General features: G+C 41.4%; 1 pseudogene; it reads right to left on the reverse strand.

Moving 5' to 3' along the window:
* Positions 1-28,424: 28,424 nt before the first annotated feature.
* Positions 28,425-118,656, reverse strand: LOC145394767 (uncharacterized; annotated as a pseudogene).
* Positions 118,657-125,736: the final 7,080 nt, after the last annotated feature.

Genomic DNA, 125,736 nt, shown 5'->3' on the forward strand with positions numbered 1-125,736 from the left:
ATTTTATATGGATCCGCGCCAAACTGTACACATTCGTAGATACCAACATCCTAAATATGCCTGATTTTTTTTTTCATGAAGATCCATGCAATATATACTGAAACTTTTACGAAAATGTCGAAAAACGCCCTATCTCGCATTGTTAAAGAAAGTGAAAAAAAAAAAAAATCATGGATCCGCACCTGTAATCGGACCCGCACCAAAATTTAATGGAGTCTATTCTGGGCTAAGGCCCATTCTTCTACCAAGTTTCGCGGAAGTCCGTCCAGTGGTTTTTGTGTAATCTTGCTCACTAACCAACCAACTAACTAACAAACAAACGGACAGGGGTGAAAACGTAACGTCCCTGGCGGAGGTAATAATAATAATAATAATAATAATAATAATAACAATAATAATAAAAAATAGAAGCCTCAGAGTGCAACACCCGCTCCTTGACTTTGCCTTGTGACCTTGACTGACTACTTGCTCTCTCATGGAATCACTTCAGTCTTGCCACACACATACCATTTCCACCACGTTCAGTACAGATCGGACCAAAACTATTCGAACTAGTCTTTCCCGGTGACCTGGACTTATCCACGTAACCTTCACCTTTGACTGATTGTTCTCGAAACCGAACCCCTTTTATGCTTGATTAGCTACCCTTCACATTTCCACAAGTGTATTCTTAATAAAAAAAAATAAGTTGAACTTACTAAATCAAAATTTGACACGGGCCTGTGACCTTACCCTTTGGCCTATTGCTGTAAAAAACAATCGGTCACGCATTTTCCTGGCCCTCAACCGTCCCACCAGGTCTGGTCAAAATCATATTTTAAAAATGAGTTCTTATTTTGATCACACATGCGCGCGCACGTTGACCAAATCACCACAACTACTCTTACTTTGCGAGAGCGATAGTAAAAGTTATAAAGACAGGCAAGAAGCTATCACCAGTCATCTACATAAGCCCCATCTTCTTACACGAGTTTGCAGAAGAACTGACTGCAATGTAAGGTTTCTGTGTACAGTACATAATTCCATGGTCCTCCCCTCAGAAGAGTTCTGTCTTTCTCAGACATACACAAGACACTCTCACCAGCCACCAATATAAATTGTGTGATCTCACATGAAAAGGATTATAGCTTCTACAGTTACGAGTCTGCTGATGTAATACCTGCGTCCTGCCATGCGCAATGACAGCACCACCACCACCACCACCACCGCCAATAACAACAACAGCAAGAAGAAGAAGAAGAATATCTTCAACTTGTCTAGTCCTTTTCTTCCTCCAAAGAGAGAGAGAGAGAGAGAGAGAGAGAGAGAGAGAGAGAGAGAGAGACTGCTCTTATTAAAAGACAGATACGGTACTACTGTTCTGCCAGCCATCTACGTATGCTCTTCCCTTATCTTTCATCAACTGTTAGCCTTGTGAACCCTCCCTCCCTCTCCCCCTCCGGCGTGAGTTATACCGTATTCCCTACCGTAACTTTGCTGGCGTGTAATGGAGGCTTATAAATGAGTTAATATGCGTGTGTGATGGCCCCAGCGCTCCCAGGAATATCTACCTTATCATTTATTCCCTTATCGCTTTTAAGGCCAGTGATAAGGCTCTCGTTTATCTACACCGCCGCTCTGTTGGTGGGTTTGTTACTTGTGATGGTTTCTTTCCTGTTTTCCCTTTTTTGTGTCCTGTTATTGGATGATGATGATGATGACAGTGATGGTGATGATGATGAATGTTGTGATGATGATGGTGATGATGGTGTGGTAATGATGATGTTGGTGATGGTAATGATGGTGATGATGATGGTTATGACGATAGTTATGATGATGATGATGATGATGGTGATGATGATAGTGATGATGAATGTGATGATGATGATGATGATAATGATGATGGTGATAATGATGATGGTGATGACGATGGTGGTGATGATGATAGTGAGGTCAGATCAGAGCATTTTTTATGGCCTATATGCGTTTAACGAGACGTGATTTTTTTTTTTTTTTTTCACTGGATACCGTTGACATTTCCCCTTCATTTCTAATTCTCTTTTCCCATTTTTTGCTTCTATTTCTGAATGTGTTGATGATAATGAGGTTTGAGCGGAGAGTTTTGAAGGCTTAAATATTAAGTGAATGGTGGCAGTTTGCATTGTTGCTTATCTAGGCTCTCTGTTGATCTTGCAGCACAGTTTGAGCTTTTATTTTTCGAAGTTTTGGACGCTACCTTCCTCATTTGTTAGAGGAATATGATGGTGATGATGATGATGATACTGATGATGACATTGATGATGATGATGACGATAATGATGACGATTGTGATGATAATGATACTGATGACACTGATGATGATATTGGTGATGATATTGATGATTATGATGACAACTATGATGATGATGATGATGACGACGATAATGATGACGATTATGATGATGACGATGCTGTTGATGATGATAGAAGGGAGATTTTTCAGACATAAATGACAGTGAATGAATGCATTGTCCGTACTGAGTCACATAACTCTATTTAGATACAACCGGGTCCAGTTACCGGTAAGTGTATTTTGGTCAGTTCGGTCTAGCCAGGTCATATCTGTTTAAGTTACCATATTTCAGGTTCAGTTAGGTCTATTTGGTCCTTAACATCACTTCACGATATCAGGTGACTTCAGGATATCAGGTGACCTTAGGATATCAGGTGACTTCAGGGTATCAGGTGACTTCAGGGTATCAGGTGACTTCAGGATATCAGGTGACTTCAGGAGAGTTCCGTTCAGGGTGTTCAAGTTTAGCCAGCGTTCATTTAGGTTCAGATAAATCCATTCAAAGTTTCTAAATCTAATCGGAGTCCTTCACATCAGTTCTTTTCCACTCCCACCCACTTAGGTCGTCTTAAATCCAATCTATAGTTTATTCACTTTAAATTGGCTCAAAACAGTCATCTCTCCATCTTGAATGCTGAGCTGTAGCAAGAGGTTAACACTAGAATAGGATACTAGTCACGAAGGAGTGCTATGGGCGGGATGTATAGCTATAGCATTGTCTTTTTCCGCCACTGAGGTACGCAAAATATGCTGCAAAGGGACGAAAATTTGAATCAAGTAAAAGTGAATGAGCTATAGTCATTGTATTTCAGCCATGTTCAGACCTATGCACATTAGTTCAGGACTATTTCACTCAGGTGAAGGTCCTTTTAGGCTACACCAGTTTCGTGAGATGGCTTTAGGTCGCTGAAGATCAATTCAAGTGTTACCCAAGAAAGATGAGTCATAAATCAAGCGTACTCAATCCTTCAGGTCTGTTTAACTTACTTTTAGGCTATCATATCAATTCACATCAAACCAAGGAGCACCAAGAGAGTGCAACACCCTCAACCCAAAACTGGTCTTGTAACTTTCTCCTTGTTACCTTGAGCTTCGACCGAGTGCTCTCAAAATTGAATGGCTCCATTTTTGCTTAACCCTTAACCCCCACAGCAAGTTTGGTGCAACTCTTATTAAAACTGTTTGAGTTGACCTTGTCTTGTGACCTTTAGTGATTGCTTTCAAAATCGAATCACATCTTTCTTTCATTAACCTTGACCCATCCACCAAGGTTGGTCTAAATCAGATAACGACTATATCAAACTTCCTAGGTCAAAGTTTGGCCTAACCCTGTGACTTTGACCATTGATCTTTTGTTCTCAAAAACAATAGGTCAGAGGTCAATTTCTTGGCAGCCCTTCTACCACTACACTGATTTTGGTTAAAATTTGATTAACACTGAGTTATTTTGTTCGCGCGCACACACACACACACACACACACACACACACACACACACACACACACACACACACACACACACACACACACACACACAAATACTTGCTCTCACTTTGCGAAGGTGGGTATATTAAACATTCCAGGTCACGCATCGAGAGAGAGAGAGAGAGAGAGAGAGAGAGAGAGAGAGAGAGAGCAGAATAGCCAAAGTGGTGACATGGTTTTGTATATATCGATTCAAGAATTTCAGTGTTGAGTGGGGTGAGCAGAAACGGGTGGGTGGCTTAGGCCGGAATGAGGGTGGGTGGAGGTGGTGAGGTAAAAATAGAGAAAGGTATTGTGCAAATTCTTAAGGTAGTTGCTGCAGGTAGGCCGATAAGACACAGGTCAAAGGCGAGGGAGCGTGAAGTGGACAGGGTGAGCAAACAGAAGTTGGTAGGGTGGGTAGGATAAGTTATGTTGGTGTTTTGTTGTGGGGCAGGGCAGACCAAGAAAACCCTGTGGTAATAGGTGCAAGCTACGGTGTGAGCAACCTTCATTTAGCAGGCCAGTGTGGGAGGAATGGGAAGAAAATGGGGAGGGTGGGTGTAGAGGGGAGGACAGAATGAGTGGAATGTTGGTTCATAGAAGGCCAGGGTTGGGGGATAACGCCCTGTTAAATGTGCATTGTATGAGGGCGACGTTGGTGATTAGAACATTATTCACTAATTATTTTTATGTAAAGAAGGGAAAGGTGGAAGAAAATTAGTGCTGGTAGGCAGGAGTCAGTGGGATGGGCAAGGATGGTGTTGGGTGCCTAAGAGAGGCAAGGGTAATACATCTTGTGAATTAGCATGTTGTACATGGGCCAGTATAGGCGTAATGATCGTAGTAAAGGTATGGTTGAAAACTTTATCCAAGAAGTAGGAAAGATGATGATGACGATGAAGAAGAAAGAAAAAGAAGAAAATGGAGAAATAAATATAAAAAGAAAATGAAGATGAAGAAGAGAAGGAGGAAGAGGGCGATAGTGTTGATGATGATGATGGTGATGATGAAAGCAAGCATCACACTCATGTACCTAGCGTCTGACAATATAGGTATAAAAAACATATGCAGTACCTACATAGAGGCCAAAGCAGTCACCACGGCCGGGACTGGGAAAAAAGGTACAATTCTATGGTCTTGCCCTGCCGTGTTTCAGGCTTCATATGAGTGAATGAGGTACTTAGGAGTAGTATACTAAAGGTTATGGGTGGTAAGAGAGAGAGAGAGAGAGAGAGAGAGAGAGAGAGAGAGAGAGAGAGAGAGAGAGATTGTTTCTAATAATTGTAGGGAAAAATAATTAACATCAGTCATAAAGAACGGCTTGCTACACGGTGGTCCCCTTGTTGATGATTAAAGTTTGTGTGTGTGTGTGTGTGTGTGTGTGTGTGTGTGTGTGTGTTGTTACGGAACAGTGAAAGATAATGTACACTTTAAGTGAGAATACTAAAAATCACTACTGTCCCGTAAAGTTCCAAGTTCAAAACAAAAGAGTTAGGTAAAATTAAAAGTTAAAGTTTAATGCTCAAACTAACAACAAAACATTCAGGACTCTTAAGGATAATGTAATTAAATATATAGTTAACTGCAATAGCCTCTATTAACACGAAATTAGCAAGAGTAAATTTATCTAAGTCAGCCCTGATAAAATGAAAATACCAGATAATACTCAGTGAATGCAAGATATATTATTACAGATACAGAACATTATTTATAATGGTTTGACATCCAAACTTTACATTAATCACAAAAACCTTACTAGGCTTCAGAATTAACACCTTATGTTACACGGTACAAGAAAAATGCAATAACAGTTATATTCAAATTACACAGCTGCTAGATGGTTGGAGACTTCCTGAGCACTCACAATAATAACAACTGTACAGGGGAGGACAGAGATGTGAACAAAATGAGGAGTAGATCTAAGTGGCAATTAATGCAGAGACTGAGCTCATTATATAGGGGCCGGCAGAGCATGATACAACTTGTAAGAAGGACGCGCAAATGAAGCCATAGGGGACAAAGAGTTGACAATCCTGCTCTGAACAACAAAAAGAACGACTTACTCTACTATAAGGGAGGACGGGGGGAGTGAGGTAGAACACGCTCGTGATCAAACATGCAGCATACTGTACATTAGAATTACACAAAGGATGATGAAATCATAGGCTATGTAACACCTCCCCACAAAGAAAAAAGAAATTTACAAAGGAAATTTCTTATTACTCTAAAACAATCTGTCTAAAGTCTATATAAGCAATCTGCAACAACATTTTCTTTCCCCTTGACATGCTGTATGTCTAATGAATACTCCTGAAGAAGTAGACTCCATCTTGTCAATCTCTGATTTTTATTTTTAAACTTACTAAGGAATTTCAGTGGGTTATGATCGGTATAAATGACTATGGGGTCAAAACCAGAACACAAATAAAATGAAAAATGTTGTAAACCCAAAATCAAGGCCAAAAGCTCTTTCTCAATAGTGGAGTAGTTCTTTTGAGGTGGAGTGAACTTCTTACTGTAATAAGATACAGGGTGTTCAATACCCTGATCATCCTCTTGCAGCAAAACAGCCCCAGCTCCTGTATCACTTGCATCAACAGCCATCTTAAAAGGCTTAGCAATATTTGGAGTAGCGAACAGCACTGGCTGACTTAATAGGATAGCTTTAAGTTTGGTGAAAGAGGATTCACAGTTATTGTTCCAGACAAATTTAACTCCCTTTTTCAGTAGGTCTGTAAGTGGTGATACAAGAATTGAAAAGTTAAGAACAAATCTCCTGTAATAACCTACCATTCCCAAAAATCTTTGTAGCTCTTTCCTACTTTTAGATCTGGGAAGATCACTTATAACCTGAACCTTAGCTCCTGGTGGTGCAACATGTCCATCACCAATTACGTACCCAAGGTACTGAACTTTAGCTTGACCAAACTCACATTTTTGATAAATTAGCTACGAGATTAGCCTGAACCAAACGCTCAAGAAATTTACTGATATGGCATAGGTGATCTTTCCAGTTGTCACTGAAGATTAATACATCATCAATATAAACAACACACCCTGCCAAACCCTCTGTTACAACATTCATGAGCTTCTGAAATGTGGCTGGTGCATTCTTCATACCATATGGCATTATAGAACATGCAAAAATCTTTCCTAGTGTTACAAAACATGAGATCTCCCTAGCACGTTCAGTCATAGGTACTTGCCAGTATCCCTTTAACAAATCAAACTTACTTATGTACCTAGCCTTTCCGATTTTGTCTATGCAATCTTCCACGCGAGGGAGTGGATAAGTGTCTGTTTTGGTTATCTGATTAACACGTCTGTAGTCGATGCAAAGCTGCTGCGACCCACCTGGCTTAGGGACTAGAGTGACAGGAGAACTCCACTCGCTCTGACAGGGCTCAATCATCTTGTGGTCAAACAGGTAGCCAAGCTCCTTCTGGATGAGAGAAACTTTCACTGGGTTCACACAGTAAGGAGGCAGTTTAATTGGCTTTGCGTCTCCAACATCGACTTCATGCATCAACACAGTGGTTCTTCCTGGAGTGGCACGGAACACTTGCGGGTACTCCTGCAGTAATGCCGAAAACTCCTGCCTTTCCTCGGGAGCTATATGAGAAAGCTTAGTCTGGAGATCATTCATGATATCAGGATTCTTCCCCAAACTATCACTCAGGCTCATGCTGCATGGGAGAACTTCACTTGCAGACTCGGGTGGAACAGCTACAGTGCAGACTGGGTTATTTTCGTCCCGCCTGTGATATAACTTTAGCATGTTGATGTGACAAAGTTGCTTGTTCTTTCTACGATCTGGTGTGGCGATGACATAGTTGACATCACTGAGTTTCTTCTCCATGAAATAAGGACCACTAAACTTGGCTTGAAGAGGTTGCCCATGCACTGGTAGCAGAATCAAAACCTGATCTCCTGGCTGAAAGTGGCGTAACCTGGACTTATTATCATACCAAGTTTTCATCTTCTCCTGAGCAGCTCCTGAATTCTCTCTCGCCAGCTGTAAAGCAGTGGACAGCCGTTCTTTGAACTTCATCACATACTCCAGCAGGTTGACGTCATCTTCCTCCGACAGCCAGCATTCCTTGAGTAGCTTAAGGGGTCCTCTTACTTCATGGCCAAACAGTAGTTCAAAAGGTGAGAAGCCCAGTGATTCATTTGGAGATTCTCTTGCGGCAAATACAACAAATGGAAGACCTTTATCCCAGTCTTTCTGATGTTCCAAACAGTATTTCTTGAGCATCGATTTGAGTGTTTGATGATATCTCTCCAACGCTCCTTGGGTCTGGGGATGGTAAGCTGAAGAGACTGCTTGAAAACATTTGACATGAAATTACTTCCCCGGTCTCACTGTTCGTCCTTGGGCAGACCAAACTTTGTGAAGAACCCTAGCATTTCCTTAATCACGTTCTTTACTGAGATATTTCTAAGTGGAATGGCTTCAGGATAACGAGTAGCCATATCAATCAGGGTCAACACATAAGAAAATCCTGAAGAAGTCTTAGGAAGAGGGCCCACAATATCCACCAACACACGGGTGAATGGCGCCTCAAAAGGAGGAATGGGAAATAGAGGTGCAACCTTTTCGGTCTGATTACACTTCCCCACAACTTGACAGGTGTGACAAGACTTACAATACCAGGAAATATCCCTGAAGATACCTGGCCAGTAGAAGTGTTTCAAAATGAGTGCCACAGTCTTCCTCACTCCAAGGTGTCCTGCCAAACTGGAATCATGAGCCACTCTAATGATATCTTGCCTACAAACACGAGGGATGACAATTTGATGTACAACCTCCCATTCACAGTCGGCTGATGCTGTTGGGGGTCTCCACTTCCTCATAAGTACTCCTGACTTTATATAATAACAAGAAGCACCAGCTGACTCTTCCTCACTGGAAGCAGAGTTAGCTAGACCTTTCAACTCAGGGTCAGCAACCTACAACTCAACCAACTCTTGACGAGACAAATTATCAACACTACGGGGTCCTGCCTCATCTGGTGAGTGGTCCAAATTAGCAAGAAAAGTGTCAGCTAGGATAACATCATCATCATCATTATCCTCTAAATCACCAGTAACTTTAGACTTAGCCCTAGTGACAGCACATGCAGGGAACACATCAGGGACATCACAATCCTGGGTCGCAGCCACTGGCTCACTAGACAACTGAGGAGCTGGACACACTTGACTTCCACCAATATCATTTCCAAGTAAGAAAGTTACACCTGACATTGGGAGTGTCTCAACCAACCCAACCATAACAGAACCATTAACAAAACCAGACTCTAAATTCACTCTGCACAGAGGGACAGAGAAGTAATTATTCCCTACACCTTGTAAGATTACAGTTTCATCAGAGGAATTAACATTAGAGCCTAGAACACTGGTCAGCATAAGGGATTGGCAAGCACCCGTATCACGATATATTTTAACTGATTTCCTGTCATTACTGTCCAGAGGACTGACAAAACCATCAGACAGGAAATTAGCACATGAACTCTTGAGAGTGTCACCCACGTTACTGCTCAAAAGAGGAGCTCCATCATGAGAATTTATTTTACCCCTCAAAGCAGGTTCAGTTAACTCGGTTAAAGAATTCTGGGAACTCTCAAGGGTGGACACTAGACCAATTGACTGAATATTTAAAGACTCCTTTTTGTTCACATCACGCTGTCTCCTGAAACATTTCTCCGTAGTATGACGAAGCTTACTACAATAAGTACATTTACTTTTCTTAAATCTAGAGGTGAAGCTGGTATTTACTTCCTGAGAAACATCATCTTTATTCTCTTTCCTGTTACCTGTACTCTGAGTAGAGGCAACGTACTTACTCTCAACTTTCCCTTTTTCTTTAGAATATCTCTTGTGAGTGAGAACATATTCATCAGCTAAAACTGCAGCATCAGACAAATTATCTATTCTTTTCTCATCAAGATATAGGCTTACATCTTTATAAATACACCTTTTGAAGTCCTCCAGCAAAATCATCTGCTTAAATTTGTCAAAATCAGAATCCACATTCTTAGAATTTAACCACTGCTCTAACAGATCTTCTTTGATTTTTGCATACTCAACATGAGATTGCTTATCTTGCTTATAAGTTGTCCTAAATTTTACTCTATAGGCTTCAGGAACAAGCTCATAGGCCTTAAGAATCAAGCTCTTAACTACATCATAATTATCACATTGATCCTGAGGCAAAGATGCATAATTTATTTGAGCTTTACCGGTGAGAACAGTTTGAAGGAGTACTGGCCAATACTCCTTGGGCCAATTAAAACCTGTAGCTACCCTCTCAAACAACTGAAAATACTTTGTTAAATCAGATTCATTAAAAGGAGGGACAAGTTTAACATTTTTAGCCACATCAAAATCATCAGAGCTAGATGATCCAGTTCCACCTTGTTTCATGCGATACTCATGGTCTGCCTGAATCCTAGCAAGTTCAACTTGTGCCTGAAACTCAGCCTCCTTAGCTTTTGCCTGAAATTCAGCCTCCTTAGCACGGGCCTCCTGCAGGGCTAGCTGTAACTTAGCAAATTCAATCTGCGTTTGCTCATTTGGAGGAGTTACATTAAACAAGCTTTCATTAATCATGTCAACAATTTGATCTTTAGAATGATGAGAGCGAACAGCAATTCCCAATTGTTGAGCAACAAGCTTAAGTTCATTCTTTGTTCTGTTTTCTACATCACACACTGTTTGCACATTTGACAAAAAAATCCTTGGCTTCATCAAGAGTAGTAATAGTAGACATCATGAATAAATCACAGTCACAAAATATCAAGCAATATCCTTATGATAATACCCTGAATATCCTGATAAGAGGTCGCCAAATTTATGTTACAGAACAGAGAAAGATAATGTACACTTTAAGTGAGAATACTAAAAATCACTACTGTCCCGTAAAGTTCCAGGTTCAAAACAAAAGAGTTAGGTAAAATTACAAGTTAAAGTTTAATGCTCAAACTAACAACAAAACATTCAGGACTCATAAGGATAATGTAATGGCAAAAAACAGGTTAAATATATGGTTAACTGCAATAGCCTCTATTAACACGAAATTAGCAAGAGTAAATTTATCTAAGTCAGCCCTGATAAAATTAAAATACCAGATAATACTCAGTGAATGCAAGATATATTATTACAGATACAAAGCATTATTTATAATGGCTTGACATCCAAACTTTACATTAATCACAAAAACCTTACTAGGCCTAAGAATTAACACCTTATGCTACACAGTACAAGAAAAATGCAATAACAGTTATACTCAAATTACACAGCTGCTAGATGGTTGGAGACTTCCTTAACACTCACAATAATAACAACTGTACAGGGGAGGACAGAGATGTGAACAAAATGAGTAGATCTAAGTGGCAATTAATGCAGAGACTGAGCTCATTATATAGGGGCCGGCAGAGCATGATACAACTTGTAAGAAGGACGCGCAAATGAAGCCATAGGGGACAAAAAGTTGACAATCCTGCTCTGAACAACAAAAAGAACGACTTACTCTACTATAAGGGAGGACGAGGGGAGTGAGGTAGAACACGCTCGTGATCAAACATGCAGCATACTGTACGTTAGAATTACACAAAGGATGATGAAATCATAGGCTATGTAACAGCGTGTGTGTGTGTTTCAAACGATGCGTGTATATAATCCATATATCATTTCAATTTCCATCTACAAAAATACATGGAGTTAAATTGCCTTTTGATAACCTCCAGCCCTCTGTGTATATGCGTGGGCGATGTGTGGTTTGATTACGCATGTGACCTTTTCCCAGTCAGCAGCCACAGGAGTAATAATGGACTGTTGTGTGAATATTAATGCTCTGATCTGACTGTTTAATTAAACACTTAGTAGTCTAGGGGTCCAAAGCTCCTGTCACAATGAAGCTCAGACGCTGTGCACATTGATTTGATTGTCTAACAGGAAGCTAGAGGTTTTCTGCCCATGTAATTCCACTAGAAGCGTAGGCCTGTTATCTATCCGTAGCCGTTTCCTTGGTGCTGGAGAGGGACGCCTTCACGTGGTGTCACCGATATGACCTGGTGGCGAAGCTGCCTTATTATAATCATATAAACGTCCCTCAGTTCCTTCTCTATCCCCATAATGAAGGATGATGGACTGCAGGTAAGAGGAAACATCAGCCTGCAATCCACCGGCTTCACATCCGTATGAATCTGGAATTGCAATTACTACTACTACTACTACTACTACTACTACTACTACTACTATTACTACCAGCCCTTTCAGTACGATGATGCATGTTGCAGTTTCTTTTTGCATTCATCAAACAATCTTACTCAGCTTTTAACAGGCATCACGTAGTAAAGAGCACCAATAAAAAGTATAAATAACCCCTGCCATACGAAGCCTTAACTAACATGAATAAAATCGTCTGGACAACAAGAAAAGCAAAAGGCGTCGTGTTACTGAAAGGATTATTGAATATTACTGAAGCCTGTTCATTACTAGTGGCAAAATCACACTAAATAATACCATTCGGGGATAAAAACAAGCCCTTTCATAGTCAGGGTTATTTGGATGAGTTATCCATTTAAACCCTTTATTGTATTATTTTCTTTCACTCTCTTAATTGCTCCTCGTTTTCTTCGTCTATAGTTTATTCACTTAACTTGGGCCAGATTTTCGTCCTTTTGCAGCACATTTCACGTAGCTCAGTGGCAGAAAGATAATCCTTCCCACGGCTCTCCTTCGTGACTAGCACCTTTTACTTGCGTTAACTTCTCGCTACAGCTCAGCATTCAAGATGGAGAGGTGACAATTTTAGGCCAGGTTAGAGTAAACTGAGTATAGTTTTTCTTAGGATGGGAAGATGGGAGCGGCTAGGTATGATTCTCTTCCCGTATTTTGCATAGTTTGATATGATGCGTCAGGGAGGAGAATACGAACATGCTTAAGTGTGAAATAGGTAGAAAGGAGACAATATGCAAATTACTGTACTAGGGAGGAAAGTGACGAACATGCCCCAAGGCGTGTATTCTCGTCGGTTAAGAAACTCCCTAACACTTTTTCCATAGCAACTTATTTTACCATTTAACTGTACTCCCCATCTCCGTATCACATAAGTCAAATATCGTTGTACTCTGCACTGATTACGTGCAAAAGGATATTAACCAGCAGCGTCTAAAAATGAATCGTTAAGGAAGAGGTGTTAGGGAGCGTCCTTAACCGACAACAATACTGGCCTATGAAGTAGCTATGTTGGGCAGTATGTCAATAAATTGCCAAAGAAGAGGTGCTAGGGAGCCTCATTAAACCACGAGAATACAGACCGAGGTGTGAAGTACTGTTTATGATGTTAGAGTATCAATTTTTGTCTCGTATAATATTACCACAGACTGGGAACTCCTGGCGTATGAGTTATATTGAAGGCAGGGCTGGTGGTAGGGCAGCCTGATGGCGTGATAGCCCCCGTATTAACGCCGTGGAGTGTGTATTGTCTCAGGCAGGAGGGACAACATGGGGCTGCTCCTGCCACCTGCCTCCATGATTACAGGCATCACCACTCACCGCCTAGTGCTTGGCCTCCACTTACTCTCTCTCTCTCTCTCTCTCTCTCTCTCTCTCTCCCCCTAGTTCATCACCCACCCACCCCCGCCCACCTGAGTTTCGTTCTGGCTCCCATCTCTCACAGTCTCCTTTCCCTCCACTCCCTGTGCCTTCGTCCCTCCTCCCTTCGTACTCCTCGTTTTCATTTCCTTTTTCATTTCTCTTTCGATCACATAACTCTTTTAATCTACCTCCCTTTCTCTTCTTAAGCAAGTCTCTTCCTTTCCGCACATCTCGCTCATCCCTTCCTTGTCTTCCCTTTATCCATACCCTCCTTCCCCATTCACATTTGTCTTTTTTACTCCTCCTGCTCAAACACTAGGTACTGGAGAGGGACGCCTTCGTGTGGTGGCACTGATATAGCCAAGGGACTTAACTGCCAGGTTATATAAACGTCCTTCATCTACTTCCCTATTACACGGCTGGTGGATGATGGACTGAAGGAGATGGGCACCTTTAAGACTGCAGGTGACTGGATTTATATATCAATGGAGTCGGGGGTCACAATCACAACAACAACAACCATGATGACGAACACGTAGATGCTAGATCACCTTTCCAATTCGATGCTCGGTTTTCCCTTCTCAACATCTTGAACCGATGGCTCTACACTAGTTACAGCCCTTCCATCTCTTTCTTTCTATTGATTCCCTTACACCGTCATCCCTGTCCCCCATTTAGTCCTACCCCAGTATTCCTATCCCTATTAAATTCTCCCTTGTCCATTTAACTCTTTCTATGCACACTTTTTTTTTCTAATGTCAGTTCCTCTCGCTTTCGACTATTCTCAGCCCTTCCATATATGCCCTTTCTTTGCTGTTTCTCTTTCTCATATAAATTCTTCACATTACCTCTTCCAACTTGGTTCCAGGTTTCTTTTCCCTAGTTACCTCTCCTAAGAATTTGCTTCTTTTTTTTCCCCTTTTGTAATCAATGTCTCTTTACTTCGTGTTTCTCTGTCCCTAACTTTCTACCCTTTCCGTCATCTTTTCCTCCTCTTCGTATACCTTTTCTCTCTGTTCCCTCCTTGGTCAGCTTTCTTCTTTTTCTCCCCTCGTTTGCACCCAGTCCTTTCGTCCCACTTTTTCTCCTCGTGCAATCAACGCCTCTCACTCTCCATCCTTTCCAGTCATTGCATCACTATCCTCACTTCCTTGCCATGCCCTACCCAAGTCAGTCCTCTTTATTCCTTCCAGTCAGGTCTCATACCATCTAGTTCTTTGACTCCCAACTTTTCACCTTTCTACAATGACTGTTTCTTGCTTTCCATCCATTTTCAATCATTCGATTCTTGTTTTTATCATTCCTTCCATCCCCGTCCTCACCAATCCTTCCATCACTATCTTTTATCAGTCCTTTCATCCAAGTCCTTATCAATCCTTCCATCCATTACTTATCAGTCCTCCCATCCCTGTCCTTATCTGTCCTTTCATCCCTGCCCTTCTATCCCTGTCCTTAATCCCTCTACCCTTACAGGTACCCTTCCTAAATTCCTTCTATCTCTGTCCTTGTCAGTCAGTCCGATCCCTATCTTTCTTGATCCCTTCATCCTTGTTTTTACCTCTCCATCTTTGTTCTAACCTCTCCATCCTTGCTCTAACCTTTCCATCCTTGTCCTTATCCTTCCTTCAGCTCTTCTCCTGTATCCATCTATCCATGTCCTCAATCCTTCAACCCTTCTCCTGCATGCATCCTACCTCCCCAGTCAAAGTCATTCATGTTTGCTCCATTCACTCAGGTCTCATTATCCCTGTTTACACCCCATCTCATTAGCCCACCAAAGCCCCTGTTCACCTACCTCAGTCTGTCTCACCTACTTCGGCCACTCCTTACCACCCATTACCTACCTCAACCTCTCCTTACCTACTTCAGCCCCTCCTTACCTACCTCAGCTGCTCCATACCTACCCCATCCCCTCCTTACCTACCTCAGCCCCTCATTATCAACCTCAGCACCTCCTTGCCGACGTCAGTCCCTCCTTTCCTACCTCAGTCCCTCCTTACCTACCTCAGCCACCCCTTACCTACCTCAGCCCCTCCTTACCTACTTCAGCCCCTCCTTACCTACCTCAGCTGCTCCATACCTACCCCATCCCCTCCTTACCAACCTCAGCCCCTCCTTGCCAATCTCAGCCCTTACTTGCCTACCTCAATCCCTCCTTACCTACCTCAGCCACCCCTTACCTACCTCAGCCCCTCCTTCCCTACCCCAACCCCTTCTTACCCACCTCAGCCCCTCCATACCTACCTCAGCCCCTCCTAACCTCTTTCACCCCTCCTTACCTACCTCTATCCCGCCTTACCTTCCTCCTACACCTTCCACTTGTTCCACTGCTTGTAGAAACTTCGTAGGTTCTTGTAGTGTGTTTTGTAGATCAGTTATACATAAATTAGACTCGTGGACGAGACGTTCTTATATGTGAGTAGTTTTGTAAGTAGATAATCTTCGTTCCCCTTGTCATGCAATGACAGGAGAGGTAAAGATTAGTATGGGACTATTTTTATTTGTCTTGGAAATATTAACAAAGTCTCTCACACACGAGTGATGTACAGAGTCCTGCTGTTACCTCCCCACTGTCTCACTCTATCTCTCTCTGCCACCCTCTCGCCCCTGTTGCTAGCCTCCTTCTCCCCACTACCTGTCGCTTCTATGGCTAGCTCCTTTCTGATCTCTGATTCTTACATTCTCGTTTAGCAGGGGTCGTGTCACATGGGCTATACTGTCGTGGAAGCTTCTAGAACTCTGTATGTCAGTGTGTATGTACTGCTTCCGATGCACTTCTAGCATTCCTTCACTTAAGAGTTGGAAGCTAGTTTCCTTTTGCTTGATTCTCGCTGATACACTTCCTATCTCACCTCCTGGCTTGGTGCATCTATCTATCTATCTATGGTATCTGTCTATCTGTCTATCTATCAATGAGTTGTATTATTATAATATGGAGTCCTGTCATCGCTCGGTCACGCCAGCTGGCTGTCCTCTGACAGCAATCATCATTGACATATGCTAATCTATTAATACATAATATTGATTATAATATTGTATAGACATAATATTTATGATAATATTGTACTGGCCCAATAATATTCTAGAAACATAATACATTTTAAACATACTGTATACATAATTGAACAAATGCACTGTAGTTAAGTTGATTGTAGAATATTGTATAACATAATGTAAAATGTGTATGTATAACAGACATACGCATATAACTGAGCAGTGGTAATATTGCTAGGTCATTACATTACATATGGAGTTATACCTTTAGTAATGTCTAATATTTCACCTAACTTGTATGAAGATTCTTGTAATACAGAATTGTAGTAACATTGTATGAATTGCTACATAATTGTATTCTTATTGTACATAATTGTATTATAATTGTTACTTATCGTTTGTAGTTACACAACTGTCGCAACTTTAAAGTAATTGTATTAACATTGTAGTAATACTGTAGTAACATTGTGGTAATACAGAACTGTACTAACATTGTATGAATTGTTACACAATAATTGCAGTGTACATAGTTGTATTGTAATTGTTACATATCGTTTGTAGTTTCACAATTGTAACAGCTGTAACATAATTCACGTAACACAATACTATTATTATAGTAACATTGTTGTAATACATAATTGTAACATTATATGAATTGTTACATAATTGTACTGTTACATAATAATTGTATTGTACATACTTGTATTGTAATTGTTACATATCGTTTGTAGTTACATAACTGTAACAAGTGAAACATAATTCTAGTAATACTATAGTAATATTGTAGTAACATTGTAGTAATACATGACTGTAACATTGTATGAATTGTTACATAATTGTATTGTTACATAATTGTATTGTACATTATTGTATTGTAATTATTACATATCGTTTGTGGATACATAATTGTAACAACTGTAACATAATGCAAACTTTTGTCGTTACATAATTCTAGTAACTGCAGTAATATTGTAGTAACTGCAGTCCTGACATCACTAGTCCGGTCACGCTGCCGTCGATGATAGTGATGATATGCCTTGCCATTGGCACTTGGAGAACAATAATTTGTTTTTTGTGTCACTTATAAAAGGAGTTTATGTGGTATTTGGCATTTGTATTAACACACACCTATTTTCATTTGTTTGTTATGTGATCTAACTATATTTATTTATTTATTTATTTTTTTTTGTACGTATTGATTTTCTTCGTTTGTCTACGCTTTTTCGGTGTTGTCCGAGGTTGCATAATTGCTGGCTAATTCCCTTGGGACCCTTATTTAAGGCTTTTATATTGCACAGATATTATTGAAAATATTATATAGCCCCAAATTTTGTTATTTTATATAAAAAATATATATACACTATACACAGTATTAACTATATACACTGACTTGTTCACTTGTATCTATCGTGGGCAATGTATGTGTCAACACTGTGTGGAAATCTTTGTCCTCACGATTGTGTGGAAGATGTTTATTCTTGCTGACGTCATTTGTGTTGGCCATTTTCTTTCTCTTTTCCTGGTTCTCCTTGTAATTTAATTTGTCTGTTTCCACTAGGTAGCTTTATTTAATAAATGTTTAATACAGTTCTTTTAATCGCTTACTTAGTAACTGTGATAGTATATTTTCTTTATTACTTTGTGGATGTAATAATGTATAGCTGTATGTATGAAGCACGTATTTTATTTAGGTATAAATGGTAACACTCGTTGGTAGTAAATAAATGCTATAACGAATGAATATATACAGTGTAGAATATTTACTGTTGGTGCAAGTGTTTAGTGACTGAATTATACAGATAACTGAAGTAGGTATATGTATGTAAGTTGTAACTGTACAGCACGTTTTATATGCTTGTGCAGGTGTTGTCTACCACTGTGTATTGTATAAATGAAGTAACTATGTAACTCACTAATTTTTACCGTGGTGGGAATAGTGTGAGTGGTGGTGTCACACACGAGTTGACTGACGTGGCGTCGTCTCAGCTAACACGCACAGTGACATCGACTTCTCACCCTCTGGTAGCTGTGTTGAGTAAATGAGTGAAGAAAGGTGAGTAAGATGAGTTGTGAATATGGGCTTGGTATTTGCTTCATCGTCTTGACCTCTTCACTCCTTGCGTCAGCGTGGTGATGTTGGTGGTGGTAGAGGGCGGTTGGAAAGAAGGGTGGTGGTCTGGTGGTTGCTGCTGTGTTCTTGCTTTTCGTTTGCTTGTTTTGTTTTTCTTTCTCAGTTTTTTCTCGGTCCTTTTTTCTTGTGATATACTCATTGTGGGATGTAGAATGTCGCTACTTGTAGGTGCGTGTAGAAGATTATAGAGACGGCTCGTAGACGTGTTACTTGTAGTTGATCGTAGATGGTTGTAGTTCGTTGGTTCGTCGTAGAAATTGGAAGATTGTTTGTATCAATATTTTGTTAAACTACTGGCAAGGCGTTGTGTGACCTCTTCACCTCTACATCAGCGTAATGACTGGGGAGACAGGGGAGGGGTTTGGAGAGAATACTGTCAGGAGCTGGTTGTGAGTTGTTGGTTGTAAGAGGTATTGTTTGTTTTCTATCTTGATAATGTAGACTCAACTGTACACTCATAGACTCGTAGGCTCGTAGACTCGTAGACTCATAGGCTTGTAGACTTGTAGAGTCGTAGGCTTGTAGACTAGTAGACTCGTAGGCTTGTAAACTCGTTCTTCTTCCTGTATACTCGCTTGTCGTTACTTGATCGTGGAATTGTAGTTTTCTGATAGTGTAGAATCAACTGTAGAACTGAAGCTAATATTGATTATAGTCTCGCCTACTTTTGTAGAAATTCACTGTAGAACTGAAGCTAATATTGGTTAGAGTCTCGCCTGCTTTTGTAGAAATTCACTGTAGATTCGTAGATGAGTTAGTACGTTAGCTGCCACCATTATCTTGTAGAAACTTCGTAGGTTCTTGTAGTGTGTTTTGTAGATCAGTTATACATATATTAGACTCGTGGACGAGACGTTGTTATACGTGAGTAGTTTTGTAAGTAGATAATCTTCGTTCCCTTTGTCATGCAATGACATGAGAGGTAAAGATTAGTATGGGACTATTTTTATTTGTAATGGAAATATTAACAATGTCTCTCACACACGAGTGAAGTATAGAGTCCTGCTGTTACCTCCCCACTGTCTCACTCTATCTCTGCCACCCTCTTGCCCTTGTTGTTAGCCTTCTTCTCCCCACAACCTGTCGGTTCTATGGCTAGCCCCTTTCTGATCTCTGATTCCTACATTCTCGTTTAGCAGAGGTCGTGTCACGTGGGCTATACTGTCGTGGAAGCTTCTAGAACTCTGTATGTCTGTGTGTAGGTACTGCTTCCGATGCACTTCTAGCATTCCTTCACTTAAGAGTTGAAAACTAGTTTCCTTTTGCTTGATTCTTGTTGATACACTTCCTATCTCACCCCCTGGCTTGGTGCTTCTATCTGTCTATCTATCTATCTATCTGTCTATCTATCTATCTATCAATGAGTTGTATTTATATAACATGGAGTCCTGACAATGTCACTCTAATCCAGCCAGGATTCTCCTTTGCAATCCTGCACTCCAGCTTCCTAAAATATACCCTTCCTTCCTTCCTTCCTTGTTTCCTTCCTTGCTTTCTTCCTTTCTTGCTTCCTTCCTTCCTTTGCTTCCTTTCTTCCTTGCTTCCTTCTTTCCTTGCTTCCTTTCTTCCCTGCTTCCTTCTTTCCTTGCTTCCTTCTTCATCATTATTATTATTAAAGTTTTAGGCGTGTCCCCTTTTTTCGATAAGGGATAAGGCATTTCCCCTTGGTGGAGGACTTTGCTTTTGGAGTGTGTAGCACTTTATGACTGAATGCCCTTCCTGATGTCTACCAATGACCTCTGGGTGGGCTCGAACCTCCGATCCATCGGTCAGAGCGCTATAACCCACTGAACCACGGCTGCTACAACCAGCTAAGTGACAGGAGAGCCCTACCTCTTCCGGCAAGGCAGCTTACCTGGGCGTGGCGAACTCACGACTCTTCGGTCTTGACTCAGACGCTCTGCCACTGAGCCGCCATTATTATTATTATTATTATTATTATTATTATTATTGTTGTTGTTGATGTTGTTGTTGTTCTTGTTGATATTATTATTATTATTATTATTATTATTATTATTGTTGTTGTTATTGTTATTACTGTTATCATTGTTACTATTATTATTATTATTATTATTATTATTATCATCATCATCATTATTGCTATTACATCAGCAGGGAATGCATGTGAGTGGAAAGGGGGAGTGAGAACAGTCTGAGGTTACGGTAGGGGTGCATAAGGGAAAGTGTTGATTCCTTGGCCGTTCAGTTTATTCAGAGAGGAATTGGTGAGGGAGAATGACGTATGGTTATTGGAGAGACAGGAAAGTAGATCAGAGTTAGTAGTCTCGTCGGTTGAGGAAGCTCCCTAACACATCTTCCTTAATGCTTCATTTTTGGATACGGCTGCTATCATTTTGTATGTTATATATGCAGAGTATAGTGACATTGGAATGATTTACGTAGCACTGAAGAGGACGGCAAGATGTAAGAAGGAAAATAAATCGCCTAGGAAAAGGTGTTAGGGAGCTTCTTTAACCGAAGAGAATAGGGATCTAAGACATAATATGATTTAGGAGATTATGAAGGGAGAAAACTGAGGGTGATTTAAGGAAGTGGAGGGTAATGAAAAAAGGGGCATAATGAGAGGAGAAGAAAATTAAATGGAGAAGATTAAGAAGTGATTAGGCTCAGGTATTTAGAGGTGGACACAACTTAAGATGGACTCCAAGGACCTGAAGAATGATATAGGGTAGGAGAATGTGTAGAAGGATCGGGGGAGTTGAAGAGAATGGACGGATGAATCAGTGTGTGCATAGGTGAAGATGGGTACGGATGTGTGATGTCCTAAATGCACTGGACCGGAAAAAATTGTTGCAGTTTTGGAAATGAAGTGTCTAGGGTTGAAGTGTTGGAAATGAAGTGTGGGAAATTAAGTATCCAGGGTTGAAGTTTTGGAAATGAAGTGTCTAGGGTGGAACTGTTGGCAATGAAGTGTGGGAAATTAAGTATCCAGGGTTGAAATGTTGGAAATGAAGTGTCTAGGGAGGAACTGTTGGAAATGAAGTGTGGGAAATTAAGTATCCAGGGTTGAAGTGCTGGAAATGAAGTGTCCAGGGTTGAAGTGTTGGAAATGAAGTGTCCAGGGCTGAAGTGTTGGAAATGAAGTGTCCAAGGTTGAAGTATTGGAAATGAAGTGTCAAGGACTGAAGTGTTGGAAATGAAGTGTCCAGGGTTGAAGTGTTGGAAGTGAAGTGTCCAGGGTTGAAGTGTTGGAAATGAAATACTAAAGGTCTGGAGAGTTAGGCTGTTTAATAATCTGACAGAGAGAGAGAGAGAGAGAGAGAGAGAGAGAGAGAGAGAGAGAGAGAGAGAGAGAGAGAGAGAGAGAGAGAGAGAGAGAGAGAGAGACAGACAGACAGACAGACAGACAGAGACAGACAGACAGATACAGACAAACAGCGACAGAGACACAGACACAGAGAGACCAAGAAGAGGGTGAAAGATAATGCGAAAAAGATTCTGAATTACAGCTGCTCTATAAATCTTCTTTCCCTTTCTATTAGGATTCTTTTTATCCAGTCTTCTGCGCTCTTTGCTCGTGTATTCTGTCACTGATAAATTATTCAAGATTCTATTCACCTACTTCCCACATCCCTTATTCACTTCCTTCTTCATCCAACTTCCTAATTCCATTCTCAAAACCTTTCGCGTTCTTCTTTCACTCTTCCCTCGACAATAATTCTTCCATTTCATCTCGAGTTCCCCACTGCAGTTTCTCTCATTCGCACCTTTATTCTTATTAGCTGTCGTCACCCTCACCTCCTTATCATCTCTTATCTAACAAATGTCCTGTAAGCTCTTGTCATTTCGAGTTTTTTCCCTCTCTTCTGTACGTTTCCTTACTCTCCATTTTCTCTGGTTTCCTGTACCCACTCACCCAGTACCTTCTCTCTACACCTCTTCCCATTTTCTCTCACACCTCTCCTCCTCCTCACACTTCCTATCTTTGCAGTGATCTCTCTCATATTCACATTTCTCCTTCATTCTCAGCATCTTATTTCATTTGTCACCTAAACCTCTTCTTCTCTACTTCTCCCCTAACCTCCATTCTCTCCTCTCTTTTCTACTCTTTCCCCTCTCTCCCTTCAGATATTTCTCTCTCTTCCTCTGAGATATTTATCCTCCTCATTCCCCAATCCCTCTCCCTTAAGTTAAAATTCACCTTTTCTCTCCACGGAAATGTCTTCCTCCCTCCTCTCCACAAGTATGCCTCCCACTTTCTTACAAATATTCCTCCATTTCTCGCTTCAGATATTCTTCCTCTATCTTTCCTCACATATTCCTGCTTCTTTGTCTCCACAGAAATGCCACCTTCCTTCTCTCTTGAGTGGTTAACATTGCTGACTGCGAAGCTGCCGGCCCTTTAGCGTCAGGGTTATCCTGGTGCGGGTAGTTTTCGTCACTAGTTTTGTGTTTCCTTCAACCTTTTGTATATTGGTAAGTAAAATCAATACTTAAGGTAAAGCCTTTTAAGCGGTAGCTGTGAGAATCTTGTTGATGCAGTGCCCTTCACTATAGGAAAGTGGAAGAATAATCCACCACAGACTAATTACGGATGTGAGCACAGTGGCTAAGCATCTCATGTCTGTCACCACCTTTACCTTCATTATACGTTTTCTCACATACCCCTTCAGATTCTCAGACATTCTTATCACTTTGTCTCTGCAGATATTACCTCTTCTTTCTTTCTTCAAATATTCCCCTTATTTTCACATATATTCCACTCTCCATTGTACCCATTCTCTTCTTAGATATACCTTCCCTCACGTCTCCGCCCAGACATCCTTTCTTCTTTTCTCTTAAGATATTCCTTCATTCTTCTTTCCTCGGTCGCTCCCCTCGTCTTTCGATAGCATCAACCTCACGATATTCACCAGTAAAACGCCATTGTCGGTGAGGTACGAGCGAGGCCATTCAGATCCGAAAGCATTAAAATGTCACCCTACACCTCGAGGATGCGTAGAATATATTGATGGCTATCTACCTACTAAGTTTCATACCTTTACGACAAACTGTGTGGCCTGTGGCCCTCTTCCGAAGATTTTCGACATGCAGCACTTGGCGCGTCTCACGAGCCACGTGCACCGCCTGGGGGTGATGAAACTTGTCAAAAACAAATCTTGAAGAATTGGGCTATCATATGGTGCAAACCACGCAGTGATCTGCCCTGTTGTTGCTAAGATAAAAGCTCAAAAGCGTTAAGGTCGGGCCGGATCGGGCCGCTCATATGTGAGAAAATGCCACTATTTGAAGAGAGAATCGCAAGGGCTTCGCCCTCGCTCGCAACAACCTCATCCTTCCCTTCCTTTCTCCCTGATTCTATGTTCTTCCTCTTTCTTGTCGTTGTCGCCGTCGTCCCTTTTGAACAACCCTATCTCCACTCTCTCCTCCCATTTCACAACCCCTATCCTTTCACAGGCCCCAGTTCCCCATCCAGAAACACCTTCCGTACTGCACAATCTCTCAGCCAAAGCCACAACATCCACACTTATTTTCCCTAATCCTTCAATCTTCCTTAGTCCAAAATCTATTTCTTTAAACTCCCTCCTCCCTTCCTCCTCTGTCTCCATCCTTGATCCTCCTCCTCCTCTGCCTACTTTACTTATCCTCCTCCAACTGCCGTCATGATGCTGGAGAGGTGCCTTCACGTAGTGACACTAATATACCTGGACGGCTCAGCTTCCTGGCTGTACAAACGTTCTTCAGCTACATCCCTATCTATCCCCACCAGAAGAGGATAGTGATCAGTAGAAGTGCAAGTTAAGCCTGCACTCCACAGGGTTCGTGTTTCAGATCAACCAAGGCCACAACAACAGCAAAGATCGCCGTCTTCCATGTCATCCTTCCTGAAACGCCTACTCTCCTTTCCTCCCATTTCCCTCCCTCCCTCCATCCTCCCCCCCTTCCCTCTCTTGTCTCCTCCCCCAGCATACCTCCAACCCTCTCAGTCGCCGAGTTCCCCTTTCTCAACGCCCAGTTCTCCTCCTTCCTGTCATCTATTCCCTTTCTTCTATCTCCATATAGTAGCCTTCTCACGGTGGTACATATATAACGGGTTGGTTCTCTTGCCCGGTTCAACAAACGTCCCTAACTCCCTCCCTATCCCCCGAAAGCAGGATGGTCCAGGAGGAGGACACCTTCAGCCTGCAGTTTACAGAGCCCACATTCAGATGAGCCTGAGCCTGCAAATACTACTACTACTACTACTGCTATTGCTACTGTTGCTGCTGCTGCTGGTGCTGCTGCTGCTGTTACACTACTACTACTGCTACTACTCCAACTACTACTACTCCTACTCCTACTCCTACTACTACTACTACTATTACTACTACTTTCTCCATACCCCTCCAAATTCTTTCCTTTTGATTCTTCAGTCCCTTATACAGTGAATAAACAGGAGATCGATTCCAAACAGTGGCTTGGAACATTTCGTGCGTATGTCTTTCGTTGAATCAGTGTATAATGATGTTCCACAAAATTCATCGACAGGTCAAAGAAACTACGTCGCTAATACTTTCACACCACTCCTGACTGAAACAGTTTTATGAGTAATATGTATTCAGCATGGACGGTGAGTATTTGTGTTGCAGTGGCAGCATGTGAAGGTGTATGGAACGTCAGAGAATTGCTAGGCTTTCGGGAACGAACTGTAGAGTATAAACGGATAGCGGGAACACACACACACACACACACACACACACACACACACACACACACACACACACACACAGACTCGCACGCGCGCGCGCCACGACCCTCCTTTCTCCAACAGCCTCCCTCTCCCAGATCAAAACTCCTTTTCATGTCTTCTCCAGACGCCTTCTCAACACACAAGACCCCTCAGCAATCATCCTGCCCTTTCCCTCCAACCCACAACAACCCCGTGTCAGTACCCTTTCCACGACTATGCCTATTCTAAAAATTTTTCTCTGCACATTCATCTATCTCTACCAGCCTCTATCCCCTCTTGTAATTCATTCCTTCTTCTTGTAATTCATTCCTTCTTCCAAACCCTTTGCATCCTCTTGTTCCTCCTCCTTTTTTCCAGTCTTACCCCCTCCTCCAGATCCACCTTATCTCTCAACCTCACCCCACTTTTAAGCACCCCTCTCCTTTTTCCTGCCTAACCCCATCTTTCTATGCCTCCTCTTTCCTACCCCAATCCATCTTTTAACCCCTCCTCCATTTTTTAAATCCCACCCTCTCGTCTAACCCAGACCTCGTACAGCAAACCCATAGCCTCTTCCAACACCTTCCTCTTGTTCCAACCCCATACAACTCTTCGAAATCCTACAACGTTCCGTACCCGACTCCACTTCTAACCCCTTCCGTCCAGTCCAACCCCACCCAACCTCCCAACCCGTCCTCCCTTCACCAGCTTCCCCCCTCTCGTTTAACCCCGACTCCCTTTCCCCAGTCTCTCTTCCAGTCCCTTCTCTCAATTCCAATCTCACCTCCGTCCAGCTTCACCCTCTCTCCTGAATAAATCTTGCTGTTTGCCTCTACTGTATAACTCTCTTCCTCGTCACAGTCTATCCTCATCAAACCCCACCAACCTCTTTTTCCTATTATCTAGCTGTCCTTTCTCCAGTCTCCCTATCTTGCTCCTCCATCCTACCTATCCCCCGAAAACCTTTCCTTTGCCTTCCAACCCCTGCGACCGGATACACTCCATGTTAGTACGTTTCCACAACTCTCTCTCTCTCTCTCTCTCTCTCTCTCTCTCTCGATCTCATCCTCAGTTCCCTACCCTTCAGAATATGCTCCCTTAGGCAGCGTCCTCACCAACTACTTGCTGTCGTGGGCGGGAGTTCTGCATCACTGTAACTTGTAGATTTCGCCCGCACCCGCCTGCGTCCAGTGGGGCCACTTGTATGGGTTACAGTTATGCAGAAATCGCGCCTGCATCCTTCCGCGCCAGCACGCACCTGGTATGGGTGGGCTTTATCTGCTTCAACCCGACCAACAGCTGCTTACCCCTTAAAACTCCCCATATTCATCCCTTTTTCACCCCCAAGATCCCATTTGCCATCCCACAAGCCTATTCCAAATTACTTCGCGTTTCAACCTAATCCAACCCAATCCTCTACCACAAGCCAACATTACCCCCACCCCACCCTCCTCGCTCACCCCAAAACCCCCACTTACCAACCCTTTACCCTGTTCTGAAACCCCATTAGTCTGTTCCAAAACCTCACTAGCTTATTCCAAACCCATCCTACTTCAACCCACCCTACGTAAGCGAATCCATATCCACTCTCGATCACTGCCAGTCACCGGTTTGGTCCACTGACTCTCCTTTATGAATCCACCGCCCGTTCGATTAACCCAAATGTTCAATACTCCAGCCCGCTCTGCTCTATCCCTGCGTGCTTTGCTGTAAGGGGGAGAGGAGCAATTTGTGCATGTGTGCGGGAGAGGAGTTTGTGTGTAGGTGGGGAGTGGGTGGTGTGTGTGTGTGTGTGTATGTGTGTGTGTGTGTGTGTGTGTGTGTGTGTGTGTGTGTGTGTGTGTGTCTGTCTGTCTGTCTCTCTGTCTGTCTATCTGTCTGTCTGTCTGCCTGTCTGTGTTTGTGTCAATCTGTGCATATTAGAGACAGACTGTGCGTGTGCGTGCGTGTGAACGATCTGGAATTTCGAGAGCGCCCAGTTTTCACATTCACATAAAACATACCCGACCCACGCAAGGGGAAATGATGGTCGAACTTGAATGTAAATTTTGCCTGACTTCCACCTCTCCCTCCCCATCATAAAAAAAAAAAAAAAAAAAAAAAAAAGTTGGAATCAATAGCCAGAGCCCCGCGAATATGAACGTGCATCGAGAGAGCTTCATTGGCTATGCATACTTCATGGCTATTTTGTTTAAAATTCAAAGTTTTAATTGGGCCGACCTGAATTTAAATAAGAGGCGAAGTATTTTTTGGAACCCCGTACGTGTTATCCCTTTTTTATGGTAAGTTTTTTATTTTGGCTATCGACAGGTAATTGCTTTACAAAATATCTCTCTGGGTTTATTAACTTGGATCGGTAAATTTATGCTTTACAAAGAAAATTGTTAGATACAGTGAGACAGACATATGCAGACATAGAAGCACTGAATTACACAGTTACATGATTTGCTTAAAAGACTATAGAAGTAGTTAAAAGGATACCGAGCCTGATTTTTTTTTTTTTTTTGTGAGGAAGAAGGAACCAAAGGCAATGAGCCCGCAAAACTGTTCCTTCCAACAAGCACAAAACCTTTAGGCAAATTAAGCAAGCTCAACCAAGAGCTGGGGTTAATGTGAAAACATGTGCGAGTGTTATATTTTGTTCACCTGTAATGAGAAGCATCGAGGAGTAACTAAAGAAAAATAATCGTTTGCCACAGGTACTGACAATGGTAAAAATAGTAATCATAAGAATATCGTAATGAAGAAGATAATCATGGATGTTTCTAACCTTTTCATATCGAGAGATCGTTCTTAAGTTGTATTTAATTTTCCAACGGTTGCGAGATTAAAGAAAAAGAAACACACCGTATTTATTAGGTTAGAAGAGGCAATGATAATGTAGAAAATTAATAAATAAATAAAAGTGAGCTAACGAGTAAAGCGTGAAGTGACATATGAGAAAAATTTTATTGAGAAACTACAGGAGAAAAGTTAGGAAAAGGCATGATAAGCAGAAAATAAAAAATAAGCACTGGACTGTGACATGAAGTATGAAGATACTCGTATCAGTAAAAGAAAAAAAATCATCTAAAAAGCCAATAGACAACCAAACTTCACACTCCAAATACCTACGTCAGTAGAGGATGGGGAACTCAGGTTTCGAAGTGGGTGTGAGCGAGACCTGGGGACTGCATCGACCGATCCACCACCTTCAGAAGTGGGGGTTCACCATCCTTATGTTGCGATTCCACCGGCTGGTACGAAGGCTCAGGTGCGGCGGGGTACAGGGTAAGAGGCGTCTGAGGATGAAGGACCTTGAGTAGAGGCAGGTCGGGTGCCACAACATGAAGCGCTTCGAGGCCACTGGTTCCTGCACCGTCTGCCCCCAGCTCCAGCGCCAGTCCCATCTGTGCTCTTCTTCAAGATGGATTTGAGAGGCTCCTTGCTACTCTTCGACAAGGTTTTGGTCTTAGGGCTATTGCATGCTGACGATGAAGTAGCTGGAGAGCCTACCCGAATGTTGCCAGGCTTCGAAGCTTCAGGGAATCCAGGGACATGAGGACTTGAACTCTCTACATATTGATACGATCTATAGCATTCCATATATGCTTGTGGCGTGGGAACTTCAAGGTGCTGTGCCTCCCCATGAACGACATCAGAAGCCTGCGTAGTTTCCGGTGTCGTATGCATGGAGTGACATGCTGGAAGTAACCGTTTCGCTCAGTGCGCATGCGCCGAGTGGCCGTTTAGCTTCTATTTTGAAAGTATCCGTATGTTATCTTATATTTTGTGCCATTTATCAACAACATTGTATGAAATGCATGTGTCAGGAAGATAGTTGGATGTCTTATCGACCTATAGGTAACTATAAGTCGATATATGGATATATATAAATAAAGATATATATGTATGTTTAAGGCAGATTGTGAAATTAGTCATTTCGTGAATTAAGATTAGCTTATTTTAGGTTTATTTAGGTTAGGTTGATCTAGGATAAGGTTAGGTTAGGTTTGGTTAGGTTAGGCTAATTTAGGCTTAATAGAGAAGGGAACGGTAACTTCCAGCATAAAGTCACTCCGTGCATATGACACCGGGTATCCCACTTGTGCTGGAACAGAGGACATGCTGACTTTAGGGTACCCAGGAGTTGCTGGGGTGGGCTCTGTGAGGGAAGTTTCTGTGAAGTTGGGAGGGAAACCCCAAGTGGCAGAGTGACTGCAGGAACAACACGATATGGTACCATCAGAAAGCACAGCATGGGCAGGCTTGTGTCCGGCACCACCTTGAGGGCAGCAGTCCAATCTATAAAAAAAAAAAAAAAAAAAAAAAAAAAAAAAAAAAAAAATTGAAGTCAAATCAAAACCAACATCTGTATTGTTAATCATCCCATTCCAGCGATGCATTTTTTATTTATTTGAATGATCTCCATGCAGTTTTATTGAGCTTACGAGATATTTTTCGAAATGGAGAGTTTACATGGTCCCTTAAAGTTCCCTATTAAACCCGAACATGGCCGTTGAAAATAATCGTCTGGCTGTATTAAAAAGGAAATAAAAGGAATAAATTATTAGACTGACGAGATGAAACCCCTTATTGTGAAGAAGGAAAACCCTATTTTTTACACAAATTTGGTAACACTTGGTAGAAAAAAACACCCTCTCCATCTTAGTGCTCATTGCGTCACGTAAAGTAGAATGCAGACCAACCATTTTTTGTCTTCATGGGCGTTTTGAAATTGTAGTTAATGTGATCTTCCTGATGATTCACTTTTCACTTTATTCAGACCTTTCGTAGCAAAGGGTTTATACTCATTTTACTCTAACTTGCACTAAATGTGCCATATCTTAGCTCCAGTTTAATAATAATATGATGTTTCACAAAGAAGTGCTATGGAAAGGACGCATAGCTGTTACGTTCATTTTCTGGTATTGAACTCCGTGGTATGTTATAAAAGGAGAAAAATCTGGGCCAAGTAGCGGGTGTAGCGGGGTCTTTATGTAATGCCTTCACTACTGTACACTCCAAAGCTGACTCAACGCATCTAGTACAGTTAGCGTGATGGTAACGGACAGATTTAACCTCCCCTTTATCTTTTAGCCGTCTATTTCTTATTCATTGGCAGAAACAGATATTATAACCATTCATCATTTCCTTTTCGTTTCTTCATATTGTCAGCATATTTTACGCCACACACACACACACACACACACACACACACACACACACACACACACACACACACACACACACACACACACACAGACCGGCTCATTACAGCTCAGCATTCGATATGAGGGGGTAGTAGTTTTATGTCACGTGAAAGCAAATCTGATGTTAACTCTGATCTTCAGCTCTGGTTACAGCGAGTGGGAGTTTGTTTGAACGAGTCAGTGGGCTAAATAAAGGTAATTCGTGCCTGAATAACAGTGAACGGAGGATGTGTGCCTGGATAATGCCGTGGCGAATCCAGAGTTCCTACGGCATTTAGCAGCACACTGTGGACTTGACCTAGGGCTTTTAGCATCGCATTGTGGACTGGACACAAGACATACGGCCAAGGTTTTAGGAAAAAGAAGACGAAGGTGTTAGCAAGCGTCTGTTTTCAACAGCAATGTATGCAAACGCTTGAGAGTCACACACACACACACACACACACACACACACACAGGGAATTTATACTGCTAGAAACTGAGGATTTACCCTTCGTCAGTGACTTTTTTTTTTTTTTTTTTTTTTTTGCCTATCGACCATTGCGGCCGAAGCCCCTGGTCATTAAGGCAGTTACATATATATATATATATATATATATATATATATATATATATATATATATATAATAATTTTTACTTTATAATTTTTTATTTTTATTATATATATATATATATATATATATATATATATATAATAATTTTTATTTTATAATTTTTTTATTTTTAATATATATATATATATATATATATATATATATATATATATATATATATATATATATAATATATATATATATATATATATATATATATATATATATGTATATATATATATAATAATTTTTATTTTAAAATTTATTTTTATTTTTATTATTATTTTTGTATTTTTTACATCATAACCAAAAATGCCTAGTCCAAAGAACCTAAAACTAATTACCTAACTGACAAATCGCTAACTTATACTAAATCCTAAAGAGACAATTAACTAAACCTACACTAATGGTAAAAAGACCTCGACCAAGAGAACACCATCGACTGCAGATATGTAATGCCTTTCAACAGTAGCCTACATACCTGCACTCATCACCTGGTGACTGTCAGTCGAGGCACAACCTAATATTGGGGACATCAGTATATGAAAGAGAACCAGACGAATCAGGAACATTTCCATATACGTCAGCTGTCGGCCCTAATTAGAATAAGTTAAGCAAGATGTTAGAATATATATATATATATATATATATATATATATATATATATATATATATATATATATATATATATATATATATATATATATTTAATAACAGAATGGAGGAAGGAAAAACAAATGGGAAAAAAAAAAAAAGATCCATACACCAGATATTATGTACAAAAGTTAAGAACCTCGCCCAACAGACCACCATCGACTGCAAATGCCCAATACCTTTCTATATTGCACACTTGCACTCATCAGCTGGTGACTGTCAGTCGAGGAACGGGGTTTAATGTAGGGGACATCAATATTAGAAATAGATCAGTGGATGGAGGAACTATTTCAAATACGTCAACTGTCAACCCTAATTAACAGTACAATATATACATATTTACGGTTGATAAAAACCATAACCATACAGTAAAAAAAGTCTCATCACTCTGATCAGTCTGGTCTCTCTCAGGAAAGCCATCAATTTATCAGTCATAACAATGTCCCCATCACCCAGGATGGTGGAAAGGGTGAAGGGGACGTCTGCTGGCTACAGTAATTTATAAGTGAAGCACGTTCACGAATAAATCGCCGACAGCGCAGAGCGATATGAATAATAGATAACACCGCATCACAAATGTCACAGTGCTGTGGAAATTGTCTTTCCATATAAATCATTGACTTTTTTTTTTTTTTTTTTTTTTCCCTATCGACCATTGAGGCCGGAGCCTCTGGTCATTAAGGCAGATATATATATGTATATATATTGACACATATATACATATATATACAAACATATATATACATACATATATACATACACACATCCATGCATATGAACATACACACTTTCATGCACACGTACATATATATATAATAATTTTTATTTTATTATTTTTTTGTACTTTTATTTTTATTATTTTTATTTTTTATATTTTTAACCTTATATTACTTATAAACAAAATACCTAATTTAAAGACCCTAAAACTAACCACCTAACAGACAAACCGCTAACCTATACTAAATCCTAAGAGACAAATAACTAGACCTACACTAATATTCAAAAAGCCTCGACCAAGAGAACACCATCGACTGCAGATATGTAATGCTTTTCTACATGACATACCTCCACTCATCACCTGGCGACTGTCAGTCGAGGCACAACCTAATATAGGGGACATCAATATATGAAAGGGAACCAGACGAGTCAGGAACATTTCCATATACGTCAGCTGTCGTCCCTAATTAGAATAACTTAAGCAAGATAATATAATGTATTTACATAATTTGTACAAAAATTGAAGAACCTCACCCAGCAGACCACCATCGACTGCAAGTGCCCAATACCTTCCTAAATCATTGACAGTTCATGAATATATATTTAAGAAGTTAATCTGCAAATTAGGCAGTGACTCTAATCGATCTGATTCACTTCGTGTTAACCCACGGATTGCGAGCCACAACTCAGGCTGGGTAGCACTGCGTTACGAGCCACAGCTCAGGCTATGCTGGCCGCAGTGTTTCCACAGCAAAAATTTTCTTTACCCCAGACAGTTCTGTGAATTACCCTAGATTACCCTAAATTATAACTTTTTTCGCGGTAATCCGAGATATATATATATATATATATATATATATATACAATTCTACGTTGCCCCATGAGAAGCGTAGGAGCCCGGGGCTACGTAGTTGGTCCTGACATTTAAGATGAGAGTGAAATAATAATAATAATAATAGAAATTATATATATATATATATATATATATATATATATATATATATATATATATATATAATTTCTATTATTATTATTAATTTATTTTTTGCTGACAAATAATGGAACTGCATAAGAACAGTAGTATGTAAGTCAAAGTTAAATTCATGTTAATATTTAGGTATTTCTATAAAAGTAACAAAAAAAAAATACTGAACGTGTTTGTAAAAAAAAAGATGCCGAAACGTTATAGTAACAACAGAAACTCCATATGAAAAATGAAATAACAATGAAACGTATTCTAACCTGATTTTGTTCTAATGGAATGTGAATGAGTCTGATTACCCTAGTTTCTATATTTATGCCCCCAGATTTGCCCAATTACCCTAAAAAAAAAAAAAATTACCCCAAACTCAACCCCAACATAGGCTTGAATACCCGAAAATAGGGTAATTATCCTAATAGTGGAAACATTGACTGGCCGTGCATCAATGTAAACAACTCGTAGCGCTGCGCAAAGACGGAGAGAGATTTTTTTTTTTTCTTTTCACCAAATGATGCGCTGGATGTTTATCTTCAAGTTTATAATAAACAAAAACTAAAAAAAAAAAAACTTTTCTTTCGTTTTTTGCGCACCACGGGGTGAGATAAAAAGGGTAATTGCGCAATCCAAGGGTTACAGGCCTATATGACTACAGAGTAACAAGCGGCCAAAACCATAAACTGAGTACCATATTTTCATTGGCTCAGGAGGCTCTCTATCACATCTCCCACTGCGCTTCAGTTGTCACATTGTACGCTATATCCTACAGAGGGACGCCTTGTCATGGTGGCATCGATATAGCCGATTGACTCCTTTGCCTGCTTATACAACCGTCGCTTCACTCCCTCCCTGTTCCCCGAAAAGATGATGGTGCACTCCAGGAGGAGGGTGACTATAGCCTGCAGTCCACCAGGTTCTGCAGCTCCTAATACCATTCTATGCTTTTACAATAGTTTTCATACATAACATGCAGGAGAATTTTATTATGCCATGTGAAAAAATAAACTCATAAGGAAAAGATGTTAAGGAGCTTCTTAAAACCAGGAGAATATTATAGGACGGTAAGAGCCAAAGATAATATAGGCCAGTATGAGTTAAGATGAAATAGGACCGTAAGAACCTAGGAGAAGTACTTATTTTTTTTTAGGAAACTTCCATTCATACCTCACCCTGAGCCATGATAACAAAACGGAGCCAGAGAGCCACATTCGAGGGCATTTCCATATATGTCTTCTCTGCAGTCACACATCCTCACCTATACTTTGTTCACTTTAACAACGCGGGAAATTGCCATCTTTCCATGTTGAATGTTAAACTGTGGCATGAGATTAACAATAGGAGACATTGGTAGTCACGATGAAGTACTGTGGAAAGGATGCAGAGACGTGTTATTATCTTGCTGTGCCATTGAGCAACGAGCAATGAGCTGCAAAAGAACGAAAATCCAAACCAAGCTAACGTGAACAAAGCACAGTGCAGTTGACCATCTTTAAAAAGGTCTGTCTATATCTATATACCTAGGCGTATTTTCCCAAAAGGGGGGGGTAGCTGAAACAGGATGACACAAGCTCCAAATTACTGATACACACACACACACACACACACACACACACACACACACATTTACTTGTATCTTAGCCTCTATGGGGAGAAGGGACTTCTCACCACAGCACACCACACGAGGTCAACTGCGCAGTGCAGTCCAGTGACATCCTCAGCAGGACTCAACAGCAGAGCTAGTTTTTCCCTGCCACATCATAATGGACCAATCTCCCTCCCCGCACCTGATCCGATCACCTGATCAGACAAAATGCGGGAAAACATTCCGTCGGGGCCGTGTTATCATTTATGCATCCACAGTTTCTCTTCATTCATCCCTATAATGCACAGCCACTCTTCCTTGCTCTACAGACATACCTCTCGCATCTAACGCTCTCTTCATACTGTCCATCCAACCTATTCATGGTCTTCCCCTCAGCTATACACCTCTCACATCAGATCCAGTTATCTTTTTCACCAATGGTTCTTCATCCATTTTCTCAGTATGCCCAAACCACCACAACACACTCAGTTCAACTCAATCAGCCATCTCTCGCATAACTCCAGTTCTCCTTTGCACTTCATCATATGTCACTTGTTCCATACGTGTCACTCTACACATACTCCTCAGACACCTCATCTCTTTGATACTCCCATATTCCATGCTTCAGCCCCATATAATGCAGTTCGTACCACTACCTCATACAGCCTTCACTTTACATCCATTTTATGCAAAGGACATCTAAACACTTTTTTCATTCCTCCTAGCACCTTTCCTACTTTATTCATTCTAAACTTCACCTCTACATCTGTTCTTCCATCCACAGCAACATGTGACCCTAAATACTTAAAACACTCTACCTCCTCAAGCAACTCGCCTTTCAAAACTATATTCATCCTTCTACCATCTACTAACTTCACACATTTCATCACTTTACTCTTTTTCTCATTCACCCTCGATTTCCTCGTTTCACACACCCCTCCAAACTCTTGCAGCAACTGTCTCAGTCTCCGCTGGATCAGCTGCTGGTGTAGTAGCATCTGCAAACAGCAGCTGACTCAGATTCCACACTCTACGAACAGCATTCACCAGACTCACTCGTCTACCTAACACTCTCACATTCACCTCCCTTACAACACCATCCATTTAAATATTAACCAAGGTGACGACACACATCCCTGTTGCAGTCCCACTTTCTCAGAAAACCAGTCACTCACAGTATTTCACACACGCTCTGCTATTGACATAAAAACTTTTCTCTCAATTTAACAACCTACCACCTCCCATACAATCTCAAAACAGTCCACATAGCCTCCCTATCAGTTCTATCATACACTTTATTTAAATCCATGGACGTCCAAAACACATCCTTACCTTTCGCCAAATACTTTTCACACCCGTCTCACAGCATACATCTGATCCATGCATCCCCTGCCTCTCCTTAAAGTCACACTGCTCGTCACCAATCACTCCCTCTGTATGCCCTCTAACTCATTTAATCAACATCTTACCATACACCTTACCTACAACACTTAACAGACTCATATCCCTAAAACTAGTACATTCATACTTATCACCCTTACCTTTATAGAATGGAACCACACACTCACCTTCCCTGTCAGTCGGCACCATACCACTAACAAATCACTCATTCAACAATCACATTAACCACTCAACAATAGCCACTCCACCACCTTTCAAACATTCCACAGCACACCCATCCATACCTGCAGCTTTCCCTGCTTTCATCTCTTTTACTGCCTCCTGCACTTCCTTCATTGTGATCAAAGAATCATTCAACTCTTCCAACACATTTATTCCTTGCTCCCTTCCATCTGCCACAGTCTCAGCCTCCCTTTCCTCCTCTACATTTATCAAACTTTCAAAATACTTTGCCCATATCTTATTGCATCCATCTCAAGTAACATCTTTCCATCATCTGCTTTTACTTGCTCTTCCTTCCCAGACATTCCCTTATGCACCCTCTTCACCTCCTTCCGAAACATTTTCTTATTCTGTTGAAAATTCTGAGTAAACCACCTACCCACCTCTCATCTGCTGCCACTTTAGCATCACCCACAGCCTTTCTTGCCCAATTCCTCTTTTATCTTATACCTCTCATAATGACACCTCATCCTTCCTCTGCAGCCCACTTCATATGCATGTCTCTTCTCAACTACAGCCATACTTCTTCAACACCACCATTCACTTCCCTTTCTTACACCACCATCCACTTGTCTCACACCACACAGCTCTTCTGCATACCCAACCACAGCATCTTAAACAACTGTCATTCCTCCTCCACACCGCCATTTTCCTGATATTTCACTGCATTCCACTCATCTTTCAGCTTTTCCTGATACTCTATAATTCTCTCTCTTTTGTCCAACTCACCCACTTTCAAAACCTCCCTGCCACACACAACTCTCCTAGCTCTCTCCAAACCTTTTACTTGCTCTCAACTTTCCCTTCACTGGGTGGTGGTCACATATCTCCACCCTCCCCTCTCGAAACTCTCACATCCAACAATCTTCCTATTACACTCCTGGACACAACCACATAGTCCATCAGTGTTCTATCCAGAACCCTTCTACTTTCCTGTCTCACCCATATATACTTATATATACCTTTCTTCTCAAACAAGGTATTTCCAATCACCATCTCACGCCCAACGCACATTGCTATCATTCTATCTCCATTATCATTTCTTCCCGGCACACCATGCATACCAACGACACTTTCAACAGCCACATTCCCACTCTAGAATTCAGATTGCCCATCATTACCAATTTACATTTGTTTCAAAACTCTGCAGACACTCATCAACATTAATTCCAGAGACTCCTTCTCTTCTTCATCTCTTTCACTTTCAGGCCCATACGCACTCACAAATACCCACAACTCACGTACAAATTTTGCATTCATCCACATCAGTCCCGATGACACCTCCTTCCATTCAGTCACACACTGCTGCACATCCGGGGTCACTAGCAAGACCACTCCTTCTCTCGCTCTTCCACTATCAACACCTGACATCCTTCCAGTCACACTTCCAAACTTAGATTCACCTATTTCTTTCATCTTTCTTTCACTCGAAGCTAACACATCCAACTTTCTTCTCACAAACATTCTCCCAATCTCCTCCCTATTAGCCTCAATCGTACTACAACAACGCACATTCATAGACCCAGTCTTCAGGGTTCGGGGATAACTCAATCCCCCTCCCTTTTCTATGCTCCGTCTCATTGTAGGAACTAAAAATACAGAGGCGGGGATCTCTAGTCCCCTCACCACATTCCTTTTAGTCTCCTATACGACATGCAAGTGTGTTAGGACTCCATATTATAATTACAAATCATAATAGATAGATAGATAGAGAGACAGATAGAAGCAGGGAGTCAGATGATGAGAAGGTATTGTGTCTACGAGAATCGAGCAATGCTAAACATGCTTACACACTCTTAACTCAAGGAATGCTTTATAGGCACACGACAGCGCCTAGTGACCATACACACACATATACACATACTCACACACAGGCTTCTAGAACTTTCCACTCACAAGGGACACACGTGACACAACCTCTGCTACACCAGAATTTAGGAAAGAGAGCTCAGAAGGAGACAGGCGATAGAAGAGACAGGTCGCAGGGAGAAGGGTTTAGCAACTTGAGAGAGAGAGAGAGAGAGAGAGCGAGACAGGGAGACAGGGACTCTGCTCAACTCACTCGTGAGTGAGAGACTTGTTAATATTTCCAAGACAAATAAAAATAGTCCCATACTATTCTTTACCTCTCCTGTCACTACATGACAAATGGGAAAGAAGATTATCTACTTACAAAGCTACTCAAATATAACAACCGCTCGCCCACAAGTCTAATATATAGAAAACTCCACTACAAGTAACTACAAAGTCTTTTATGACATTTGGTAGCAGCGAACTTATACGAACCTCGTCTACGAATCAACAGTGAATTCCTACAAAATATCAAGATTGAAAACAAGAATACCTCTCACAAAGAACAACTTACAACCAGCTCCTGACAGTTCTCTCCAACCAGCCCCCTCCGTCTCCCCGATCATCATGCTGATGCAGAGGTGAAGAGGTCACAGGACGCCTTGCAAGTAGTTTAACAAAATATTGATACGATCTTGCAATTCCTACGACGAACCAACGAACTACAACCATCTACAATCAACTACAAGTAACAACTCTACGTCGTCTGTATAATCTTCTACAGGCACCTACAAGTAGCGGCAGTCTTCATCCTACAACGAGTAAATCACAAGAAAAAAAGGACCACGAATACCTCGAGGAAGAAAAACGGTACAAACAAACGAAGAGTGAGACACGACTCATAACTCATCTTACTCACTCGTCTTCACTCAAGTTACTCATCGCTACTCATTCACTCACCACAGCTACCAGTGTGGGAAGTCGACGTCATCATGCGTGCTTGCTGAAAAGACGCCACGTCAGTCAACTCACCACCTGCACCACCACCCACACCATTCCCACCACGGTAAAAATTAGTGAGTTACATAGTTACTTCATTTATACAATACACAGTGATAGACAATAAGCTTCTGCACAAACATATAAAACGTGTTGTATAGTTACAGCTTAAATACACATACTTACTTCAGTTATCTGCATAACTCAATCACTAAATAATCACCAACAATAAATATTCTACACTGCATATATTCATTCATTTATTATAACATTTATTTACTAACAACGAGTGTTACCATTTATACCTACATAAAATACATGTTGCATGCATACAGCTATACATTATTATATCTACAAAGTGATAAAGAAAATAATACCATCACAGTTACTCAGTGAGTGATTAAAAGAACTGTATTAAACATTTATTAATTAAAGCTACCTAGTGGAAACATATAAATTAAGTTACAAGGTAAACTAGAATAAAAAAAAAATGGCCAACACAAATGATGTCAGCAAGAGTGAACATCTTCAACACAATCGTGAAGACAATGATTTCCACACACTGCTGACACACATATTACACACGATAGGTACAAGTGAACAACAAGTCAGTGTATATAGTTAATACTGTATATAGTGTATGTATATATTTTTTATATAAAATAACAAAATATGGGACTATATAATATCATTTTCAGTAATACCTGTGCAATATAAACTAAACTTTAAAAAAGTACCCCAAGGATATTAGCCAGTAATTATGCAACCATGAACAACATGGAAAAAGAATACACAAGCGAAGAAAAACAAACTATAGAAAATCAATACATACAAAAAAAAAAAAAAGAAAGAAAGAAAGAAAAAAGAGAAATAGAGTAAGATCACATAACAAACAAATGAAAATAAGTTTAAATGTTACTACATATGTCAAAATACCACATAAACTACAAACAAAAAAGCAAATTGTTGTCTCCACAAGCAAGTGGCATGACACATCATCACTATCATCGACCGCAGCATGACCGGATTCATATGTCAGGACTGCAGTTATTACTATTATGTAACTACAAACGATTGCATTATCTTAAACTTGCTACAATTATGTAACTACAAACAATACTACAAACATTATGTACCATTTATGTAACAGTTGCATTAACAAGATGTAACTTTTATGTAACTTTAACTACAATTATGTAACTACAAACGATATGTAACAATTATGTAACGACAAACGATTGCATTATGTCACACTTGCTACAATTATGTAACTACAAACGATATGTAACAATTATGTAACGACAAACGATTGCATTATGTTACACTTGCTACAATTATGTAACTACAAACAATATGTACCATTTATGTAACAGTTGCATTAACAAGATGTAACTTTTATGTAACTTTAACTACAATTATAAGGCCAAGACACTTATGTAACAGTTGCATTAACAAAATGTAACTACAATTATAAGGCCAACACATGTATGCATTTCACTACAATAACCCAAGTACATACTGTATTACAGTTAAATAATTTACTTCAGTGCATTTATTCAAATATGTATACAACTTGTTTAAAATGTAATATTACTGAATAATCACTATTTACTATGAATATTATATGTATACAATATTCATACAATTATGTTACTTTTACAATATTATGTATTTCACTTAATTAGCTTATAAGTTCATTATAATGTGTATATAATATGTATTAATATGTTATGACTATTAACTGTCGATGGTACGCCATTTTCGCGTGACCGAGCAATGTGTTAGAACTCCATATTATAATTACAAATCATAATAGATAGATAGATAGAGAGACAGATAGAAGCAGGGAGTCAGATGATGAGAAGGTATTGTGTCTACGAGAATCGAGCAATGCTAAACATGCTTACACACTCTTAACTCAAGGAATGCTTTATAGGCACACGACAGCGCCTAGTGACCATACACACACATACACACATACTCACACACAGGCTTCTAGAACTTTCCACCCACAAGGGACACACGTGACACAACCTCTGCTACACCAGAATTTAGGAAAGAGAGCTCAGAAGGAGACAGGCCATAGAACAGGCAGGTAGTGGGGAGAAAGGCTTAGCAACTTGAGAGAGAGAGAGAGAGAGAGAGGGAGCGAGAGCGAGACAGAGAGATAGCTAGCGGGACTCTATACTTTGCTCTGTGTGAGAGACTTGTTAATATTTCCAAGACAAATAAAAATAGTCCCATACTATCCTCTACCTCTCCTGTCACTACATGACAAATGGGAAAGAAGATTACCTACTTACAAAGCTACTCAAATATAACAACCGCTCGACCACAAGTCTAATATTTATAAAACTCCACTACAAGTAAATACAAAGTCTGTTATGACACAAGGAATATGGTTGCAGAATTCTTCCTATCACAACCTGGCTGCAGAGCTGTAGCACCATCCCATAGTGCAGTCACATAGTGTCCACCGCCCCCCACCACCACCATGGGGATATCCTGTTTATTTTTCATTTAACACTGAATCAAGAGCAAGTGCGATGAAATACGGCTTCCTCTGCAATGTTAGGACAAATATTACCCTTGGTACTTTATAGCACTTGGAGGTACATGAAACAGAATAGCACAGTGAAGGGTCTCCGATACGAGTTTAATAGATCCGTTTTTGTGTGAGGTACTGGTCCATTTTTATCTCCACTGAACCCTGGGGTGTGATACTTTATTCCTAAGTGTGTGTTCTGCAACAAAGGTTCTGTCGCCTCTCCCGGTTCTTTTCCCTATGGAATTCAAAAAGATTAGTCAAGTAAGTCCTCACCAACCTACACTGACGACTTTATTTACCTATGGATCAGTGTCATTTGTGTAGATAGCTACGATTTTATGAGCCTGATTATCCAAGCTCATGGAGAGAGGTGCAAAGCAGGGGACAAGGCTTTTAATGCTGACTGTACACATTCACTAAAAGGTGCTTGAACACTGTAAGCACCATGCATTTTGAAACATATAACCCATGAATCTGAAAACAGCTCTAATCGAGTGTATCTCCTTCTTTAATGTGCACCCCTCCACAATCAGACATGCCAACCATTCCTAGATGTTAAGCTTTTTGCCCATCTGTTGTGCCCAGGTGTTAGGGTAGTTTTTGACAGAGGTGTGCTACGTGGCATCAAAAGCCATGTTACTTCTCAAGTATCTCTCTCTCCGCGGACTTCGAAAATCGGTGTGGTGGAGCTGCAGCAAACGACGCTTATAACACTGATCTGAGGCCTAATGAAGTCATCAGTGTCGGGTGCAGCAGATTCACCACACTGATTTTCAAAGTGCATGGAGAATAAGCAGAGGCGACACGATTACTGATGCAAGCTGTACCATTCATGCTTGCAGTCAAGGTGCTCGTCTCAGCGTGCCGGTGCTTTGTCTGTAGCCACAGTAACATTACCATAAAATACAACTGTCAACACGGAGTACCAGTACATTACCAAGCTCTTTCATTATCGTTCCAAGAGACATGGTGACAAACTCTGAGCTACAGAATCTTGCCTAGAGCCACAGTGTACATTCTGGGGCAGCGATATCATGTCTAGAGCGACAATAACACCTTGCTAAGAGCCACAGTAATACCTTGCTTAGAGCCACAGTGACGAACTTTCAGCTACAGTATCTTGCCTAGCGACACAGTGTCCCTTCTACAACAGTGATACCTTGCCTAGGCCGCAGAAATACATTACCTAGTCACAGCATACCTTGTCTAGAGCCAATGCCATTTACCTGTATCGTCAGTTCCTTACCTAACTCCACACTGACTAACAGAAAACAGCATAGAGCCAAAATTACCTTGCCCAAAGCCTTGATGGCAAGCCTAGAACAGGTGTACCTTGCCTAGAGCCAAAGTTACCATGCCTAGAGCCGTAGTGACAAACCTAGAGTCCGCTATACCTTCTACAGAGCCAGTGACACACCTCGCACAGCTCTGCTTTGCCTATTATTCCATTCACTTTAACCAGACTGAGATTTTCTTCCTTTTGCAGCCTATTTTCCCGAAAACTAAATGGCAGAAAAAGACATTGCTGTGACCCTGTACCCTTTTCACAGGACTTTTTCGTGACTAGCACCATAATCTAGTGTTAATTTCTTGTTAATAATAGCACTGAAGATGAAGAGATGGCAGTTTTACGCCTACCTAGAGCTACAGTAACAAAACAAGAGCCGTTATTATCATCCCTAGAGCCACTGTGACAAATCAAGATCAGCTCTACCTTCCCCAGAGCTATCGTTTCCTTCTCCACGCGCATTATGTCTTACAATCACCTCCATTTTTAACCATTAGAGAGGAGGATGTGTTGAGATCTTATCTGACATTAGAGTACAGTATTTGTTTATGTTTCACGTCTATTGTATTTAAAGAGTCTCGTTAAAATGGTCAGGCCAAAGTAGATATAAGATGTAATTACCCAAACACACCAACCCCCTGTACTAATTATAAGTGGAGTAGACTGTGCCTAACTCCACTATGCCACCTGCAGGGCTACAATGATTCGGCTACATCAACTTTGGTTTCCCAGTACTCTGTCCATTTTTACTTGGCCTAAAACTGCCCTCTCTCCACCTTGAATATTGAGCTGTAACAAGGGATTAACAAGAGAATACTGTGCTAGACACGAAGAAGTGCTATGAAAAAGATGTAAAGCCACCAAACTGCAACAAGAGATTAGCAACAGAATAAGGTGCTAGTCGCGAAAAAGTGTTGTGCTTGGGGATGTTCCATTATGCAACTGAATTTGAGAAAAGATTAATGCAAGAATATAGTGCTACTGTGCTAGTCACGAAAAACTGCTATGGACAGGATACAGAGTTAGTGTGTTACCAATATTCTTCCATTGAGCTGTAAAGATAGATTAAAAGTATGTGATGGCAGTCACGATGAGGTGCTATGGAAATTATGTAGAGCCGCAGTATTGTCCTATGTTGCCACTGAACTTTAACTTGATAATAAAACACCAATATAAGGCTGATCACGAAGAAGTGCGATGGAAATTATGTTGATCCGTAGTGCCGTATCATACCGCGTAGCAAAAAAAAAAAAAAGTATATGGTGCAAGGCACGAAGAAGTGCTATGGAAAGAATGCAGAGCCGTAGTTTTGCTTTACACTGCCACCGAGCTGTATCAAGAAAGTACAGTATATGGTGCTAGTCATGAAGAAGTGCCATGTAATTATGCAGAGCTGTAGTGCGATATACTTGATGAAAAAAAAAAAAAACGAACATTTAGGCAAAGCTATGTTGAACGAAAAATGTTAAGCCTCCCAAATGGACGAAAAAAATAGACTGAGATAAACCTTAAGCCCCTTCAGTTCGAGACGTTATTGTGTGTGTGTGTGTGTGTGTGTGTGTGTGTGTGTGTGTGTGTCACCTTGGGACGGATCCTGCCCTCTTGTGTGCCTCATAGGACTGCATCATGTGGTTGAGCTGCTCCTGAAGGCACCGTTACTTCTTCAGGAACTTCTCCGAGCTGCGCGGTGTGGCACTCGAAGTGGCAGGGGTCAGCGGGGTGCAGGTGCTGGCTACACACCCCCATCACCATCACCACCACCACCACCCTCGCCATCACTTCGTTCTCCGTCGCCCTTGCAGGAGAAAGTTAATATGTAAAAACAGGACATTTTTATTATCATTACGGGTATTATTGTTATTATTATTATTATTATTATTATTATTATTATTATTACTATTAATAATACTATCATTACCAGCCGCGATAGCGAAGCTGGTATTGTTTTCAATGTGTGTGTGTGTGTGTGTGTGTGTGTGTGTGTGTCTGTCTGTCTGTCTGTCTGTCTGTCTGTTACCATGATAACTTCACAGCCGCTCAAGATATCATCACAAATTTTTGCCGGTGTGTAGTAGGGATGAAAATCCCCTACAGGTATTGGTTTCAGTTTGTCTGTCTGTGTGTCAGTTAGCACGATAACTTAGCAACCGCTCAAGATATCATCGCAAGATTTTACAGTGTGTAATAGGGATGAAAATCGCCTACAAGTTCGAAATTGGTGAAAGTAGGTCAAGGTCTGTGTGTCTGTTACCACAATAAATTTGCAACCGCTTAGGATATCATCACAAAATATTACAGGTATGTAGTAGGGATGAAAATATACGAGTTCGGAAATGGCGAAAGTAGGTCAAGGTCATATTCCGAGCCGCGCAGATATGTATCGGCTCCCGGGTAGTGAGATTCCTCCCTATGGAGGAGGAATTTCACTAGTTGTTGTGATTAGTATTAGTATTAGTATTAGTATTTGTATTCATCTAATCCTGTGTTGCCCCACGATGAGCGTAGGAGCCGTGGGCTAAGCACGTTGTTCTGACATTTAAGATGAGGATGACCACCCTCACTCACCATTATTATTATTATTATTATTATTATTATTATTATTATTATTATTACTACTACTACTACTACTACTACTTACTAATAATAATAATAATAATAATACCATTGCTACTACTACTACTGCTACTACAACTACTAGCACCACCACCACCACCACGAACACCACCACCACCACTACTACTACTACTACTGCTACTACATTTATCAGTGTCCACCTACTACGTACGTGGAGACTATTGTTTTCACTGGCATTATTATTATTATTCTCGCCTCAGAGTCTCGCAACGATTCCAGGAGAACCGGAGACTGCACAAGGAATCTGAAGGGCCCAGGCTATGTGTCCTGGCATGGGCCATTCCTGATGGCAATGCTGATGGAAAAAAATCCTAATTTCCTCAATGCGGTCAGGGTCACAAAGAGACAGTAGGTGGAGTTTAGTGACTGTCCATAGGACAGTTACAGAGTTCTAGTTATTATTATTATTATTTTTATTATTATTATTATTATTATTACCAGTGTCATTATTGTATCTCGCCAGACGCTTCAACCCCGTAAGGGGTGGCCACAAACAAATCGCCTCCATATCGCTGTCCCCAGCCATTTCGCTGCCTTCCTCCCAGCTCACACATCCCCTCTTTCAGATAACTCTCCACTCCATTCCTCCATCTCATCCTCAGCCTCGCTTTCCCTTTCCCCCTCTCCACTTCACTCATATTCTCTCTCCTCGTTAGTCTCACGCTCTCCATCCTCTCGGCATGGCCAAACTGCCTCAATGTATCTCTCCTATCGCTCTCTGTCATACATTATTATTATTATTATTTTATTATTATTATTATTATTATTATTATTATTATTATAGTTATTTTTATTATTATTATTATTATTATTATTATTAATACTACCCTCTTGCTTCATCCTATATTATTTCCACTTCATCACAGGGAACCAAAGCTATTTTACTCACTCCCGACATATATGACTAGGCTAACAACTCGCTCTCCCAAAAGACGTAACATGACCATGAGACCCTAACCAATCCTCTGACATAAATCTTTTTGCATCATCAGTCGGGAGGCCTCAACCCACTAAACTACCAGGCATCCCTTCGTTATCTGGATGGCTACCACGTAATAAATAAAATAGTTTCCTGGGTCGGGATATACAAACACACTTACGATAAATTCCCTGTCGTAATTCAGGTTTTGATGTGCAGGAGGGACAAGGAGGCTGTAGAACCTTTCCCTTTTGTCCTGTTCTAACTTCATAAATAAATCATGGTTACGAGACGAAAATTACTGCGGGTTATAACTGTTTTCTGCAGGACGATCAGGGAAAGGAGACCAAATTTTTCCCTTGTCTAGTTCTTCTTGTAAAACATGTCTAAGTTACGAGGGATATTGATCGTAAATATGTCTGGGAATCCCACGCCTGACTAATATGAAACTATTTGGCTGATCACTTAATGTAGTCACCAGAAGGCAACATTATATCGAGTGTGTGGATGGTGGGCGCCACAATCCATCACACCACGTACTCTCTCGCCTTTGGTGAATGAAATGAATATGTAAAACGAGGAATTCATTGTATGTAAACGAAGATGGACGCTTGTGTTTGTGTTAGTGAGTGATGGATGCCGATGTTCAAGGTGAGTGAAATTCTGGTGCGATAATATTTGACTTAATGTTTACCTGTGTTGCATCTGAATGTATGTGTGTTGATTAATATACTCACTGACTATATCTATGAAAAACAAAAGTTGGTAGCAATATTTTGGCATTTACAGATAATCCTCCAACATCATTAGCAATTGATGTATGGGAGCAATCGGTTGAAGTGGCTTGCCTCCTGCAGTCCACTGGATTTACGTCTACATTAGTCTGGGGTTACACTTTCAGCATAAAAAATGGCAGTAATTGCTTTAGTACATGCAAACTGTCGCTGTAAATCTCTCTCTCTCTCTCTCTCTCTCTCTCTCTCTCTCCACGTGTATATACACAGTATATATGATCCATTGCAACAAGTGGAAATGTTGGGTGGGAGACAGACACGTGAGAGCTTCATTATTTTCTCTAACGTTTCGGGCTACACAAAACCCATACATATTACCCGAAATTTTAGAGAAAGTAAAGAAGTCAAAGTTTACCCTGTCTATCTCTCTCACCCAACACACACACACACACACACACACACACACACACACACACACACACACACACACACACACACACACATCGATCTATCTATGTCTATCTGTCTGTCTACACATACATACATACATACATACATACATTTACATATACATACATTCACCATATACATGTACATGCATACATACATAAACATACGGATACATATACACATACATACATACATACACACACACATACATACATACTTTTGTGTGTGTGTGTCTGTGTGTATGTGTGTGTGTGTGTGTGTGTGTGTGTGAGTTAACATCAATGCATGTGTGATTGCGCACATGAACGTATGCATTCCTTAACCTAGAAAAACCTTGATGAATAACACATAACCAACCCAAACAAAACAATCACCCGCTGAGGGCCAGGGAGGCAGACACACAGGGTTAAGCTACAAACAGATTCCCAGAACGGCGATGCTGTCATTATCCTCCACCGCCCGCACTGATTGCATTATTACCACTTTAATTACGCCCACCAGCACTTAAGGACGCTCATTAAGGCAAAGTTGGTGGGCCTCCTGATCTCCTATTTTGCCCCCGTCAGAGTTCGGACGGCAATTTAAGTCATTACGGCCAACGCTGTGATTAATCGTCCCGTGGCTTCAATTATGCATAATGGTGGATTAAGTTGCGGGGCCCGTGTGTGTGTGTGTGTGTGTGTGTGTGTGTGTGTGTTCTAAATGTATGTGTGTAAGCACGAGATGTATGTATTTATGAACTGTATATATGAAGGTATTTATGCATTATATATACGTATGTATATATATGTATGTACTATATGTATTTATGGATGCACGGTATGTATGTATGCACCTATGTTCGTATATGGAAGAGTGTGTGTGCGTGTCTCCTCCCCACATGCACGATATAAACTTGAGGCTAGCGATGTTCTGCATGAATATCCTTAACTGAGACGCTTAACCCCGGTGCTCGGAGTGGGGTGCCAGCCACAAAGATTTACCAAAGAATTTTTACTCCAAGAAAACTTAAGATTTTTGTGTTCCGATAAAAGCCGATATTCTCGTCGGTTAAAGAATCTCCCTAACACCTTTTCCTAAGCGGATTATTTTGTTTATTGCACCTTGCTGTCTTCGTCTGTGTTATATAAATCCTTCCAATAAGCCATACTATTCGTAAATAACGTACAAAAGGATATTAACCAGCTATGTCCAAAAATAAATCACAAAGGAAAAGGTGTTAGGGAATCTCCTTACCCACTCCTGAGCTGAACAATATAATGTAGAGATGGTTAAAGTAAAATCTCATTCCCAGGCTTTGGCAGGGTTAGTGAATATTATTATTATTGTTATTATTATTGTTATTATTATTATTATTTTATTATTATTATTATTATTAGTAGTAGTAGATCATCATCATTATTATTATTACTAATTATTGTTACTACTATACTACTACTACTACTATACTACTACTACTACTACTACTACTACTACTATAACTGTACCCAAGTGCAACAGAGAAAGGACGCCACAAATAAATTTTATAAACTCATCTTCAGGCAATAAGAACATACAGAAATTATTAGATTTCCTCATGTCCAAAGAATTAACATCCACCCATCCATCCATCATCCAATCCTACATTGCCCCAAGAGGAGCGTAGGAGCCCGGGGCTAGGCAGTTGGTCTCGACATTTAAGATGAGAGTGACCAGCCTCACTCATCCCTGAGTGGCATTACATGAGGAATCAACCCCAACCACCTCTTGGATATAAACTTTCACCGGCTCAATCCGACTGGAACGCAATAATTACCCACTAAACCTAACATTTTTATTTATTTATATATTTATTTACTTTTTTTTTTTTTTTTTTTTGCCGACATCTGCACTGCTTTTTTTTTTTTGGGGGGGGGGGGGAAATCAGATTGGGGAGTTTCTAGGTCTGACATTAAAGAAGGAAGACTTACCTAATTTACACACAGAAAACAGAATCAGTATTATTATTATCATGCTTTTCCATTAATTTATAAATGATAGAGAATTGTTAACACATTTTATACCATTGGATCTACACGCAGAAATTTCGTGCACTGACATAATCATCCTTTACCAATCTTGTCGTAAAAGGTGGAACTGGTGAGAAGTATTATCATGTTCAACAAAACTTAATATGCACTGCAGAAATTATCAGAAATATTTTGTAACTGGTTTTGAAATACACTCGTGTAATAACCTGCAATAACCGAGTCTTTGTAATTCACGAAAGTATCTGGATAGTGTGAGGTAATATCCTTGCACCTTCCCACATAAATACTTTCAGAGCCGAGAGGAATGGCATGGAAGGACTTACGGAGAGAGAGAGAGAGAGAGAGAGAGAGAGAGAGAGAGAGAGAGATGGCAGCTTTAAGTAGTTTGTCATTCACACCTTAAAACCTACACTGATGACAGACAGCACTGCCAGATATTCAAGGCACGGGGGCAAAATACATGACGGAGTTTGTGAATTTGCGCTGAAAAGTGGACGGAATATTTCTCGTCACCGTACACAGAACGAGTGTGCTTTGGCAACTGGATGGTTATTTCCTATTACGAAGGGAAGTTTATGTGAGGGGAAATACTGCCTTGCTCAGTAAGAATATCAGTTTTGGAGGTTCCATCTGTCGAAATAATTTTTCACAATTTCCGACGCCGTTTTATATATAAGAAACGAGAAAGGGAATACATCAAAGACAGACAGTAGAAGACTGAACAATATATAAATCAACAGGTAGTGAAACATCTTGAATATCTCATGAAAATACGGTTATCGAAAAAACTTTAATTCCACAGCCCCTCCTTCACACTTACAGCAAGTCTGTCACATTCCTGCCTGACGCATCGTATCAAAATGCACCATCTGTGGGTAGATAAGCATACCTATCCTCCCCCAGTTTAAGAATATTAGCTACAAGAGAACACGTGCAAAGCAGGAGATGAAAAATATCAGGAGAACTCTTGTCTTCCACTGTATCCTTTTCCTCCACCTCCTCTCATGCTGCAGTCTGCAAGTGCTTGAAACGTTCATGTGTGTGTGTGTGTGTGTGTGTGTGTGTGTGTGTGTGTGTGTGTGTGTGTGTGTGTGTGTGTTGAAGGGGTGGCCTGGCTGGGGTGTAGGGGAATGGTGCACCTGAGAGCCTTAGGGGAAGCTCTGAGGGGGCGAGACGACGAGGTTGAACCAGATAACAAGCCCTCGTTTCCTTCAGCGCCTTGATCCTTGTGCTAGAGTTTCTCACAAGGCACTCATCTCTCTCTCTCTCTCTCTCTCTCTTTCTCTCTCTCTCTCTCTCTCTCTCTCTCTCTCTCTCTCTCTCTCTCTCTCTCTCTCTCTCTCTCTCTCTCTCTCTCTCTCTCTCTCTCTCTCTCTCTCTCTCTCTCTTACCTCATTCGGTTTTGACATTCTTGGTAATATTCATCCTCGCTTTTCTCATACTCTGTTTCTGTATTTTCAAACACCTTCTGCGAGATTTTTTTCTTTTTTTTGGGAGGGTGGGGGTTCGCTGTATACCTGTATATATGACACTTCCTTACGCTTCGCTCTGCTTTTTTCCTCAGCCTGCCGTTATATATTCAATCTCTCTCTCTCTCTCTCTCTCTCTCTCTATCTATCTATCTATCTATTGCCAGACGCCTTAATCCCGTAAGGGGTGGCCACAAACAAATCGCCTCCACGTCACCCTGTCCCCCACCATTTCATTGCCCTGCTCCCAGCTCACACCCCCCTCTCCCACATACCTCTCCACTCAATCTCATCCTTGGCCTCCCCCTCCCTCTCCCCCCCTCCACCTCACTCACATACACTCTCCTCGTCAGTCTCTCGCTCTCCACCCTCTCCACGTGTCCAAACCACGTCAGTGTGTTTCTCCTAACGTTTCCTATCACATCCACACCACAACGCTCCTTCACTTCCTCATTTGTCAGTCTGTCTCTCCATGTGACTCCACATGCTCCTCTCAAATAACTTATTTCCACTGCTCTCACTCTTGACTTCTGTCTCTCCAGCAAGGTCCAAGTTTCACTTCCATACGTTAGAGTTGGTATCACAATACTGTCATGTAGTAGTTTTTTCACTTCCATGCTCACTTCCCTGTTTCTTATCACTGCTTTCAAGGAACCAGCAACCTTTCTTCCCTGCTGTACCCTTACAAGCACTTCATCCTCTAGACTTCCATCCTTACTCATCACACTACCCAAGTACTTAAACGTACTCATATTTTCCATTTCCCCATCATCCAACCTCACTGTACATTCACTGACGTCATCTCTCTCGAAGACCATAACTTTACTTTTCCGTACATTCACCTTTAGATTTCTTACACACACTCCCAAACTCATTCACCAAGACTTGCAGCTTCCCTTCGTCTTCACTTAACAACACAGTATCATCTGCAAACAACAGTACAGGTAGTTTCCAAAAATTGCCCTTTCTCATTTGGGCCGCTCCAACATTCACTGTCCTACCTTGTATCTCTTTTATAACCCCATCCATATACAGATTGAACTACCATGAAGACATGACACATCCTTGTTTCAATCCAACCAACAAATAGAAAAATTCACATAGATCATTATCCACACGCACTGCAGCCATAGCACCCTCATATATACTCTTCACGGCCTTCAGCAACTTACCATCTACTATATTCTTAATACTTTCCACAATCCTTGTCTATCCACTCTGTCATATGCTTTCTCCAAATCCACGAAGGCAGCATACAATTTCTTTCCCTTCTCTAGAAACTTCTCCACTAATGATCTAAGAATGAATATCTGATCTACACAACCTCTTCCCTTCCTAAAACCTCCCTATCTATCTATCTATCTATCTGTCTATCTATATATAAAATGTGTGTGTGTGTGTGTGTGTGTGTGTGTGTGTGTGTGTGTGTGTGTATACAGTACGGTATATTTACATGTACAGAGTATATATATATATATATATATATATATATATATATATATATATATATATATACTGTATAATGACCCATGGAGCCCAGTGTCCTCAATGTAAGAGAGAACTGGGAATTTCAAAAATTAATAAAGTAGGGGACCCCCAGGTAAGGACCTATGAGCTTCGCGACTATGAGCCGATAGGCGGAGGACGGTACGCCTATTACCTTGCCAGCACAATGCCCCACCAAGGAGCTCTGGGATCCAAGGGGATATCTATCTATCTATCTAGATAGATAGATAGACATAGATATAGAAAGATAGATAGATAGAGGTAGATAGATAGATAAATAGATAGACAGATAGATATAGATATAAATATACATATATCTGTTCCATCTTTTTATCTGTCTTTCATATTAGATTCCTCTTCTATTCATCCATATTTTGCTTGCCCCCACCCCCCCATCTTTTTTTTGCACGGTTTTTAGTCATTATTTTCAAATACATCCACGACTCTCTCTTAGTATTCTTTTTGGTTTCTAGTTTTAAGCCATGATATTTATTCATTATATGCACACTGCACTCCTCTCCTAAATTATACTCCTTTCCCCATTCCACCAGCTTTTGCCGTACTAAAATTTTATGCACGCCAGTTATGTTCTTTCATAATGATATCCTTTTTAGCTGCTCACTCTCCACTAGCCCCGCGTATTTTTCTCCTTCCTCTTTTTTTTTTTCCACGTGTCCATACGTCGTTGTTTGAGAGGATTTACATTATTTTCTGTACTGGCATATTTCCTTATTTCCTCTACTTGCATTGTACTGATGCGGGATGCCTTCACGTGGTAGCGCAAGTGACTCGGTGATACAGCTGCTTGATTATAAAAACGCCCCTCATACCCATCTCAGCCACCCGGAAGAATGAGAGTGGATTCTAGGAACATGGCAACCTCAGCCTTCACTCCACCCAGTTTACCTTCAGAAATCGTTGGGTTACTGATGCTGCTGCTGCTACTACTACTACTACTACTACTACTACTACTACTTTACTGACTGCTATTCTCAGACACTGTGCTTTTTTTCTGTATCTCTCCCATCGTTCACAACACAGTACTCTGCTTCATACCATTTTGCACTTACGAACTCCACGTTCTCTCGGGTTCTCTCTTCTATTCTCACACGTTATTCTTACTTTCCTAATGCCATATCTTCTGTCCTTTCCGGTATTCTCAGATGTCTCAACTTTACTCTGATATGTGTGTTTGTGTTTTTCTTACATTATATTCTGTTCACTTTTACTATACCTTTTTCATGTTAACTTGGCATAGATTTTTGCCATGGGCAGCTAATTTCTCGAAGTTCAGTAGCAGAAAAGGACAATAGTGCACCTCTACAGCCTTTCCATGGCACTTTCTCGTAACTGGCATCGTATTCTAGTGTTAATCCCATGTTAAAACTCAGCATTGAAAAGAGAGAGATGACAATTTTAGGGCAAGTTTGAGTAAAAGGGATGTACTCGTTGCTGTAAAACTGTCATCTTTGTTTTGAATCTGGAGACGCAACAAGAGATTAACACTAGAATACGGTGCTAGTCACGAAAATGTACAGCCTTAGTATCACTATTCTGTCACTGAGCTACGGGATGTAGACTGCAAAAGGACGAAAATCTCCGTCAAGTTAAAGTGAATCAGCTATACAGTACTTATTTTTCAACCAGATATCCGAATTTCCTTTCTTTTCTGTTTCTGATGTTTCCAAATACATCACCAGGCGATTTCTCGTGTGTTGCTGCGACGGCTCGGTCAGTACTGTCAGTATTTCCTGTATCACTAATTTCTGACTCCTAATCCCCTAAACCCACGCCCACGCCAGCAGACTGAGCCATCTAGAGGAGCGCTATTTTCGGACCACCCTGCATAGATCTTAGTTTGCTATTGCCTTTGATCTTCATTACATGGTACTTTTTATGCTTCCCTGTTTCAACCTGCATCTCTCTCTCTCTCTCTCTCTCTCTCTCTCTCTCTCTCTCTCTCTCTCTCTCTCTCGTACACAACACATCCCTCCTCATCAACAACTCCCCTGTACTCACACTGCTTGGCCGTGCTCATTTTCCCTTGTTCCTCCGTGTTCCGTGCTCAGCTGATTTCCTGTGCTCGTATTCTCGTCGGGTTAGGAATCTCCCTAACACCTCTTCCTTACCGATTTATTTTTATATATGGCCGATTTAGCTCCGTGCTCATTTTATTTCCTGCTTCCATTTTACCCCAGAACACATAGGTAGCCAGTTGAGGTGATTCTTGTGCTCGTAGCCCCGTCGCCAAAGGAAGCTCCCTAACACGACTTCCTTAGCGATTTAGTTTTGAATGCCTCTGATTAATATCCTGTTCTCCGTTATTTATGTAGAATTCGGTGATACTGGAAAGATTTCTGTAACAAAGTAGAAGACGATAATGGTGTAATAAGCAAAATAAATCGCTTAGGAAAAGGTGTTGGGTAGCTGTCATAAACGACAAGACAGGCCTAGTCTCTTGTCAGTAAAGAAAGCTCCTAACTCCTCTTCCTTACAGATTTATTTATTTATTTATTTATTTATTTTGATATGGCTGGTTAACATCCTTTTGTGCGCTATTTATGCTGAGTGTCATAATGGAAGGATTTATATAGCACAGAATAGGACAGCAAGGGTTAATAGCTAAAAAACTCGCTTGTGAAAAGGTGTTTGAGTGCTTTTATTTTTTTTCTTACTAACAATAGAACTGAACTTGGGACAAATTTCTAGTTGTAAAGGGTCAATGAAGACTATATTAAATTCCCTGTCCTGAACAAGCCTCTGTTCTCTGTATCTGATACGTTCTTCAGGAGGGAAAAAATCTATTCTCTGTATCTGATATCTCCTCTTAGGGAAAAAAATCCTAATTCTCTGTGTCTGATACCTTCTCTTGGGGGAAAAAATATTCTCTATATCTGATACCTTCTCTTGCAAATGCTTGTCCTCTATATATGATTCCTTCTCGCATAAATACCTCTGCCGTTTACATCTGATTTTTCTTTTCTTGACAAGGCCCCTCCAGAGCAGAGTAAAATATCTGGCAGAGGGAAAAATTGAAAGAAAATATGCCGTCGGTCTGAAGTGGCTAATATTGGTCCAGCGATCAACTGTTGTGGAGTTACAATAATATACTGATGATCTTGTGGGTAAATTATGAGGGAGACCATTTTCGCCCATAAGGACATGAGTAACTTTAGCTCTGTGGACGCTGAGAATTAGACTTCTTTTCAAAAACTCAAAATTAGCTCCTTAATTAACTCCCTGAAGTTCCCTACAAAAAAAAAAAAAAAAAAAAAAAGTCGTAGGGTACCCAACATCTTTGTATCTGTCTCTGTTTGTCTATCTCACAATCTGTTTGTTTTTCTGGTATTCTGTCCGTCTCTTCGAAGCAAAAAAACACGAACTCCCAAGGTGATGTTTTGGTGTTCGCATGTTTACTAAGAGAGTACATAGCTTGCGAGCAGACTAGAATGATGACAAGCAGGGAAATGTTGTTGTTGTTGTTGTTGTTGTTGTTGTTGTTGCTGCTGCTATTGTTTTTGTTGGTGGTGGAGGTGTTGGTGGTGGAGGTGTTGGTGGTGGAGCCTGCAATTCAGTTGGTGAACCAAGTGAATTGCAGGCTTTAAACGCCCCTCTGCAGTTGACCCCCCCCCTCACCTTTTTTGTAAGGGGAATAAGGAAGTAACTGAGGGACATATGTACCAGTAAACCTAGGCAAAGGAGCCTCCTTGTTATATCGGTGCCACAACGTGAAGGCGTCCCTCTCGCAGCAAACATAAGTACGTTTGGTTATCGTTAAAGGCTACCCATCACTAAGGCTCCGCCCGTCAAAATGTCTGTATCCCATCACGTTTTCTCGTACAATCACCTCTTCTTTATGTAAAATTATTAAATGCCGAGGCATAACTTAAATAATTTTAACACTGTCGCTACTAACATTTCCCCAGTGTAGCATGTTTAGTAACGGTAATCAAATTACTTAAAAACAAACGATTAACAATGAGGAAGGAAAGACAGGTCATGTGATATGCCCTAATTAACAAGCAGTAATATAAACACATACCTCTTACACACACACAATATATATATATATATATATATATATATATATATATATATATATATATATATATATATATATATTGCCAGACGCCTCAATCCCGTTTGGGGTGGCCACAAACAAATCGCCTCCACGTCGCCCTGTCCCCGGCCATTTCACTCCCCTGCTCCCAACTCACACCCCCCTCTCTCAAAAACCTCACCATCCCATCCCTCCATCTCATCCTCGGCCTCCCCCTCCCTCTTCCCCCCTCCACCTCACTCACATACACACTCGTCGTCAGTCTTTCACCCTCCATCCTCTCCACATGGCCAAACCACCTCAGTGTGTTCCTCATAACGCTTCCTATCACATCCACATCCACACCACAACGCTTCTTTATATCCTCATTCGTCAGCCTGTCTCTCCATGTGACTCCACAGGCTCCTCTTAAATAACTCATTTCCACTGCTCTCATTCTTGACTTGTGTCCTTCCAACAACGTCCAAGCTTCACTTCCATACGTTAGAGTTGGTATCACAATACTGTCATGTAGTAACTTTTTCACTTCCATGCTCACTTCCCTGTTTCTTATCACTGCTTTCAAAGAACCAGCAACCTTTCTTCCCTGCTGTACCCTTTCAAGCACTTCACCCTCCAAACCTCCATCCTTACTCATTACACTACCTAAGTACTTGAACGTACTCACATTTTCCAATTCCTCACCATCCAACCTCGCTTTACATTCACTGACTTCACTTCTCTCAAAGACCATCACTTTACTCTTCCCTACATTCACCTTTAGATTCCGTTTCTTACACACTCACCCAAACTCATCCACCAAGCCTTGCAGCTCCCCTTCGTCTTCACTCAACAACACAGTATCATATGCAAACAAGAGTACAGGGAGTTTCCAAACACTATATATATATATATATATATATATATATATATATATATATATATATATATATATATATATATATATATATATATATATATATATATATATATATATATATATATATATATATATATATATATATTGTATATATATATATATATATATATATATATATATATATATATATATATATATATATATATATAATTTGTCAATAACATCTATCATTTGCTTTATATCATTATACTGATATTTATAGTACGTCCTTTAATCCTGCCAATTCTTGCGTTGATTGTGGGCAATTTTAATGGGTTTAGGTTAAAAGTTCCATTTTCAGTAAATTTCCTTAAGTAAGTACAATGCACGGTTTTCATTTTCATTCATCCGACTATCAGAAGCAATTTCCGATGAACGGCAGCCCTGCCTAGGTCAAGTGAATAAGACCGAAAACACAAGACTTTGGTAAAGTGGTTGTCAAACATCCCTGACTGCCAGAAGATGTCAAACAAACACCCACACGTAGAGAGCACTCACTTCTGTTTTTTGCCAACGTGCGTTCGTGTTTGTTTGCAACGTGTGGTCGCACCCTAACATAGGAGAGAGCGGGGAATATATGACGTAACAAAAATGCTTTGGATATTCGTGACGCAGAGCATTCTTCTTGCTAAGCTACGGCCAACGGATTACAAAACTAGTTCGCCGACGCAAAGTATGAATATTTCTAAAGTAAACCATGAGATGACGACACATTCTTGAGCCGGTGCCATGCTGTAGGCTACACCTGTGACATTTGATAATTTTCTTTGTACTCATTTAGCGTTCACCATTTAATACTGATGCTAACATTTCAAATCTTTATATCAGTATTGTAAATATTTTTCCCACATTATGTGATATAAACAACATGGCGAGTCCGTTGGCAATGTCCCATCTCTCTATAGAAGGCGCCGTCACCGTTTGGGTATTGATATCGATATTTATAGCACAAAGTCTATTACCCTGAAACACTATGGCTATATCAGCACTAATATAATAGATGTGTGTGTGTGTGTGTGTGTGTGTGTGTGTGTGTGTGTGTGTGTGCTGAAACAGTGAGCAAAATGGAATACAGTCATAATACAGCTACTTTACTGGCAAATAGGTTTATCACGCTATCTGTAGCAACACCAGAGACATAATTGTTTGGTTCATCTCTTCGTTGCCTCCATCATGCTCGCCTGTCCTTTGTACTAACCTGCCATTTATAACTTGCCCTTTGAGTTCACCTGTCCTTTGTACTCAACTGCCCTTTATATTCACCTGCCTTTTGTGTTCACCTGCCCTTTGTACTCACCTGCCCTTTATGTTCACCTGCCCTTTTTGTTTACCTGCCCATTGTGTTCACCTGCCCCTTATGCTCACCTACCCTTTATGTTCACCAGCCCCTTGTGTTCATTGTTTTCACCCCAACACTGTTTCCTCTGTGTTCACCTACCCTTGTGTTCACTTGTCATTTGTACTCATTCGCCTTTTGTACTTACTTCTCATGTGCCTTTTTTTATTCACTTTATATATATATGGCTAATTTTTTGGTTACCTTGTCATTACCTTAAATCATCTCCCGTTACCAGTCGTCCCGATTCTTCAGTTGGACAACCTACCTTGTCTACCTATCTCTTTTACCTCATTTCACCTGCCCTTAATCACTCCCGCCCGCGCCTTTATGTGGTGGCATTGACATACTCCGGCTGCTCGACTGACTGGTGATACAAATGTCCCTTTTGTACATCTCTATCCACCGAAAGGAGGATGGTGAATTGCAGGAGAGCTAGATAATCCGGCAGTCCACTGGGTTCACGGACAACAACAATCTCTCTATCCTCCCTTGCTTACCTGTTTGTGTAATTGATCAACATTCTTCACATGTCCCTCGTCCTGACAAGTTTCCTTTTCACTTATTAGCTTCGATTTCCCACCTTTTAATTCCTTCCATTCCTCATATGTTGATAGTCCCCTTCTTCCCACTTTCCTTATTTATTTTCTCTGTCACCTTTTTTTGTTTTATCATTCGTTCTTATTTAACTAAAGAATTCTCTCTCTCTCTCTCTCTCTCTCTCTCTCTCTCTCTCTAAATTACATAGAGCCTTCATTAATACCATCTGCTACTTGCAGACTCTCATGATCCTGTCCCCATTCCCTCACCTGTCCCCACGCCCTCACCTGTCCCAACGCCCTCACCTGTCCCCACTCGCTTACCTGTCCCCACGACCTCACCTGCCTCGCCCTTACCCGTCCCCACGCCCTTACATGTCCCCACGCCTTCATCTGTCCCCACGCCCTTACCTGTCCCCACTCCCTTAACTGTCCCCACTCCCTCACCTGTCCCCACGCCCTTACCTGTCCCCACGCCCTCACCTGTCCCTATTCCCTCACGTCCCCCCGCCCTTACCTGTCCCCGCCCTTACCTATCCACACGCCCTCACCTGTCCCCACGCCCTCACCTGTCCCCACGCCCTCACCTGTCCCCCCGCCCTTACCTGTCCCAGCCTTACCTGTCCCCAAGCCTTCACCTGTCCCCACGCCCTCACCTGTCCCCATGCCCTTACCTGTCTCCTTGGTGGTCAAGTAGAGACGTCGCCCCTATACAAGAGTGTCCTTGGCCTCCTCCCGTGACGGCGACGAGGTGGGCGGCGAGGTGGGCGTTGGCGTAGGCGTTGGAGGCGGTTTGACTCAGGGCGAGGTGGAGTGCGCAGGTTGAACGATTGTGTGGAGGGAAAGGGAGAGGGTCCTGGAGAATGAAGTAGGGGTATCAAATATAATTAATAAATAAAAAAGGGAAGGGTATAATGACTACCATATGTGGGTCATTTGTTCCTGAGGTGGTAGCAACAGGAGCAGTAGTACTTGTAGTAGTAGTAGTAGCAGTAGCAGTAGTAGTAGTTGTGGTCGCAGTCATCGTCGTCGTCGTCGTGATCGTCGTCGTGGTCGTCGTCGTCATAGCAGTAGTGGTTGTAGCAGCAGCAGCAGCAGCAGCAGCAGTAGTAGTAGTAGTAGCCATCCCAGACTCATCTGAACGTGAAGTAATGGACTCTGGGCTAAAGTTACCCTCAGTCTTGCAGTTCACCATCCTCCTTTCTGGGGATAAGGAGGGAACTGAAGGACATTTGTGTAACTGGGTAGTGAGACACCTTAGTTATATCGGTGCCACCACATGAAGGCGTCCCCCTCCAGCCATGACATGCGAAACAAAACTACTACACAGGCGAATCACACTGTCGAAAGACGAAGTTTATAATTATAACCATAAATGTGGCAGCTGTGTGACTCCATTTTTATTGATAAATTTTTGCTTATAACTTTACGAATATTTTTGCAGTACTTCATTCTGGACGTTAAAAATTCACTTTTTTTTTTTTTATTACCCCCAAACAATCACTATTTGCACTTTAAATAGCCTAACGTCCTCATAGCACTAAATTATGTTACATTTTCTGAAATATTAATATCTTTTACATGATTTTCTTACCAGTTTGTTAGAAAAATAATAGCTTATAATTCTCTCTCTCTCTCTCTCTCTCTCTCTCTCTCTTATACTTATTTGCATTCTGCTTTCCTCTCGCACTATCTCCAGATCTGTTTTTGACTCCATATCATACGTAGTAAAGGATTTTGGAACCGGATGTGTTAGCCTACATTAACTCCTTTACTAATTGATCTAAGCTGAAAAAATCAATCTGATAAACAGCAAAAAACAAAGTCAGGATGAGATATTCGTGGTGAAGTGGTCAGGGTTTGTATGGCGAAGGGGAAGGAAGCCCCATATGTAAGTGATCCATTGTGACAAGTGGAAGAGTTGGGTGCGAGAGAGAGAGAGAGAGAGAGAGAGAGAGAGAGAGAGAGAGGTTAGAGATTAATTTCTTTATTTTCTCTAATGTTTCAGGCTACACCAAACCCATCTTTAGTTTTTTTCCCTTCTTCAGTTTTCTTTCGTATCTTTTCTTTTCTTTTTTTCTTTTTTTGTTTCAGCCCCAGCGTTAGGGAAAATCAAGTAGGGAAGCTCTAACCTGTCTCTCTCCTACCCAACGTTTCCTCATGCCCCATATGTCCGTTCGATGTTTATAGAAGGCCTTTGATTAGTTTGTCAACGTGCATCTTAACATCAAAATCTGCTCTCGCCAATTATGCTTAGGGCCCAGACATGTTTCACTTTCTGTAAGCCTAAAATAGCTCTTAGGTAATTTTGCCTATTGGTCTGTTTTAGTTTTTTTTATGTAAAGAAAAAGGGATCAAAGGCAAGAAGTCCTCAAAATTTGCCCTTCAGACATAAAAGTATAGGGTTGCGATTTGTTTGCTAGGTTTCTAAAAGGTAGGGTACTTAGATTAGTTTTTGTCGGTGAATCTAAAAAAAAAAAAATAATAAATAATCATAGAAAAATAAATACATTGAATCAGAAATCATTTTGCTTAACGACCTTGGCCCCCAGTACTGATAGCCGAAAATAAAATAATAATAATGATAATAGTAGTAGTAGTAGTAGTAGCAGCAGTAGTAGTAGTAGTAGTATGTCAGTGCTCGAGGTTTCTGGACACGTGGGCAGAGGGCGTTCTTCGACATCAGGATATTCGATCCCATGGCAGCATGTCATCGTGAACTGTCTCTCAAAGCTACACACAAAAAGGAATGAACAAGAAAAAAATAGAAATTATCAAGAAAGGATCCAACATGTGGACCACGGTCGATTCACTCCCCTTGTGTTCACGAGATCAGGTGGGATGGGTCCAGAGGCAGTGAGATTCTATTCGAGACTACCAGAGGTTCATTCTGAGAAGAAACGTCAACCGTAGAGTTCTGTTATGGCCTGGATGAGATGTCGACTGCCATTCTCCCTCGTGAGGTCTGTACTCCTATGTCTCAGGGGCACTAGATCATCAGCCCTCAGGCCTGTCTCACTGGCGGGTATGGATTACGAAGCTACAGTGGTCGAGAGTCGCATAGACCAGCGACTCCAATAGTTTAATGTCTTTATTTACACTGTAATATCAATAAATATAAAATAAAATAATAATAGTAATAGTAGATGGTCGGTAACCACAGCCGTTGGCGTGCTTGGGGCCAACGGATTGAAATATGAGGGTTAGTGTTAATCTTCACATTACAACTCCAAATGGTGAACTGTATTAGGAAGGTTGGTTTTGATCTTCACAATATAATTCAGCAATGGATGGAGGTGATTAATAATAATAATAATAATAATAATAATAATAATAGCCACGGTGCTTCAGAAGTTATCATAAAATACTGGAGGGCTGCCTTTCCCTTCACGATTTTGTGTTTAAGTATACCGCCGTAAGACACACCACTGCCATTAAATCCCACTGAATGGTTTATAAAATTGGAGTGTATAATTCTGAGGCTATTTATTGCCAGACTACGCCATACTTCATCTACTTTTCCATAATCACCGGGAACATACATCGCTGCGGTAATAAGTGGCGGTAGTTACACTGTTGTTTATATAAGCTGCTCATTAACCCTGCTGCGTGTGTGTATTTATGAGTCGCCTTCATCTCCGACATTATCCTGTGTATTCTTAGAGCAGCTCCCCTCACAAGCGTGTTCTGGGGTCTATAAATACGCCTCGTTGTTTAGTGGGCTCAGGCAACAGTCGCAGGCATAGGCTCGTATTCTCATCGGTAAGAATAAAAACTCCCTAACACCTTTTCCTAAGTGATTTAGTTTGTTTATTATACCTTACTGTCCCATCCTGTTACATAAATACTTCAAACATCGCCATTTTTTGCATCAATAACGAGCAAAAGGGTATTAACCTGTCATATCTAAAAATAAGTCGCCAAGGGAGAGGTGTTAGGAAGCATCCTTACCCGACAAGATACGGGCTAAGGTCGTGTGCTGGATTCACACACAAACACTCGGGTTGAACTTTGACCTTGCCCTGTGACCCTGATCTTTGACTAATTCTCAAAATGGAATACCTTCGTTCTTGCTGTATCCTCAACCCTTCCACCAAGTTTGGTCTAAATCGGATAAGAGCTGTTTAAGTTGATCATGCTAGGTCAATTTCTTACCTAGCCCTGTGACCTTGATCTTTGACCTGTTGCTTGTAAAGTCATTTGGTAAACTCTTGGCTAATACTCAATTCTTCCACCAAGTTTGGCTTAAATCGGATGAAAAACATTTGAGTTATTTTGTTTACACACACACACACACACACACACACACACACACACACACACACACAGCAAAACATAGCGTCCTCTCGCATGGCAAGCGCGGGTATAATAATGATTTTTGATAGCCACATAAACACCAAGAAGACGAAATGTAAAGTTTCCTATGATAACAAGAACTGGGCCTACACAAGAAAACAAATACATAATAATAATTAAAGTACTAATTAATATGGCGTGACAGTAGTGATTGGGTGCATCATCATCATCATCATCATCATCATCATCGTCATCATCGCCACTGCCGTCATCATCATCCCTGTCATCATCGTCATCACCACCACCCCAACGAGGGATATGGCTGGGCTGGATGCATGGACAAGGAAAGAGAAGGTACACAAGGGGGAAGAACGATTAACATCACATCCAGTTAAACAGTCCACACATTCATTCACACATCATTACAGCCACCGGAATCCTGGCATCACCTCCTAATACGGCAGTTCATCATCATAATCATCATCATCATCGTCATCATCATCACACTAGCTCTCATTCCCACTTCATCACCTATGATTTATCGTATTTTATGATATACATAATTTTGCCTACTGTAGGAAGGAAGTCTATTAGTAAAGCCTTTCATTAAGACTATGATATACTCCTATCGAAAAACCTATCTTGATTTAAATTAAAGTTTTGTTGGATTGCAAAAAGAAAATAGAAAAGAAAATGTCTAAGATAGAGAGTCTGAGATAAGAAATAACTGCTAAGGGAAAAAATCTACCAAGACATGTAATTACGTTGGATAAGGAAGGTCCCTAACACCTCTACCTTAGCGATTTACTTCTGAATATGGTTGATATCCTTTCGTAAGTTATTAATGCAGAGTATGCGTTATTAGAATGATTTATATAGCACCGAAAAGGGTATTTAGATGCAAAGGTGTAATAAGCAAAATAAATCGCCTAGGAAGAGGTGTTAGGGAGGTTTCTTAACTGACGAAGGGTCCAAGTCCCCTGAGCATAGGAGGGTACAAGAGAGAGAGAGAGAGAGAGAGGCGGGGGGGTGCAGAGTATTTTTCATGTTTCTTGTCTAATGAGCTTTCTAATTTCGATTCTTAATTTTCCACGACTCATCCTCAACTTCCGCAGTGACTTCAGAGAGAGAGAAGGGGGGAGGGGGGGCGAGTTTGTACATGGCGCTCAACTAAAAACTCACTTTTCGGTCTTGTCGGTATCTGCTTGTGTGTGTGTGTGTGTGTGTGTGAGAGAGAGAGAGAGAGAGAGAGAGAGAGAGAGAGAGAGAGGAAATATTACCAACAGGCCCAAGGGAATGCAAGATGGTCTACACACAACTTCAATACACTGACATACTTCTGTGCAAATTGCCATGATTATTAATGAACATACAAGAACATAGGATCCCAGAATTTGTGGGTCTGTGTAATTTTAACTTTGACCCGATTTTATTCCCTTTAAGATCCCTAAAATAAAAAAAAAAAAATTCTAATCCCTTTTTCGATGCCTCCATAAAAACAGAAAAAAACAAATCTCTGAGGGTATTTGCCTAAAGGATAACTGTGGCATGTCTGAAGTGCATTAGTGAAGAAGTAAAGGAATTATGCTAAACTGAAAACTGATTGGATGAAAGAATTATGAAAGAAAGATAATAAGGGAATGCTGTGGGTGTAGACATTATGGTGCTCAGAGTGAATGAGTTATAACAGACAAGCAGCTCTACCGTACAATATATTAAGTCGTATTTTAATGACATAGGAAGCTTTGTTGCAGTTCTTCATTTGTGATTTATTTTGTATATTACACACCGACATTCTCTTCTCTGATATTTATATCGCCTTGTTATCGATATAGTTGGTTTTAATAATGCAGAACACGACACTGAGCTCTAATATGCAGAATAAATCGCTAAGGAAGGTGTTAAGAAATTTCCACAGCTGCGTAGGATACTCCGTGTATTGTTGTTGTTGCTTAACTCCGGTCTGTCTGGACAACCAGACCTGTTGACCGAAGGTAAGCAGCTGCTTCTGTGAGACCGTCCTACAGGTACAGTCTGGTGCGTTACCTACACTTTGTAGGGATCCGGTGCCCCCTTGTAAACAGCACATCACCAGGGTCCTTCCATAAGGAGGTGTAGGGAAATATGAGGATATTAGGTTCCTGTTGGACACTGTAGCTAAGTCTCTTCACCCAGTGTACAGTCAAAGAAATAACTATCTTCCCAGTTCCCTTTGTGGAACATTTACAATGGGCAAAGTACAATGAAAACCTTCCTCTACTGGTGGGTGTTTCAAATGGTTTGATTATTCCTATACGTATTCGTCACAGATTGGGAAGTTACTTATTTCTCTCTCAGTACACAGCGCCACCACGTGTAGGCTCCTCATCAGCGCTTGCACTCTGTATAAGGATAACAAATGTGCGTTACCTTGAGTCCTGCTGGTCTTGCGTATATTGCGTGGGGGGTGAGAGGGGCTGGAGGTCGAGGCTCACCTACCCCGCCCCGCCAGGCACCCCGCATCGCTGTACGTCCGCCTCCAGGAAAGGAAACTGCGAAGCATGTAGTTAGACTGTGGGCAGACAGGGTGATGGTGATAGGATGGTGGTAGTAGGTGGTACGACGGTGGTGAGAAGTTGTATGACGATGGCAATAATGGTATGTGGTGGTTGGGAGGAGGTGGAGTATGGTACTGGTGGTGTGGTGGTGGTGCTTGAATAATGGTACTGGTGGTGTGGTGGTGGTGCTTGAATAATGGTACTGGTGGTGTGGTGGTGGTGCTTGAATAATGGTACTGGTGGTGTGGTGGTGGTGCTTGAATAATGGTACTGGTGGTGTGGTGGTGGTGCTTGAATAATGGTACTGGTGGTGTGGTGGTGGTGCTTGAATAATGGTACTGGTGGTGTGGTGGTGGTGCTTGATTAATGGTACTGGTGGTGTGGTGATATTGGTTGTGTTTACACACAAACACACACACACACACACACACACACACACACATAAATACGAGTATATATATATATATATATATATATATATATATATATATATATATATATATATATATATATATATATATATATATATTGTGGTAGGTGGGGGTTTTCACCATCCTCTCCCTCGATGTAGTGCTGCTGCTCTCGGGTGTCTGCCCTTTCCTCTCCTCCCTCCATTCCTTCCTTCCTTTTCTGTCTTTCTTTACTTCATTCTTTCCACGTCCTTCTGCCTACGGGTGACTTTACACTCCCTCTTTTGTCTTTCTTTTCTTCATTCTTTCCTCTTCCTTCTGCCTATGGGTGACTCTACACTAAGTGACAAGCCTAATGGTTTCCTGTACACCAGGAAACCATTTAGTACGCTGGGTGGTAACCATTAATTATAGCGCTCCAATCGGATTGAAGGGATGAAGGTTTATATCCAAGGGGTGATTGGGGTTATTGCTCACGCAATGCCACTCAGCGATGAGTGAGGCTTAAATGGCAGGATCAAATTGCCTAGCCCCGTGCTTCTACGCTCCTTATGGGGCAACGCAGAATTGGATGATGGATCGATATATATATATATATATATATATATATATATATATATATATATATGAGCCTCTGTGGTACAGTAGTACAGTGTCAGTTTTCGTACACGGGTGAGCCAGGGTTCGCGCCCTGCCAGGGTAATAAACTTTGGGAGTGTTCATCCAGCCACGTACTGTTTTGGCCGACATAAGGGGCGCTGTGGTTGAACCAGTGTCGCTTACTATGAAGTATGCTTGCACCCAGTCGGCTTCAGCGGGCCGATTACACTTGGTTAACAGACTACACACTCATCCAAAGCCACTCCAACAATTACACTTACAAGCACTTCTCACCCTACATACAATCTCTACTAGACAACCTAAGTCACGTGGTAGAGATACATTGGCTGTATCGTCCCGACTTCGGTCGGGATAGGCCGGTCCTGCAGTGGATACTCAAACGGCTGATGATATATATATATATATATATATATATATATATATATATATATATATACAGTATATATATATTCCTGTCATATGCTTTCTTCCAATCCATGAAAGCCGCATACAACTTCTTTCCCTTCTCTAGAAACTTTTCCGCTAAAGATCTAAGAATGAATATCTGATCTACGCAACTTCTTCCCTTCCTAAAGCCTCCCTGTTCTTCTCCAACTAATTCCTCTGTTCTTTCTCTAACTTTGTCAATAAGTATCCTACCATACACTTTTCCTATGGTACTAAGAAGACAGATGCCCCTATGATTACCATACACTTCTTTTTCCCCTTTTCCTTCGTACAAGGGAATAATTATACCCAACTTCCAATCCTCCGGGACTCTACCTTCCTCCCAGGCCAATCTGTACATTTTCCACATCCATTCTACTACTATCTCTCCCCCATACTTCATCATTTCACCACAAACTCCATCAATTCCTGGGGCTTTCCCCAATTTAACTTTCTTCATTGCTTCCACAACTTCAATCCTACTGATTTCTTCCTGTCTTCTCACTTCCCTCCTTCTCCCAGCCATTCTCCAGCCACTTATACTCGCGTTACTTCCATCCTCTATGTTCAACTATGAAAAGTATTAAGAATATATGGAGTAGATGGGAAGTTGTTGAATGCTGTGAAGAGTATGTATGATGGTGATAAGGCTGCAGTGCGTGTGGATGGTGAAATGAGTGAATTTTTCTCTTTGAAGGTTGGGTTGAAACAGGGATGTGTCATGTCTCCATGGTTGTTCAATCTGTACATGGATGGGGTAATAAAAGAGGTACAAGGTAGGGTAGTGGATGTTGGAGTGGCCCTGGTGAGAGAGGGCAGTGTTTGGAAACTCCCTGTACTGTTGTTTGCAGATGATGCTGTGTTGTTGAGTGAAGACGAAGGAGAGCTGCAAGTCTTGGTGGATGAATTCGGGAGAGTGTGTAAGAAACGGAATCTAAAGGTGAATGTAGGGAAGAGTAAAGTGATGGTCCTTGAGAGAGGTGAAGTCAGTGAATGTACAGCGAGATTGGATGGTAAGGAATTGGAAAATGTGAGTACGTTTAAGTACTTGCGTAGTGTGATGAGTAAGGATGGAGGTTTGGAGGGTACAAAGGGTACAAAGGAAAGCAAACAGCAACAGACCTTATGGTCCTTTCGAGGCTGTTTGGTACAGAGTAGACTATGACTACAAGATCTAACTCTACATGTTGAAGGATAAGGATAGTAAAGCAAGAAGGCTCCCCCCACCTCCAAACCCTCCAGCCAAAACTGGTAAGAAAAACTGAGAAAAACCACCACGCAGCATGGAAAAACTGACATGGAAATTTCATAGGAAAGACTGAAAAGGAAAAGCTACATTCTATAATACATTATATAAGCTACCTGTATGAATAACCTGAAAGAGAAAGTAGTAAAGTACAATGAGTTATCTAATTGCATGTCACTGCACGGGTACGCTGAGTTGACGGGGCGTCTGCTGACACAGTGTGGAAATTGCACAGTGCACAGTGTGGATATTCAGGAGTGGTGTGGCAACCTTGCCTGGCTCTGTTAAGGTAGGCAGCAGTCAATCAGGCCCCAGCTCCGTTCATTCCACTGAGACTAGGAACTTTCCCATGAGGGACAAGCAAACAAGTCACCTCCTGAAGCAGTGACCCCTGGTACATTAAAAAATTGTACAGCAGGGAAGAAAGGTTGCTGGTTCTTTGAAAGCAGTGATAAGAAGCATTGAAGTGTGCATGGAAGTGAAAAAGTTACTACATGACAGTATTGTGATACCAACTCTAACGTATGGTAGTGAAGCTTGGACGTTGCTGGAAGGACACAAGTCAAGAGTGAGAGCAGTGGAAATGAGTTATTTACGAGGAGCCTGTGGAGTCACATGGAGAGACACTCTGACAAATGAGGATATAAAGGAGCGTTGTGGTGTGGATGTGGATGTGATAGGAAACGTTATGAGGAATACGCTGAGGTGGTTTGGCCATGTGGAGAGAATGGAGGGTGAAAGACTGACGAAGAGAGTGTATGTGAGTGAGGTGGAAGGGGGAAGAGGGAGGGGGAGGCCGAGGATGAGATGGAGGGATGGGGTGGAGAGGTATATGAGAGAGGGGTGTGTGAGTTGGGAGCAGAGGAGTGAAATGGCGGGGGACAGGGCGACATGGAGGCGATTTGTTTGTGGCCACCCCGAACGGGATTGAGGCGTCTGGCAATAGACAGATATATATATATATATATATATATATATATATATATATATATATATATATATATATATATATATATATATATATATATTAACAACGTAGAGTCTGATTACGATTCGTCTGTTAGAGACGCCTGGACACATTATGTTCATTGTGTCTAAAATGCTGGAGGTCATAAGCAAAGGTTATGGTGAAAAGAGCATAATGGATTAGCGATAATAGCGATAATTAGGAAAGACTGGTGATGATGGTAGTATGTTGATAGTGGTGATAATTAAGGGAGTGTGGTGGGGGTGACTGGGGGAGAGTGGGAAGTGTGGTGTTGGTGGTGAGGTGTGGTGACAGTGATGTAGTGAGTGTGGTGATAAATATGGAAGAACAGAAGTGACAGTAATGAGTTAAGGTGATTGTGGTGTGTTGATGGTGGTGTGGTGATTGTGGCGCGATGATGGTGGTGATAATTAAGGAAGCTTGGTGATGGTGGTATGATGACGGTGGTCTGATATGGGAAAAGTGGTGATGATATGATGATAGTAGTACTGTGATGTCGTGGCGTGGTGACGGGTTTGGAATGATAAACGTTAATGATGAGGGAAGTAGGTCAGACAGTAGGGAGTGGAATCGATCTACGTATAAGACGCCTAGAAAGAATAAGCCATGTTAGGAATTTAAGCTATGCAGGAAATAGTTTAAAGTCCTAAAAATCAACACCTAGACGATTTTTAAGAAGGGGGAAGGAATGTGAGCGTGTTAACTAAATTATATTGAGGTGAGGGAGAGGGTGGAGAAATTCTTTGAGATCGGTGAAAGAAAAGAATGAGGGAATGGAAATATAATGAAGCTTTGCCCTTTTATATTCTAACATGGCCTGCAATTGCTATCTTCTCGTATTAAATGCTGAGCTGTAACATTATAAACTAGAATATGGTGCTAGTCACGAGGAAGTGCTATTGCCTTATTCTGCCACTAAGCTATATCATATAACCACAAAAGGACGAAAACTTGGACCAGGTTAAGGTAGAGAAACTATAGAATGGAAGGAAGAGATGTGACATTTTGAGAAAATAGGAGGACGCGAATGAACAAAGCTGAGGTGGTGAGAGGAGGGAAGGTAAGAAAAGTATAAACAGAGAGGAAAACATCTATGAAAAACACCTGTAAGAATAATGCTTAGGATCCAATAAGAAAATACCGAGGAAGAGGAACGATGAGCCTGATATAAAAGTTAGCTGTGAAGGTGGAAGTGGAAGTGAGAATGGAGGGAGAAGAAAGAAGATGTAATAAAAATTGGTGAGGAAAAAGTTATTGGATACTGACCTAGCAACATTGAACTGGAAAAGGATGAGAGAGAAAGGATATAAGAGGAGTAAAAAAAATGAAAAACGGGGAAGGCGATGTGAAAGTGATCGATTGGGAGATTCTGCAGAGGAAACTGTCTGTATATTGTCTATCTGCCTGTTTGTTTGTCTATCTGTCCATTTATATATCTATGTTCATATGTCTATCCATCTGTCTGTCTATCTATCCATACATCTTTGGCCATCCATCTATCTCTATCTATCCATCTATCTGTCTACAGGTAAGGTCCTTAATCCCAGAAGGGGTGACTAGAAACGAATTGCCTCCATGTCATTCTATCGCCCACCATCAGGCTGCTCGATCTCCAACTCACACCTCCTCACTCTTTTGGGGGGGTAGAGAGGGGGTTGAGGGCCATTTGTACAACCAGTTAGTTGAGCTGCTTAGTCATATCGAAAAGAAATTAATCTGGGAATGTAAAATAATGACAACGATCAACTAAGGCATTGATAAGAAGGAAAACCGCTTATCAGTTGTCAAAGTAGAATTTTGTACGTCAGTGGTACCCATTTCTCTGGTGCTGGAAAGGGGCGCCTTCGTGTGGTGGCACCGATATGACTAGGTGGAGCTGCCCCTTGAAATAAATATCCCTCAATCCCCTCTCTATTCTTGAATGGGGGAATAGAGGTCTACGAAAGAGATTATGCTTTTCCCTTCAAGTCACCGGGGTTATGGTCAGATGTACAGTAGTGTTCATGAGTCCCGATACACATGTGGGCGTGTTGTCAGTTGTAGTGCTCACTACATTTGGAATATGGAACGTTTGGCTTACTGCCTGATACACTGAACATAATCTGGCCGGGTAGCAAGTGGAATAGTTCAACATCTTTTCAGCGGTGGACACATCAGTAGACAACACAACTTACATGTGTATCGAGACTCATGAAAGCGACTGTACCTGGCTTTTAAACTGCTACTTCCCACTGTGTGCGCGTCTTACCTAATTCCATTTTATGAGTTTATGGGAATACTTTATGAGCAAGCAAACTTTAACATAGTGCATACTTCTTTTAATTTAAGCAGGTAACTATTTTCGTCTTTCTGTGGCAATTTTTCCATAACAGAGTGGAAGAATAAGAAAATACTACGGCTCTACATCCTTTTGAGAGAGCTTTTTCGTGACTGGCGTTGTATACTGGTGTTAATCTTTGGCCACTGCTCAACATTCAAGATGGAGAGACCTGCAATTTTACGCCTAGGCAAAGTTAACAGCGTATAGATGTGTACATTTAATCTGCGGTTGGTGCGGCGCGATTAATGAAAGTGTTTTGCTGAAGTTGATGTCTTGTAATAATAATAATGATAAAAATAATAATAATAGTAGTAGTAGTAGTAGCAGTAGTAGTACTAGCAGTAGTAGCACTAGTAGTAGTAGTTGTTGTTGTAGTAGTAGTAGTAGTAGCAGCAGCAGTAGTAGTAGTAGTAGTAGTAGTGGTAGTAGTAGCAGTAGTAGTAGTAGTAGTAGTAGTACTAGCAGTAGTAGCACTAGTAGTAGTAGTTGTTGTTGTAGTAGTAGTAGTAGTAGCAGCAGCAGTAGTAGTAGTAGTAGTAGTAGTGGTAGTAGTAGCAGTAGTAGTAGTAGTAGTAGCAGCAGTAGTAGTAGTAGTAGTAGTAGTAGTAGTAGCAGCAGTAGTAGTAGTAGTAGTAGTAGTAATAGTAGCAGTAGTAGTAGTAGTAGTAGTAATAATAATAATAATAATAATAATAATAATGAAGCAATAACAATAATAATAATAATATTACTTCTTTCCACCCAAATCGTCCACAGAACCACACCCTCCCACCCACTCTCGTAGACTCGTGGAAGGTGTGTGTGAAATTTACGTATACTTATAAACAAAGTACAGTATATGACCTGAATCAATATATTAAAATTACCTTAGTCAACAGAGGGAAATGTTAGGTGTCAATATACGAACTAGATGGAGAGTACAGAGTATAGTGATGGAGGAGGGAGGATAAGGATGGTGATGGAAGAGAGAGAGAGAGAGAGAGAGAGAGAGAGAGAGAGAGAGAGAATGAAGGAAGTAAACAGTTTTACAAGGACGTTGTAGCAGTAGTAGTAGTAGTAGAGGTAGCAATAGCATTACAAGATGCAAGTAGTAATAGTAGTAGTAGTAGTAGTACAAGGTGCTAGTAGCTTTTTATTTATTTATTTATTTATTTTTTGTGTGTGTCCAACTCTGGACAAAGGCTTCAGGACCTATTTCTCGGGGGTAGTGACCTATCCCAAGGTCCAGTAGTCCTCCTACACCTCCTCATGTCATGTAGTGGTAGTAGTAGTGGCACAAGGTGCTAGTAGTAGTAGTAGTAGCAGTAGTAGTACCAAGAACAACAGTAGCAACAGCAGCAATAATCGTAGCAGTAGTAGTAGGAGTAAGAGTAGTAGTTGTAGTAATAGTAGTAGTAGCTGCTGTAGTTAGTAGTAGTGGTAGTAGTAGTAGTAGTAGTAGCTACTGCAGTTAGTAGTAGTAGCAGTAGTAGTAGTAACAGCAGCACCAGCAGCAGTACCAAGAACAACAACAACAACACCAGCAGCAGCAGCAGCAGCAGCGATAGTAGTAGTAGTAGTAGTGGTAGTAGTGGCAGTAGTAATAGTTGTAATAGCAGTAGTTGTAGTAGTAGTAGTAGTAGTAGTAGTAGTAGTAGTTGCTGTTGTTGTTGTTGTTTTAGTCCCAGGTTCATCTGAAACGTGAACCCAGTGGACTTCAGGCAGAAGGTTCCATCTCCTGCCGTCCACCATCCTTTTTTTGGTGGATGAGAAAAGAAGTTAAGGGACATTAATATTGGGGCAGTGATGCCGCGCGGCAATATCAGTGCCACCACGTGAAGGCGTCCCTCTCACCCACGGAAGAAGAGATGTGGGGAGATAGGAAAAATGTAATTAGGTCATTAAGAGATACTTCATGCAAAAAAGGAGGTATGATAAGGGGCAGTGCAGGACGGGGAAGCCCTGATGAGATAAGGGAGATGATGCTTTGGGGTGAGATTAAACGAGCTGGGAAGTGGACAGCAGTGTGATGTAAGAAAGATGAAGGTGATGAGGAGGGAAAACATGTGTGGTTGGAACGGCACCAGCTTGAGAGGAATATTTAGTGGAATAATATCACTATGAGAGACGAGGAAAAAAAGGAAAAAGAAGCGAGCGAACACATGACATTAAATTAATATATAAGATTCTATTAACATATTTAATTAGAGTCCAGCAAAAGGACAAAACTTAATCAGTCATGCAAGTACAGAGTAATGTACTATCAGCACACACACACACACACACACACACACACACACACGTCTTGTGAGGTGGAGGTCTTTACTTGGTAATAATGTTTAGCTCTGATCATCTTTATTAAGTTACTCAGTTTGATAGCTTCATAAAGCTCGACAAAGGAAAACGTTGTTACTCAGGAATGACCTCCACCTCACTGTGTGTGTGTGTGTGTGTGTGTGTGTGTGTGTGTGTGTGTGTGTGTGTAATGCATCTAAGACTCAGTTCTTACATCTATCAACCTGACAAAATCTTCCACAGGTATACCCACTAATGTTTAATAATATTCAGCTTAATCCTGCATCATCCTTGAACATGCCTGGGGTTTCATTTATTCGGGACTTATCTTGGAAAGATCATATTACATCTCTTGTAAAATCTGCTTCCAAGAGATTGGGTGTGCTAAGCCGACTCCGCTCTTTCTTTACCCCTGCACAATTGTTGACTCTATACAGAGGTTTTATCCGCCCCTGTGTGGAGTACAACTCTCATGTGTGGGGAGGCTTCCCACATACAGCTCTTCTCAATAGGGTGGAGTCAAAGGCTTTTCGTCTCATTAACTCTCCTCCTCTTACTGACTCCCTTCAACCTCTGTCTCTTCGCCGCACTGTTGCATCTTTATCTCTTTTCTATCGCTACTTTAATGGTCACTGCTCCTCTGAACTGTCTGCTTGCATTCCTCCACCTCTACGACGGGCGCGTAGCACCCGTCTGGCAGCAAACTCTCATCCCTTTTCTGTCCAACGCTCTAATGCAAGAGTTAACCGTTACTCCCAGTCTTTCATTTATGCAACAGGTCAGCTCTGGAACTGTCTCCCTCTGTCTGTATTTCCTGCTGCCTATGATATCCAGTCTTTCCAACTCAGTGTGTCCAGGCATCTCAAAATGATCGGATCTTGAATTTGGCTCTCTATTGTATTTTGTTTTTCTCTTGGAGGGAACTGTTACTGCGGGCTCATGGCCTTTGGTTCCTTCTTTCTCGCTTAAAAAAAAAAACACACACACAGAATTATTGATGTCACCACTATAAATGCAAATGACGAACATCTGATCATCCCTCAGCTCAGGAGGACTCCGGGTGACGCTGTATAAATGTACCGTCATATTCCAAGCTCTGCCTCTCATGCCTCTGTTTCACGGCTGGACTTGCAGACGTTTTAATGTGACGTACTGAGATGCATGTTATCATTTCTCTGTGGGTGATTATACAGCACCTTTGTCCCCTACGCCACACTGAAGTATTTATGAAGCCAGCGTTGTGAAAGACAGGGGAGGTGTATGAACATTTGCATTTGAGTGTACATGGCTATATAGAAAGAAGTCCTAAATATAAGACCTCGTTATATGTCACCCAATTGATGTCTTCGCTCAAAATCCACAACATATGAAACAAATATTGCCTATTAACCCATACAGTGAGGAAACGTTTACTGCTCCTTTGCTCAGTCTGTTTCTATATTACCGGATATTTTATCTCGTAAGGGATGGCTACCTCGCTTCGACTCACCCCCTCCTCTCCCAGGTATCTTTTCACCCCATCACTCCATCTCATCTTTGATCTCCCTTTCCATCCTCAGTCTCCTTCTTCCCCACCACCTCACTAGCGTTCACTCTTCTCGTCGGTCTCCCATTCTCCATCCTCTTAACATGGCCATACCATTTCAGCGTATTTCTAACTCTTTCAGTCATGTTAATAAACAATATTGTTTAGCTCAGAGGAGAATTTTCAAGCTAGAGGGATGACAAACACCTTCATTATTACCTCATTACTGTGTTGTTCTGTTATACTGAATAAAATCGATTAGGTTTCAGAGATCCAAGAAAGTAATAAAAAAAAAAAAGCGTTACCGAATTTCGTCACATTGCATTCCTACCTACGAAGCTGATTTGCAAGCCTCCCCCATCTATATTAGCAAGTGTATAGAAAAGGATATAATATTATGGAACAAATTTCTGGATTATGAAGAGTATTGCCTGCTGATATAAAGTGACTGAAAGTGCAAAATCAGATGCAGTGATAATCGACGGAGTTACCTGACGTCCACACCAAATGCTTGCTGGTACGGCCTGGAGTTGTCTATCACTGGAACCTATAGAAGTTCTCGCCCGCACCCGCCCTCATCCAGTGGGGCCGTGTGTATGGGTTAAAGTGATATAAGAATCCCCCGCATCCGCCCGCTCCAGCACGCTTTTGGTGAGGACGTGTTTAGGATTTGTTATAAGGAAATGTACAGCCAAGATTGCCTATAAGCTTAAGGTGACTACAAGCAAAATCTTAAGTAACGAAGTCTGATCTCATAAGAAGACTGCCTACAGGTTATAACCGTATTCTTGTTAGCATAGGAGACACATTGTGGCGCCTTTTCCGCGGCGATTTGTCTTACCGGTCACAGTTTTTTATACACATACAGAGGCACCACATGTTCTGCCGCCTCCCCTGCCTCTCTGCCCATGTGTCTTGAAAATTCAGTTGAGTAATTCTTCAGCAACCAGCACTTATGAGTTTATTCAGCTGTGGATAAGTGTTCATAAGTGCTAAGTGGTGTGGTTTTACGACCCTTATTTTTCGAGTCCATGGAGAAAGAAGCCGAAAAGACGACAGGATATTTGGTGGATATTATACGTTGCGTAGTTCAACCATAAGAAAAAAAAAAGTTATATCTAAGAGAATGTCATGGTATAATATATAAAATAAATTGCTACTGAAAAATGCTACATAACCTCCTATGGCACTTAACATATCAACCTTCCACCAGTTACTTAAGGGTCAATAAGGAAGTTAATCTATTTTGCAAAGTTCTTATTTTCTCTTATAGAATGGCATGGGAGGATATAAACACTGCAATATAAATGCTCAGAGAGACAGAGAAAGATAGATAGACAGACATATACATAGATAGATAGATAGCTAGGTAGATGGACTGAAAGACGGACGACATAGATTAGAGGGTGGGAAGGAGGTAGACAGGTAGGTGGACAGGTAGAGTGAAGATAAAGAATGCACATGAACGAACTGAACTATGGCTTGAACCGAAACTGGCTGCTCGTCTCAATGAAGCAAAAATGTGATACCAGTGAAACTATATTTTTGCCTGTGACCGCCCGCAGTTGTTTCAGTGGATGTCGAAACTGGGTTAAATGTTTTTCTGTTTTTTCCCTTTTCTTCAAGGTGGAATTCAGTTTTTTTTTTTTTCCAGTGAGAATTGGTTTATTGTGAATCATTGTGTGTGTGTGTGTGTGTGTGTGTGTGTGTGTGTGTGTGTGTGTGTGTGTGTGTGTGCGCGCACACACATGTACGTGTGCGAGTGTGTGTGTGTGTGTTTGTGTGTGTGTGTGTTTGAGACATACAAACAGACGGATAGGTATAAATAGAGACAGGCAGGCACATGGACAGATCCATTCATCCATCCATACATATACACACACACATAGAGAGAGAGAGAGAGAGAGAGAGAAAGAGACAGACAGACAGAGACAGAGACAGACAGACGGAGAGAGAGAGAGAGAGAGAGAGAGAGAGAGAGAGAGAGAGAGACAGACAGACAGACAGACAGAGACAGAGACAGAGACAGACAGACAGACAGACAGAGACAGACAGACAGACAGACAGACATGCAAATCCATCCATCTACCCATCCATATATAAAGGGAGAATACATCCATCCATTCATCCATCCACATATACAGAGAGAGAGAGAGAGAGAGAGAGAGAGAGAGAGAGAGAGAGAGAGAGAGAAGGCTTAAATTTTTTATGCTTTCCTTCAGGGCAGTCCCACCACGTATCACACACCTCCATATGTCACCATTTCAGCGCAAATACTCACCGTCCATACTGAATACAAGGTAGGGCTGTCTCATACAGGACTGGTGTACTGATATTAACAAGGGTGTTTATACGACATGACGAAGGGTCTTACGGCATGTCAGTCAAGTCTGTTTTAACGAAAGTCATATTCCTAAACTATTCCCTACTCCAACCGGGATTTTAACTCGCGTCCATTACGACAGCAGTCCACCTCTCTACCAAATCGGCCACCACGTCACCCACAGAATACACTGAGGTCACTTGGACATACAATCGTTAGTATATCCCAGTCTTACCCTGGAATACCACCCACAGTATATCAGTGTTACAGCCAGGTCCCTAACTGAATTGCCTGGTGAACAGAGGCAAGGGGGAAGCCAAGTCTGGCCAGTGGTGTGATCGGTGGGTGAACTGATCTCGGGTTCTCACAGTTGCGGGGTGAATGTTCTTACCAATGCATCCCTGACTGCCCTGCTTGAGAGAAAAAAAAAAAAGCTGAGGTAATTAATGGAAGAACGAGGGAGATAGTGCTGGAGAGGGGCGCCTTCACGTAATGGCACTGATATGAAGAACGTTGGAGCTGCCCGGTAATAGAAACTTCCCTGAAATCCATCCCTGTCCCCTGAAAGAAGGATCGTGGCATTAGAATGAACAGCAGCTTCAGGCAGTAGTCCACCGGGTTCACGTTCAGATGAGCCTGGGAATATATCATGAGAGAATGTATCGTGTCTGAAGAATATAAATAAGAACCATTAATCTTAGATCCGAATTCTCGTCATTTAAGGAGGCTCCCTAGCACCTCTTCCTTAGCGATTGATTTTATGGATACAGCCGATTAATATAATTTCGTGCGGTGGTGCAGTATTAGAATGATTTAATATTACTGTCAGCATAAGATGATCACATGTACACCTTCGAGTAGTGGTGTGCAGGGGATAGGGCTGAGTTTTATTTTCCTTTGTGTGTGTGTGTGTGTGTGTGTGTGTGTGTAACCATTTCTGGGCAGTGGTATCTGATATCTTTGAATGACAGTCCTAGTGCTGGGAATATCGCTCCTTGTATGCTAAACAGACAGGATAGTTACAGGCAGGACACACACACACACACACACACACAGATAGTGACACAGGAAGAGACAAAGACAGAGACAGAGACAGAGACAGGCAGACAAACAGACAGAGACATAAGATATGGAGGAACAAAAACACCTTGAGAGAGAGAGAGAGAGAGAGAGAGAGAGAGAGAGAGAGCAAACTCAGCATCACTTCGTACCAACACCCAAATTCCGATCTTGCAAATGCGCGACAGTGACGGACGGGGAGAGAAAGGATAAAGTACGCAAGTGACACATACCCTCTCTCTCTCTCTCTCTCTCTCTCTCTGTTCATTGTTGATATAATTTTATTATGTATTTTTATAAATCTTCATTCTCCATACCTCTCTCTCTCTCTCTCTCTCTCTCTCTCTCATGCACCTCGCTTCGGCCAAAGTCTGGAGTCTGGGTAAATTTGCAGATGATTCGGATGAAGTACAGTGACTCTAGCACTTTGACTTCGAGAGAGAGAGAGACAGAGAGAGAGAGAGAGAGAGAGAGAGAGAGGGAGGGAGGGAGAGAGAGTATAATAGTTTGTGTATGAAAGACAGAGAGAATTCGCGCCTGTGCATGAAAATTGTGAGTATTGTTCAAGTAAAATAAGGAGAAACAGGAAAAAAAAAAGACTGTGTGTGTGTGTGTGTGTGTGTGTGTGTGTGTGTGTGTGTGTGTGTGTGTGTGTGTGTGTGTGTGTGTGTGTGTGTGTGTGTGTGTGTGTGTGTGTGTGTCGTTTAACGCAACAAAGAACCTGACAGTCCACCGAACAATGCACGTGCCTGAAGAGTATTGTTCATCTTTAAAAAACGAGAGTCGGCTGAGCACCCAAAGGTTCAGAATGTAGAAGCTGAAGACGACCTGCTCAGATCGACGATATCAGATAGGTATGAAAGCACAACAGAACGTAGACAATGTCCAAAAACAATAATATGCTGCAACATCGAAGGTCTTGTACCTTGAAAGAAAACGTACAAAATACAAATGCTAGAAGAATTAGCCACAATGTACAATAGCGACTTGATTAGCATAACAGAATCACATTAAAGAGCTGAAATCCGCGACGCTGAAGTGAAGATCAACAGATACCAAATCTTCGCTGAGACCTCACCGAAGGCAAGTTGAAAGGTGGAGTAGTTGTGTATGTTAGTGAACACTTAGCGCAAAGTACTCATGTAGTAGCCACGGGATCTAATGGCGAGATGGAATACGTTATACTGTATGTGGCTAAGTTGGAAACCATGGTCATTACTATGTATCGACCACCGGGCTGCTCAACAGTGAATTTCCTTAGTATTCTAGATGTTGTTAAGTCAGAAATCCGGAAAATTGGCCCACCAGAACCCACCATCGTTTTAAACGGAATCTTTAATTTCCCTATAATAAACTGGAGATCACTCTCGGCATATGGAGGATCAGCAGCTGATAGAATGCAGTCTGAGTTCCTACTGCAACTAATGGAAGAACTTATGCTGCAACAGGCAGTAACGGCTGCCACCAGGGGATCCAATATATTAGACCTTTTCCTAACCAATAACGAAGAGCTGGTTGCGGGAATCAGGACTGAGGATACCAGCCTATCGGATAATAGACTTGTAGTGGTAGAAACTACAATGAACGTAAACAACAACACTGAATTTCTTCCACGAAGACAAACTGGATAACCATCAACGACGAATTGCACAAAATACAGTGGAATATAGAAACGGATAATATGAACAGCGAACAGATATTTAACCTGATTCATTCTAAGCTTCTGGATATCTGTCAAAGGTACGCCAATAAATAGAAGCAACGACGACAACATCGTAGTAAAATTTCACGCTATCGCAAAATCCTGATGAGGAAGAGAACGAAGCTAGTTAAGCGGATGATTGAGGATTCAACAGAGAGCAACGAACTACGTCGGAAGTTTGGTGACACTGAAAAGAAGATAACAGAATCGTATGAGAATGAACTACAATTAGCAGAGCAACAAGCAATATCAGCCGTCAAACAGAACCCCAAATACTTTTTTCGCTACGCAAAATCAAAGGCCAAATTTCAAAGCAGGGTTGGCCCTTTAGAAGTCAGTGGAGAGCTAATCACCGAGCCGCAACAGATAGCTGATGCCCTGAATTATCAGTATAAGTCTGTGTTCAATCACAATGAACAAGCCAGCGAATCAAACGAACAGGAGGAGAGGGATAATGATAATACACTAGGGGACATTGATTTCGATCGGTCAGACATTGAGCATGTCATTTCAGGAATCAACATGTATCCAGCTATCATACTGAAGAAAGTGCGCGGGTGCTATCTCATTACCGTTGCTGCTGCTCTGGGGTCGTCTGTACACACGGGAGAGATACCTCTTATACTCAAACAGGGAATCATCTGGTCTATATATAAAGGAGGTAACAGACTGAAGACTTACAGACATGTTGGCTTAACGTCACATGTTATAAAAATATTTGAAAAGATTATAGTTAAAAAGCTATCGACGTTTATGGAGAACAGTTCACTCCATTACAATCAGCAACACGGATTTCGACAAGGCTGGTCGTGTCTTCCACAATTCTTACAGCACCACATAGAAATACTGAAAAATCTAGAATCCGGACATGGAGTTGATGTTCTTTACCTGGATTTCTCCAAGGCATTTGATAAGGTGAATCAGCAAACACTGCTAAGCAAGCTCTACCGAAAGATACTGGAATGGTTTAATAATTTTTTCACTGACAGAAGCCAGCCAGGAATCGTGGAAGGAATTCAGTCTGACAGTACTGAAGTGCTCAGCGGAGTGGTACAGGGCTCTGCGATAGGCCCAGTGCTTTCTCTCATTTATGTCATAGATATAGACCAGGATATGAAATATTGCAGAGCAAGTTCATTCGCGGATGACACTAGATTGTTAGCCAAAATATCGAATGAACAACACTGTACCAAAATGCAAGAAGACCTTAATTCGATGTTTAAATGGGCGAAGAACAACAACATGGAATTTAACACCAGCAAATTTGAGATGCTTAGGTACCGACACCCGAAAGCTGATGTGGTCAGCTATGAGTACAGAACCCCAGAACATGAGACCATTAGCTGTCACATGAATACAAAAGATTTAGGAATCATTATAAGTAACAATGCCAGCTTGGAACTACAAATAGACGAAAATTTGGTCCCCAAGGTCAGACAACGGATAGGTTGGAATCTCCGTACATTCAAGACCCGGGAACCAGATGCGATGCTGACTCTGTATAGAGCAATGGTTTTACCCATCATCGAATATTGTAGCCATTTGTGGTATCCTGTTACCATCGGGCAGATAAGAAAAATTGAATCGTTGCAGAGAACATTCACATCTAAAATACATGGCACTAATGCAATCGACAGTTGGCAGAAATTGAAGCATCTGAAGCTGTACTCTTTAGAAAGACGGAGAGAAAGATACATCACCATATATATTTGGAAAATCATCAATGGCATTGTCCCTAACCTAAATTACATCGGAGAAAATCTTATCATAACGGACTACAACTCAAGAAGGGGAACTTTATGCAGAATACCGCCAATAAAAAGGACGTGGCGACGAATACAGACACAGACAGAAGGATCAATTATCGTGAACGGACCAAGGCTCTACAACTGCCTTCTTCAATCCATCAGAGACACGAAACACAAACTGACATCATTCAAGAAGGCTTTGGATAAATTCTTAGCAACAATACCGGACCAGCCATGTCTTCCCCACTATCATCAAGTGGCGGAGGGCAACAGCATCCGGCAACAAGAAACAGAAACGCAACGGCGGCACACCAGTGTGGCTGGGGACTGATGTCCCGAACCTCAACCACAGGAACCACAGAACCACAGATGTGTGTGTGTGTGTGTGTGTGTGTGTGTGTGTGTGTGTGTGTGTGTGTCATGGTTGAAAAGGTTGGGCGGAGTGGAACAAGGAAAAGAAAAATACAACTCTTAAGAAGAGGGGAGGGAAGTGCAATTACAGGGGAGAATATAATAGAGCAGATTATGTAGCAGAGATAAAGGGCAGGAGGGAGGAGAGGACGATAAGAAAAATGCAGCTGAGGGGAGGGGAAAAGAGATAAGGGAATACAATACAGATAAAATATGAAGAAGTTTGGTTAATATGAGGGTTAAAAATTGGTAGGAGAGAGATAAATGGCTTGAGTATGAAGAATGCTTGTGTGTGTGTGTGTGTGTGTGTGTGTGTGTGTGTGTGTGTGTGTGTGTGTGTGTGTGTGTGTGTGTTGTGCGAGTTAATAGTCCTCTACGTGCCACAAACCTTCACATGTCACCACCACGACTTTAATACGCACTGTCCACATTAAAATCATAACAGGGGTGTCTCAGTGAGGACTGGTGTACTGGTATTGCCGCAAGTGTTTTTACGACATTTTGGTGGATATTGTGGAGGAGCAGTAAAGTTTGCTTCCCTGCTTCTTCTTGGAATTGAACTCACGTCTTTTCAGACAACAGAAGACCTCTCTAAGCAATCGGCCACCAGTACTCTGATCACATAGCATTGCCTAATATGGAGCCTGATTTGCATGCAGGAGTCGGCTACTGGAAGGAAGAAAAGGGTTGAAATACTGAAAGCAATATAAAGAAATGGGAGAGTAATTTGAGAAATAAAAAAAGTTACGCGATGCCTATACTTATTCAGACACTAACGTGTAATATTGAAACGTGCATGATGCCTGAGGACACATGTTCGACCGCAAGGACATTGGATTTGCTGTTGCTGAGTAACTGGTTTGTCTGACCGAGCAGACCCATCAACCACAGGCGAGCAACCGCCCCTGCAGGGCTGTCCCGTGCAGTGAACCAATGTTCCTTTGTGGTAGACAGCACATCGCCACAGCAAGGTGAGGGGAAGTGTGTGGAGCACTGGTAAGCGGATGGATGCCATATTTGCGTCTCTCCACCCAAGTTAACAGGGACACCATTGTAGGCTTTACATCACCCCAATTTTTAGCTATTTGGTTACCACTCAGCACTGAAAACAATTTTCCGAGTAATAGGAAACCATTTGGTTTGTCACTCACTGTAGAGCCAACTAAGGTGGAAGGAATAGTGATAAAAGGTGACAGAAAAGATGGGAGAAACAGGACGAAAGGAGGGCAGACAGATAAAAAAAAATGGTAAAGGTTAAGAAAGAAGTAAGCAGCACTACACCAGTGACTGGATGATGGTCGACAGCAACGACCACCGGGACAATGGCGTGAAACTACTATTTCATCATTTGAGTTACTTGGAAGGATGATGGGAAAATGTTATGTACGAGAGGAATGTGACAGGAGAGATAATGAGACTGAGAAGATAAAAGTGAACAGTTTGAGGTATTTGGTTATTTTGAACAGTGGAGGTGTGAAGGTCTGACTAAGACAGGGCGTGATATATATTTTTTTCCTTGATTCGGTCCAAATTTTTATCCACCCATAGTTTATTTCACGTAGCTCAGTGGCAGAAAAGGACAGTACTACAGCTCCGCATCCCTTTCATAACACTTTTTCGGGACAAATTTCATATTTTCCTGTTAATTATAAAGAAAGACTACTACAGCTCTGCATCCCTTCATAGCATTTTTTCGTGACTAGCATTATATTCTTGTTAATCTATTACCACAACTCACCATTCAAGATGAAGAGACGGCAATTTTGCGTCAAGTGAGTGTAAAAGGTGTACAGTGATGTGGCTGGAAGGAGAGAGATACAGAGAGGCAAGGTGAAGGCACATGTAGGGCGAAGGAAGAGAGAAGGGGTTGTTAATGAGTCGGGAACAAAATATCTTAACTCTTTCCAGATTTTCGTCCTCTTGCGGCCAATTTCACTTCGTTGGACAGCAGAAGAGAACAATGCTGTATCTCTACATTAGTTCCACGGCACTTCTTCGTGACTTACCGAGTATTATTGTGTTTATCGTTGAAATTCAGCGTTGTTGATGGAAATAAGGCAGTTTTAGCCCAAGTTACTGTAGATTTTTTTCGGTATAGTTTCTCAGTCGCCGTATCCAGCGCTTTGGAAAAGGGGGGAGGGGAGCGTGGTTCCTGGCTGAATTACCATTAGTTTGAATTCATGTTTATCCATTACAAAATACCTCAAAATTTTTCGTATCTCTCGTTTCACTAAAATATTTCTGTGATAGCGTAAGAAATTTGTTGCAGTTAGTAAATGACAGGGGAGAAGGGGATAAGAGGAGAGGGAGGGGATGGGAAGGGAGGGAAGGAAAGGGAGGGAGGGGGGAATGGGAGGGAAGGAAGGGGAGGGGAGGGGGGAGGGGAAGGGAAGGGAAGGAAAGAAGGGAGGGGAGGGAAGGGAGGGGAGAGGAATGGGGAGGAGGAGGGGGAGGGGGAGAGAAGGGGAGGGGAAGGGAGGGGAAGAGGGAGGGAAGTGGAGGGGACGGGAAGGGAGGGAGGAGAGGGGAAGGGGGAAGGGGGGTTTGATTAGCCTGCGTCCCACATTACACAGTCCAGACAGCAAGGAAAGATCAAACTTGGTCACTCATCCTCACAGCCGTTAAGAAATGAACGCTTCTTTCCGGGGGCAGGGAGAGAGTGAGGGACGCTTGTATAACCAGACAGTAGAGTTGCCCGGTGCCACCACGTGAAGGCGTCCATCACTGCCACGAGGGGATGATGTAAAAACTAAGGTACCGCAAGAAGAAGAAGAAGAGGAGAAGGAGGAGGAAAAGAAGAAGAAAAGAAGAAGACATGGTAGTAATAGTAGTAGTGATGGTGGTAGCTGCGGTAGTAGTAGTAGTAGTGATGGTGGTAGCTGCGGTAGTAGTAGTAGTAGTGATGGTGGTAGCTGCGGTAGTAGTAGTAGTAGTAGTAGTAGGCTAGTAGTACTAGTAGTAGTAGTGGCAGCAGCAATAGTTGTAGTAGTAGTGATGGTGGTAGTAGTAGTAGTAGCAGCAGCGATAGTAGTAGTAGTAATAGTAGTATCGGTAGTAGTAGTAATAGTAGTAGTAGTAGTAGTAGTAGTAGTAGTAATAGTGGTAGTAGTAGTAGTAGTAGTAGTAGCAGTAGTAGTAGTAGCAGCAGCAGCAATAGTAGTAGTAGCAGCAGCAGCAATAGTAGTAGTAGTAGTAGTGATAGTAGTAGTGGTAGTAGTAGTGGTAGTAGTAGTAGTAATAGTCTCCACCACCCTCACAAGATGCAGCGTCATCCAGTACAGATATAGGCAAAAATACGACGCGAAAACCGCGCGAAGAGTTTACAATAGTCGTAAATCTGGAATGCCGAGGAGTGAAGAAATAAAAACTTTTGGCCAATACTGTAGCAGGAAGTAACACGCGTGGCAGTAAAGATGGAGAGGGTACTGTGGTGAAGGAGGAGGAGGAGGAGGAGGAGGAGGTAAAGGAGGAAGAAGAGGAGGAAGAGGTAAAGGAGGAAGAAGAGGAGAAGGAGATAAAAGAGGAAGAAGAGGAGGAGGAGATAAAAGAGGAAGAAGAGGAGGAGGGGTAGGAGGGCGTTGATGATGATGATGATGATGATGATGATGATGATGATGGTAAAGTTAATGATAATGATGAGGAAATGAGAATGATGACGATGATGATGATGATGAGGAGGAGGAGGAGGAGAAAAAGAAGAAGATGAAGAAGAAAGAAGAATATGATGATGATGAAGAGGAGGAGGAGGAGGAGGAGGAGGAGAAAGAATAGGTACAGGTAAAGGAAGAGAAATAAGAGGAGAAAAGGTGCTAGCTATTGTGTGCGAGAGGAGGTGAAATATTACTGCTTGTTGGAAGGAGAAAGTATTGGTGTGTGTGTGTGTGTGTGTGTGTGTGTGTGTGTGTGTGTGTGTGTGTGTGTGTGTGTGTGTGTGTGTAAAGTATTATTTTGTATTTGTGTGAGTGAGGTACCAAAAGGATAAATATTACTGTGTGTGCAAGAGAAGAAAAGTATTAATTTTTGTTGGGAAAAAGGAGGAAAGATAATATTGTGAGTGAGGGAGACAAACTATTACTGTGTGTGAGGGAGGGAAAGTATTAATTTGTGCGAGGGAGGGAAAGTATTATTGTGTGTGGGGAGGGAAAGTATTATTGTGTGTGGGGAGGGAAAGTATTACAGTGTGTGTGGGAGGGAAAGTATTACAGTGTGTGTGGGAGGGAAAGTATTACAGTGTGTGTGGGAGGGAAAGTATTACAGTGTGTGTGAGGAAGGGAAAGTATTATTGTGTGTGTGGGAGGGAAAGTATTACAGTGTGTGTGGGAGGGAAAGTATTATTGTGTGTGTGGTAGGGAAAGTATTACAGTGTGTGTGAGGAAGGGAAAGTATTATTGTGTGTGTGGTAGGGAAACTATTATTGTGTGTGTGAGGAAGGGAAAGTATTATTGTGTGTGAGGAAGGGAAAGTATTATTGTGTGTGAGGGAGGGAAAGTATTATTGTGTGTGAGGGAGGGAAAGCATTACTGTGTGTGTGTGTGTGTGTGTGTGTGTGTGTGTGTGTGTGTGTGTGTGTGTGTGAGGGAAAGTGTTCTTGTGTGTGAGGGAGGCGAAAGTATTATTAACTTTTGGCCCTGATTTTCGTCCTTCCGCAGTTTAGTTTACGTAGCTCAGTGGCTGAATAAGACTGTACTATGGCTCTACATCCTTTCCATAGCATTTCTTCGTGACTAGCACCATACTCTAGTGCTACTCTCTTGTTAAACTCAGCATTCAAGATGATATGATGATAATTCTAGGCCTCGTTAGAGTAAGAACGGGATTGTGTGGATGAAGGAGTAAAGAAAACGGTTAGTGCTTAATGCGGTGGAGGGCCTCTTGTATATAAATTAGGGGGAATTCTTACAAGTTATTCATTTTTTTCTACCCACTTTCTGACGCCTTTTTTCAGCTCACGGTAGGCTTTTCAAATTGTAAGGGTTAGATATAGCAGTATCGAACCGCTTAAGCACGAGAGGCATATCCTAAATTGAATAAACTGGTCTTGTTGCAACAAAAACAGATTAAAAACGACATCACGTGCTGTATACAGAGAAAAACTAGTCACGAAGCAGTGTTCATCGCTCCAGAGCTAAAGAGACTGTCGGCCTAGAAGTGGTGGAATTAGAAGTGAGATAGTGACGTGGGGAAACAAGAGTACCTAGATAGAAGACTACGTTATGTATTGTGAAAGAGTACCTAGTTTCTCCTGTTTTATTGTTTTCCTGGTGTTGGGTACTGTCAATAAAACAGTGCTAGAAACTAGGGTGATGATGATGATGATGATGACGATGATGATGACAGACATAACACCGATGCTATTGATGATGACAGTGATGATGAAGATAACGATGGTGATGCGATGATGATAATGGCTGAGATAATAAAGAGGGTAAATTAACGTTGTTGATAATGATTATGATGATAGATAAAGGAGCTGGAGAAATCGTTATTAATATGGAGAAAGACTACAAAAATGAATAAGTAAATAGATAAGTATAAAAAGTAAAATAAAACTGAGAATGAGACAAAATAAGAAGGAAACTGATGTTTAGAACTAGAGGAACTTTACAGGTGGTTTTACGTTGGGTGACAAGCCAAATGGTTTCCTGTAAGCCAAGAAACCATTTGCAACCCTGGGTGGTAACCATATAACCAAACCATACGTGCTCCCTACGTGTCAACAAGTGGGTTGGTGAAGGGTTAGTGCCCCTCCCCGTAAAACAAATAACTCAAAGTCAAATGGCCACCCCTTATGGGATTATAGCGTCTGGCAATAGATAGATAGAGATAGAAAGGAAGCCATCAGAAAAGGACGGGAGGAGATAAAAGAAGAAAAAAGAAGAAAATCGAAGGGAGAGTACCAACAAGGGACACACACACACACACACACACACACACACACACACACACACACACACACACACACACACACACACACACACACACACACACACATACACAGATTGGGATTTTCGAGAGACGTAAAAAATTCATTTCCCTGGAGAGAGAGCGAGGGAAGAAGGAAAATTCGAGAAGGATGCAGGGAGCTTAACATGCAGAATTAGAGAGAGAGAGAGAGAGAGAGAGAGAGAGTCGGAGCAGGATAAATTATTAGTAGAGGGGAAGGAGAGAGAACAATGAGTGGGAATGAAAGGCAGCATATATATAATACGGAGGAAATAAGGAAAGGAGGGAGGGAGGGAAGGAGAGGGGAAGAAAGAATGGATGTAATGGGAGAAAAGAATAAAGAAGGTGAAAGGAGGGAGAATAACACTATAGAAGGGTGGAACTGACGATCGGGGGGAGAAAGAAGGGAGAGAGGTCATAAAGGGAGAATAACACTGAGATAAGGAAGGAGAGAAGGAGGGAGGGAAGGGAGTAGCAGAGGGAGGGCGAGAGTGAACAACGCTAAGAGAGAGAGAGAGGGAGAGAGAGAGAGAGAGAGAGAGAGAGAGAGAGAGAGAGAGAGAGAGAGAGAGAGAGAGAGATGAAGAGGATGGGAGATGGAGTGATGGAAAGCGTAATGTAGAGAGATGAAGGAGGAGTAACTGTGAGACTGAAGGAGGGAAGGAAGGATGGAGAGAGCGAGGGAGGGAGGGATCGAAGGAAATGAGCAGTAGAAGGAGATGAAAGAAGAGTGAGAGTAAAGGAAGGAAAAAAAGAGGGATATACAGATGAAGGAAGGAAGGAAAGGGAAAGGGTAATACAGAATAAAGGAAGAAACTGAAACGGAAGAAGGGAAAGAAGGACAGAGGGAGGAAGGAAAGGAGGAAGGGAGGAGGGGAGAGGGAGGAGAAGGAGAAAGAGGGAGGGAAGGGAGGAGGGAGGGAGAGAAGGAGGGGAGGAGGGGGAGGGATGGCAGACTGTAGCATAGAGAGTGAAGAAGGGAGGAACGGATAGAACAAGGAAGGAAAGGAAGGAGAGAACGATGAAGGGAAGGAAGTAAGAGAGGGAGAAGGAGGTAAGATAGCAGCGCTGGACGAAAGGGTGGGAAGAATGGATGGAAAGCGAAATATAACAAGTGAAGGAGATTAATAATGAGGAAATGAAGGAAGGAGGTAAGGACAGAAGGGAAGGAAAGGAGAAACAAAGTGAGAGAAGGAGGGAGAATAGCACTGTGAGAGTGAAGGAGGGAGGGAAGGGTAGAGCAAGGGAGGGAGAGAGGAAGTGACGGAAGAGAGAGAGAGAGAGAGAGGGACAAAAACGCTGACGAGGATGAAATGGAGAGAGAGAGAGAGAGAGAGAGAGAGAGAGAGAGAGAGAGAGAGAGAGAAGGGAGTGATAAATGGAGACAGAGTGAGAGTAACTGAGAGATTGTAGGATGGAGGGAAGGATAGAAGTACAAAGGAGTACAAAGTACAAAGGAAAGCAAACAGCAACAGACCTTATGGTCCTTTCGAGGCTGTTTTGTACAGAGTAGACTATGACTACAAGATCTAACTCTACATGCTGAAGGATAAGGATAGTAAAGCAAGAAGGCTCCCCCCGCCTCCAAACCCTCCAGCCAAAACTGGCAAGAAAAAGTGAGAAAAACCACCACGCAGCATGGAAAAATTGACATGGAAATTTCATAGGAAAGACTGAAAAGGAAAAGCTACATTCTATAATACATTATCTATAAGCTACCAATATGAATAACCTGAAAGAGAAAGTAGTAAAGTACAATGAATAATCGAATAAATATATAACTAATGCATGTCGCTATGTACGGGTACGTTAAGTTTACGAGGCGTCTGCGGACAGCGTGGAAATTGCACAGTACACAGTGAGGATATTCAGGGGTGGTGTGGCAGCCTTGCCTGGAGCTATTAAGGTAGGCAGCAGTCAATCAGGCCTCAGCTCCATTCATTTCACTGAGACTAGGAACTTTCCCATGCGGGACAAGCAAACAAGTCACCTCCTGAAGCAGTGACCCCTGGTACATTAAAAAAATCCCGATATGGCCACGTAACTAACAGGGACCCTCAGTGATCCACAGCTCATCACAGGTCGAAAGTATGAGTAGTGACCGTTAAGGAGAGAGGAAATGTAGCAGAGGGAGAAAGGGAGAGGAAAACACCAAGGGAGGAAGGAAAGTAAAAAAGGGAGGAGGAAAATATGTAGCAACGGGAGAAAAAGGGAGGCTAACAGTAAAGGAGAGAATAAAGAAACAGCCATTAACACACACACACACACACACTCTCTCTCTCTGTGGTAACAATATATTTCACTATTCCTGCCACCCAAAAGAGATATTATTTCCTTTATTAAGAGAGAGAAAACGATATCTCGTAGTGAAAGGGAAACAGTGTTCATAAAGCGACGAGGAGTGAGGTAAGGTGGGGGAGAATTGATATGAGAGGTAGGGAGGGAGAGAGGGAGGAAGGGAGGGAAGGAGGGACATAGGCAGATGGAGAAGGGAGGGAGAGGGAGGGAGGGAGGGAGGGAAGGAGACAGAGGGAGGGGGAAAGGTTAGAGTGTAGTAGGTGCAACTCCAGACTCATCAGAGCATCCATTTTCTGCAGTCCACCATCCTCCTTTGGGGGAATAGGGATGGGGGAACTGAGGGACGTTCCTATAGCCTGGCAGCTCCACCACCCTGTTATATCGGTGCCACCACGTGAAGGCGTCCTCGAGAGAGAGAGAGAGAGAGAGAGAGAGAGAGAGAGAGAGAGAGAGAGAGAGAGAGAGAGAGAGAGAGAGAGAGAGAGAGAGAAGGGCGCATAAAGAGAAGTGAGGTAAAGTGAGGGAGAATTTATATGGACTAAAGCCAGGGGGAAGGAGGAGGAAGAAGGGAGGGAGGTAGGGAGGAAGGGGAGACTAACACCAAGGGAGAGAATAATACCAAGGGAGAAAGGGAGGGAAAAAAAACAACATTAAGTGTAAGGAGTGGTGTTAACTGAGGGACAAGATATGTATGGGTTGGAAGAGAGAGAGAGAGAGAGAGAGAGAGAGAGAGAGAGAGAGAGAGAGAGAGAGAGAGAGAGAGAGAGAGAGAGAGAGAGAGAGAGAAGGGGGGAGAGGAAATATCTATGTAGGTTTAAGAGTAGAATGAAGGAAAGAGAGAGGGAAGGAAGAAGTGAAAGAGAAAGGGGAGAAAGGTAACAAGGGAAATAAGATGCAAAATGACATTAAGAAGGGGATGGAGGGAAAGAGGTGAACATTAACCAAGGGAAATTATATCATGTGAGGGGAAACTTATGTGGGCTGGAGGAAAGAGGGAAGGAAGAAGGAAGGTGTGAGATAAAGAGGGAAGAGGGGAAACAGCGATAATGAGAAAAAGAAGAGGGGCAAAAAGGAATATCAGACGAGAGGAATTATATAAATTGATCTGATACCGACTGGAGGGCAAAGGGAAGAAAGGGAGGAAGAAGAGACTAAGGGTGGAGGTAAAGAGAGAAGGAAGAATTTAAGACAGAGAGAGAGAATATCCAGGGAGGATGGAGGAAAGAGATGTGGGTTGGAGACGAGAGGGAAGGAAAAGGGGGAGAGAGGAAAGGAGAGAAGGAAGGTAAGGGGGGAAGAGGACAAAGAGGTAAAAGAATAAGAGAGAAAGGGAGGACAGAAAGCAGCCATTAAGCAAGAAGAGTGGTGTTAGATGAGGGTAAATTAATAGGCAGGATGGGAAAGGGAAGAGAGAGAGAAAGAAGAGAAAGAGAGGTGAGGAAGCTAATAAAGAGAGGATAGAAAGGGAGACTAAGGCCCAGGGAGGATAGGAATAGAGGTTGTAAAGAGGAGAGAAGAAAGAGAGGAAAAATGAGGGAGGAGATAAAGAATCTGAGAAGTGGATGCAGAGAAGAAAAAATATCAAGGAAAGGATAGAAGAAAGAAAAAGGAACATTAAAGCTGAAAAGTAAATGCGAGTCAGAGGCGGAAACGAAGAAAGACAGGAAGAAGAAAGTGAGGTAGAAAGGAGAGAAGAGAGATAATGATGGAGGAAATCTAAGAGACGGAAAAATGGACGAGAGAGAGGAGCATTAAGCAAGAGGAGTGGTGAAAAGTGAAGATGAATTCACGTGTGCTGGAGAGAATAAGAAAGAAAGGCGGAGGCGAAGGGAAAAAGGGAAGGTAGAGAGGAAAGATGGGAGAAAAGGACAGGAAAGAAATGAAAGTTAGGGATGGAAAAAAGATAAAAAACTAAAGAAGACGAAGAGTGTAAAGTGAAGCGAAACCAATGTTAGTTTTAGGCGGGAGGGAAGAGAGGAAAATGAAAGATGTGATAAGTAAGTAAAGAAGAGGAAGGTCTATCTATCTTTCTATTGCCAGACGCCTCACTCCCGTTTGGGGTGGCCACAAACAAATCGCCTCCAAGTCACCCTGTCCCCCGCCATTTTACTCCCCTGCTCCCAACTCACACCCCCCTCTCTCATATACCTCTCCACCCCATCCCTCCATCTCATCCTCGGCCTCCCCCTCCCTCTTCCCCCCTCCACCTCACTCACATACACTCTCTTCGTCAGTCTTTCACCCTCCATCCTCTCCACATGGCCAAATCACCTCAGTGTGTTCCTCATAACGCTTCCTATCACATCCACATCCACACCACAACGCTCCTTTATATCCTCATTCGTCAGCCTGTCTCTCCATGTGACTCCACAGGCTCCTCTTAAATAACTTATTTCCACTGCTCTCACTCTTGACTTGTGTCCTTCTAACAACGTCCAAGCTTCACTTCCATACGTTAGAGTTGGTATCACAATACTGTCATGTAGTAACTTTTTCACTTCCATGCTCACTTCCCTGTTTCTTATCACTGCTTTCAAAGAACCAGCAACCTTTCTTCCCTGCTGTACTCTTTCAAGCACTTCACCCTCCAAACCTCCATCCTTACTCCTCACACTACCCAAGTACTTAAACGTACTCACATTTTCCAATTCCTCACCATCCAACCTCGCTGTACATTCACTGACTTCACCTCTCTCAAAGACCATCACTTTACTCTTCTCTACATTCACCTTTAGATTCTGCTTCTTACACACTCTCCCAAACTCATCCACCAAACCCTGCAGCTCCCCTTCGTCTTCACTCAACAACACAGTATCATCTGCAAACAACAGTACAGGGAGTTTCCAAACACTATCCTCTCTCACCAGAGGAAGGTAAGGAGGAGAAAAAAGTAATAAAAGAGAGAAAGTGTGTAAGAGAGAATAGAGAGAGGGAAGAAATTAAGAGAGAAAAGAGAGAGGAAAGAAAGCAAGAGAAAATGGAGAAGGAAGAAAGAAAGAAAGGAACATTAAGGAATAGGAGTAAAGTAGAATGAAGTGAAATTCATGTAGGCTAGAGGAGGGAAGGAAGCAAGGGAGGCAGGGAGAGAAGGGAGGTAAAAAGGGAGGGAAGATGAGAGAGAATGAGGAAGGAAGAGAGATGAAAATGGAGAAGAAAAGAGAGGCAGGAAGGGAATAAAGGTACATTATGCAGCTGAAGTGATGTATGGTAAGGGTGAAGTGATGTGGGATGAAGATGAAAAACCAGAAGAAGAGACTGAGAGAGGGTAGAGAATGAAGGACAGGAGATAGAAAGAGAAAATAAAAATGAGAGAGAGAGAGAGAGGGGGGGGGGAGAAGATAACATTAAGTGAGAGAACTGAAATAAAGTGAGGTAAAATTATGAGGGTAGGAGATGAGAAGGAAGGGAGAGAGAGAGAGAGAGAGAGAGAGAGAGAGAGGGAGAGAAAGGAGGTAGAAAAGGAGGGAAGAAGGGAGGTAAAGAGGAAAGAAGAGAGAAAAAGACAGCAAAAGATAGGCGAAGTCTAAGAGGGGTGGAGGAAAGAGAGGAACATTTACCGTGGTGAAAAGTGAGTGAGAATTGATGTGGGCTGGAGATCAAATAGAATTCAGGAAAAAAGTTATGAGAGAAAAGGTAAAATGTAGTGAAAGGGAAGAAGCAAAAAGGGAAAAGAAATAAAAGAGAGGAGGAAGAAAGAAACAAGAGGATGTATAGAGACGTAGGAAGAGAATGGAGGGAAACAGTGAGGGGAAAAAAGAGGTTTGAGAGTAGAGAAGAGAAATAAAAAGGAAGCATAACACCAAGGGAAGGACGAAGGAAATAAAAAAAACATTGGGGTAGAGGAGCAGTGCACAGCGAGGGAAAATTTGTTTGTTTGAGGAGGAAGGGGCTATTGGTTTTTGTTGTCTGGCTGGGATGGGACTTGATAAGGCAATGGCCGAACGGTGATTTTATGGCAGGAGGGGAGAGAGAGAGACGGGACAGAGACGTAGGGAGATGCAGGGTAGAAGGGAAGGAGAAGGAGACGAAGGAAGAAGAAGAAGAAGCGTGGAAGAGAAAGAAGAAGGAGGGTTTTATATTTATTTAAAAGGTGCTAAGGGAGCGCCGTTGCCCCCCCACCCACCCACGCACCCTCCAAGAAATAAGCTTAGTGCCGGAGAACTAAATGGCACGAGAATATTGTGTGTTCATCTGGCCAAGTTCTAACAACAGGAAAGGTAGAAGCTGGTGCTCCGCAATTAGCTTTTCCAGCTCAGAGGGAGGTGTGTGTGTGTGTGTGTGTGTGTGTGTGTGTGTGTGTGTGTGTGTGTATTATGCAGGTAAGTGTTCGTGTTTCTCCACTTAAAGAATGGACCAAACTTGTACTCAAAATAACTAACTCTTCAACTTTGGCTCACGCAGGAACACCAAGCTGTCTGAATAATTGAGAGAGAGAGAGAGAGAGAGAGAGAGAGAGAGAGAGAGAGAGTTAATATTCGGATTTTACTGCCTTAGGTCTTAACGGGATTGGCTCTACGTAATCCCTTCATAAACTAGGGATTCCACCTGATCTCAGTATAGTGATCTGTTGACCGCTGGAATTCAGTTAAATCGCATCAGCCCAATATAATTTTTTCTAATTTAATTCTTACTACCATCACGCGATTTTATTCATCTTAGGACACATCAATGGTTGCCAATACGTTAATAAAGGCTGTAATAACTCCATCAGCTCTAAAAGTCTCTCCACAGCTGAATAAAATCTCTTGGTTTTAGAAAGAGTGGATTATAAAATAAGTAGTGAGTCTTTGTTGGTGTGTTCTTGCTTAAACGTGGTCTGTGTGGTCGAGTATGCCCGTCGACCACAGGTAAACAACTGCTCCTGTGGGTCCATTCTACAGGTACAGTTCATACACCGTGCAGGGATCCGGCGCTCTCTTTTTGCAGCGCCTTGCTAGGGTCGGAACAGGATCCTTCCCCATGGACAGGTGCAGGGAAATATGAGGAGGTTTGGCTCTTGGGTGGACGCCGTAGCTGCAGCACCACGATGTGTAGGCTCCTTGTGAGCGCATCGTCTTTGGTGTGAAGAGGTTATGTCATAGCAGATAATGTGTTAATGGATCTAGTTCCCACCCTCGTCACTACGAGATGTCTCATGACCGGAATTAAACATTGGCAGATGAGAAAATAAAATACAATACTATACTTATTTCACTCTAACTTGGCCGTAATATTTGTCCTTTTGTGACTTACGAGTGTTTCACGTTCCTCAGTGACAGAAAAAGACAATACTATGGTTCCACATTATATCAATAGCACTACTTTGTGACCAGCATCATATTCTTGTATTAGTCTATTGCAACAACTCAGCACTGAAGGTGGAGAATTTTCAATTTTAGGCCAAGTTATAATAAAATGGTGTACCTCCCTGACCTCTGACCTGGAATACAGACGAGATACCCTGTTCATAACCTTTCCTTTGCGGAGGCAGAGCACATGTTTCTTATACTCCCTTTATCTAACCCTGGTCCAGATTTTCGTCCTTTCGCAGCAGAGTTCTCGTAGATGAATGGCAGACACACACAAAAAATACTACGGCTCTACATCCTTTCTACACACCTATTTCGTGACTAACACTGTATTCTAGCGTTAATATATTGTTTTAACTCAGTATTCAAGACCGAGAGATGGCCAAATAAAGTCAATTATAGAAAGCATACTGTCGTTGCCGACTGAACTCTATAGTGTTGAGTAAAGGCTGATTACATTTAGTAACTAGAACTCATCTAGTGAGCACAAACCTAGGCCATCGTCAATAAAATGTATGAATGACTGCTGAAATTCCTCTTCCATACCAGACAAATACTTTTACTGTCTCGCACAATCATTTAATTTTACGGTCTGTCTGGTTACACAATATCAGAGAGCGCATACCTCCAGCAGTGCTAACAGAAAATATGATGTCCTGCAGCCCGGTCCGGATCCACCTCAAAATCTAATCAATGCTTCCTTGTACCACTGTCCACTTATCAACGAAATTTTAATTCGATAAAAACTTTTTGAAATATCTTGTTCACAAGCGGAAGCAGAAAAACAGACACTAGTGAATATGTAACCTCCTCCGACTTCGTTAGCAGAGGTAACTTTAAGCATGCCATAAACTTTCGTCTGAAATTGAATGATCAGTTTCCTTTTGGTGTTGAAAGAATAAGAACGAGACCTACTGCCTCATCAAAATATTAACCCGTCCTCTTTAATTTATTTCTGTTTTTACAATTATATTAACCTTTGGAGAGGCAGTCAGTAGTGAAGAGGCAAATGAAGGCTTTATCTAGCTGATCCTTTTCCAAAAGAGTATCCTCATCTTAATCATACCCACCTTGAAATGAGAAAAACATATTGCAGTCCACGCCACTGCACTGAAGAGATTTATGTGACCGAAGATCCACCACACTTCACTGCTCAGGTCAGAAGAACGGAAGCTGAGAGATTAGGAGCCCGTCTCGATGGTGCCCCCTGTGACAACACTTCTGTTCCCCTGTTTGTTATTGGCGAAGTTGTGACCCCGACGAGATCTCCAGGTGAAAATATGTGAGGGCGGCGTCAGCAGATATGTGGGCGGGACAGGAAAATATGGACGGGCGGGAAAATATGGGCTGGGAGAATTCAGTGCCATTCGGGGATAAAGAACTTGGTTGGCTTGTGAGCTATCGCTGACGTACATGCAGGGATTTATGCTTCTATGCCTTCTGAAATTGTTTTTGTTGAATGGAGCGATTTTTATGTCTACCTTCTGAAATTTATTCTTTGTTGAATGAGGGGATTTTTGCCTCGTTGCTTCCTGAAATTGTGTTTGTTTAATGAAGGGATTTTTACTTCTATGTATTCTGAAATTGAATCTGAATGGAGTTTTACTTCCGCCAAGGAGGTTATGCCTTACCCTGCGTTGGTTGGCTTGTCTGTTTGTCTGTCTGTTAGCAGGATAACTCAAAAAGTTTCGAAAGGATTTTGATGAAATTCTGTGGAACGGTGGATCATGGGCTAAGGAAGAAATGATATAATTTTGGGCTGGATCCGAATCCGGATCCGGAGTATACTGCACAATATCACCAAAAGTTCTCAATGAATTTCAGTGAAATTTTGTGGAAAGGTGGGCCACGGACCAAGAAAAAATTTATTAAACATTGGGATGGATCCGGATCCGGATCCTTTTTAATGGGAATGACACTAACGAAGGTATACACTCTCTGCGCTCTTTCTAGTTCTTTTTGCTTCCTGAAATTCTTTGTTGAATGAAGGATTTTCTACTTCTGAGCATTTGAAAATGTCTTTGTTGTATGAAGTTTAAAATTCTTCTCTTCATCCTGAATCTGTCTTTGTTGAATGAAAAGATATACTGTATTGCTCATTTGCTTATAAAAATTTGGTTTGTTAAATGGAGTGATTTGTTCTTTGGTTTGTACTGAGTTAGTAGGATTCGATTGTTTGCTGTCAGATATTATATTTGTTGAATTAAATACTTTTTTTTAAATCAATGTCTTCTAAAACTGTGATTGTTAAATGAGGGCATATTTACTTCTTTACCTTCGGAATATTTTTCCTCCCTGAACTGGGTATATAATACGTTCTCATCTGTTTGAAAAATTTAGTTTCAAAATATTGGAGAAAAACTGCTCGTGTTTTGACTGCTGTTGTGAATTGTGAACGCGAGAATTTTGATTATGCCTTCAGAAAGGGTCTCTCTCTCTCTCTCTCTCTCTCTCTCTGTCAGTCCATACATATCTTCTCCCAGGGGATGGCGACCACCCAATTTCTGAGGTCATTTTTAAAACCAATATATAGTTTTCATGTGTGATATTGCACAGTGCACGCGGCAAAATGATAAAAATACCAATCTTGTGATATCATAGTCACCTGCTTCAGAAAAAAATAAGGAAAAATTCTATACATCCATTCACTTATTTGTGTGTGTGTGTGTGTGTGTGTGTGTGTGTGTGTGTGTGTGTGTGTTTGCATTACAATGCTGTGCTGTAACACAAGGGTCCAAATTCCCGTCGGTTAGTGAAGCTCCTTAACACCTTTTCCTTGGCAATTTATTTTCCTTATAACACCAAACTCTCCTCCTCTGTGTTACATATATATCCTTCAAACATCGCCAAATTCTACATGAATTAGTACAAATGGAATATTAACCAGCCATATCCAAACCTAAATCGTTAAGGTACAGGTGCTAGGGCGCCACCTTACCCGACGAGTATAGGGGCCTAGAAAATGGTGCTAGCCACGAAGAAGTGCTACGAAAAGGATGTGGAGCCGTAGTATCGTGCTCTTATGCCACTGAGCTACTTGAAATAAGCTGCAAATGGACAAAAATAGCAACTTAGGTACAATGACTGAACTGTACGTGTTTGTCCTTATTTGTGATATTCAGATTAATTATACAAAGTATTTTCTTTTTTTTAAATATGACTTTGACCTTGTGATTATCTACTTGGCTAGCGTGTGGGTTTGTCTGCCACTTGAAAACAATGATTTTTATTTTTTTTAAAGACTTTAATTCCCCAATTATCATTATTATTATTATTATTATTATTATTATTATTATAATCAATAGTAGTAGTAGTAGTAGTATCGATATTATTATTATTATTATTATTATTATTATTATTCATACCATTATCGTGAGCAAGACGAGGCAATACAGTTTTTGTCGGTGTGTGTCTGTGCTTGTGTATGTATCTACTCCCAAAATATTTCGAAAAATTTGGACGAAATTTCACGAAACCTTCAAGAAATAGCAACACTGTGGATGTGAAGAAGTCTACTACTTTTGCGGAGGATTTGATCAAAGATGACCGAATGCCAGCCGCTATATATATATATATATATATATATATATATATATATATATATATATATATATATATATATATATATATATATATAGCCCGACGCCCTAATCCCGCAAAGGGTGGTCGCAGACAAAACGCCTCCAAGTCACTCTGTCACCCACCATTTGACTCCCTGATAAATAAAAAACCTTAGGGACTATTTCCTCATTAAAAAAAAATGTTCCTTGCGGCCATGTTTTAAACGGCATATATATATATATATATATATATATATATATATATATATATATATATATATATATATATATATATATATATATATATATATATATATATATATATATAATCTCATCAGCCGTTTGATTGTCCACTACAGGACAGGCCTATTCCTACCGAAGTGGGGACGATACAGCCAATGTATCTCTACCAAGTGGCTTAGGCTGTCTTGTACAGATTGTATGTAGGGTAAGAAGTGCTTGTAAGTGTAATTGTAGTATTGGGGTGGCTTTGGATGTGTGTGTAGTCTGTGAACCAAGTGTAATCGGCCCTCGCAAGCTGACTGAGTGCAAGCCTACTTTATAGTATGCGACACTGGTTCAACCACAGCACCCCTTGTGTCCGCCAATGCAGTACATGGCCAGAAGAACGCTCCCAAAGTTTATTACCCTGGCGGGGCGCGAGCCCTCGTTATTCAGAGAACGAAATCGCACACTTTACCACTATACCACGGAGGCTCCATATATATATATATATATATATATATATATATATATATATATATATATATATATATATATATATATGTATATATATATATATATATATATATATATATATATATATATATATATATATATAGATAGATATATATATATATATATATATATATATATATATATATATATATATATATATATATATATATATTGTTACATACTGTAGCCTATGATTTCATCATCCTTTGTGTAATTTTAACGCACAGTTGCTGCATGTTTGATCACGAGCGTGTTCTGCCTCAGTCCCCCCCTTCTACCGTTATAGTAGAGTAAGTCGTCCTTTCTGTTATTCAGTGCGGGATTGTCGACCGTTTGTCCCCATCGCTTCATTTGCGCGTCCTTATTACAAGTTGTATCAAGCTCTGCTGGCCCCTATATAATGAGCTCAGTCTCTGCATCATTGCCACTTAGATCTGCTCCTCACTTTGTTCACATCTCTGTCCTCCCCTGTACAGATATTATTATTGTGAGTGCTCAAGAAATCTCCAAACATCTAGCAGCTGTGTGTAATTTGAGTATAACTGTTGTATTTTTTTCTTGTACTGTATAGCATAAGTTTAATTTGTAGGCCTGGTGAAGTTTTTGTGATTCGTGTGGGGTTCTTTATGTCAGTCATTTTTGATAATAGTTTGTATCTGTAATTATTTATCTGGCATTCACTGAGTATTATCTGGTATCTCATTTTATCAGGGCTGACTTAGATAAAATTTACTCTTGCTAATTTCGTGTTAATAGAGGCTATTGCAGTTAACCATATATTTAACCTGTTTTTGCCATTACATTATCCTTATGAGTCCTGAATGTTTTGTTGTTAATTTAAGCATTAAACTTTAACTTGTAATTTTACCTAACTCTTTTGTTTTGAACCTGGAACTTTACGGGACAGTAGTGACTCTTCGTATTCTCACTTAAAGTGTACATTATCTTTCTCTGTTCCGTAACATAAATTTGGCGACCTCATATCAGGATATTCAGGATATTATCATAAGGATATTGTTTGATATTTTGTGACTATGATATATTCATGATGGCTACTATTTCTACACTTGATGAAGCCAAAGATTTTTTGTCAAATGTGCAAACAGTGTGTGATATAGAAAACAGAACAAAGAATGAACTTAAGCTTGTTGCTCAACAATTGGGAATTGCAGTTCACTCTCATCATTCTAAAGATCAAATTGTTGGCATGATTAATAAAAGCTTGTTTAATGTAACTCCTCCAAATGAGCAAACGCAGATTGAATTAGCTAAGTTACAGCTAGCTCTGCAGGAGGCTAAGGCTAAGGAGGCGGAGTCTCGTGTTAAGGAAGCAAATGCTCGTATTGAAGAGGCACAGGTACAGGCTCAGGCACAAATTGAACTTGCCAGGATTCAGGCAGACCATGAGTATCGCATGAAACAAGGTGGAACTGGATCATCTAGCTCTGATGATTTTGATGTGGCTAAAAATGTTAAACTTGTCCCTCCTTTTAATGAATCTGATTTAACAAAGTATTTTCAGTTGTTTGAGAGGGTAGCTACAGGTTTTAATTGGCCTAAGGAGTATTGGCCAGTACTCCTTCAAACTGTTCTCACCGGTAAAGCTCAAGTAGCTTATGCATCTTTGCCTCAGGATCAGTCTGATAATTATGATGTAGTTAAGAGCTTGATTCTTAAGGCCTATGAGCTTGTTCCTGAAGCCTATAGAGTAAAATTTAGGACAACTTACAAGCAAGATAAGCAATCCCATGTTGAGTAAGCAAAAATCAAAGAAGATTTGTTGGAGCAGTGGTTAAATTCTAAGAATGTGGATTCTGATTTTGACAAATTTAAGCAGATGATTTTGCTGGAGGACTTCAAAAGGTGTATTTATAAAGATGTAAGCCTATATCTTGATGAGAAAAGAATAGATAATTTGTCTGATGCTGCAGTTTTAGCTGATGAGTATGTTCTCACTCACAAGAGATATTCTAGAGAAAAAGGGAAAGCTGAGAGTAAGTACGTTGCCTCTACTCAGAGTACAGGTAACAGGAAAGAGAATAAAGATGATGTTTCTCAGGAAGTAAATACCAGCTTCACCTCTAGATTTCAGAAAAGTAAATGTACTTATTGTAGTAAGCTTGGTCATACTACGGAGAGATGTTTCAGGAGACAGCGTGATGTGAACAAAAAGGAGTCTTTAAATATTCAGTCAATTGGTCTAGTGTCCACTCTTGAGAGTTCCCAGAATTCTTTAACTGAGTTAACTGAACCTGCTTTGAGGGGTAACTTAAATTCTCATGATGGAGCTCCTCTTTTGAGCAGTAACGTGGGTGACACTCTCAAGAGTTCATGTGCTAATTTCCTGTCTGATGGTTTTGTCAGTCCTCTGGACAGTAATGACAGGAAATCAGTTAAAATATATCGTGATACAGGTGCTTGCCAATCCCTTATGCTGACCAGTGTTCTAGGCTCTAATGTTAATTCCTCTGATGAAACTGTAATCTTACAAGGTGTAGGGAATAATTACTTCTCTGTTCCTCTGTCCAGAGTGAATTTAGAGTCTGGTTTTGTTAATGGTTCTGTTATGGTTGGGTTGGTTGAGACACTCCCAATGTCAGGTGTAACTTTCTTACTTGGAAATGATATTGGTGGAAGTCAAGTGTGTCCAGCTCCTCAGTTGTCTAGTGAGCCAGTGGCTGCGGCCCAGGATTGTGGTGTCCCTGATGTGTTCCCTGCATGTGCTGTCACTAGGGCTAAGTCTAAAGTTACTGGTGATTTAGAGGATAATGATGATGATGATGTTATCCTAGCTGACACTTTTCTTGCTAATTTGGACCACTCACCAGATGAGGCAGTACCCCGTAGTGTTGATAATTTGTCTCGTCAAGAGTTGGTTGAGTTGCAGGTTGCTGACCCTGAGTTGAAAGGTCTAGCTAACTCTGCTTACAGTGAAGAAGAGTCAGCCGGTGCTTCTACTTGTTATTATGTAAAGTCAGGAGTACTTATGAGGAAGTGGAGACCCCCAACAGCATCAGCCGACTGTGAATGGGAGGTTGTACATCAAGTTGTCATCCCTTGTGTTTGTAGGCAGGATATCATTAGAGTGGCTCATGATTCCAGTTTGGCAGGACACCTTGGAGTGAGGAAGACTGTGGCACGCATTTTGAAACACTTCTACTGGCCAGGTATCTTCAGGGATGTTTCCTGGTATTGTAAGTCTTGTCACACCTGTCAAGTTGTGGGGAAGTGTAATCAGACCGAAAAGGTTGCACCTCTAGTTCCCATTCCTCCTTTTGAGGCGCCTTTCACCCGTGTGTTGGTGGATATTGTGGGCCCTCTTCCTAAGACTTCTTCAGGATTTTCTTATGTGTTGACCATGATTGATATGGCTACTCGTTATCCTGAAGCCATTCCACTTAGAAATATCTCAGCAAAGAACGTGGTTAAGGAAATGCTAGGGTTCTTCACAAAGTTTGGTCTGCCCAAGGAGGTACAGTCCGACCGGGGAAGTAATTTCATGTCAAATGTTTTCAAGCAGTCTCTGAAAGAGTTGGGCATCTCCCAGATCACGTCTTCAGCTTACCATCCCCAGACCCAAGGAGCGTTGGAGAGATACCATCAAACACTCAAATCGATGCTCAAGAAATACTGTTTGGAACATCAGAAAGACTGGGATAAAGGTCTTCCATTCGTTGTGTTTGCTGCAAGAGAATCTCCAAATGAATCACTGGGCTTCTCACCTTTTGAACTACTGTTTGGCCATGAAGTAAGAGGACCCCTTAAGCTACTCAAGGAATGCTGGCTGTCGGAGGAAGATGACGTCAACCTACTGGAGTATGTGATGAATTTCAAAGAACGGCTGTCCACTGCTTTACAGCTGGCGAGAGAGAATTTAGGAGCTGCTCAGGAGAAGATGAAGACTTGGTATGATAAGAAGTCCAGGTTACGCCACTTTCAGCCAGGAGATCAGGTTTTGATTCTGCTACCAGTTCATGGGCAACCTCTTCAAGCCAAGTTTAGTGGCCCTTATTTCGTGGAGAAGAAACTCAGTGATGTCAACTATGTCATCGCCACACCAGATCGTAGAAAGAGCAAGCAACTATGTCACATCAACATGCTAAAGTTATATCACAGGCGGGACGAAAATAATCCAGTCTGCACTGTAGCTGTTCCACCCGAGTCTGCAAGTGAAGCTCTCCCATGCAGTATGAGCCTGAGTGATAGTTTGGGGAAGAATCCTGATATCATGAATGATCTCCAGACTAAGCTTTCTCATCTACCACCCAAGGAAAGGCAGGAGTTTTCGGCATTACTGCAGGAGTACCCGCAAGTGTTCCGTGCCACTCCAGGAAGAACCACTGTGTTGATGCATGATGTCGATGTTGGAGACGCAAAGCCAATTAAATTGCCTCCTTACCGTGTGAACCCAGTGAAAGTTCCTCTCATCCAGAAGGAGCTTGGCTACCTGTTGGACCACAAGATGATTGAGCCCTGTCAGAGCGAGTGGAGTTCTCCTGTCACTCTAGTCCCTAAGCCAGGTGGGTCACAGAGGCTTTGCATTGACTACAGACGTGTTAATCAGATAACCAAAACAGACACTTACCCTCTCCCTCGTGTGGAAGATTGCATAGACAAGATCGGAAAGGCTAGGTACATAAGTAAGTTTGATTTGTTAAAGGGATACTGGCAAGTACCTATGACTGAACGTGCTAGGGAGATCTCATGTTTTGTAACATTAGGAAAGACCTTTGCATGGTCTGTAATGCCATATACAGATTGTTTTAGAGTAATAAGAAATTTCCTTTGTAAATTTCTTTTTTCTTTGTGGGGAGGTGTTACATACTGTAGCCTATGATTTCATCATCCTTTGTGTAATTTTAACGCACAGTTGCTGCATGTTTGATCACGAGCCTGTTCTGCCTCAGTCCCCCCCTTCTACCGTTATAGTAGAGTAAGTCGTCCTTTCTGTTATTCAGTGCGGGATTGTCGACCGTTTGTCCCCATCGCTTCATTTGCGCGTCCTTATTACAAGTTGTATCAAGCTCTGCTGGCCCCTATATAATGAGCTCAGTCTCTGCATCATTGCCACTTAGATCTGCTCCTCACTTTGTTCACATCTCTGTCCTCCCCTGTACAGATATTATTATTGTGAGTGCTCAAGAAATCTCCAAACATCTAGCAGCTGTGTGTAATTTGAGTATAACTGTTGTATTTTTTTCTTGTACTGTATAGCATAAGTTTAATTTGTAGGCCTGGTGAAGTTTTTGTGATTCGTGTGGGGTTCTTTATGTCAGTCATTTTTGATAATAGTTTGTATCTGTAATTATTTATCTGGCATTCACTGAGTATTATCTGGTATCTCATTTTATCAGGGCTGACTTAGATAAAATTTACTCTTGCTAATTTCGTGTTAATAGAGGCTATTGCAGTTAACCATATATTTAACCTGTTTTTGCCATTACATTATCCTTATGAGTCCTGAATGTTTTGTTGTTAATTTAAGCATTAAACTTTAACTTGTAATTTTACCTAACTCTTTTGTTTTGAACCTGGAACTTTACGGGACAGTAGTGACTCTTCGTATTCTCACTTAAAGTGTACATTATCTTTCTCTGTTCCGTAACAATATATATATATATATATATATATATATATATATATATATATATATATATATATATATATATATATATATATATATATGGATGGAAAGCTTTCGGTAAACATAGAGACATTATGAAAAGTAGCTTGCCAGTTTGTATGAAACGAAGAGTATATAACGAATGTATAATTCCAGCTATGACGTATGGTTGTGAGACCTGGAAACTGACAAAATCAATGGAAAATAAATTAATCCGTTCTCCGAGAGCAATGGGGAGGTCAATGTTGGGAATATCTTGAGACAGGAAAAGATTAACTTGGGTGAGAGAGCAGACTAAAGTCAAAGATATTATAGAAGTTATGAAAGAACAGAAATGGAGGTGGGCAGGCCATATAGCAAGAATAAAGGATAACCGATGGAGTAAGAGGCTGACGGACTGGACACCAAGAGAATGTAAGGGCAGCAGAGAAAGGCCAGACAGGAGATGGAGAGATGAGATAGAGAAATTTGTAGGGAAAATGTGGCAAAGATTGGCTCAGTCAAGGAATTCGTGGAAAAGGTTGGGGAGGCCTTTGTTCAGCAGTGGACTAGTTATGGCTGATGATGATGATGATTTATATATATATATATATATATATATATATATATATATATATATATATATATATATATATATATATATATATATTCATTAAACAATGAAATTGAGGAGAGGATTAGACAGGTTTGGCGAGCCGTTGGAATGTTGAAATCTGTTTGGAATAATAATGCTTTCGGTACATACTAAAGTGAAAATTTACAATTCCATGGTTAGACCAATTTTAATTTACGGGCATGAGTCATGGTACAGTACAATTGCAACAGATCAGAAAGTATTAGGATTTGAGAATAAAATACTGAGAAGGATTCTTGGGGTAAAGTGGCAAGACAGAGTTACAAATGCAAGAGTAAGGGATATTACGAGAGTGGAACCAGTTAATGATTATGTGAGACTGTCTCGCTGGAAGTGACTGGGGCACATATACAGAAAAGAAGATAGTTTAATACAGGATGTGCCAGAGTGGACTGCTAGAGGAAGAAGAGGTAAAGGTAGGCCGAGGGAAACCTGGTTGAGGACAATGAAAAAAGAAGCAGAGAGGAGTGTTGGTGGGACCTGAAGGAGATGACAAGAGACAAATATTGGTGGAGAGAGTTCATTGAGGCCCTATGCATCCCGTGGGGTGCCACAGGAAATGATATATATATATATATATATATATATATATATATATATATATATATATATATATATATATATATATATATATATATTAATGTGGATTGGCTTATGTGAAAGTCGGTGACTGAAATCTGTAGAGTTTCACGAATTTCAAACTATTTATTACTGACCACCTTCAGCAAGGCAAGGCAATATAGTTTTTGTTTAATATGGATTGACTTTCTGTGAAACGCAATGGCAGAATTCCATAGAGTTTTGCGAATTTTTGTCATATTTGGTTTGTAGATAGCTTGCGTTTTTCGAGAATTCAGTGTGACAAAAACAGCCATTCACGTAATATTTTATATCGTGGATTGACTTTTTGTGAAACGCAGTAACAGATCTATGTAGTTTTGTTATTTTTATTTACGTTTTGTGTGTAGGTAGCTTGTACCTTAGCCAAAAACATATTTTGTCAGGCGTATACCATCTTAAACCTGAACCGAAAAAATTACCAAAAATGATTTAAAAAAAAAAAAGTATCGTCGCAAAAATCGCCTGCAGTAATTGACGGTTAAAATACAAAGTAAAAGTCCTGCTCTCACCTTTACAAAACACAGCTGTGTTGTATAATATATTTAGGTGGAAATATTTTGCCCTCAAAACTCGCTCTGTATCAAAAATGGTGTATTTTTAGCTTGATATATACAATGATGTTCACTTCTCATTATTGTGATAGCAAGACTCTCTCTCTCTCTCTCTCTCTCTCTCTCTCTCTCTCTCTCTCTCTCCTCTGGTTGTGTCGGTGTGTGTGTGTGTGTGTGTGTGTGTGTGTGTGTGGGCGGCCGCGCAAAAATGCATCAAACTTGATGTGTTAGTTATAGCACCACATATGTATTGGCATAGATGATCTCATAATGCCAGTTCCTAAGCTATTTATTTGACTTCTCCTTTCTCTTCTCGTCACTCACACACACACACACACACACACACACACACACACACACACACACACTAGAAGGAAGACACTTTAGTTAATTTTTCCTCTATTATAATCCTGGTTTAAATTCTTGTCTCAGGATGCCATACGAGAGCAATAATGGCTGTCTCCTCCACATTAGGTTATAAGTATGAGGATAAGTAGCTGATGTACAGGTGTTAAGTGAAAGGCTGCGTGGTGTCAAAGGAAAGGATGGAAGTCTTATGTATGAGAGGCGTAATGACAAGCCTGAAATCAGATATACCCTTTTTACTCTTACTTGGCCTGAAATTGCAGTCTCACAATCTTTAATACTTATTTGCGACATGATATTAACAGTGGAATGTGATGATAGTCATAAAGAATGCTGTGGAAAGGATGTAGAGGCGTAGTACTGTATTATTCTGGCAGTCTGGTACATGAAAGACGATGTAGAAGGACAAAAATCTGGCCCAAGTTAAGGAAAAATGACTGTAGTAGTAGTTGTTGATGCCCTAAGTTGTTCTGAATGTGATCGCGGTAGACTGCAGGCTGGAGTTGATGTTCACTTCTCATTACTGTGATAGCTAGACTCTCTCTCTCTCTCTCTCTCTCCCCTGCGGTGCCTCTCCTGCGGTCCACCATTAGACTATTGGGGAGTTAAAGGTCGACGGCATAATCAGGCAGCTCCACCGCCCCGTTATATCGGTGCCACCACGAGAAGGCATTTCTCTCTAGCTCTGACATGAGGTAGAGAGAGTGTATTAAAAGTCTGAGGCCACATTCTGTCGCACTTTATTTGAGGATTAGAACGGATAAGGAATTAAGTGAAAAGTATGCTTGTGGGGGAATATAATAAGATCAAGAATATGAATAAGGATTAAGAATAAGATAAGAATAAGATTAATAGTATCAATAGTAGTAGTTGTAGTAGTAGTAGTAGTAGCAGAAGTAGTAGTAGCAGAAGTAGTAGTAGTAGTAGTAGTAGTAATAATAATAATAATAATAATAATAATAATAATAATAATAATAATAGCAACAACAACAACAACATCATGAGCAATAATAATAACAATAATAATAATAATAATTATAATAATAATAATAACAGCGAGCATTGGAGGTGTCTGGCCACTACAAATAAAATCCCTTTCGCTATCTTCTTACAATACATTTTATCCAGAAGGGTATCTCCTTAATCCTAATCCAGATCCACCTCAAAATCTAACCAACTCTTTCTTGACCCACTGCCCATCTGTCCATCAAATATGACTGAAATCCGTTACCAACTTTGTGAGATTTATGTAGCCTACGCAAACAGAAACGGGTGAATGCATAACCTCCTCCCACTTCGCTGCCACACATAATAACTCTCCCATGATGACAGACACTCTTCTTAACTACTATATCCTGTCCACTGCTAAACATTTTCTGTCTGTCTGCCTCTCTCTCTCTCTCTCTCTCTCTCTCTCTCTCTCTCTCTCTCTCTCTCTCTCTCTCTCGACCCCTGGGAGAGAATGACACAAAAGTGGTAAAAAATAAACACAGGAGCGTATATAGAGAGGGAAGAGGGTGGCTGATGTGCAGTGACAGCTTATATAGGCTGTATAAACGGTATACGACAATTTTTACATGTTTTTTCTCTTGCCCTTTTTGTTTGTCCGGATGATAGGGGAGAGAGAGAGAGAGAGAGAGAAAGAGAGAGAGAGAGAGAGAGAGAGAGAGAGAGAGAGAGAGAGAGAGAGAGAGAGAGAGAGAGAGATGCAATAGCGAAAAGATTTAAATTTTCCTGTACTTTTCTGAGGCAAATTTTTTCATGCGAAGAGTGATGGCGAAGTGTATTTTTTCTGGGGGGTGGGGGGAACACCTCCAAGACTGCAGGTGGATATATTTCCGCGTTTCCTGTTTTTTTTTTTTTTTTGCTGAAGGAAAATGAAAAAGCGAGAGGAGATTGATTTTCACATTCCTCTGTTTAACTTTTTATTGAAGAGAACAGGATTCGTTGTTTTCACGTTCCCTATAAGTCATTGACCTATAATAATCAAAACAAGATGCGGTGCCAAGGCACAGCAAACCCATCCCCGGCAGTCATTTTAATGCTGACGTATAAACACAACAAGATATCTAGTCAAAGCTGTCACATATTAAATTTGGAGTAAATCGGGTGAAAATTGACGATTTAACGTCCATTTAAAATTTTAGGCCCGACCCACCTGACATTGACCCTCCTACCGCGAACTGGGGGGTGACCCTCCTGATGTAGAGAGGCATGTTATAGGATGCAGATTTGAAAGATGCACCTTTAGGTGTTGGTTTCGTGTTGATATGACGAAAGAATGGCGGAAAAAAAAAATACTTTTTTTTTTTTTACGTTTTTGAACCTACAGCCTGGGTTTAGCCCAAGTTGGCCCACTTTTTAACCAGCTGATCAGAAGGTCATAGCCCATCATCCCTATAATTTTAGTCAATATCACACCAGTAGTTTTTGCGTAATGTTAACAGATAGACTGAGAGACAGACAAACAGACACAAACCGAATGAAAACAATACCCGTCCCCGAGTCACCCCGGGAAGGGTACGGGTAATAAATCGCTTAGGAAAAGGTGTTAGGTATTTTCCTTATCTCGAATCCTTGGTTGTAATCTCATAGCTTAAGAAGGCTCCCTAACACCACTTCCTTAGTGACTTATTTTTAGATATGGAGGGTTAATATAATTTTGTAAGTCATTAATGAAGTATATGGTGAAATTAGAATTATTCAAGCAACAAAAAAGGAGATCAACCTGTAATAAGGAAATAAATCGTTGAGGAAAAGGTGTTAGTGAACTTCCTTTGGCGACGAGAATATGAAACCCTGAGATGAAGTGTGTAAAGACCTCCAATGGCTGTTACTTCGTATGAAAGTGGGGTACCTCTCTCTCTCTCTCTCTCTCTCTCTCTCTGTTAGTGTTTAAATTCTGGTGAGGAAAAAAGGACTTGCATCATAATAATAGGTGTCTGCCTTCTTGTGCACGATGGGTCTTTTTAAATAATTGTTACGACCAAAATATTTCAGTCAGGTTATCGGGGGCCTCTCGCAATGTAGGTGAAGAGGAGGAGGAAGAGCAAGAAGCGGAGGAGGAGGAGGAAGAGGTGGAGGAGGAGGAGGAAGCGAAGGAAGAGGAGGAGGAGGAGGAAGAAGAAGAAAAATGATGAGTCAAGTCCCAACGCTGAGGGTAGGAGAAGAGGAGAAAAGACTAATATCAGTATTCCCATCTTGAGGTTGAAGATATACCACTAGTCGGTTAATAAATAGTAAAGAAAATTATTGCATTAGCAGGTTTAACTAAATCTAGGATATAAACCAAAGGAAGAGGAGAACACTGGCGGTGCAAGAAAAAGCGACGGGATTGGACTATAAAAAAATATGGTTGGACGAAGACAGACAGGAAATAGAACATGCCAGTGAAAGGAAGACGAAGGAGATTTAAAAAAAAAAATAAGGGTATCTTTAGAGATGGAAGGAGATAAAGGAGAGAAAATTTTGAGAAAAGGATGTGACTAGAACTATAGGGCAAAAAGAGTATATATATATATATATATATATATATATATATATATATATATATATATATATATATATATATATATATATATAGTAGTAGTAGGAATAGTAATAGTAGTAAGAGGAATAAGATGTAGAAGAGCAAAAAACAACAGGAGAAGACAACAGAAGAAAATAATAATAATAATAATAATAATAATAATAATAATAATAATAATAATAATAATAATAGTAAAATGCAACAAGTAAATATGACAGCAAAGAGAAAAAAAGGATAAAATTAGGAAAGGAAATTTGAAACGTGAAAGGGATGAACAGGACTGGATGCTATGTGGTGGAAGTTGGCATTTGAAGTATGAGAGAGTGAAAGAGAGAGAGAGAGAGAGGGAGAGAGAGAGAGGGGGGGTAAGAAGGAAAAGGTGAAAAGAGAGAACAATTAGTAACTTCCCACGCTGAGGGCAGGAAAAGAGGAGAAATACCAACAATTCCCCACCAAATACAAACACAAAGCAAATATTATAAACCACAACCCAGCACAGCAAGTAAAAGAGACAGTGCGGAAAAAAACTCCTAATACCCTCAAGCTTACAAGACTTAGGCCAGGGTTTTAGCGCTAATTCTGGTGCGGTGGAACATTTTATATACATTTTTTTACATACTCTTTCCCCAGGGAAGTTAACCATGATTTACCCCTTTGCTTTTGGGATTAAAGAGGCTAATTATTTTAAACTTTTAGCCCCTTCGTGGTTGGAGTAAGTCTAATTCTCCTCTTAGTCCATTCTAGCCAGGATTTTATAGTGACATTTGTAGTTCTCGCATATTACCACAGCTGCATTTTGTTACCTCCGCCAAGGAGGTTATGTTTTTATCCCTATCTGTTTGTTTGGTGGTTGGTTGGTTGGTTTGCGAGCAAGATTACACAAAAACTACTGGACGGATTTCCAGGAAACTTGTCACAGAATAGACTCCATTAAATTTTGGTGCAGATCCGGATAAAGGTGCGGATCCAGGATTTTTTTTGTTTTATTCACTTTCTTTAACATTCCATATTCTTCCATAATGCAGATTATGAAATGATATGCACTGTTTTGTTGGCTGTTACAGTGAGTTAAAAAATTATGATTAAGAGTTATGGGTAGTTTAAAATTATGGTGATGCAGCTTCAAGGGTTATGAGTCTGATACTGGATTAGACTTGACTGAATTAAAAGGAACTGCATGTTGGGCCTTGGCGGAGGTATGCTCTTTACTGAGTGCCATTCTAGTTCCAACTAATTAATATTATTCAGTTGAAGTTACGTATTCACCTCTGTTTGTTTGTTTGTCCATATCATGTATCAGAATGTAACTGGTGGTTTTCTATGAATGTTTGCGGATTTGTGGATCATGGACTAAGGAAGAGGTGATATAATTTTGGTGGTAATCTGTGTTCGAGTGTCGGTTCATGACTTTGTGTGTGTGTGTGTGTGTGTGTGTGTGTGTGTGTGTGTGTGTGTGTGTGTGTGTGTGGACAAGGTATCACAAAACGTTATCGGTGGATTTCAGTGATGTTTTATGGATATGTGGCAAGGAAAAGTTGATTTTGTTTTGCAGGTAATCTATGTTGTCTGTTATAGGCGCCGGCGGAGGTATGCCCTCTGTGAGTGAACTTGTTTAATGCTGAAGCTCTTTCCTCTCACGGTTGAATCATCTCTAGCATTTAGCTCTAACTTCAGGGGACAGTAAAGAGCTTCAGCCTGAGAATGTTGGAATTAGGTTATAAAGAACAGGAATTGGCTAGCTGAGCAATGTTTGTTTTTAAGCGATAGAATGTTGCTATCTTTTTACCCTAACTTGGCCTAAAACTGTCATCCTTTCATCCTGAATGCTGAGTTGTTACAATGGCTTAGTGCTGGGATATGATGCTAGTCACGATGCAGGGCTATGGAAAGGATGCACGGCCGTAATACTCTCTTTCTGTCGGTGAGCTAAGTGAAATAGGCTGCAAAAGGGATGAAAGTCTGGGCCAAGTTAAGGTGAAAAGTGTTTAGTTTGTTAGATGAGTGGAATGTAGGACTTGTTTTCGGGGAATAAGGGCCCGAATTCTCGTCGCTTAAGGAGGCACCCTGACACCTTTCCTTAAGCGACTGACCTTGCCTCTTGCACCTTACTGTCCATCTCCAGGTTAAATGAATCATTCTAATGTCGCCATGCTCTGCATAAATAACGTAAAAAGGGATATTAACCAGCCGTATCCAAAAATAAATTGCTAAGGAAGAGGTGTTAGGGAGCGTCATCAACAGAATACGAGGTGTTAGCTGCAAGGGAATTACATAGATGAGAGTGTGTTAGGAATTTAGATAGTTTAGAGATGTTTGTCAGGATAGGATGTTTGGATAAGTTGCTTAGGATAAAATGTTAGGATTGGTTAGCTGCGATAGGGGTTGGATACGGTATTAGGAGAGACTGTTAGGACAGAGTAGGACAGGGTGTTGGAATAATTAGGAGAGAGACCTAAATTAAGTCGATTAGGAAAGCACGTTACGACTGCTTAGGACAGGGTGTTAGAAAATGTTAGTCAGGGCAGAGTGTTATGCTAGGTAGGAAAGTGTGGTATGACTATTTATTTAAGAAATGGTGTTAGAAGAATTAGTTAGGATGGAGTGCTAGGATGAGTCGGTTAGGAAATCATGTTTGGATTGCTTAGCTGGGAAAGGATTTTGGGATTTGTTAGTTGAGAAAGGATGTTAGGATAAGTTAGCTTGAATTTGATGCTAGGATACACTAGTTAGGATGAGCTGTTAGAGAAGGTTAGTTTGGATGGTTAGTTAGGCAAGAGGATGATAGGATGAATTAGAGAAAATAATACGTTCACTGAGTTAGGATACGGTGTTAGGAAAATTTAGTTAGAAAAGTATGTTAGGATGGTTAGTTAGGCTAGGACAGGTTGAAAACTAAAACAGATCAAGTTAGTTGTGAGAGGATGTTAAGCTCAGTAAGTCTGGGTTTGATGATGGTCTTATTTCGATGGGACGGGGAGTTACTGATAAGGGTAAGCATGGATAATGTCTATAATTTTTCAGTCTGAAAGTTGTTTAGGTGCCATAAGAGAGAGAGAGAGAGAGAGAGAGAGAGAGAGAGTGTGTGTGTTTGCCGTAATATGATGAAGACTCAGTACCAGACATATTACCTAGACGTGCTCCTCAAGTACTGCTTCAATATTTTCTCAGCTTAAGCATATCAAATCTCCTCTTGCTCTGTGGACCTTACCTCACTCCTTCTTAAGAGGGCAAAACGGTATGGATGATGTTGATGATGATGATGATGATGATGACGATGATGATGGTGGTGATGAGTGCAGAAGACTTAGGTATAGTAATCCATGTACTGTCTGGACGCCCACTTTCCGGACTCCCCACTTACGGGACATTTTGGGCCCGGGCCTTTGGAACCCAAAAATGGCCAGAAAACTTATAAAAAGCAAAACAAATCTGACATTTTTTTCAACCGTACTTTGAAATTGGCGTGCAGTGCCAAACGCTGTGTTTACGCTCACTGCTTGCTTCCCCCATCCCTCCCAGCCTCCCCAGTTACCACCTAACTACCATCCTGACTAGACCCTCATTCAATGGAAGCCACACGTGCTCGTTTTTGTGAATAAACAGTGAATAAACTGCAATACCTTGCCACTGGACCACATGGGAATTTAGTGTTGTGCAGTGTTATGAAATTAGAATTCAGAGTGCAAAGATTAAGTACAGAGTGTAAATTGGCGGTTGAAACTGGCGTGGTGTAATCAAGAACAGAATGTGCAGTGTTAAACAATGACTCAGAGTGCAAAGAATTAAGTGCAGCAAAACACTGGATTGTTGTATGTGCTTCAAGAGCATTTTCACCACTGCCAGAGCCTTAGAGGAGGTGGGTTAACCTTCGTAACGAACGGCCACGGACGTATTGTAAGTACCCTGCTGCTAAATATTTTCCATACTCACTTCTCATTCCTCATTCCCTGGTTCCTTTTCATTTATTTCATACTTTCTGTCCCTTATTTGTGTGAATAGGGCCTTAAATAGGTGCTATGCATGTCCGGTAGAGAGTTATGTAGGTGGTTTTCTGAGTTAGGCTGGGTTAGGGTCCGAAAGTACCAGTCCAGGAGGCAGGGGCCCTCTATCCGGACAGACCCACTTTCTGGACATGCCTTTGGCTCTAGTGCATTGGATACTGGAGGGATTACTTACTTCCTGACACATGCAGCAGCCAAGAGTCCATGTGTGCCCTGCGCCGTGTCCTGCAGGGTGACGTGGTGCTGGAGGGGTGCGGTGGGCAGGTCCAGGAGGTCGGGGTAGTGACTGGTGTTGGTGAGGGAGACTTGTGGTACTGAGCAGCTGCAGACTCGGTGTGGGAATGCCTCACTGTGCTGCACCACCATCTGCGTCACCTCCCGCACCCCGCATGCCTCGCCCTTTGCGCCGTCAAGGAAGGGTACGGAAGTGGGAGGTAGTGTAGCAGCAGCACCTTTCATACTCATCACCTGCTGCTCCTCGCTATCTCCTTCCCTGATATTCCACGTGGCATTCTGCTGCTGTTGTCTGTGGTGTGAGGAGTCGTCCACATCGTTGGTATGGACGACGTGTTAGCCAATCAGTTTATGCTGTGGTTCATATTCCAGTCCTCTGGAGGACTGTGCTGTGTCCACACTGTCCTCATCCCGCCACGGCTCCTGTCCAACACGCACTTTGCAACAGACAACACTGCATATCAGCACCAGCACAATTATTAGTGGAGACATGCCACCCAGCAGACCCTCCTTCATGTAGATGATGCTGATGGTGGCCACACGCACCTCTGCCACCTCATGAGATACCTGCAGTGTGAAGCTGGCCTCCCTAACTCTAGCTCTGTTCTGTGCCACACAGCCATATGTGCCATGGTCCTCTGTCACCACATCAGTTATGGTCAGGTTGGAGACGAAAGACACATGACTGGCGGTCACCAGATCCACCACTAGGTGGCGACTCATGTCACTGTCGTTGAAGAGTGGCACGTCCCCCACCAGCCACGTGATGGTTGTTTCCATTTCAGTTTCAATGCGACACAGCAATGACACATTCTCACCGTGTGCTGCCAGCACACGAGGTGCAACAGTAGTCACCTGGGGGGCACACAGCAGGTCCTCACACCCCACCACTTGCCAGTCCCGCCCCATCAACCATTTGGGGTACGAGCACGAGGGCAGCACTGACGCTGCCAGATTGCAGTCATTGAACCATGGTTGTAGAGTTCTGAGGTGACAGTTGCATCTCCACGGATTACCATCCAGATGAATTACTCGCAATAATGGAAGAGTCTCCAGTTCACTGGCGTTGAAATAACTTAGTTTGTTGTCAGCCATGTTAAGAACCTTGAGTTCTGTGAGGTTGCGCAGTGCACCTGCAATGATAGTGGAGAGGCCGTTGTGGCTGAGGTCCAGCTGCACAATGTGGGGTGTGTGGGTGAAGATGGTAGAGACCAGGGTGGTGATGGCATTGTTAGCCAGGTTCATCTCCCATAGCATCACCAGGCCCTTCAGTGCTGCCGTTGGTACTCGCTTCAGCAAGTTGTTGCTCACGTCCATCTCCATCAAGTTCTCCACACTATTGAAGCAGCCGGCCTTGAGCAGAAACAGTTTGCAGTGGCTGAGCATCATCTTCCGAAGCTTGGTGAGGCAGGTGTAGACAAAGGCGTCGCGGGGCAGGATCTTCAGGTTGTTGTGGCTCAAGTCTAGCACCTGTGTCGTGGCGTCCAGCCTGCAGAGAACATGAATGATGTCCGCTTCCCTGCAGGCCACTGTCTCCTTGGAGTCTCAGTAGTAGCACACACACATCTGAGGACACCTGCCCTGCACGCCTACATACATTGACGTCCGCACCCACAAGCACGCCCACACCAAAGTCATGCATGTCCTGGGCTGTTGCAGAGTTATGTGTTGACCTTGAGTTGTTCACATGATCCATCCCCTGCACTCCTGCCCCTCGTGCTGGCCTGGGCGTCCCTACAGGGTACGCAGGTGTTCTAAATGTCCAACGAGGAGGAGGGGGTGTGGGTTACCTCGGTGGCATGATTGGTCTTGGAGAAGGCGTGAGAGACCATAATGGCGTGTTGAGTGGGTGTCATGCTGCCCTCATCGCTCCTATCTATCTATCTATCTATTGCCAGACGCCATAATCCCGTACGGGGTGGCCATTTGACTCTGAGTTATTTGTTTTACAGGGAGGAGCACTAACCCTCCACCAACCCACTTGACACGTAGGGAGCACGCTCCTCACCGCCACATATTCACCGCCCATCAGATCAGAGGAGCCTGCTTGTACCCTCCTTATCTTCAGTTCATAGAATTAGATATCATAGTCAGAATCCTCTCTATAACCAGCACCCTCCAAAAGACCACTAGATTTGTCACCGTTTGCTTTTTTTTATACTCCAACGTGAGATTTGTGGTGCTTTCGGGTCTATGCTCTCCTCAGGTGTCCTCCCACGCCAACCCAGGCCTGCCACGCCCCCTCCGAGGCCACCATGGCAGGGGCCAGACTAGAGCAGGTGTGGGATGTAGTCTATCCTTCACCAGCTCTCTAATTCTCTGGTAACCTGAAGGAAACAAAGAGAATTGTTAATTTTCGCAGAAACCTACAGGTAAGAACACTGCAAACCCTTCAGTCATAGGACGTCTACCCGGTACCACGTTATACTCTCGCTACAACTCAACGATTTTACACTGTTTATTTGGGTCGAATGGTGCGATTACATGAGCCATTGCTAAGCTCTTCATTAAAACAAGGCTCTTTTAGGTGAATAAAATCGTCTTCATGCAGAAAAAATAAACCGTTAAGACGTCACCGTAATGTACTTTTTATATATAAATAATTTACATCTATCATTTTAATATACAAATACATTTCCTAAACATCATCCAATCATGGTCGTGACTAAAACTTAACTCTGTTCACTATAACCATACTCATTTTTACTCTAACTTAGCCAAAAAATGACATCTCTATCTTGAATGCCGAGTTGTACTAATCATTAACACTAGACTATGATGCTAGTCACAAATAAATGCATTAAAAACGATATAGAGCCGTAAAATTGTCTTTTTCTGCAACTGAGCTACATGAACTGCAAAAGGAAGATAATCAGGGCCAAGTTATAGTGAAAAGAGTATAGAAATAAAACTGCCATCTTTCCACTGAGATATAGCAAGGAATGAACACCAGAGCATAATGCTAGTCACGAAAAAGAGCTGTGGGAGAACTGCAGGGCCGCAGACTGTATCTTCTAAAATAAAAAGAATAATGCGTAGGATAATCGAAAATGTAACTGGTAATACAGACAATTATCGTTCACTTATCATTCAGACGTTCGCGAAATAATGTTGATGATTATTCCTCCATTCTTTAAATATTAACTTACTTCATTTTCTTTATTTTTTGAGGGGCCTTATTTGTATTTTTTTTTTACATTTTCCTTCCTACTTGTTGTCCGTTATTTGCATTATCATTTATTCAGTCTCGTTTCCTCTTACGTTCCATTAGCTTTATCTTGGTTTCCTTTCTCTTACATTCAAGTTTCTTTTTCCTTCTTGCTTTTCTTTGTTGCTTTATGTATTGTTCATCTTTATTTCCCCTTCATGCATTGTTCTTCCATTCCATTGCCTTTATTGTCTTCCCTCCTACATCGTTCCTTCCTTCCTTCCTTCCTTCCTTTCTTCCATTCCCTTGCATACCATTTCCTTCATCATTGTCCTTTTTCTCCTTTCTTTCACTATATTTTTTTCTCTTCCTGCACTCTTCTTCACCCCACGTCTGGGTAGGAAAAAGAGGCGCGATGATGATGATGATCATGATCATGATGATATCACCCCGTTGTTAATATATTTCTGATGATGATGATGATGACGATGATGATTTCACCCACCCCGTTGCTAATATACTGATGGTGATGATAATGATGATGACGATTATGATAATGATGATGAGGATGATGATGTCTGTACTCCGTTTCTAATTCACTGCAGCATTTTCTTCGCTGGCAATCCAGGAGCTTTGCCTCAGCATATGGATACTGATTATTATTTATATATTTTTTTACAAGAGCAAATTATTTTCATCTACTAAATAGGGTCACGGAAATGAAAAGTTAGGAGTAAGGATAGAGGAAGTGGAGACGGGGATTGAAAGATGTGTGTGGAGTGCGAAGAGTGGATAGGATAGGGAATACTGTACGGAATGAGGGAGGCTGCCAAAGATCGAGCAGCGTGGAGAGCCGCCATGAGGTGACCGAAGCCGACTCATGCAAGTACGTTGGAGCCTTTATAAACAATACTAACGATACGAATAAAGTCATTCGTGAAGAGATATGGAGCAAGGAAGACTGTGAACACTAGATTCGAAGAGAGTGTGCTTAGATGGTATGGACATGTGGAGAGAATGGGTGTGAATAGAGTGGTGAAAAAGGAAGCACGGTAACGTCTTTCCTTAAGAGATTTATTTGGCTTAATCGTTAACTTTACTCTTCCGTGTTGCTTAACTCATTCTAATATCGTCATATATTCATGAGTAACGTACAAAAGTATATTAACCAGCCGGATCCAAAATTATATCGCTGAGAATAAGGTTCTAGGGGGCTTCCTTAACCGATGAGAACAAGCGTTAGAAGAAGGTGGATAGATATGGTAAATGAGTGTGAGAAAGAGAGGCATGGAGGATGAGGAGACCTGGAAATTGACAGGGCATTGAGGAGATTGGAAGAATTCTGTATTGAGGGGTGTATGGCGGGGGATTGGCACCACTAATTTTTCCCGATGATGTGGTAACTCTTGATAGTGGTCTGTATTTCAAGAAATCTTCAGGGTTCACGCTGATGATGAAATACAGATGAAAACTTGGCGGTCCTCTTTATTTGATATTCTGTGAGTTATATGAAATAATTATCATCATGCACTCGTGTGACACCGCTTTCACACACACACACACACACACACACACACACACACACACACACACACACACACACACACAGATGGATAGATAGATAAATGGGTTAAGTTTTTCATTCTTTTTCCCTCATATTCCATTGCCTCTTATCTTTTCACCTCTTGTTTTCTCCCTCCCTCGCCCCCACACAGTTCATGCCGCCCAGGGGGACCAGTTTTGCATACCAGGTCCTGATTCTCAAACTTGGAAACCCAGACAATGTGATTTTCTTCCTCCGTCCGCCATTTCCTCCAATTTCACCTCCACTTCCTTCACTCCCCATTCTCCCTCCTTGCATCTCATTTTTTTCTTCTCTTCATCCTTATTTTTCTTCCCTCTTTTCCCTCTTGGCGTACTATTCTCTTCTTCTCTCGCACCTTCTTTACTCTTTTCTCCTTTCCCTTCTCCTCCTCTTCCACCTCTCTCTCATCAATTCTCCCTCTTTGCATCTCATTCTCTTACTTGTTCATGATTTCATTCTTCTTCATATACTCTCCTTTTCCTTTCCATTGTTCTTGATTAATTTATTTTCCTTTTTCTTCTGTCCTTTCTTCCTTACTTCCCCCTCTTTTCCGTCCTCCCTCTCTGCATCTGATTGACCCTGTCTCCCCTTTGCTCCCCTCTCCTTTCCCTTCCCCTCCACTTCTTTCTCTCCTACATTCTCTCTCTTTGCAACTCTTTCTTCTTCTTCTTCTTCTTCTTCTTCTCTCTCTCTCTCTCTCTCTCTCTCTCTCTCTCTCTCTCCTCCTCTTCCTTCTTCTTCTTCTTCTTCTTCTTTACCTCTCTTTCCTTTTCCCTCTCCTCCTCATTCTTCTCCCTTTTCCTCCACTTCCTTCTCTTTCCCATTCTCCCTCATTGTATTTTTCTCTATCCTCTGCTCTTCCTCCTTTCCCCTCTTCATTCTTATTATATCCTCTAATTTCTCCTCGTTTCTTATTTATTGCAGTTCATTCTTGTTTTCTTATTTCTTTCTTTATATTCTTCACCGCTTGCCTTTTCTCTCTCCTCTCTTTTCCTCTTTTTCTCTTTTTAGCTTGACTTCCACCTCTCCTGCAATGTGCCACTTTATCTCACTCTCTTTTTCTCTTCTTTATATCCTTCAATCGCAGCTCGCTCTCTTCATTTCCTCTTATTTCCTGTATAGTCCTTTGTTATGATCTTTTCCTCCTTTTTCTTTGCATTATTTAGTTTTTCTCTTTTCCTCCTCTCCACACCTATCATCATTCCTTCCCTTTCTCTCTCTCTCTCTCTCTCTCTCTCTCTCTCTCTCTCTGTTCTTACCGTCGCTTTCCTCGCATCTCCTTTCATTTCCTCTCTCCCATTCTCTCTCCACCTCTCTTTTCACCTCGTACACTTTTTCTCTTTTTTATTTCCATTGTTGCTCAAAATGCCGTTGTTCTTTTTTCCTCTCCTCTCCTTTCATTTCCTGTTTCATTTTCTCTCTCCACCTCTCTTTCAGCTCGTACTCTTCTTTCTCTCCCTTCTTCCTTCCGCTGCTCCCAAAGCTTCTGTTATTTTAGTTTCCTCTCGTCTCCTTTCCTCTCCTCTACCTCCCTGTTTCTCCTTCCTCTCCCTCCTTTTGCATCTCATTCTCTACCTCATCTCCCTTCCTTGCACTGCCGACAACTCTTCCTTCATCATTCTTCTTTAACCCTCCCCCTCAGTCTCTCATGCTCTTTCATCCACCTTCCGCTTTCTCATTCTATCATCGCCTTCTCTTCTCCATTCTCCCTCTTGCTTCTAATTCTCTTTCTCTCCCTTTTTTCATCTGCTTTCCTTGTTCTATTCCTCTCCTTTCATTCTTGTTCTTTCCTCTCCTTTCATATCATTTCTATTCCTTCTGTCTTCGTACCTTTTTGTTGTACTCCTTTTAGTTTCTTTTGCATCTCGCCTTCTTTCTTCTTATTTTCTTTATCCTACTCTCCGCTTGTTTTCTCTCCGTTTTCATTTACCTCGTTTTCCTCTTCTCTCCTCTCCTCTTACTTTAACCTCCTCTTCCTCCTCCTCCTCTTCTTCCATCACCTTCTCTTCTTTTCTCCTTTACTTCCTTCTCCACTCCCTTTGTCGCTTTTTTCTCCTCTCCTTGTATTTCCTCTTTTCAATTCCAGTCTCTTATATCTTGGTTTTGCATTTCTTAATATTGTACTCTCTCTCTCTCTCTCTCTCTCTCTCTCTCTCTTCTCTTCTCTTTTTTCTTTAACTCTTACTCCCTTCCCTCTTTATTAACCTTGTTTCTCCCTTTACATTGAGTTTTTCTCATCGCCTTCTCTTCCCTTTATACTCTCTCTCTCTCTCTCTCTCTCTCTGCTCTGTCTTGTTGGTGTTAGTGGCCTTCATATCTTCCTAGTCCTTTTTTTAGTGTTTATTATCCTTTCTCTCTTTCATCACTCACATTTTCTCTCATGTCTTCCTCTCCTTCCTTCTCTCTCTTCTTCCTCTTTGGGTTCATCGGAGCCAATTTTTCTTTATTCTAAATAAGATATGTCTAGTTTTCTTCCTTTGTATCACATTTTCACTACTTCTTTGTTTCTCTCGCTATCCTCCCTCCCGCTCATTTCTTCCTCTCGTTACTCCTCTGCTGTTTGCTTCTGTGTTCTTCTCGGTTGCGTTTCTGTATCCCAGACTTCATTCTGTCTCTTATTCTCTGTATTTGATTTCTGTCTCGTTCATGCAATCTCCTTCGCTCGTGCTCCTCTTATCCTTTTATCTGTGATCTCCTTCCTTCTTCATTTCTTTTTTTGTCTTTCCTGTCGCTCTTCTATATCGTAACACAATTTTCCTTCTACCCTTCTTCTGTATCGCATTTTCTCTATTTCTCTCTTTCTCTTCTTTCCCTCTTCTTCTTTTCCTCTCCTTCCTTCCGCCATCTTCGCTATCGTGTTCTCTGTATCCTTTTATTCTCATTTCTTTATCTTGGGAAGGATTTCGCTTCAGCTTCTTATCTGTTTTATTTCCTCTCTGTCTGTCTGTCTGTCTCTGTCTCTTTCTCTCTGTCTGTCTGTCTGTCTGTCTGTCTCTGTCTGTCTGTCTGTCTGTCTCTCTCCCTCTCTCTCTCTCTCTCTCTCTCTCTCTCTCTCTCTATGTATCTCCTCCACTTTCCTTATAGGACGGAAGAAAGACGGAAAGTTAACACCTGAAGCACAAGAATGTCTTTTTACACCTGAGCTCGAGAAGGGAGAGGAGGACAAGGCTTTACTCGACGTGTGTGTGTGTGTGTGTGTGTGTGTGTGTGTGTGTGTGTGTGTGAATAAAACAATTAAAAAACTTTGTATCCGTTTTATGCGAAACTTGGTGGACGGGTTGAGGGTCTTTCCGAAAGTTGATGTATCGGTTTGGAAAATAGGTCAGAGGTCAAAGTCACATGGCAAGGTCAGCTCAAAACCATTTTGTCCCATTTATGATAAACTTGGAGGAAATGTTTTGGTTAAGACAACTCCAAATGGATTAGATTTTCAAAACAATTATTCAGAGACCAAGGCCACAATACAAGGTCGAAGGTCAAGACCAAATGGCAGTTCTACCTAAACAATTCTGATCAGGTTTAGACCCAGCTCTGTAAAAAAGCTGAGGGTAAGGTAAACGATGCATTAGATACAACTGTCAAATAACAAGTAGTAAGACAAGGAAAAAGGTCCAACTCACGTGACTGGTCAGCTTCAACAGTCTTGATCTGATTTAGACCAAACTTGGCGAGAGAGTTGAAGACAGGGCAGGAACAAAAGGATTCAAGTTGAATAACAATCAGGCAAAGGTAGGGTAATTAACCAAAGCCAGATTTTGATCCGTATGTATCTGTCTGAATAAAATTAACACAGTTATTTTATAAGGGCCAAGCTTGGTTGAAGAGTTGCGGGTCAGCCAATGAGTTAACTTAATGCTTTGAATTGCAGCAGTTCCAAGGTTTAACTCACACACCAGGGCCAGTTTAAACATTTTTTTTATCTAATTTGGACAAAACTTCATAAAAGGGTTCAGAGTTAAGCAAGAATGATGAGTTCGGTTCTGAAAACAATCAATCAAAAGTAAGGTCACAAAGCAGAGTCAGTGTTTTTGCCCTT

This window comes from Coenobita brevimanus, chromosome 28, assembly GCF_032717465.1.
Source record: "Coenobita brevimanus isolate Jiangsu-jjx chromosome 28, ASM3271746v2, whole genome shotgun sequence".
Classification (NCBI taxonomy): domain Eukaryota; kingdom Metazoa; phylum Arthropoda; class Malacostraca; order Decapoda; family Coenobitidae; genus Coenobita; species Coenobita brevimanus.